Here is a 144179-nt window from a genome sequence, read left to right as displayed (position 1 = left end):
TCCTACTCCAACCAACCCTATTCAGGGGACAAAGAGCTTATTCAATTTTTTTATCTTTTGTAGTGTTTGGCTCCTAAGTGGGGGATCGAACCCTGCTCCACCTCACACCAGGCAGAGTAATGTTCAGGAGAGAACCGCTGAGAAAAGGCACCATTGATTTCCCCCCTTCCCTCTTCACTTCAAAGAAGGAACGCTTTTGAAAGCAACCTCAGCCAATTAAGAACCAAGGAGATACATCACACCGGGGGCTAAACTTGCCCCAGGCGCACCTTCTCTTACTCCCTTCTTACCGTTCCTACTCCTGCGATGGTGGCCATCATCAGTGCCAGCCCTGTTATAGATCAAAGCAGAAAGCCATGGGCAGAAACTCAGTAACATGTACAAAACGCTACGTCTATATTCAGCTTCATCCTCTCGCCTGCTATTCGCCAATAGCAGGGGGGGTTCACAGGAAAGAGGATTCTGGAGATTCTGCAACTCAGATATTTTGAAAGGTACACAGTAACATGTCCAGCATTAATTCAACTCTAACAGAGTTGATCTGAGTCCAGTTGGGACCAAATGAGTTGAACATTTTACTGTGTATAGAAGAATAGGATATGATTGCTCTATCTTACACGGAGAAGATGCTGCAAAAGAGGACATCAAATGAAGCTATTTATTTAATCTAGAGGACAAATATTGGCTTATGTAACAGCCATATGCCAGAGCTTACATTGGCGGTTCACTGAAAAAGTGAACTGTTTCTGGGCATGACACACAAAGGCACATGAGTTAATACAATTAACCTTCAGTTGCTCACCTACAGTATTTACTAGTGGCAAAATTCCTACTTCCTACAGTACAGTGCCCATGGATGGGTCAGAAAAGTTGCCCCAATTACCTAATTGATCGAAATGCAAAATTATAGAGATGCCATTTTATAGCAAACTGTGGAAAACCACTTAAAATGAGGGAAAGTATGTGGGTGAGCACTCAATGGCCTTGGCTAACATACAAGGGACTTTGATAGATGACCATGGCACAGAGACATTGCATGTCATATCCATTGGAAAACCTGAGCCTGAACATTGCAGTCAGATCGTATAGGAGCTGATGTGCGTCCACACCTCCCCAGAATATTTGATCAAAGGGACCACTACCCACAATCCATACAGTGTAACATTTTTAGATTGAGTATTGTTACCCTAGGAGCAGCCTTCAGGGGTCAGGACAGACCCATTAACCACAAGGCCACTGAACTGTGAAGCCGGATCTTAAGTACAAGTACATGGAAAAACGCAACAGGAGGCGGCACAGACACTCCATGCCAAGGAAACGTGCAGCTGCATGAGACTTGACTCATTTATTCTCTTATGCCGTGAGTGTAAAGAAGACCTGAAACCGGTCTTACATGTTCTTCTGCTCACGCTTTCTCTCATTTAACTCAGTAAGACCTCGGTAAATCAGACATATTAATCATGAGTACAGCAAGTACTGCAGTCAGTGTGCAGCGTAACCATCTGTATCTGTATCTGGTCAAAGAAAAAAAAGATCTCTATCTCACTTTCTCTAGCCTAATGTGCAGAGGCTATGCTACTGTTGTACATTTGAAGTACCAAAAATTGAACACTGACATATAATTAATCATAGAAAAATAGAATAACTACAAGTACAATAACAGACCACTTCTTTTAAATAAGTTTTTTTTAACACTCAGTGAGGGATTGGAGGTTGTTCTGAAGTCAGATTACTGATGCAAAATACATTCACACAGCATAAGTTATAAAATCAGAAGTACTGACCCATCGCTTTGAACCTTTCACTTTAAAATTTGGATTGCTTTATAATACGAAATGTGAACATTATTAATTGTATACTTTTAAATGGAATATGGGCAGAAGAGTGAAGACTCTGGTAATGAAGGGGAGTTGGGGAAGGGAGCAGGGGGACATATCTGAAATGGGAATGCCCCTGCCTTCATCCGCCCTCATTGACCCTTTGCAGGAAGAAACATGGGTGAGCGAGGCAGGGAGAGGACTTATTGGCTTGTCATGCAGTGTAATCCCTTCACAGAAAGGTTTTAAGGAGTCTCTGCGGGATGCCAGTCTTACTCATAGATCTAATGTCAACTCCAGAGTTCCTCACTTGTCATTTTCCATTGCTTGCGTGACTACACTTTTTATCTTTTCTTTTATTTGTAGTGTTTAATTCATCCCCTCTTGTGCCTGCACACCTCACTGGTTTACGCCTGCATGGCATTAGGGTAATTGGGTAAGGGAATACAGCGATCAGTTCATCCTCTGTGGCAGCCCCCACGTGCCCTGGCTGTCTCCCAAAAACATGGGAGTCCTTCAGGCCTATGGACAGCGCCGGCTGTATTGGTGGAGAGAGGATGGAGGAATGGAGGAAGCATGTATTAGGCAAATAGAATGAATGCTCTTTAATGCCACATCAAATACAGATGTGACAGATGGGGAGAGCTCACATGTTCCAAAAACATCCACAAAGTAGGCACTTGTGTTTCCTTTGGGGGCCTCCTAGCTCCTCACTCCTTGCTCCTTCAAGGAGCATTTAATGGGTGGGGAAGTCCTTAAAGGTAACATGAGTGGATAAAATAAGCAAATCGAATGGGCCCATGGACTAACTATTCAAAGCAGTGTCACCAACCTTGAGTTATCAATGATCCAATGATACCAACTGTTGCTAACCTGGCCTTATGAGACTGTAAAAAGAAAAAGCCCAAATGGCATTTATTTTCTTGTTTGGGGTTGCGGTTTATCTGAAAATTGAACAAATTAATAGATGAGTTTTTTATTTTTGTTTTGCTGTTACAGCATCATGTTTCAGGGTTTTTTGTGGCCTAAGATTTTGAAATCAGACTGGCGTTATTAGTCCTAGAGAAAGACATTTCTAGATGTGCTTGGACTGTGCTTTCCATGTTGATTTTGTTTTAATTTTTTTCTTGATTCACTTAAACTCTCAGGTGGTCATAAAACAGCCACCGACCGGCTATTGAACCGTTGGTTTTTGAGTAGTGCAGTTGAATCACCATCCTACACACAGGCTCCAGCTGACACCATTCCAATGCTCCAACTGGGTGTGAAAAGAGGCTTAAACAACCCATGGTTTACAGTCTGACATGCATAGCAATAATGCCCAAAGGAAATGCTTATTACAGTGCCTTTTAATGGCTAAGAATAGTTAAAAATAGCTCAAGATTGCATATTAAAAAGGCAGGCAAGTCAAAATGTATGAACAGAGGCACATACTGGAAGCTCAAAACTGGGAGAGGAGACATTTGGAATAAAGGTGACCAATGCTTAAAGTTAATTGATGTAAACCAGAATATTGGATACTGCATGTGAATAAGTGCATAGTGTACATTTTGCAAGTATGATGACAAAGGTCAATTCTTAAACTTATTATTATATTGCTCACATTGTAAACCACATACAGTAAAGTAAAATACTTAAATAGTTAATTTAATGAAGGAATAAGCACTGATGTCAGAACATCATTGGAAAGGGAATTTCCCAGGTAACTTTAGGTAATTTCCAGCAATTTACCTGACATTTTCCGGAAAATGTCTCTTGTCACCATGAAAATGAATTCTCCAGAGATAATTAAGCTAGCTGTGGTTGAGATTGAGAGAAGGTGGTGGAACCAGGTATTAAGTTTATGAGGGCAACTAAGAGGATGTTTGATAAATTCAAATGAAATAAACAACATATTAATAATAATGAATAATTAGCCTCGGTCAAGCAAGTTAAGTTAAGTTTTGTTTAACATTATTTAGTCAAAAAGGTTTGAAGTGGTCACGCAGGCTGGGGGGTGGGGGGAGCAGATAATAAAAAGAAAAAGAAAGATTTATAAAAATATACTCCAAAAGAAAATAAATATTGAAACTGAATGATCCTTTTCTTCAAGGTGCATGACTTAATTGAAAAACATTCATAAAATCTACGAAAGAAATGTTTTGAAAATATTCAACCTGAAGGAAAGTGCCTTTACAGAATAAGTGGTGAGGTTTTCCTGATTAGACCTGTACGACTGCTTCTGCAGTTCCACAGAAGCCTGTCTCTCCCCTGACTGCATGCTTCTGCAGTTCCACAGAAGCCTGTCTCTCCCCTGACTGCAGTCAGGCTTCTGTGGAACAGCAGAAGCATGCAGTCAGGGGAGAGACAGGCTTCTGTGGAACTATTAAAATGTTGTTTATTTCATTTGAATTTATCAAACACCCTCTTAGTTGCCCTCATAAACTTAATACCTGGTTCCACCACCTTCTCTCAATCTCAACCACAGCTAGCTTAATTATCTCTGGAGAATTCATTTTTATGGTGACAAGAGACATTTTCCGGAAAATGTCAGGTAAATTGCTGGAAATTACCTAAAGTTACCTGGGAAATTCCCTTTCCAATGATGTTCTGACATCAATGCTTATTCCTTCATTAAATTAACTATTTAAGTATTTTACTTTACTGTATGTGGTTTACAATGTGAGCAATATAATAATAAGTTTAAGAATTGACCTTTGTCATCATACTTGCAAAATGTACACTATGCACTTATTCACATGCAGTATCCAATATTCTGGTTTACATCAATTAACTTTAAGCATTGGTCACCTTTATTCCAAATGTCTCCTCTCCCAGTTTTGAGCTTCCAGTATGTGCCTCTGTTCATACATTTTGACTTGCCTGCCTTTTTAATATGCAATCTTGAGCTATTTTTAACTATTCTTAGCCATTAAAAGGCACTGTAATAAGCATTTCCTTTGGGCATTATTGCTATGCATGTCAGACTGTAAACCATCGGTTGTTTAAGCCTCTTTTCACACCCAGTTGGAGCATTGGAATGGTGTCAGCTGGAGCCTGTGTGTAGGATGGTGATTCAACTGCACTACTCAAAAATCAACGGTTCAATAGCCGGTCGGTGGCTGTTTTATGACCACCTGAGAGTTTAAGTGAATCAAGAAAAAAATTAAAACAAAATCAACATGGAAAGCACAGTCTAGCACATCTAGAAATGTCTTTCTCTAGGACTAATAACGCCAGTCTGATTTCAAAATCTTAGGCCACAAAAAACCCTGAAACATGATGCTGTAACAGCAAAACAAAAATAAAAAACTCATCTATTAATTTGTTCAATTTTCAGATAAACCGCAACCCCAAACAAGAAAATAAATGCCATTTGGGCTTTTTCTTTTTACAGTCTCATAAGGCCAGGTTAGCAACAGTTGGTATCATTGGATCATTGATAACTCAAGGTTGGTGACACTGCTTTGAATAGTTAGTCCATGGGCCCATTCGATTTGCTTATTTTATCCACTCATGTTACCTTTAAGGACTTCCCCACCCATTAAATGCTCCTTGAAGGAGCAAGGAGTGAGGAGCTAGGAGGCCCCCAAAGGAAACACAAGTGCCTACTTTGTGGATGTTTTTGGAACATGTGAGCTCTCCCCATCTGTCACATCTGTATTTGATGTGGCATTAAAGAGCATTCATTCTATTTGCCTAATACATGCTTCCTCCATTCCTCCATCCTCTCTCCACCAATACAGCCGGCGCTGTCCATAGGCCTGAAGGACTCCCATGTTTTTGGGAGACAGCCAGGGCACGTGGGGGCTGCCACAGAGGATGAACTGATCGCTGTATTCCCTTACCCAATTACCCTAATGCCATGCAGGCGTAAACCAGTGAGGTGTGCAGGCACAAGAGGGGATGAATTAAACACTACAAATAAAAGAAAAGATAAAAAGTGTAGTCACGCAAGCAATGGAAAATGACAAGTGAGGAACTCTGGAGTGAGGATGAGTTGACATTAGATCTATGAGTAAGACTGGCATCCCGCAGAGACTCCTTAAAACCTTTCTGTGAAGGGATTACACTGCATGACAAGCCAATAAGTCCTCTCCCTGCCTCGCTCACCCATGTTTCTTCCTGCAAAGGGTCAATGAGGGCGGATGAAGGCAGGGGCATTCCCATTTCAGATATGTCCCCCTGCTCCCTTCCCCAACTCCCCTTCATTACCAGAGTCTTCACTCTTCCACATTCAGGCCAACTGGATGGATCACGGGAAGTGTGCAACATGAACATAGTGGAATACCATTTTATATCTGGTTGACAATGGTAAAATATGTATACTGAGTATTTACTTGTTAATCTATGTCTTCATAATGTTATATCTTTATATTTTGGGGAATAAAGACATCCCATTTATTCATTAATTCATTCATTCATTATCCTAACCCGAGGCGGCACGGATGGTGCAGTGGGTAGCACTGCCGCCTCACAGCAAGGAGGTCCTGGGCTCGAATCCCCGTCGGCCGGGGCCTCTCTGTGCGGAGTTTGCATGTTCTCCCCGTGTTTGCGTGGGTTTCCTCCAGGTACTCTGGTTTCCTCCCACAGTCCAAAGACATGCACGTTAGGCTGATTGGAGAGTCTAAATTGCCCATAGGTATGAGTGTGTGAGTGAATGGTGTGTGTGCCCTGCGATGGACTGGCGACCTGTCCAGGGTGTATTCCTGCCTTTCGCCCAATGTATGCTGGGATAGGCTCCAGCCCCCCTGCGACCCTATTCAGGATAAGTGGGTTAAAATAATGGATGGATGGATGGATTATCCTAACCCGCTTATCCTGAACAGGGTCGCAGGGGGGCTGGAGCCTATCCCAGCATACATTGGGCGAAAGGCAGGAATACACCCTGGACAGGTCGCCAGTCCATCGCAGGGCACACACATCATTTACTCACACACTCATACCTATGGGCAATTTAGACTCTCCAATCAGCCTAACGTGCATGTATTTGGACTGTGGGAGGAAACCGGAGTACCCGGAGGAAACCCATGCAAACACGGGGAGAACATGCAAACTCTACACAGAGAGGCCCTGGCCGATGGGGATTCGAACCCAGGACCTCCTTGCTGTGAGGCGGCAATTTTCATGAACATTCGTTGCTAAAATGTAAATGTGATATATGCTGATACTAAAATCTTATTCTTACCGAAGATTCACCAAAGTATCTTCCTCAAACATTTCCTGCTTCTGACATGTAGCAGGGAAATGTCAAGCACAAAGAATGAGCTAAACAAAATACAAAAACTACCAACTGTGAATCTTCTTCCACACACAAAGAGGCAGACGACATACTCACATATTGACGGATACGCACTGACGTACATACATTCACATGATGCCACATGAGCACGCATTCACTGACATGCAGATATATAGGGCACATCCTAAAATACAATAAAATACACACAGACACACACAGACGCAGCTAAACTCACACGGCAGGGCTAACATACATAATGCATGCATACACAGTGATATGCACACACAGACAAATACACACAGTGAAAGCAAAAAGGGCAACACCATTTAATGATGTGCGCCATGGGTTCCCATGTTAATAAAAACATGAACAGGTCTAATCTGTTGATTTAATGAAATTAACAATACCGCAGCTATGGGTACAAAACCACGTTTATGAGTGGTGCTTCACTGAACACATTATTTCATTTCTGATTGAAAAAAATGACATTAACTGCTTTGAAAGGAGTAATGAAGGAAACAAAAAAAATTAGAAAGGCTGCTGACTTATAAATCATTAATTTGTGATTTACTGTGTGGATTGTTCCATTAAGATTTGAATTAAGAATGTTTATGAGTGATTATGAGTGAACACAGTCCACTGGGTATGATTGAATTACATACTTTAGTAAGTAGAATGTAAATTAATAATCAGTAAGTGAATATTAGAGCTGTTTGGGTCTTGCTTAAGGGAGAGCTTTTGATTTAGCCTTTTCCACTTGTTAGTCGCAAGATGGAAACTTCCTCTATACACAATAGCTACAGTACGCAAAGTCAGCATCCAGCTGCCAATCCAGCCCATGATGTTGCCTCCTGTCTGACAGCTGAAGGTAAATGAGACTGTGCTTCATTAGCATTGCCTGGTGAACCTAAATGAGATCAGATCCCGACCAGATCACTAGCTCAGAACTCCCATCATTCTACAATTTAAAATGGCTGTCATGATGCATCACTCAGATGGGTGCTACACATTGGTTGGCAGGCTGAGGTGAAAATTTTCCATTCACTGTAAAGAGCATTGGGATTATGAAAGACACTGTACAAATAAATAAATATATTTATTACACAGTATTACATTCAATAATTCACGTCACTATATTGGGTGAACAGAGGGATATTGCTGAAAAGCCCCTTCCAGAAATGGCACCATAATATCAGCAAAACCACAGTTACTGCGTGATATATTCACAGAACAAGATCACAAAGCAGGCTGGGATGAAATGATCTATGTGCTTCACAAGTACCCTTTTCCTGGGCAACTTAGATCTGTGTATGATTGTTTGTTTTGAATAAAGAATGAATTTTCACTCATTGGATATATACAGATCATACTTCAGGTCAAGGCTTATCTTCTGGTTATTAGATATAATCCTTAGCTATTACACTGCACTGCTACCTTTAAAGCTTTAGCCTCGGTATAAATGAAACTTAAAGGAGTTCTTACCTCTGTGAACATTAAAACCACCAGGGACAAACCTTCTCGGATGGAACCCCTCCAAGCATTGTATTCACTTTACTGACAGCTACACAAAACCTGCCTTGGCATTGACACTGACAAGGCCCACGGGGTTATCATACAAAGAGAGGGCTGAAGGACAACACACATCTCGAACAATGTCAACACACAGGCTTGACAAAAGACATTGATTTGACTAAATAATAGAATTGAGTTGGACACGTCACTGTTAGCAGAAGACCAAAACCGCAATACAACACAGGACTGCCATGCAAACATCATCATCAACTAGTATACTGACACACGGCTCACATGGTCTGTGTGTGTTGAACCTTGAGAGACCTTTTTTGTTCCCTATAGAGGTCTTGACAGTATCTACATTGCAGGAAATCTCAAAATAAAGTATATGGCCTCAATCAAGGCATATAGAAGTTGTTGCAATTAACGCAGTTAACCCTGGCCTTGGACCTGCATTAAAAAGGCTATATAACATTATTTTTTAATTAATGAAGGCAATCATTTTTCACTAGATGTTGGGCTCACAAATTAATCTGATTTAATTATTCCTCTAATAAAGCCATTTGAAAATATGTATCTTGTTAGGTGTTTTGCTCAGAATTAGAAGATGTTTCTCTTCCCATGGTATCTGTCTCTGTCTCTCCATCTGTCTGTCTATGTCTCTCTCTTGGGTGGCCTGTAGCATAGTGGTTAAGGTACATGACTGAGACACGCAAGGTCGGTGGTTCGATTCCTGGTGTAGCCACAATAAGATGCACGCAGCTGTTGGGCCCTTGAGCAAGGCCCTTAACCCTGCATTGCTCCAGGGGAGGATTGTCTCCTGCTTAACAGCACGTCGCTCTGGATAAGAGCGTCTGCCAAATGCCATTAATGTAATGTCTCTGTCTCTCTCCATCTGCCTGTCTCTGTCTCTCTCCATCAATCTGTCTCTGTCTCTCTCCATCCGTCTGTCTGTCTCTGTCTCTCTCAACCTGTCTGTCTCTGTCTCTCCCCACCTATCTGTCTCTGTCTCTCTCCATCTGTCTGTCTCTGTCTCTCTCAATCTGTCTGTCTCTGTCTCCATTGGTCCCTCTCACTCACAGCCCCATTAGATTACACATATACGCAATTCACATTCATAGTGTCCAAATCAGCTGCAGAAGTGTGAAACTGTACTAATGGGCAGGCATTGTATGAGGCTATGCCTCATGTTCAGTGTCGGCCTCAGATCTCCATCATCATTAATCCCTCAGACAGGCAGCAAACATTCTCTCTTTTTTCATGACTTCAGAAAAATCTCTGATCCTGCCATTTTGCACTTGGTTCATGGTGGATTCTCTGTTTACATTGTTTTTTGCCATTTCCCCCCCAGAACTAGACATTTGAAAGGCTGGATTGGATGAAATGTACCAATTTGTCAAAGACAACTGTTCATTTTCAGTGTACAAGTTTACCTTCACACATTGCCAAAGTGTTTGAAATCCTGGTAACACATTCTTTTAGATGTACATTTAATGCCTTAAGGCTGCATTTATAGCACCTTATGGCTCACTTGTACTGCAGTATAAGTGTTGCTGGAGCTAGTGATCAGACTTGAAAAATATGTACTGAGTCACTGAGATGCCTGGCTGGACAAGAGACTGGAAAATATACCTTACAAAGCATTGTAAGCACAAAAGTACACAGTTATTTTACTAAACAGAAATCCTAACAGCATGTAGTAAATGTCCCAAATGTCCTGAATCAAATTCCTAGTGTAGAAAACTAACCACAAGCGCTGGTTATTACACATTGTTGCACATTAGTGGCTTCAAAAATGACTTTACTCTGTTACACATCATGGAGAGGGACTTATGCACTATATATCCTGATTATGGAAGTTATGTAGCTTCACAATGAAGTGTACTCACATAACCAGGCATGACTATAGGATTCCCAGATACTTTTGAGAAGAATGTCCAGTTTTTAAATTATTTGTGATCCCAACAATATAATGTAGGCCTATTGTTTGGCCTATATGACTGTTATTTTCTTATTTCTTATTTCCAAGCCTTATAATGGCCACCTTGACTTTCAGAGGTCACCATGTTGACAAATGGCAATAGCAGACTCCAAAAGCTATCAAAAGTCTAGAACCAAGACTAGATACTGAGAGCTCTCTTATACCGGCACTAAGGAAGTGATTGAACACACATACTAATCAGAAACACCTGTGAAGCCATTTGTTCAAAATATTATTGATTATGACACCCTGAAATGACACCCGTAGTTTCTACATGGTGAAACCAAAATGTATATAAATACACTTTAATAAAAGGTGACAATCTCCACTTTAACCACATGTGATTATGCATGTGATTGTTTGATTACAAATCTAAAATTGTACAGAGCCATATTAAGAAAAACATGTCTCTTTGTCCAAAGACTTATACATGTATATATTTAAAAACACAATATATATACTTTTTTTGCTTAAAATACACAAGCATTTTTTTCCTACACCCACTTGCTTCTTCAAAGGGAAGAATCGCCCATTAAGATATTTCGAAGAGTCCTTTGATGTCCTAAAGATCATAAAAATGATCTGTACTTCCCATTTCTCTTCAAAGGCACTTGAAGTGACTTAATCTGTTGACATGATTTGCCTGCATTAATGAGTGGGAAACAATAAGCAAAGTCATTATTGATGATATTGCATTCTGAATGCTGGTATAATTACCTATGAGTTTTACTGGTTACAACAACATTTATACTGCAGTATAAGTGCAGCATAAGGCACTAAAAATGCAGGCTTTTGGCATTAAACGTGTATAGTACACCTAAAGGCAAGTGTACAATGTGTGAATGTAAACTTAACACTGAAAATGAACAGTTGTCTTTCAAAAATTGGTACATTTAATCCAATCCAACCTTCCTGAAATGAGTTTAGCATTCGATTAAAGAGATTATAGAGATTAAAATAAATGTCCTAGATACAAACGCGCAGTGCAGAATATCACTCTGCACCTGTAAGATAGCCAGATGTCCCACAGTCAGGTTTTTAACACACAAATGAAGTGAGGGACAACAGAGAGAATTCAGCTACAGGAACACGTCCACTCCTTTGAATCCGATTGATAGCAGAGCACCAACTGGTGTTTTACTAAGCGTACCTAACACTCGCATTCAATCACAGTGCAGTTTCTATGAGTCCTATATAGCTAGTTCTTTTAATGGTAGGCCTTTATGCACAGGACCTCGCAATTTCTTAACATATGAATGAATAAAGGTCATTTCAAGACTGTCTACTATGTAACTGTCTGGATCACAAACATAATCTGATTTGTTAGTATGAATAAAATGTTGTGTGTGCAGTTGTCAGTGACCGACAAGGTATTCTCAGTGTCACCAATTCATTATTACAGTAAGTTACCAACCAGCAGGGGGTGTTGCTGCACCCTCAGCACCCCTACTTCCTGCACCGATGAAAGCACCCCACCCCCCACTCCCCCATTATCTATGAGCATCTACACTCAAGCTAAAACCACATCCTGTTGTGACACCCGTGTGCTTGGACTTACACAGTTTGCAATCTTACTGTATCACATGTTCAACTTTATCTGGAGAGCTTCAAAAGACTGGGACCACTGTAGAGACCAGATCGGGTTCCATCTTCCTATCTCAGTTCATGCCTTGGTCACTTATTTCGATTTCAAACTGATGAGTCCCGTTTTGGCCCTGCAAGCGGAATAAAAAAAAATCTAATTGGAGGAAGTAATACAGTAGCAAAGTTCAGAAGGGGATGTTCTGCTCAAAGGCATAATATATCAAAACTTTCAAGCAATTATAAATGATGGGGACGGACCAATTTAGAACTCTCAATCAAGTAGTTCCTCATAATAAAATGTTTTATGAAAAATCAGTACATTAACCAAAGGGAAAATGAAAGCCTTTATGCTGATTATAAATTCATGTTTATGGATCAAAATGCTCAAATGGAATTTCTTGTTTGTTTAAAATGTTTTTTTAATTTATATTAGTAGGCTAATTAAAAAGAGTAATTATTAGAATGGGGTTTTCATAACTCTTGAGTTATTTATCAGGTTAAGGTGATAGAAGTTTGCCTAAAATATTCTCTTCCAAATCCACTCTACCAAATAAAATGTTGAAAATGGGAAATACTTAAATAATGAAGCTGTTATTTGATTGAAAACAACTGGCCCTGAACTCAGTTGAGTTGCTGCTTTTAGGTAAATTTCCATTCCATGGAAGGAAGCTGTTGTAATTCAGCAATCTACAATGCTTTCATCAGCAGATTCACCCTAATGCAATGACATTTCCAGACTGCTGATGGCAGCTCCTCTCAGTGTGTTTTTTCAGCCTACAACAAACACAAATGAAAAGTAGAGAGATATATAGTTATCGAAGCTTTGAAACTGCACACTGGCAGAGTGTGTCTTTTCATCCCACGTTGATTGTTTCTTGTTTATTTATTTGTGGGCTTGGACAAGGACAAATGTAATTTAGTGCTGAAATTGTAGACATGCGGAAGACTGATCATTCTGACATTTGTAAACTCAAATTATTTCAGAGGTCATTGGGCTTAAAAGCCAAGCTTTTATTCAATAAAGCCACTTATGGACAAAAGCGTTCCCATGACTCCTGTACTTTTTCATCTGAATTGTTAAATTGTGTTTAAACACTGCAGGGCATTTGTATTGCAGAGAATCTGTCTGTATAGGCTGAGACCCCAGTTACTCTAATGCAGTGGTTTTCAAACTCAGTGCTGGACCCACTGTGTATGTTGGTCACAGCCAAATTGATTGCACTTGTTGAAAACATGTTTGAGGTCTAATTTTGTTTCACTTGCTCCAGCCTAATGCAGGCTTCACTCATTGCAGTTTGCTCTGTTCCTGAACATTTAATCTTTCATAAAAAGCTTATTTTTAGCACTCTGGAGTCTACACTTTCAACAGTTAGGTCCCCAATGAGTTCACCTGTCAGTCACTGATTCAATTAATTGAAAATGCCTCCTCTTTCTAGTTTGTCATTGTCATTGTCATTTGTCATTGAGCACATTACAGAGAATTAAAGCAATAGCTGATCTGACTGTTTGAATGGATATGAGTTTGGGACTGCTGTCCTGAACAGAGCAGGTTGACTATATTAAAACTAGAGGCACCATAGTTGACAATGAGCAACATTCAATGAGGCAACATTGGCTCAGGAGGTTAGAGCAGTTGAAGGGTTGCCTGTTTGATCCCGCCTTGGATGTGTCAAAGTGTCCCTGAGCAAGACTCCTAAACCCCAATTGCTCCTGATGAGCCGATTGGTGCCTTGTATGGCAGCCAATCGCCGTTGGTGTGTGAGTGTGTGTGTGTGTGTGTGTGTGTGTGTGTGTGTGTGTGAATGGGTGAATGAGAAGCATCAATTGTACAGTGCTTTGGATAAAGGTGCTATATAATTTGTATAAAATAAAAGTGTGATAAAAGTGCTATATATATATTTGTGCAAGGGTTGCAGATATACAGCAGATACACAATGAAGGAGCACTAGATAAGCTAAGATAATGATTTCATTTTGAATTCATTTTTTAAGTATGTTATGGCTTTTAACATTGTCTATTAATCATTTAAAAAATGAAGAACACAAACAAACCCTCTGGGGCACCACAATGAATTGCCATTATTGATATTATGTAACTTCATTTAATGTGTTTGTTATTCGCTTGATGGATGCTTTTAATCAGAACAACGTATCTGGTGCGCTGAGCATCCCCATGTTTTGTTCGCTCCCAACGACAACTACTCAGCAGTCTGCGTACAGAATTTAATTCATTTATTTCCAAGTGATGAAAGTTAATGAACTGGAGAGGTAGGCAAGGTTATACATTCAGCAAACAGGTGATCAATTCTCTCCATTATTACAGCACAACTCATGATCTGTGAATCCTATATTGATAGAAAAAGGGTTAAAAGCAGCAAAATGGCAGGTTTCTTTTCTGTGTACCACGTTCGCATCGTCAATTTAATCTGGTGGCATTCTTATGTTGGGCAAGTATTCTGATTACCAGTAAGTGGGCACCGAACCAGGGTTCTAGCCACTTTAACCTGAAATATCCATAATTGTATGGAGAAAATGTTCTTATTAAGGGATGCTGTCAAGTGAATCATAAAATATATGTGATAGATACTGTGGCGCCCCGTGGGGAGAGAGAGACAGAGAGAGCAAGAGTAGATCAAAAAATAATATTTTAATTATTTCCCACGTGCCTTCAGGGCACTTTCACAAAGTTCCAACAAAACAGTTTTCTCAAAAAACGGGAAAAAAAATAACCGGCCAAAAAAATTAGGTACACCGGTCCGTCGGTGACTGTGGGTGGTCCGTTCCGCCTTCGCCTTTCTGTAGGGCCTCCGAAGACCCGCGGTTCCACCGTGGTGTCGTTGCTTGTTTCTAATGGCTGTTTTCCAACTCACTGGGCTTCGGCTTCGGCTTCGGCTTCGGCTTCGGCTTCGGCTTCGGCTTCGTCTCCCTCCGTACTCAGCCCCGCTCTGTGGTTGCGCCCCGTCTTTTGTACGGCCTCTCGTTCTTTCTTGGAGTCAGTCCGGCTGCGCCTGTCCAATTAGAAATGTTAATTCATTTCTAGCTCGCATTCCTCACGCGTCTTTTCTCCGTGTCGCTGGCCATGGTGCTGATTCTCCCCGCCGGCTCTCTCTCCTTGGTGCGGCTCTGTTAGATACGAACAGGGGAAATACACGTGGTTAAAGATCTTTCCCAGTGCTTGGCGCCGGCGCACGGGCCGTTCCACTCCAGTGGTGTACCGATTCCTGATCGGGCCACCACAATACATATATGAGATAGAGTCCAGGCACACATTCCCAGAACTGCTTTCAGAGCCAGGAACACACATAGCTGCTCCATTTACCCTTAACTGTGCTCAGACCCACATCCTCACACATACCACACACACATATGCAAACACACAGTTGCACATACAGTATGTGTCTGGGGAAGGAAACTGGCCAAATTCTGTACAGTTTGTAGTTTTCTCCCAGATTAGAGTTCACCAGCTCTAAACCGCACTGTTGTGTAACAGACATCTCCCATGTCTAGGCTGCTGAAAAACAAAAACCATTAGCCTGGACAATATATTTCAGAAAGGTTCACAAAATATAGCCAAGATTTCTCACCCTTGCTCCCAGCATTATGAAGAGTACTGCTGGCCATTAGTATGCTGTTGTCTCTGCCTTAACGATTCAAAGATGAAGCTGCCAGACTCATGATGAATGGAAATACTGTCCTCAGGCCATTTAGTTTACTCTCAGCTTATTTTGTCAACATTAATGGGACATCAAAATTGAATTTGGTAATCCTCTTACATATTGTCACAGAATATCCTCTTACATATTTGTAAACCATGCCAGTAAGTCTTACTCTGAACTGATGTCATTCACTGTGTTTAAGAAGATTTTTTTCTTCCCCAAAGAAACTTGAATAATTTGAATTATGAAGGAAAATGTTTTTCTTCATTGCAGAGGCTGAGAGTAAATATTGTCTACACACCTGCCCAACCCTGTTCCTGAAGATTTACTGGGTAGGTTTTCAATTCAACCCAAATTTGGCACCCCTGATTCTACTAATTAGCAGCTCAACGAGATCTCTAGCTGTTGAGTGAGGTGTGCTTTGTCAGGGTTGAAGTGAAAACCATCATGATGGAAAATCTCCAGGAACTAGTTTGGGCACCTCAAGACTGACCCAGCCCCTCCCAACATAGTTCTACTTCTACTGATCATGCTGACTCAAGCTTACATGAGTACTCAGGCAAACAATATTCATAATAATGACCCAGGTGTGATTCTGGGGTTCTTTCTGATTATTTGGTGTCAGGATGCATTGCAGCATGGGGAGAGCCTGTCTGAATGGTTGAGTTGAAAATCACAGACAAGTAAGGTGTTATGATGAGCAGTTTTAATTGGCCTCTATGTGACAGATTAATTCCCTTCTCCCTAGATAAGGGCTGCACTGCTGAATAGCAATATACTGACAAAGATAAAAAGTTTCCTCACCACAAATCAACATGCTGTCTGTTGGTAAAAAACCAGCTACACACGCAACTGCAAACACACCAGCCACCACAGATGATGGCTCTCTCCCTTCTCTACCAAACAACATATGGGAGTGATTCTCCAAATTACGACCTCTTCCCTCCTCATTCTCATGCACCCCTTACCCCTGTGCTTTCCAACTACAGATGCGCAATAAGACGACCTCCACAACACAAGGGGAGACGTGGAAGTACGTAGGAATCACAGGTAACGTAGCAAATACTCATGGCATAGGAACAATAGGTGAACTGAATGACGTGAGCTATGATATATTGTACAAATAAATAAATACAGACACATGGTAACCCTGTTTTACTATTTTAATTATGCAATTTTGAGCATGCCCTGTTTCTAACAGCATTCTGTTAAAAGCAAAAAAAGCATACTCTTTACTTCCACAATGAACCAAAGCAAAAAAATGCACCAGTCTATGTGCATTTTTCTAGTATTTGTTACTAACAAGTGCCCTGTTGTGTCTGTTATTTCAGTTGTCTCCCACCACACTGCATGAGATGTGTTGGTTAATTTAATAAATATATGTTTTTTTAAAACACTCCATGTTTTGTTTTTTCAGTTTCAACAGCCGTGATTGCTGTGTGACTTATTCATAACTGCTGTCATTTCTGACACACTGCATGAACCCACAATAAAAAATAAAAAAAATTATCTCTTCTGACTCGCCCCAGCACCTCCTATACTCTACCCCACCCCCATATCATTCTCCTTTGAAAAGTCATTAGACTGCGTTTATTTCAAAGCTGTTCTGTAAAAGTGCATTGAAAGAGAAGGCCTCCACACTCATTATCTGCAAACCCTCTGGCTATTTACAGTTCCTCTCAGCCTGGGGGAGACACACCTGTCAGCTATGTCACAAATTCCAGACTTCACGCATTTATAGGTATAAACCGCTTTGTTTATTTCCCAGTTTTGGAATGGCTCTGTGTTCCCCTCACATTTCAGAGGGCATGTCCTCATACACACATCCTAGTACACACCTCCTAGTACACACGTCCTAGTACACACATCCTATTACACACATCCTAGTACGCACATCCTAGTACACACGTCCTAGTACACACATCCTAGTACACACGTCCTAGTACAAACGTCCTAGTACACATATCCTAGTACACACGTCCTAGTACACACATCCTAGTACATACATCCTAGTACACACATCCTAGTATACACATCCTAGTACACACATCCTAGAACAAACGTCCTAGTACACACGTCCTAGTACACACGTCCTAGTACACACATCCTAGTACACACATCCTAGTACACACATCCTAGAACAAACGTCCTAGTACACACGTCCTAGTACACACGTCCTAGTACACACATCCTATTACACACGTCCTAGTACACACATCCTACTGAATGGTGTGCGGTGAAAAGCAGATGCTTTTATCACAGTCCAGTCCAGCAGCCGGGAGAGGCAGCTGGTCCACAGGAGGCCTGCTCCTATGCAGCTGTCACAGGCAGACTGCAGGTGCCAGACTGAGAACACCTGTCCTTCCCTGAGCAAAGCTATCCATTGGCCAATGGGACTGTCCATCACAGTCAGGATTGGCCGACAGCACTGGCTGTTCAGTCAGGCTACAGGTGGACGCACCATCCTGGAGCCACACTAGAAAGTTCATGAAATTGCCAAAAACATTTCTAATTTTGCCCTCTCTCCCTCCACATACAGACACACACACACGCACGCATGGACACACACACATGCACACACACACACATGCATAACTGTACAATGTACAAACATTTAGTCTCACAGACTGACAGACCAATTGCTGATTAATCATCTTCTGCATCTGTTTGTGCAGATGAGATGGGGGGGAAACTACAACCAACCCCAGAGAATAACAGTCACAGTGTATTATTTTGAATTACTGTATTATAGGGGAAGAACTAATTATCTTTCAGTTCTGCTCATGCTTATTACTAAAAGCTTTAATTTCATTCGACACAGGAAAGACAGCTCTGCATCACAGCAGTGGACAGGAAACAGATACGAATTAGATTTTATGTAAAATTACATCTTGTACCATCTCTTTTCCCTTCGGATTTCTGAAAGGTCAGAAAGTCCAAATAATACTTATTAAGCAGATCTGTAGCAGTCAGCCTAAAATAATAATAATAGTAATAATAATAATAATAATAATAATAATAATAATAATAATAATTGTTGTCGTCATCATTACCACCATCATCATCATCATCACCACAACAGAAAGGAGGAAGGAAATGCCCTCAAACCCTCTCTGTAGTCCTTATGGCTTGCATGCTGTAGTTCGTCCTAGTAATTACTGAAAAGGTCTGCTGTACCTGCCCTCACACAAAGGTGCAAAGACAAACTCTCCATAGCAACACTCTTAAAATAGCAATCATCAGATACTTCCTGGTAGGTTGCTTCCCAGAATTGCGGTTGTGACGAAAAACAACCCAGAATGCATTGTAGTTTCCAAGTATAGCATGCCATTCAGAAACACTTTGCACAAAGCACTGGCATATATGCCCCAAGAATGAGCATCATTATACTATCAATAAGACATAAGTATATACCATTCACCACAAACGGTGGCATTACCACTGATGTTTTCTCAAGTATGTTACATAAGCTACTGTACATTATGAGAATGAGAGAAGACGTTGAAAGAAAAAAATATATTAGAAACATACCATACATATAGTATCAAAAACCATTGACGAAGGCAGTCCTTGTAATGCATTTGTGGAAAGGAGCGATATAAACTGCTGACACTATAAAGAGATCACACAGATAAAATAAGAATCATTGAAGAGACTGAAGGCAAACATAGAATAAAGTTACATAAACTGGATAATTTAGTTTAAAATATATGTTTGATCTTAAAAAGATCATTTAAGCACAGGCATTTAGCCCACTCTAAATATGTGAGGATTTTTGCCAGATACAGAGGTATGTGTGCATATTGTTTTTAAGAGCTGCATTTGATGAGAAATGCCAGACTGCCACTGAAGGTCAGGGGATTATCACAAGTCAACATTTATCTGAGAAAGCAACTTGACAACAGGTTTGAGACGCATAGAAATGAAAGAATTAAAGAAAGCCAACGAAGGCTTTCTAATCAAGGACATACTGTTTATAACTCATGCAATCCCCTGTATGCCTCTCATTAAAAAGTCAAGTGAAGACTGAGAGAGTCAGGCTAACTCCACTGAAAGGTGGGTTTCTGCAGATGATTCACAATGTGCTCTTTAATTCAGCAGCACTCAGAGATCAACAGCTAATATGTAAATAGAAGAGACCTTGCCATGGACTTCTGGATGACTCATCTTGCTGAAAGACTAGTTTCCAGTGCCTGGATAAGCTCCCCAGACTGGTATTAAATCATAAGTGACTCTTATCCTTAACTGTGGCTGTTTTAAATGTGGCCGTAGAGTCAGCAGGAATGTCCACATCTAATCCTGCGCTCGTGAACTCCCTCTGACCCAAATGTCCGCCTGCACCAGGTTAAGCGTTGTATTCTGCTCAGACGCAATGACTGTGGAGGGTGATGAAGCATTGGAGGGGAGAACACTTCTGCCTAACCAGCTCAATCTAACCCACAAGGCTGCGTGCATAAAACATGTGGAGCATTTTTCTACAAATTTCTGTTTCTAAATTTGTGCCACTTTCAGGATATATTCTGCTGCATTGAACACATACAGCCTTACTTGCCTCTTGGTTTTAATGGTTAAGGTTGCTTCTGGTGGAAAATAAGCGAGGTTAATGATCTGAATGTTTCAGGCTGGTTCACAGAACAGCACAAGTACATGAGGAGTCTGCTGGTTTGTGTGGCTACAGTGGTACACCTGCACAACCTCTAAGTAGCAGGCCTACACCGCTCAACTCCCAGAGCAATTTAACGCAACCAAGCAAAAATAAAGTGCCGGAAACAACACCCTCTTGAAAGTAAATTCAAACTGGCATTATAAATGTGCAATCAGTTTGCGAATTCCTCCCAACCCTATTCAAAAAAGAATAAAAAATAAATTAAAAAGCAAACAAACAGTAAAAAAAAAGTTAAAAAAAAAGAAGTAAAAAGACATTTTCAATAAAGCACTCTCTTGGAATGTTTGCATTTGCCAGCAAATAAAGGCTTAATGTAAAAATTATGATAATCACTGGATATCTTGATATGTTTGTCATTATGGAGAGAAGGAGGGTCTTTGCAGACGGTAACAGTTGGAAAAGAATTCTCTTGCTGTTCTCCTCTGTTTATTGTAGACACCAGATGCTGCAGATATGATGAATTCTGGGCTGTGTTTACTTCCACTGGTGAAAAATAGCTTCTTACCTTCCGAAGAAGAACTGCATGCACTTCCAGAACAAAGCAGATTTATCACTTGCCAAAGAATATCTGGACAGATAGAATTAGCTTTTGCTGCTCAGACAGTGGCTCTGTACCAATTGTAGTGCAATCTGTGCAGACTCCTGTAAACTTTAGATAATATAAGACATCTATTCATCAGTCAGAACAGTCTCAAATACATTCTTTTTGATATATTCTCATATTCATTGTTCATTAGTAGTATTATATCATAAATATTAATTTATCTGCTGCTTTGGCTAATAATAACCCCGAACATATTTTATTTTCCTGAATAGCATGCTCTGCATTGTGAGCAAGGATCACTAATCAGTGGCTGATTCACTTTGATTTAACTGTAACTGCGGTCTTTTGATTACAGAAAAAAAAAAAATTCATAGACATCAGTTCATAAAAAGCAGTTTTCTGTATAAATTACATTAGCTGTGAAGTGTACATCTGCTGAACTTTCATGTTAGATGCAAGCAGGTATACAGGAAGGCTGTTAAAAACCCATCCATCTTTAAAACGGCTCACCTTCCAATTATGCAAAGCAATCCAAATGATTATAAAAAAGAGGGAGTTCCACAGCGTCCTCGTTTATAGCTCACTTCCTGTTCATAAATGTGTCGCTACAATCGTGCTTATTTTAATTATCATGCCTGAAAGCTGCCCAATATGAATAAATGGGAAATTTCAAGGGATACTCCCTGCCTGTTTTATGTCTTTCCAGCTCTCCTTATTTCTCCCGCCACCCCATTCTTTCTCCTCAGAGAATGCTGACCCTGCAGGTTTCCAAACATCATTTTACTACCCAGCACTGCTCCATAATCAATAAAGAGGGATTTATTAAGGGTTTGTAAACAACAGTGTGAGAATGCTCCTGTTTGAGATTCACAGACGTGCTCATCCTAAAATCAATCAATAACGTCTTCCTGAGTATAAACTGTCAATTAATTAAACAAGTGTCTGTGGCAGTGTTCAGCATGGTCCCAGGACATACTTTGCACTGTAGTCAACACAAAGGAACTGGACTTCATAGGCAATCAATCTGTGGATCCACTGTGTTTGGAGAAGAGAGGAGGACAACTGGTTACACATAGAATAAAAGCCTCCCACAAATGGAACATTTATACAGCTTATATAATGATTTTGTAAAAGGTCAATATGGATGAAGCAAAACTTGCATGATTATTAAAAAACTGTAGAATATGAATAGATACAAAGTTTCCCTGTGGTCAAATGACACTGTGTTCTTGGAACCACCTTGGTAGGCTGGTGTGGTTGTTTGGACAAAGGTACCACTGGCCATTATGTCTGTATGATGTCTTCAGGCTTTTTGTGTTTGTTGTCTTCTAGTTAAGCAGCCAGTGAACTGGGAAAAGAAGCTTTACCTAATTAGAAAATACATTCATAATGGTCTCCCAGGCATAGTCATCATTATTTAAGCACTTTAGCCTGGAGAAACATAATTCAAACGATACATGTCTAACATCGGGGGTGTTAATGATGCACAGTGGAGATGCAAATTTAACAATTAGTGGATGTTATTTTTCCCTCTGATATGAAAGTAGACAGTAAAAAAAACCATGACAGCTATAAACGAATGCATATTTTCTCTTGTGTGCCCCTCTTAACCCTTAAATGCTTTACTTACTGTAAAAAAAGATAAATAACAATTAAGACATTGAACATTCCGGCCTGACACATCAAAGTAAACTTGCATAAAAAAGTGTTAAATTGAGCCCCTGTGTGTAAATGCCACTGACACTATGTAAAAGGACCATTATAAGGATAATTATTTCAGAACTCCTCCAGCCTTCCAGCAGACAGTACAGAGGGTGACATGCTGATAATTGCAGTGTTATTAATTCCTCCATGCCTCAAGCTTATCAAAATTTACACAACTGCGTCCACCTCCTTTTTGGTAAGCAAAAGGAATTCATCACAACAGTGCACGGATAGACCTGAACTCTTCTGCCCTCCCAAACATTAAAGTAGCCAGACAATTTTTTTTAAACTGCCCACTTGGTAAATCAAGGCCAAACATATCTGTTGAAAAAAGTTATGCTTACTTATTTTTTTAGACTTGAGACTTTTTAAAATGAATTTAAAACAAATAGCTAGCTTGTTGGTTTTCATATTGCCCAATTGCTAAAAGCTGTTGTCAAATCCTATCCCTTCCCTGGTGACCTTAAAGTTGAGTCATTGGATAATGAGGGGACAGGTTGGCTAGTTTATGCTACTTTAAATGGAAAAGCAGTACACAAGGACTATAGTGGGCAAATTGCAGTTCATTAAATCTGTGAGGTGGTTTTTGTGGACCACATTACCAGATAGAACAAGGCCTGCAAGCATAAGTTTTATATTTACTATACAGTAAATGCACATTTACACAAACTATTTTGGCATAATGAGAACCCAGTATCCTCTGTGCTGTGACATATCATCTCATTGTGCCAAATAGTAAAAAAAAAGTACCCATGCCAATAAAAGGAGCTTCTCACTTGTTTTGGTAGCTATAAGTTGGTGTCACAGTCTGGTCTTAACCCTATTTTAATAACTCTGCTGCTTAATGATGAAGTGATGCAAAGGGTCAGTGCTGAGCCGGGAGCAATGGAGCATCTTTTGGAGGGAAGTTGGGTGAACAAGGCAAACTCTTAACTTCACAGAACTCAGAAACTGCACAGTGGATTCCAGTCTATCCAGTCTACCCAGTCTACCCAGTCTGAATGGCTCCTGTCCAGCCTAAATATCACGTACAGCTCTGTCAGACTTTCAGCCACCACTGCCTTCTTGTTGTCAATTGTTCTGTGTTGCTTTTAATGTGTTTGTGATTGTCTAATGTCATATTTACTTATACCGTGGGACATCTGGACAGCTTAGAGTATGTGAACATCCTGTCCACTTGTATTGTTCTCCCTTTACTAATGGTACAGAAAATAATCTTTACTGGGGACAGTAGTTAAGTGATGAAAGTCTAATGAAACTGAAACTGAAACATCATGGAGGCCTTGACTCTGTGTCAAATAGAGCCCAGTGTTTGTGAGATGAGCCAATACTCTTTTTTGCATTGTTTCTTTTTTAAATACGACCCTAACCCTGCGATGTACATGTTATTTGGCTGACGCTTTTATCCAAAGCGACTAACAGTTGATTAGATTAAGCAGGCAACAAGATTAAGGACCTTGCTCAAGGGCCCAACAGCCGTGTAGCCCTTATCTTGGCTACACCGGGGATGGAACCACCCAGTCATGTATCCTAACCGCTACACTACAGGCTGCCATGCGAATAAGCAGCACACACAGCAGTGCCTGCCTCGCTCTGTGTGCACAGGGGGCAAAGGCACAGGCAGAAAAGGGAGAGGACCTCAGCGCTGGGGTCTTAAGCTGCGCCCCTCTCCCTACAGCAGGGATGTGACCAGGCCAGGCACCCAGAAGCAGCTGAGATGGATAGTCGGTGAGGCTCGCAGGGGGCGGTAAGTGGACGGCATTACTGGGGCTCTGGCTGCAACATACCCCTTCACAGGCTTTGGCCTTTAATTGGCCCGCAGGGAGCTTGTTTGGGCCTGTTTGTGGACGGCGCTGGATTGTGTGCTAGGCGGCAGGAGGCTCTTTGTTGTGAGCGGGTTGGTGGAGATGACAGGAAGAGCCTGTGTATGGAGCTGCCTCTGCGTCTCTCAGAAGGACAGCTCTGTGCTTCAGTGTGCAGTGTTCATAAGGCCTGGCCAGAGCTTTCACTCTGAGCACAGAGCCAGCTGTGGCCCCGTTGACCTCTCTCTTTAAATGTGCAGTATGTATGAACACTGTGTGTGTGTGAGAGTGTGTGTGTGTGTGTGTGAGAGTGTGTGAGTGTGTGTGTGTGTGTGGGAGCGTGTGTGTGTGAGAGTGTGTGAGTGTGTGTGTGTGTGTGTGGGAGCGTGTGTGTGTCAGAGTGTGTGTGTGGGAGTATGTGTGTGTGTGAGAGTGTGTGAGTGTGTGTGTGTGTGTGTCAGAGTATGTGTGTGTGTGTGTGTGTGTGTGAGTGTGTGTGTATGTGCATATGTGTGCGTGAGAGAGAGTGTGTGTGTGCATGTGTGTGTATGTGCGTGTGTGTGTGTATGTGTGTGAGTGTGTGTGTATGTGCGTGAGAGAGAGTGTGTGTGAGTGTGTGTGTGTATGTGCGTGTGTGTGTGTGTGTGTGTGTGTGTGTATGTGCGTGTGTGTGTGTGTGAGAGAGAGAGAGTGTGTGTGTGCATGTGTGTGTATGTGTATGTGTGTGTGTGTGTGTGTGCGTTTGTGCATCTGTGAGAGAGAAAAAGAGAAACCCTTGTCACACAGGTTCATGGTATTATTTGAGTCTCTTCTTTACAGTGAGCTCATACAGTATTCAGAGCCTGCCATGACCCTCCTGATCCCTCTTGCATTACACACAGAACACAGAGAAAAAGTATCTTTATCCTTAAGCAAAGGACAAACTCTTCAAAGTTTAATATTTAGGCTACTCTGATTTTGTGCCCATGGCTTAGATGTTTTTTTTAGCACATTAACTTATAGAATATCCTTCTATACTACTCTCCCCTTACTTCTATATTAGTGTCCTCTCACTGCTAAGAAAACTCATTTTTTTGCTTATGATGATAATTAGGACAAACTCACTATGCCAAATATTGAAGAAATACAACTTTTGTAAAGTAGAAAAAGAAAATACACATCAAAATAAATGCTGCAGGTGCAAAGAAATTTAAATAATGTCCACACCACAATTGCAGTGCTGCTGCCTAAAGAAGACCCAATGTGGATCAAAGCATTATTCTTCAGGGGAATTAAGTTTTTCAGACAATATTAAATGCAGTGTATGGATTTTACTCTTATTTTGAACATGCATTGAACAGACACAGTTATTGACAACTTGTTTATAGCGTAAGCTAGGATTTGTTGACCTTATGGGACTTGCTATCCACAGACTTGTGGATACATTCTACAAACAGCACAGCTAGTTTCTCTACCAGGTTACATTTCCAATATTTCCAAGTTGTGCTGGTGCGCTGAGACACAAACAGAATATTTCATATTGCTAAAATAGATTATTAATCTCAAAATCCTCTTCATTAGTTCGATTTCTCATCACAGACCCACAGCCAGGATCCTCAGGATTGTGGCCGGGGTCGTGTTGTTAGGTCACATTGTCTCATTCATAGAGTTCACAGGTGTCATGTCTCTTTTAAAAAAAAAATTCAAAAGCCTTTATTAAATATGATTCTGACCCTGCGATGTGTGAACAGGAGAGACGCAGTATGCTGGGAGGATTGCTCTGAGGCAGCGGCTGTTTGCCAACTACAGTGATCGGTGCACCTCAGGGAAAACAAGAGGACTTTTCCCAGGCAGCAACGTTTTTTTCTCACGCGCTCTAAGAGCACCACCCCAGACTTGGGCACCAGAAACGGCCCTCTGGCTGTGCACAACAAATTTGCCATAATGACGAGGATGTGATATTACCAACTTATTGGCTTTCTTCCTTCAAAGAATTGGCCTATGTGACCACATTTCATACATGCTGCAAAAAAGGCATGAACCCACACACACATACATACGCGTGCGTACACACAAACATGCGCTGTTCTGAAGGTAATAAAAGCTAACTCTGAACTGTGTAATGATTTTTTTCACGCATATCTGCACTCCCTCCTACACAAGAGCAATCTTTTCTCAATGCATTGCATTCAACAATTCCATTTTGCAACATCCAACATTGAAATATCTGTTTTATAATAACAGGAATTATATAATCTATATACTGTAGTATGTGTATGATGAAGAGAAAGATAGGACTTGAAGAACAGAACAAATGATGAGAGAGAGACAGAGAGAGAGACAGAGAGAGAGAGGGAGCAAAAGGGAGGGAGAGGGAGAGAGTGAGAGAAAGACAGAGAGTGAGAGAGAGAGACAGAAAGAGTGAGAGAGACAGAGAGAGAGAGAGAGAGAGAGAGAGAGAGAGAGAGAGAGAGAGAGAGAGAGAGAGAGAGTGTATGGGGTGCTGTCGGCTGTGAAATAACCAGGCTACATCAAATATATCTTAAATTAAAGCTAAACCACATTGTGCACTCCCTTTTTTATTATGGCAGAAGCTATAGAGAAAGAAATCATATAAAAATCAATATAAAGCTTTGACTTCTAACCCCTCCTGTTAATTCATCACAAATGGAGGAATTTTACACATTATCAACTTCTCTGGCATGATGGAAATTATGGCTGCTGATATTCTGAAACATTCAAGAGAGCGTTCAGGCTATTAAATGCTTCAATACCTCCGTACTATGGGTGACCAAATGTCAAACCATGCATAGACTGCAATATGAGTCTTTAAAATGTTAAAAACATTTCAAACTTCTCCTTTATCCATCTCAGCTGACATGCAACACAAGTACCCTTCTTTTCTGAGTTTAGCCTGGGTTTAACCTGGGTTTAACCCATATCAGACTCCAGATTCCAGCCTGAGTCATTAGATTTCACAATGCATCTGACAGCGTGTCTGCACAAGCCACAGCTGTATAATATGCAGTATATTTCTGCTGTTCTATCATACCAAGCTGCTTAATGACAAGAAAACCTGAATGGAGTTATGGCTCAGTTGTTTCTGAAATCTACAGAAGGCAGTTTGTCTCATTTTCTCTTCAAACAGTAAAGTTATTTGTTTGTAGAATTATGAGTGGAAAAAAACAAGAAGATTGTGTGCTGCTGCATGGAGTTTATTTTTCACCATAAGAATTTTTGGTCATGGCCTTAATCCGCATATGGGATAAGTGCAATTGTACGCAATGATTTGTTTTTTTGTTTTTCTGCTCTGCTCAAGCTGAAATGATTTAAATCGATACTGAAACAGCAACAAAGGAAGCATCCATCAGCATAATTGAAGTTTTCATTTTCATTCGGCTTGGCATTTTGGTGTTGGTTTTATTACGCTATGTTTTTCAGCTTTGTGGCTTTTCCCGATCTCCGGCTGTTTGTACAGATATCTCGTATCTTTTCCATTTGCGACTCCTCTTAAAGCTGAGAACTCAAACGTGGGCAGGGCGAACGCAGGCCGGTCCGTGGAGAGGCGGGGGGCTCATAGGTCACTGAGAGCAGAGAGATGTGAACTTGTGGCCCTGTGCAGGGATGGCAGAGCACAGCACCATGCCCAGGCGTCAGGGCCCCAGCACAGGCCAGGAGGCCCTGCACAGCCTGCGGTTGGGAGAGTAGCCTCGAATTGACTGGGCAACTGAAATAGGATGAGGCAGGATTCCAGGGTGTAGCCCAACTGATCTTTCCACATATGTAATAAAAAAACAGCAAGGGCACTGCAAATGTTACCCATCTAGGGCAGCCTGTAGTGTAGTGGTTAAGGTACATGACTGAGACCTGCAAGGTTGGTGGTTCGATCCCCGGTGTAGCCATAATAAGATCCACACAGCCGTTGGGCCCTTGAGCAAGGCCCTTAACCCTGCATTACTCCAGGGGAGGATTGTCTCCTGCTTAGTCTAATCAACTGTATGTCACTCTGGATAAGAACGTCTGCCAAATGCCAAGAATGTAAAGAAACATTTCCCTTCTTTAAACTCAAACTTGTACAACTTTTACTAATACCATGGCTCACATGATAGCATTTATAGTGTTGTGTTACCTAGCTCATTCCTAAATTGCCAAACTTTTTCATGGCACATTTCACTTTTACGTAAAGTTTCTAATTAGGATATTGTACGAATCACAAGATCTAGGTGAAAATTCATCAAGTTAGGATTATCTACTGTTATATCACCTCCATTGCTATAGTATAATAATGGGATGACAGTATAGTGGTTACACTAAATAATGATTGGTTTAATAAAATGAGAATGATGCAGTGATGTCACAAATCTAGCTTGAGCTAGCAGACCCCACTTCTGCTGAATTGGAGACTCTGTATTTTCAAAACTAAAATGTTCATATACAGATTTCATAATGCATTTCATGAATCTCACACTTTGACAGATGTGCAACATTCACAAATACAATGAAAACTCCTGATCAATCATAATTTTGACCAGAGGCAACCGTTTCTCTATGTGAGGAGCGTTGAAATGCTATTAAATGAGATCTAAGATTTCATTTAACATAAAAATGACAATTGTGGTGTTATTTATCCAGAATACTTTGACAAAGCTTGATAAGCCTAATTGAAGAACAGCCAAAATAAGTCATTATCTGCAGCTCTGTGGTAGCACAGAATGAAACTAGGCAGCAGGGTCCCACAGCGTCATGACTGGAAAACATGCCTGTACGTAATTACCCATCAGGACCTTGGGCAGTGGCAGACCTGGGATGCCTGCAGGCATTCAGAGCTGAGGTTTAGTGGTAATCAGCTCATATTCCCCATTGGCTGTCAGCTCAGGTGTTAAGCACAGCCAGTCTACCTGGGAAAACACATCTGCATGCTTCTTCTCCTCAGTCCTCCAAATGGTTCAAAAGAACTACACAATGTCTGAGTCCAGTTTCTGCCACTCTTTTTTCTGCGTTCACACCCTGGTGAAAAGGGGAAAATGGCAGTGGGCCAGCTGAATTACTTTTACTGACTCCTACTGAGTACCGAGTCCTAATTCCATATTTTCCATTGAATGCATATCCTCTATCACACCCAGCATTCTGTAAATGTGTTTTCCAACTAACAATTAATCAGATGTCCAACTTGTGAAGCAATAAGCAGATATCAGAGATCCCCATCAGCTATCTTTCCGACAGTGCGCAGCACACACCTACAAAAAAAGCAACGACATCAACACTTTTCCCCCTTCCATACAGCTTTTAATCATTTTAATTTGTAGGGGCCCTTTTGGAAAGGACAGCTGAAGAGTTATTGATGTCAAAATGATAAAGTCTATTTGGAGAAACAGGAGAGGCACAGATGGAGAAGAGGGTGTTAATATCGCTCTCTGTCTCTGTGTGAGAAGTTTTTCCCTGACGCACACTGTCTTCTGCAAGTCTCAAGTTACACTTAACAGATTAATTAGAAGTGTGTGACAGGACTGCGGCACTTGTCTTTCAGTTTGTTAGCAGGAAACAGAAGACATATCTCTCACTAGGAGGGAGAACTCCGCTGGGACAGAGGGATGGAGGCTTTCAGGTGGATTATCCAGATTTTCTTGGGGAGGAATATACTCATCAGGAAAGCAGTTGAATGAAGTTTGTTTATCGCAGACAACTGACAAGCAAATAAGTCTTTCTGTCACAACCTGCCAAGTGTTTACAGCGTGAACAACATCATAAAGGCAAACATGGATAGTGTTTCAGCACAGATCTTAGAATCACACATGCACCAGTGCTGTTTGAAAAGCATTTTGGTTTTTTTTAATGCTCTCTTGGAGAAGTACTTTGAATTTACTGAGTGGAAAATGTAAAGGACTGGCAGATGAATCGGTTTGTTGATGGAGGGTACAGGATTTTTTCCAAGCAGGAAATAAATAATTTCACATTCAAGTCTTCATCCACCCATAATGTGCCCAAAGTAGAACAGCATTCTGAGGGTACACCAAATCATAAATAATAATGTCTCATAATGACGGGCCACTGCACCAGCAGAATCACACAAAAAAAAAACACAAAAAATGCAAGCATGTTCCTCCACTGTGTGGAGTTTTTAGTCATTTCCTTAATAATTCATATCCTTTTATCAATCTGCAATGTCTATACCGCTGTTCTGTATACAGATGGATTTTTGCTGAGGTATTGTTTGTTTTGAAATGCTACCGCTATAATGTGCATGAAAAAGTGCACATTGCCCTGAAAACATATTTACGCACATTGTGAAAATATTGATTATGACAGCAAGAAACTTCAATACCCCGCTTACAACTATGGGCGGGTACAGAAAATAATACAATTATTTATATTTTGTGTGAAAATATGCCTTTGTTTACGTCTTTTTATTATGGATTGGAAACCAAAGTAAAATGTACCAGCGCTGAAGTTCCTCTCAGTACCTGGGGGTATAGGGTGCTCAGGAGGCCCCAGGCACTAGGCAGGCCCCAGGCAAGCATGCAGTCCACAGGAGCTTACCTTCCTGGAGGAGGCTGTTTAAGCTCTTTCCTTTCATGTACACCATTTCTCTGTAAGCAGGAGAAAACACAAATACAGCTTATAAGGGCTACCCTTTAGCAAGAGAAAGTACATAAAAGGGGCATAAATTAATAATTATCTCAAGCTCGATGGGTAAAAGGACAGATGTGTCTATAGATATTAGTCTCTTTAATAAGATGAAAAATAACATGTAATGAACACAGAAGAGCATTCTGAGTTTCAAACTGAATTGCTGGAGGAAAATAAGACAGACAAAGTACAAGGACCTTTCGCACTGTTCTACACTAATTGCCAAAGCCATTACATTAGCTGTGTTCAACTGTGGGGACTACAGCTATGGATGAAACAAGAGCCAAGGGCACAAAGACAGAGCCACCCTTTCCCATGAGTTGTGAAATTGTCATTACAGAATTGGTTTGCATGTATGCAAATGTGTGTGTGTATGTGTGTGTGTGTGTGTGTATGCGTGTGTGTGTGTGTGTGTGTGTGTGTGTACGTGCGTGACTGTGTGTGCACGCGTATGCCTGCCTTTGTGGGAAAGAAAATAAGAGAAAGTGAATGTTTCAATAATAAGAGTAGCCTTTTACTGAGGTTGAAAAAGCAACCTTAGTTTGTTTAAAGCTTGTTTAAACTGGGCAACAAAAAGTCACACATTTGCAGTTGTGGATCACAATGAATATTAATAGGATGACTTTAGAAGTTTTCCATCATACTAGTTGGCAGCATGACAAATAAAGAAATAAAAAAATGAAATTAAATGCTACAGTATGGTGAATTATTTATCACGGATCCCACTGCTCCTGAGCTTAAGTGAATTAACAGGGAAAACAGGGAAGTGAAAATACCATCAGTGTCATACTTCTGTTTTTTGCAGGCAAAAACAATGAATAATTCCCTTTTCACATTTTTAGCTGAAGTGATTCTTTATGTGACCATCCTCTCTGTTTTTTTTTCATCTTTTATCTTTGGTGTTGTGGTTTAATGAGTTCTATCTCATTAAGTGTAGTTTATCTCTTTCCTTCAAATTCTGGCACAGCTGCGCTTTTAAAATAGGTTTTCTTAATAAATGATATTTTATAGGCTCTGGGCAATGTCAAAATGGGTTTGTTTTTGGGAAAGGAGAAAAGAGAAAGAGAAAAAGAGAGACAGAGAGAACAGAGAGCGAGAGAAAGAGAGAGAGCGTGTGTGTTGAGGGGTAGTCCTGTCAGATGTTAAATAACCGGAGCATGACAGAGGGAAACAAACAAGATACTTACAGAAAAGCAACCTGCCAATTTGTTTTACATTTTAACCATGTGCAGTATACTTAATGCCCATAGTACACACACTAATATTTCATTTTTGATAAAATATTATTTTTACATGAGATTTTATTTTATTGAACCAAAAACCTATTTTTAAGGCTATTAAATGATCTGTTTATACAAAATAGTCACATGTCTTAAATGGATTCATAGACTTATCATCAGGATATAGAAATGTATTTAATTACCACTGTACTATAAATAAGTTCAGTTCATGTACTGTGTGTAGGATACTACTGCCATAGCTTTGAACAAAGCTCAAGGCCAGAATTGTATCCAAAATATCCACCTTTAATATAATATGCATATTTTATTCACGGTATGCAAGCAAGATGCATTCATATGCAAACAAAATATGTATGCATACATACATAAAAAAATGCATAAAGTAATTCCATTAGTTGCAAGCTCACCAGCTCAGCCAGATAATTTGTGCATTAAAAAATAACATTTTTGTGAAATGCTGTTTATTTGAAAACAAGGCAATTCCCTGCTAACACCTGACCAGGGAGAGATGCCCCGCAGTCCTAGAAATGTCCCCTTTGGTCTGTGCCATGTTTAAATATGGTAAACACAACTGTTTATGACTCATGTATGCAGTTTTCCCACAGCACCCCAAGTGAAGTGGTTCACGGTTCAGTAAGACATATAATGAATAAAACACATTGGCCCTTCAGCGGTGCGTATCTCTGCGGAGTCTGAAGAACAACAACCTTTCAGAGCTCATTTTCACAAAGGCAAGTTATCAAGTCTTCTCCAAGACATGGTGGATGGATGTAGATTTTTCAGACACTGGGGCCCTGTGAAAGTCAGGTCTGTTGCAGGCTACATCTTCTCTAATAGCCGTACAGTAGGAGAAGCAGCTCAGGGCAATTCTTCCTCTTCATCTTCCCCTACATGCTCTCCCAAACTCAACAACAAGGTGGATGCCGCAGCTGTGCTGCCTTCCCCTGTAAGTCTGTTACTGTGCATGCTGTCCATGCATCTCTTTTGTTTTTGTTTCACTCTGTCCTTTCCCCTGCTGGAATATTCTGGACTACTCAAGGGTACAATGCAATGTACAGCCATACTTTTTTCATAGTATTTATTTTGTGTCAAACGTGGTACTGCGAAACAATTATTTCATTTCCAATTTCATAAGACTAGAGCGTTCAACATTTAACTCATGAAACCATTAATTTCTCGTTTGTGTTTTTTTCCCCTCATAAACATAGTTTAGAAAATGCTAAACGAAAAAAAATGAGTCAGATTTATTTGTTAAATGGTCTGGACATTATTGGATTGAATGTACTGGGTGTAGAGATGGAAAGTAAATGGATTCGATAATTAGCACAGTTCTTCAGCCAGGAGGTAGAACTAATTAGCGAAATCAGCTGGCTGGGAGACACATGGCGGAACGTTTACTTTCTGACCTTTGGACTTTCGACCCGTGAAAATGTGTATATTTGCTCATCAAAGAGTCTCTATAAATAAACTGGTACCAAGCAGAACAGAACAGTTTCACTTCAGAAACCCATGTATCTGTAAGGCAGACTTTTGAAAAGATAATTTGATGCGTCACTGCAATTACTCTCCAACATTCGATTATTTGGTTAATGTTAACATTCCAAGGCAGTTTTATGTGAGTGAACGCCTTTACTGGAAGGGGTTTTTCCATTTGCATTCTGGCCTCTGCCAATAGCAAAACAAAGGAAGCGCTCACCCATATGTGCCCTATTCCTTTAGCCCTGATTTATATGAGCGTGAGCCAAAGCCAGTCCAATAGCAAAGCCACATAGATGTGCTCCTTCAAATCCGTGTCAAAAATAGAAGCGAAGAATTATCATCATTACATTTAAGAAGATAGGTGAGGTAAACTATGTGACAGCAGCTTCCACATGGAGATGGGCTGTCATGAATCTCACACCTAGTACTTAAATCAAAAGGCAGCTGTTAAATGCAAATGCACTCTCCCGCAGACAGTAATGAGAACCTACACCGCACTGACAAACTGCAAACCCTCACATGTGGGAACTCACCGACGTAGACCCGCATTATACATCCTGCAGAGTGCATCCGTCAGCTTCAGTGAACTGAAGATCCCACTGACCATGATAAAACTGACATTCACAAGGGACCGGAAAAGGCACCGATTAGCCCCCTTTCCCCCCTGTTCCCCCTTCTCTAGTGGTGCAGTGTTGCAGGCCATTGACTCTGGGGATCCAGAGTGACTGATTCTGACTGACTTAGGAACACTACCAGCCCTTTGACCTTGGTTTTATATTTCCATGAAGCAGGATCAGCCTTCTCAGCCTACTGTTGGCTCATCTGCAGCTGAACAGTGTTACATTCCCATGAAGCAGGATCAGCCTTCTCAGCCTACTGTTGGCTCATCTGCAGCTGAACAGTGTTACATTCCCATGATGCAGGATCAGCCTTCTCAGCCTACTGTTAGCTCATCTGCAGCTGAACAGTGTTACATTCCCATAATGCAGGATCAGCCTTCTCAGCCTGCTGTTAGCTCATCTGCGGCTGAACAGTGTTACATTCCCATGATGCCGGATCAGCCTTCTCAACCTACTGTTAGCTCATCTGTGGCTGAACAGTGTTACATTCCCATGATGCAGGATCAGCCTTCTCAGCCTACTGTTAGCTTATCTGTGGCTGAACAGACTGTCGGCAAAAATCGCATCAATTACAAATGCAGGAATGACTCTTATCTGTGTTAACTTTATTCCATATACTTCAAATTGTTCTCAGCTGAGGAAGTTTTTCTGTCTTTAATGAAAGTATTATAAGGGCCACCACCACTGTCAATAATAACAATGCTGGTCCAGATTGCTGGTACAATGCTGGTACAGATCCTCAGTTTGAAGGTTCCTCAGCACCACATTGTCTGCAGAGTATGCAATGTAAATAATATAGAGAATGATATGATGCAAAGCTGCCACAGGTGTTACATTCTTTCAGTCACGCCTACTACATCAGTCATGGCAGTTGTCCTTCCACAGCATGGAAATATAGAAAATGATTGTATTGTTGTTTTACTTGAGGTTACACATTTGCAACATTTGGAAACAATACTTAGAAACTCCTACCTGTGATACCCGGCATGAACCTTTGTTGCAGCTAAATCCCACAGTCTCACTAGACTCCTGGGGGTACGAAATGCTGTCGATAACAGCTCACTTCACAGGTTTGATTCACAGAGAGGCCACAGGATCAAAGATCTCCCGTCTGCTCTGCCTGTACATAGACACCACCTAATCTACACAATCCTGCAGAAAATTGCATTGTCTACTGAGAAAGCAGTAGGAAGATATGTAGTCTAATAATGCAGTTTTTTTGGTTTTCCAAAATATTTTCTCTTTTGGGTTTTTCTGCAGTCCTGTTAAAATGTACTTTGGCACAAAATAATTCCTATACCATAATGACAAGTTTATGGAGGGTTCTAAATGGGGTGGCAAGTTCACGCCATTTAAAGTATCTATTTGCAACCCAAAAATATCGATGTGAATATACTGTACCTGCATTGCACTAAATAATCAGCATCTGTGTAAATATGCGATATGTGCATTTCAACATTGAAACAGTATTACTGAACATTCACTTGGTAACACCAATTAGTAGACTCTACAATTCAGGTAGGGAGAATGCATTAATAGCCAATGAGACTATTCCATTACTGAGTTCTGTTGAGTGTTACAATTACTCTCTTTATATGTGCAAATATCTCCACACAGCTGCAAAAATAATTTTTCTTCTGACTGAGAATGGATTTCATTCCTTGCATTTTTTTCACCAGCTGGCGACTCAAAGCACTTTACAGTGTTAGGGGGGAACCTCACCTCAATAACCACCAATGTGTAGAACCCACCTGGGTGATGCATGGCAGCCATTTTGCACCTGCCACTCACCACATATCAGTTGAAGTGGAAAGGGAGAGAACCATTTTTAGCCAATTAAAGTATGATAAAGTACATGGGAAGGTGGCAGGTTGAGAGAGCCAGGTAAGAATTTAGCCAGGGGAGTATTTCACAAAGCAGTATTACTGAGTTAGCTGGATAACTGTGCAGAGTAATACCCGCACAACTCTTTTTAACTTTTACTTTTTTTAACTGTAACTCCTACAGCACAATATCCCCATCAGTGCACTGTGGAATTGGGGTTTTTTTGACCAGAGGAAAGATCACCCCCTACCGCCCCCATCGCCAAGACGTCTTCCAGCAGCGGCTTACTGTCCTCAGGAGGTCACCCATCCAAGCCCAGACCTGATTAGCTTCAACCTTTCTGCTGGAGCAAGTATGACGTTACTTTTTTTCGCAACATTTTTGACTTGGACGTCCTTATCACAGGCAACTTACGGGTTAAAATACCTTGCTAAAGAAGAATAGCAGTAACCTGTAACCCTCCGTTATAAAAGCTGTATAGGCTTTGTGTTGTACTGGCAAGTGCTTTCAGATGCTACAGACCATCATGGACGAGGAAAAGTCGTCATAATAACCTTGATCACCATGGAGCCAACTGCAAAGTATTGAACATTTGACTCCATTTAAATAATTTATTCAGCCTGTGCGGGAGATGAAAATTCACAGTCAAAGCTGAATGTGCTAAAACAGTGAAGTGCTATCGCCATCTACAGGACAGAGAGAAAACAGCAGCTGTACTTTGTTTTAAGAAAGCAACTCATTATTCTGATATTGTGCTATAATTCTTAACCCCGGTCGGTTTTAATTAAAAATGTAAGATTATTAAAGTTACACAGCTATGATGCCTGTTATGTTTTTTCCAGTCAAGAAAGGTAGCTCTGAGTGCAAGCACAGAAAATATTTAATTAGTTCAGCGGCAATTTCCCGTGTACCTACGCCTTGTGAATGGAACAATGGGCGGAAAAGTGAGTTGAAGAACTTTTTCTTAATGGTGCTTTCATAACGACCCAGAAATTATCAACAGACCATCTTTATTTGGTGTTTTACAGTTTTACAGTGCTCTATACATTCAGGTTTGACCTACTGTGTAAACTCTGTAATACAAACAACAGTATTTTCAGAAAAGGTTAATCTTTTCTGGTAGCAAGAGTGGATTTTACTTTCAGCTTTTGAGATTCAAATGTAAATTATTGTTATGAATATGACGAGTAGGCAGATGTAGCGAACGGAAACATTATTCATTCCATTAGTGGAAGAATCATGCATATGAGATGGATTATTGTTTTATAAGAAATCAAGACATATTGTTTATATCATGTTATATAACAGCTCTCCCTCAAGCACTGTTTAATACATACAGTAATGTTTTGTTTTGGTTTTGTTGTGCAAATCAGATGTTAGTTCATAATATTAACTGAAAAACAAGATTATTTTAGGAAAAGACTCTAAAACTGGAAAGTGCACTTGACAGCTGGCTAGAGTTGGCTATGGGGATACATAATTTGGAAATATTGTTGACTATAACTGGATAAGATTAAGACCAATCTTACCCTCTAGTGTTGAAGATGTAAAATGACATCCGTAGCATTCCGCATACGTATAATACACCAAGGCACTGCATGTTTCAGAAGATTTTTTTATTTTTTTAAAGTTAACATTATACTGTACAAGAACAGACATAACAATATATTTTTGTTAAGCATGAATGTATTTTGTGTGAATAATAAATAATGTAGTGATTTATAAAGATGATTATTGTTATTATTATTAGTTTATTAAATGGTAAATGGTTGGCATTTATATAGCGCCTTTATCCAAAGCGCTGTACAAATGATGCTTCTTATTCACCCATTCATACACACACTCACACACCGACGGCGACTGGCTGCCATGCAAGGCACCGACCAGCTCGTCAGGAGCATTTGGGGGTTAGGTGTCTTGCTCAGGGACACTTCGACACAGCGACATGTCGCCCCATATATAATAATATTAGTAATTATTAGTGTATATAATGGTAAGTCACTGAACATATGGAATTAAAATGCCATACCCCATAACCTGGGCTGGATTTGGATTTGATGGCCATATTGAACCTTGGTCTAGAGGTTTAAATTCCAGCTAAGCACACTGCAATTGACCTCTACTTCATAGCAAACTGTAGAGTATATTCATTTGACAAACTCATGAAGGCTTCTTGTTTACCACAGTTTTCTAAATAACTGCATCTGAATGGTAGTGGTGAAATAATTTATTTGATTCTATTCCCCCCAAAACATAGCCCTGTGCATTTGACTGATCTATATTATGTTGGTGCAACATAATATATATCATATAATATATATATATATATATATATATATATTATGTCTGCTCTTATCTGTGCGTCCTATCTTAAACAAGAAACGTTTATGTGGGCACGACAGTGGAAAAACACTTGGACAGCAGTTTCATTATTACAGTCAAGCAGCCAAGGGTGCGTTGTGTTATACTCTTTATCTTTTGGGGGCTGTTTGTATTGCTAGTTAACAGATAAGAGTTGCAAACCCAGCCAAAAAAACATAGAGTGCCCACTAGCACTAGCAGCCCTCTGCCGCACAGCTGTCAGGCCAGCAGTGTTTTGCAAATCGGCACTACAGGGGTCCCCTGGAGGACAGTTGAGGTGAGGCAATTGAGATGTGGATCGGCTTTTAGAAATGTATTTGTGAAGCACTGGCAGGCAGGCAGTTGGCACTGGTGGAGGTCTGATAGGTGCTTGCCTGCAGGGAATACAACAGAATATATTAATGACGACAAGTTATTTGACATAAGCACAGATTTCAAATTTTTGGACGTTTGGAAGTAGTACATAGTGTTTTTGCCACCTGTGAGCAAGCCTTTATTCCATTCCAATATCCCTGTATTCAAAGCCATTTGTTAGAAACACATTCAATATTGCAAGCATGTTGGGAACTGCATTACAAACTTATGCTTATGCTATGTATAAAAACTTATGATAACTTTTCTGTTCTCATTGTGTGTTCTGTGTATTGTTCTCTTGTTTGTCCTCCAAGGACCAAGTGGGGAAAGTGTTTTAGTATGTTTTTACATGCTGTCCTCTGGGATGTACTCTCGCCTACACTTTTTAATACCCCCAAAAACACCCAATCCAATCAAATAAATGAGAAGGGGTCTTATCAGACACTGTGTCGTGCTATATGCCAAAATTGTGAAAGTCCTCATAACGTTTGGAGTTACAGTTTTCATCCCCTATTGACTCATTCTTGCTGCAGTTGCTTGCTGTAATGCACTGTCAAAATAATTAAATGTTTTTCTTCTACTTCTGTTATATAATGCCAAAATGAAATATTTGTATGCCTTCAGAATTACAGTGGTGTGAAAAAGTGTTTGCCCCCTTCCTGATTTCTTATTTGCATGTTTGTCACACTTAAATTTAAAATGGGACCTCTTGGATGAGTCATCGCTGCGCTCCTGGGAAGGTTCCACTGTTCCATGTTTTTGCCATTTGTGGATAATGGCTCTCATTGTGGTTCACTGGAGTCCCAAAGCTTTAGAAATTACTTTATAGACTGATAGATCTCAATTACTTTCTTTCTCATTTGTTCCTGAATTTCTTTAGATCTCAGCATGATGTCTAGCTTTTGATGATCATTTGGTCTACTTCACTTTGTCAGGCAGGTCCTGTTTAAGTGATTTCTTGATTGAGAACAGGTGTGGCAGTAATCAGGCCTGGGTGTGGCTAGAGAAATTTAACTCAGGTTTGATAAACCACAGTTAAGTTATGTTTTAACAGGGGGGGCAATCACTTTTTCACACAGGGCCATGTAGGTTTGGATTTTTTTTCTCCCTTAATAATAAAAACCTTCATTTAAAAACTGCATTTTGCATTTACTTGTGTTGTCTTTGACTAATATTTAAATTTGTTTGATGATCTGAAACATTTAAGTGTGACAAACATGCAAAAAAAGGTGTATTCCATTTTCTCGAGAGATCACATTAATATGTCAAGGAGGTCTACCCATGTTGATTGTGATTAGACTAGTGTTAAACACTGCGTTTGCTAAAGCCAAGGGAACAGCCTCTATCATGGAGAAGGAGCCATATGAATAGACCTGTGTGTTCGGATAGCCCTATAGCCTGTCCATCAGATTTAATTCAACCACACTGCCAGAAATGCTGACATAGGAATGAGTCCCAGCTACTTCTTATATGCACTAGGAATCGGCCAAATTAGGGTACCTGACTTCAGCCAGGTGACATTACTGTGGCTGGGTGTGATATATATTCAGACTGGTTATGTAAGCATGTTCCTCATGTCTTACTATTTCTGGTTTAGTAGAAATATAAATATTATATATATATATATATATTATTCAATACAGACATATTTATGGAACCAAACATCCTACCTGGTTATGATGGTACGACTGATTTCTAACTAACATTGAAGTAAATTTTATTCCGTTCAGCCATTTACGAAAAAACTATTCTTTTGTCAGGACTATACCTAAGCGGATATTGAATTTCTTTACATTTTGTACCAAAATCATTCATGTGTCTGGACAAAAAGATATGTAGATGTTTTGTATTTGGAGAGATTTGGGGACTTGGGATTTGGGGACATCTTGGTGCAGTTTTAGGAAATCCATCCATCCATCCATCCATCCATTATCTTAACCCGCTTATCCTGAACAGGGTCGCAGGGGGGCTGGAGCCTATCCCAGCATACATTGGGCGAAAGGCAGGAATACACCCGGGACAGGTCGCCAGTCCATCGCAGGGCACACACCATTCACTCACACACTCATACACTCATACACTCATACACTCATACCTACGGGCAATTTAGACTCTCCAATCAGCCTAACCTGCATGTCTTTGGACTGTGGGAGGAAACCGGAGTACCCGGAGGAAACCCACGCAGACACGGGGAGAACATGCAAACTCCGCACAGAGAGGCCCCGGCCGACGGGGATTCGAACCCAGGACCTCCTTGCTGTGAGGCGGCAGTGCTACCCACTGCACCATCCGTGCCGCCACAGTTTTAGGAAATGTCATGTGGAATTTGAATATCTTTACAAAATGTTGACATCAAGATTGTGTTGGTCATTGCCTTAGGAATTGAGATATTCACTGCTAAACTCTAAAAACATAAGGCTTTGTAATTTTATTTTAGTCTTCTGTGTACACTGTATATGCATGCTCTGGCTTTTTTTCTGTCTGAAATTTCGGAATGACACAAGGCTTTTCTTTAATTTAAGTCTTCAACCACGTGTGTGCAATAAGTAGTTTTTGATATACTGACACGTTTATAGGGCTAGTACAAAATAGGTGGAAATTGCCCTCTAGGGGGGCAAAGTGGAAAGGGTTAAGCATTGGTTAGTATGTTCCATGCATGGCCTTCCATATGATTTTGAAACATACCACAAATTGGTAACAGGCAATGAATTACATTTCTGAATGATTTCCATTGCCCAGTTGCAATTTTGCTCACTCCATCGTCATTGCCGTCAGTGGCCTGCCCTGAAACCGCCTGGACTCGATACCAGACCACAGGGCTCATGCGGTAGAACAGTGCTCTAACGCGATGAGCCAGATCAATAAAAGAAGATCACCACAGAGGTCCAGAGCTGCAGTGTCCTCATTAGTCATGGACAGCCATGAGCCTCCTCCAAAGCACATGCAGCCAGCCACCACTTTCCACTCTGTAGCCCACTGAGCTGCACAGTCATGACTGCTCTGTGCTGGTGAGTGCTGCAGACAGGGTGCACTCAGCCAATCAGAGGAGTCACTACTGCATGTTGATGTTCGAGGAACACCCTGGCTAAACTGAATCACATATTGCCCCCCCACACATACACACACTCACACACACACACACATACACTCACGTGCAAATAATTAATTTAGAATTAGAACAAGAACTGTAATTAATTAGGAAATACTTTGACAGAAGGGCTTTGATCTGATAATTATTCGCCGACTGTCATCCAAATTACCATCAAATCAAAATTTGGAGAATAATGTGTAAATATATACCACAATAGAAAATCTGTTATTTCAATAAATTGATTTGTTCCTTGTCACTTTCCATATAAATTCCTTTTTAAAAATGTGTATTCTGCGGAACCACTGAATAATCTATTGGATTATGTTTTTTCTATAAACAGAGCTACTGTACATATTTTATGTTCCTGTATATGTGGGGGACATTGGACTCTCCATGCAGTGCATGGGAGCTTAATGTTCTCTGTGCTGGAGCTGAACCAGATCGAAAAATAATTAGCTGCAGGTCTAACAGGCCATGTAAAAAAACACATGAAACATTGCGTAATAGCACAGACATCTGTGTATTTTAACTAGCATAAACAGAACACTTCAACTGATATATCAACACATATAGGGAAAAAGGATTACAACAGCCTTGTTATAAGTTTTACTATAAACCATATAATTCCCAAGTATATGTTTTTTTCTAAAATGATGGATATTTATCCTTTGTTGTTCATGATAAGTAATAACAACTTTGATTAAGATATTAAAAAAGAATACAAAAATATTTGTATTAAAATCCTCACCTCCACCAATATCCCAGATATGATTAAACACCTGCACTCTTGACTTTTAAAAAATATTACCAGATCAGAGGGTAGGTACAGTGAGGTCATTGGAAAGTATTTTGAGAGTGGTACCATTTCTGTTCTTTTGGCTCTGTACTACTGCAGCACATTGGATTTGAGATGAAACATGAAAACTGAAAATGACATTTCTTTCGCCTTTAATTTGAGGGTATGTACATCCATATTGGTTGATCCTTGAAGGAATTGCATCCCTTATTATACATAGCACCCACATTTCATGTAATTGGACAGTTTAATTATCGGCGGTTTCTAATTACTCAGGTGAATTCAATCACTTCCTTAGTGCAGGTATAAGAAAGCTTTCAGTATCTACTCTTGATTCTAGACTTTTGATTGCCTTTGGAGACTGCTATTGTCATTTGTCAACATGAGGACCAGAGTTATGCTACTGAAAGTCAGGGCTGAGAAATAGGAAAACGGTTAGATAACTAGACCAAACAATAGGCTGACCAAAATACTGTTTGGAACACCATAAAGAAAGAGAGCACAGGTGAGCCCAGTAATTGCAAAGGAGCTGGTAGGCCAAGGAAAACCTCTACAGTTTTTGACCAAATAATTCTCACCATAATGAAGAAAAACCAGAAACCCATTTCAGGAGGCAGGTGAGGATGTGTCACTGACTACTTTCTGCAGAAAAGTTCACAAATAGATCTACAGAGCCCACACTGGAAAATTCAAACCACTAGTTAGTTACAAAACAGGATGGCCATGTTACAGTTTGCTATGTAGTACCTAAAAGAGCCGGCAGAGTTCTGGAAAAAATGTCTTGTGGACAGATGAGACAAAGATTGACTTGTATCAGAGTGATAGCAAGAGCAAGAGTGTGGAAGCTAAGAAAAGCAAAGCTCGGCCTCACCTGTGAAACATGAAGGTTTGGGCATTATAGTTTGGGCATGTATGGCCGTCATAGCTGCTAACTCACTTGCCTTCACTAATATTGCAACAGCTGATAGCAACAGCAGAATTCATTCTGAGGTGCACAGACGCATTTACTCAAGTTCAATCAAACTCCCCTCCAATTTTACACATTGGATGGTGCTTCATCCCACAGCAAGGCAACGATACCAAACATACACCAGTGCTCTCTTTCTTCTTAATGTTCCAAATTGCTTCATTTCAAATCCAATATGCTGATGTACAAATACTAATGGACCTTACTGTATATATAATTTATACAATAGTGTTTTGGATCTGCTGTGCCCTTGAATGTAGAATTTCTTATTACCATGCCATAGTTCTTACCACTAGGTATTCGTTTCTTTCTTAATACTTATTTACATGTTGCTTGCTTTGTTTTGACAATAAGATATACAATAAAACATATTACATTGAGATTTTTCCTGGCCTGTTGTCAGTGTCACAAACTTGTTGGAAGAGGGATACAATCTACCTGTCCTATAACCATGCATCCTTCATGCAGCATAAATCACTTGTACAGCGCAAATAACATTCAGTGTGATTAAAAGGACATCAAGTATATAAACAACAGAGTTTGGAAATGTTTACAGATGATACTCAGCTCACCCTCTCGATTTACACAGTGTAAAAAAATGTATATGAACATTAAATCTGCAGAATTTCTGCTGAAGAGTTGCTGGAGGTGCTATAACGAATTCCTCCTCGTGAGCGGGGAAATGCAGGCCCCCTCAGAGGAACACTGGGCTACGTCTTCCCTCGAGCTGTGGGACCCCTCATCTATCCTGTAAGAGATGGAGTTATAGTAGACAAAGTTGGTGTGGCAGCCTGGATGGTCATGGTGTGAGAGGGTGGGGCTGTCACAGACACCCAGCTGGTAGCAAACGCAGGGGCAGAGGGATCGGAGGCGGGACTCTGGTTTTGGGGGGTGAAACCGTTGGAGGTACACCTGCTCCAGTTCCTGCTCCTGGTCCTTGCTTGGCGACGGGATGAGGTTGATGCAGCTGGCACTCTCGTCCATGGGCAGGAAGAGGGTGCTTCTACTGCACCTGTCCTCATCTGAGCTGAGTCCCCCCTGCCTCCCGGCAACGCCCCATCCCACGCCCCGTCCCCTCTTGAAGGACGCCCGCTGCTCCGCGTCGCGTCTCTCATCCTCCGAGTTCATGGTGAGGAAGCGGAGCACCACCAGGTTGAGGAAGGCCCCAATGACCGTCAGCCCCACCAGGATGTACATGAAGCTGAAGGCCACGTAGGACGTCTTCTCCTGCAGGTCCTCCTTCTTCTGCAGGGCCACAAAGTCCCCGAAGCCGATGGTGGTGAGGGTGATGAAGCAGTAGTAGTAGGCGTTGAAGAAGGTCCAGCCCTCGTAGTAGGAGAAGGTGGCCGCCCCAACGCCCAGGGTGCCAATGCAGGACAGCAAACCCACCAGCACCATGTTCTCCATGGAGACCTCTGTCCGCCGCAGGCCGAGGCTCTGCTTGGTCTTCCTCAGCAGGTAGCGGACGAAGGTGTTCATCCTCTCCCCCAGGCTTTGGAACATCACAAGCGTCAGGGGGATCCCCAGAGCCGCGTAGAACATGCAGAACACCTTTCCTCCATCTGTACCAGGAGCCGCATGGCCATAGCCTGCAATACCCCAACATAGTCACACACAGTATTATAATCATCAGCAGGTGCAAAAGGGCCTGATGCTTGGCAGCAAACTAACTGGATAGAATATACAGCTAAATGCAAAAGTTGTTGCTTTGGCTCTATTGCTGTGAAATAAAACCATGAATATAGTATGAGGTCAGCTGTAATTTAAGAGTATATATCCATATAAGGGTGTTCTGTGTAGGAATTACAGCTTTTTAATAAACAGCCTCCCACCCCATTTTAGGAGAGCAAAAGTAATTGTACAATTGACTGCTCTGCCAGTTGTTTCCGGGCCAGGTATTTGTCTTTGTAACATTAATTTATGCACAAGAAAGCGAACAAAGGGTCTAGAGTTGATTCAGGGAGCAAACTTTGGATTAGTCCTAACATGAGGACCAATCATGACTGATCAACAACTTGGTAGACCATAGAAGGCCACTGTAGTGGATGACCGATTAATAAATTCAATTGTGAAGAAAAAGCGCTTTTCATCTGCTGAACAGATGAAGAATACTCTCCAGGATGTGGCCATAGATGTGTTAAAGAGCAGCATAAAGAGAAGACTACACCAGCATAACCTCAGAGGGTTCCCGTGAATATGCAAACCCAGGTTAGATTTTTGATTTTAAAAAAGTATATTAAAAACTGTTCTGAAACAAAGTCTTATGAACAGGTGAGATGAGTTTTATCCTGCAACAAAGTGATAGAAAGAGGAAAGAGTGGATGCAGAAAAGAAATGCTCATGAGCCAAAGCACCCCCTTGCACCCATCTGTGAAACATGGTGGAGGTAGTGTTTGGGCATGAATGGCTGCCAATGGAACTGGCTCACAACACTGCTGATGGCAGGATGAATTTTGAAGTGCACAGAAGCATCTCCTCAGATCCTACCAAATGCCTCAAAAGTCATTGGACCTAGCAGCACGACAATGACCAGAAACATGCTCCTAGAGCAAGCGAGGAGTTTTTTTCAGGGCCATAAAGTGGAATTTTCATTACTGACCACCAATCCTGAATTCAACTGAACATGCATTTCACTTGTTGAAAACGAGACTCAAGGCAAAAACAAACATAAACAAACTACAGATGGCTGCAGTACAGGCCTGGCAGAGCATCACCAGGGAAGATGCCCAGCATCTGGTTTTGTCTATGGGTCACAGACTTCAGGAAGTCATTGAATACAAATGATTTGCAACCAACTGTTAAATATTTTTGCCGCTGGGCTAAATGAGTGTTAAATGACAACTTTATTTCAGTTTATGTTAATTTGTCCAGTTACTTTTGGTCCCATGAAATGGGGAGAATATGTATAAAAAGGGCTGTAATTATATAACCTAAATACCTTCAAATTAAAGCTAACAGCACTTTCACCTCACATTTATTGCTTTGTTGCAAATAAATGTGCTGCAGTAGGTACAGAGCCAAACAAGTTCATTGGTGGATGTGTAAACTTTAACTGTATTTTTTCATATTTCCACAACTGTAAATTCAACCCCATTTGTTGTGTATTGCTTATGGGTAGAATATATTCACTTATACGGTTCAAACGAAAAGTTGCATAGGGTACTGTAAGAAAATTAAGAAGACCATAGGCTATATCAGCATACATAGAGAATAACACAATGGGAAATCTTCGTCAATATTCTAAAACAAATGAATGCCAATGTTACTGGTCTTTTACCATCTTACCAAAAACAAACCAGTATCGTGAGAAATCAAACTTGCCTATCGTTGTTATGACGGTGATGGCAAAGTAGAAGGATCCAGCGAATTTCCACTGCCTCCCTGCGCGATGGGGCTCAGCTTGCAAAACCACACACTCTATTGCTCGATAGTCATCATCTGAAAAGCCGTATTTCTTCTTAACGTCGTCACGTTTCTCTTCAAGTATTCTCTTCCTCGAGTTTTCAGTTTCTGACTCCAGTGCATCGAAAACGGCGGCCCCAACGAGCAGGTAGGAAAACATGCACAGGATCAGAGAAAAGGTTCGAATGTTCTGCTTCTTCATCTTCGCGCGCGGCGAAAGAGAATGGAGAAGGATGGTGGGCAGCCGCGCTGAAATGCTAGTGCAACTCACCACATCATGGGTGTTCACACTAGCGCATGAGCGAAACCATTTAATTCCGAGAAAACTTAAAATAAGTGTAGCCTATATGACATGCAGCAGGTTAATTATAACATTCTGACGAATACTGAAGAAGCTCGAAGGTCCGTAAAGAAATTCCGTCGCAATTGTATTTCGATGAGATGTTGAAATTGCCAGTCATTCATTGAAAGCGCAAGCAAAGTCGATGCTATTGTGCGATTTATGGCATCCTACGCTCCTTTGTGGTTTATCGAAAACTGCGAACGCAATATGCAGCGCAATTGCACGAACACGTTTTTTCTCCAGAAACGCCCTTGCCCAATGCGACTTACACAGCATGTTTTTCTGCTATTCTATTTCATTATAGATACATCTGAATGTTACGTTCTTCAAAAAGTACAAGTGTTCCACCTGTGGATTTAACCTCCAGCCTTATGATAACACCTATGCAGACAGTAGCTACCCACGACACCAACAAAAGCCTCCGTCTTCCATATTTCTTACATGGATTTACGTCTCAGAATGATTTAATCCAACAAAAAAAATAATTTTTGTTCCCTTCTGCCACCGTATCTGCCTTGTTGCAGTACTGTAACCGGAGGCCAAGTAGCTACCTGGTTACCTCGGCTGCAGCGCGGTCTCTGTTTAAATTGGTTACGGAAGCTGAATCTCTGAGATAGACCAGACTATTGCTTCACATCAGAAGCAGAACACTGGTTATATTTAGACCTTAAATCCCCGACAGTGATTCGCCTCCAAACTGCCACTTTTAGAAGGCGAGCTCATTCGCCGGTTCACTTTTCATAGCTGAAAGGAAAGGGGGAATAGGTTTAATTAACAAGTAACTACTCGTCTGACATCATACGTATCGACACATATTGATAACGCGGAGGCTACAGTAAAATGGGTTGAGGTGGGGAAAGTAGCCGAGTCTACAAACAAATAATTAGGTTATTAATTTGCTTGCAAGCAGTAGGCTTTTTGCTAAGCAGTAGAATAACTGTAAGAAATGATTGATGTATCCATTCATTACACGTGAATTATCCATAGCTACATTGACTACATGTCTGCATTTCCATATTTTTCTGAAGACCTACAGAACCTACTATGTAAAAGTTATATTCATTAACATTTTAATCCGTAAACGACCATACAGTTTCAAAGAGTCTATGAAAATGGAACAAAACTATTTTTCTATGTAGCACGTAGGCCTAGCCTACTTTAAAGAAACATGTCGCAAGAACCTGCACGAGCCGCTGGCCGTGGTGCTGATTGCTTTCTCCAATGGAGCTTCAGCGGGGTGCCGTTAATGGTGACCATTGTTCCCGTAGTGTTTGCTCGTAAAGGGAGCGATTTTGGATTTAACCGTTTACGTCGTCATGTAAAGGATTAAATGCAAAATGCAAAAACACTATAGCTTCACGAGGAACATTCAAAAACCGAATGGTATCACAGGAACTGTCAACCATTACATTACATGAATCGCATTTGGCTTGTCCAGAGAGACGTACAGTTGATTAGACTAAGCAGGAGACAATCTCCCCTGGAGCAATGCAGGGTTAAGGGCCTTGCTCAACGGCTGTTCGGATCTTATTGTGGCAGGCCGCCCTAGGAAAATATTTGATTTGACAATATAATTTTCACAGTTTGTAAAATGAAGACTTTTTTCATTAGTAGTAAAGGAAATACTTTCCCTTTTAGTAAGAAAAAAGAAAGATTAGAGAGAGTGAGGGGAAGAGAGAAGGAAAGAAAGACTTTTGATGTTCTTCAATGAAAAACAAATTATTACAAACACCTAAAGGAAGGTAACAAAAAAAGGAAGGAAGGAGGCCAAACTCCTTCATCCCCTTAACCTGGCGTTTTGATCACATGATCTCTCTCATACATACATACATACACACAGCCTGGCCCAATCAAACATAAGGAAGGGAGAAAAGGAAAAAAGAAAGAAAGAGAGAGTATTTTGGGGAATTGTGGAAACTCCTGGCCTTTTCATACTGAACCATCTTGATTGCTTTGCCTTTTGAAGCGTGCATGCAAAGGATATTCACAATCCACTTGGATAATGTATCATTCTTCTGACGGATGAGCCATGCTTCGTGGAGCTGGCCTTTATAAAGCGCACTGTTCCACACTAATCATTGGAACATTTGTCATTTGCAGACTCACTTTTTGAGAGAAATAGGGCAACCAACCATTGCTGCTTTTTAAAGATAAACCCCAGAAATAACATTATTCATAACACATACACCAAGTATATACACTCAGTGAGCACTTTATTAGGATTTATTAGACTTATTTTTTAGACTTATTGGTCTTCTGCTGCTGTAGCCTATCCACTTAGAGGTTTGACACGTTGTGTGTTCAGAGATACTCTTCTGCATACCACTGTTGTTATGTGTGGTTATTTGCCTTACCGTCACCTTCCTGACAGCTTCGACCAGTGTGGCCCTTCTCCTCTGACCCCTCTCATTAAGAACCCCTTTTTGCCTGCAGAAGTGCTGCTCACTAGATGATTTTTGTTTTTGCACAATTCACTGCAAATCACAGGAGATCAGCAGTTTCTGATACTCAAACCTGGCACTAACAATCATTCCACAGTCAAAGTCACTTAGATCAAATTGCTTATCTATTCTGACATTTGGTCTGAACAACAATTGAACCTCTTGACCACCATGCTTTTATGCATTTAGTTGCTGCCACATTATTGTATATTTGCATTAACAAGCTGGTGTACAGGTCTACCTAATAAATTGCACACTGAGTGTATGCATGTCTGTATATTCTCTCTCTCAATCTCTCTCTCTCTCCCAATCTCTCATCACTCTTTTTGAAAGGTACCATTTTAATTTTGCCAAATTTTTGTAACATTTGTGCACATTCCAATAGTTGTTTTTTGTCAACATTGCTAATCAATGTCACCGGTCAGTCAGGGCTGGAGAGAAATAGCTACCGGGTGTGGGAAGAAAGGCCACTGCTACGATGCTCTCCCATGAAAGCAGAGAGATGAGAGGATGTTTCAGTCACGGCGGTGGAGGGGCCACGGGAGTGACATAAATGAAGCTGAACTTTACCGGCAGTGTAAGCAGCTGGTGGGACCTTATTAAGGGAAAGGGCAGAGGAAGAGCCCTCTCAGGGATTTCAGACTAATCTTCTGCAGAGGACACTCGCCACACAGTCGAATGTTCAGTGTTAATGTAACTCTGACCAAGCGAGTCTAATAGGGAGTGTTGATTTAACACTGAATTTTACTGTGCACGCATTACTATAACAAATAAACAAATGCCTGGATTCAACCAACTTGTTACTTTCTGTGGCAGACCTTGTGCACTGTATGAAGAAATGTCAATCTTACTGTAAAATATTGGTGAATGGGTTGGCAGAACTTTGCCATATAAATAATGGCAACAATATGTAAAGCATACCTGTAAATATAAAAATGGTAGCTTACCTGTTACATGTATTATTATGGTGTTTGACGGTATGTAATATAATTATTTACATTTCAACTGTTTACAATTTCATAGCTTTGTTATTTTACAGACCATAAAATTCAGTTTTCACAGTGTGAGGCTTCCTCAAACGATTGGTAAACAATGGAACATGCTCGTGATTGGCTGAATAAGTTGTTCTCATATTTGCCATATTGCACTGTAACCATCTCATACTGGTGGACAAATCCAAGCGGGGCTGGGGTTCAACACTGATGTCAGACCTGGGCAAGCCATGTCCCAGCCGGGAGTGGTGTTAGTGGGCTAGTCCCCAGAGTCACACTGTACAATAAAATTCTACAAAAAAAACTGTACAATAGCATCTTATGGTTATACTGTACCAACAAACTGACGGTGGTCATTACAGACTACATGGTGTGAATGACTTATTCCAAATCTGGTTAGCAGATAATTTCCCTTTTGATATCCCTCCCCAACTCAGCTAATATAAGATAATAGATAAGATAAGATACACTTTTATTGAACCCCGTGGGGTAATTTGTCCTCTGCATTTGACCCATCCTAGTTACCTAGGAGCAGTGGGCAGCCACAGTGCAGCGCCCGGGGAGCAATGTGGGGTTAAGGGCCTTGCTCAAGGGCCCAACGGCTGTGCGGATCATTTTTATTGTGGCTCGACCGGGATTCGAACCACTGACATTGTGGCTCCCAGTCATGTACCTTAACCACTACGCTACAAGCCGCCCCTGATATCTGAATCTGAATATCTGAGGACGAATACATATGGATTAAAATGGATAATGGTCACTCTCTCCCCCTCCTCCCACATTTTTCATATAAATATCAATGAAAGATATTAGATAAATGCAACATATTATTATATAATAAAATCATAATAATCACGCTACCATGGACAGACTATGTCTGTCGTAATATACGTTAGACATATTACGACTATTTTAAAAAGAACTAGGTCACATACATATATTATTTAAAAGGAAGCATATATCCACTAAACCCGAACACATGCCAGCATGTTTGGCAGCTAATGGAGGACACCAGAAGAAAATTACAAAATTGTACATCAGTAAAATCAGTTGTACATTTTATAACATCACACACTCTCAAGTGGATAATGTGACTTAATGTTATCTATTACCTCTAATACAGCACACCTCGCTGCCATTTCCCATGCTGTTCTCATTCAAGGCTCCCCGATTCATGTACAAATGTGGAGGGGAAATTGGCCCAATTTCAGAGCAGTATGGATAAGTAGCTATCTTTAGCTGAAGATGACTCCCCAGAACATCAGCAAGTTTACCTGTCTTGATTGCTGAAGCTGTTGCCAAATGCATCGAAACTCAAGTCGCCTCTTGAAAGCATTCTAGGAAAATGCATACTGGAATATCCTTAGTCAATTAATTAGCAACATCTGTATGGTAGGCTCATGATTGTAGATATTTACTTATTGTCCCTCATTTACCAATATTTTTCCATTTTTGTCTATTGCCTGTACTTGTGATTTAAGCAGGAATAGTGGTGAGTTCAGACTCCAGTACTCTTACACAGAAACAGGTTTCTTTCTCTATCAGAATTTACCCAGATTAAAATGAAGATGACATTCAATCAGGGAATTGTTGTGTTGTTACGCTAGAAGAATCTTGGTGTTTGAGATTGTGGTTGAGGGTTAGGGGCAATGATGAGAATGGGAAAAATGGGAATGAAGTAAAGTTTATTACTGTATATTTATTACTATCAGTGCACAAATTAATAAGCAGGAAATATTTTGCAATGTCCATAGATAATATATTGTACATACTATGTGGTAGTATTCTACATAGCCCAAGTATAAATGTATTTTAATGCATTTCAAGAAGAAGAATAAACTGCAGAAGATAGCATATCATCTCTCAAACTGTCAGTTGCAATGAAAGCATCTGAGTTTATCTGAGGACAAAATCACAGCTCAGTGAAAACACATCAGTCATAGAACTGTTGCCAGTTGATGGACAGAGATGGGGGAGGAGTTTTCGTGTAGCTTTGTATACTGTCCGAGAAAGAGACAGGGCCATGGAGCATGTACTGAGATCCCCTGAAATATAGCTATAATATCAATGGCACCAATTAGAAATGTCTCTTCAAACCTATCCTAATTCAAAGTATTCTCCCACTTAGGTACATATTCACTTTTCTCATGTGTGTAATGAGCTCCAGCATCCAATCAATACTAATTTTCCAGTCATCCCGACAGAAAATAAGCATAGCATGCAGAAACAGCTGGAGTGGCTAGACTTACATACTTTAAGAAAATGTTCTTCTCAAAGTACCAAAGCATGGAGAGTGACAATGGTAATATAATCAGTGTTCCATAAATAGCTGCACCTCCAGACATCCTGTGCAATCAGATGCCTTCAGACAGGGATTGGAACAGAATTTTATGTGAGGCTTCTTCCAGGGAGAGTTCAAGGTTCATTTGATGTTGATGGGGGTAGGTGCCACCCACTTTATCCAGGGTTAGGTTTAGTTTCCAAGGCAGTTAAAAGTGGGAGTACATAGGAATACAATCACATATCCTGTGCTAATGTAGGTGTAGAATTATGCATTGATTTTCAGCAGGGGGTCAAAAGCAGAATATTGTCCTCTGTTCAATAGATGTTTCGAAAATGTTTGATCAGCATGCAAAAGCTGACTAAGATTCAATTAACATGTTATCAACCATTAAATGCAAAATCTTTTCTTATATTGTCCATGAAGCTACATTATGTGATTCACTTTCAGGAGAGGTCACAAATGAAGGCCTCGCCCAACTGGTTTCCAGTCTTAACCAGTCAGGTATCTATGTTGAGCCTTTTCTCCGTAATGTTCATGTTGTTGAAGACACAAGCAAAGGAATTGTTGGTATAAGTGAGGTCAGTTATTATTAGCTCTTTTTTTGTAAAAGCAATGTGATCTGAGTGACAATTCCCAATGAAAAAACCTTCCATTTTCAGTTGTACAGTACCATAGTGTGTCTGTTCAGAATGGTTTTTCTTTTTTTATTCAGAAAGGATTTTCTTTTTTTTCTTGCCTGGCTTGGTTTCATTGGTGACACTAAAATAAACATACTGAAATGTAATTTGGAAAAGAATGGACATTAAGACTTGATTAAATATCATAATTTATTTTAATTATGTTAATTGTATTACTAAGATAAAAATCAATGTGAAATCTAAAGACAGACATCTGTTGCACAGATACATTTCAGTCCTGTCAGAAAAGCTACAATCTCCTGCAAAGCATATATAATCAAGTTCATCATCAACACAGATAAGAGTATAGAACCAGGTTTATCATCAACACAGACCAGAGTAAATACAGACAGATTAAATATAGACAGAGTAATCGGTAACAAAACATTCAGACTACGTAAATACATTGCTCGACAATACCTGTGACAGGAAGAAAAACAGCACATGCATACTTGTTCACAATATACCTTAGGGACTTAAATTTCATAATAATGTGAATTAGTGGCAAAAGAAGAACCCTGGTGTGATTGATAATTGGCAGGTGACTTAGACCAGATTGGTCTCTTTTTCTGTTGAGCACTGTTGTTATCACAGCGTGGGATCGGGAATCTGTGAAACGGCACAGGAAAAGAACTCACCACTACAGGGGTTTGATATGGGTTTCAATTCAAAGAGAAATATATACACCCAGATGTGATTGGTGTAGTCACCACTGTATGCAAGAGGTTGGCACATTCTGCTGGTTTCCACAGTAACCAAAGATTAAAATAGCAACTAAGAGTTGGGGGGATGTTGGAGAAAGGCACACCCCCATAATGGAAGAGAAATGCATTTTCTGTCCTCTCAAATGCCAGACACATAACACAAATATTAGCCAATTAATGTCTGAAAAAAAGAAAAAAGGCCCGCTGTACTGAATCCAATTACAAACTCATTGTTCCTTGTTCTGGTCTGCAATGGTCAGACAGAACACTGCAGGCCCAGTTTTGTTTCTGCTGTCCTCGAAGAGTGGGTTGAACGTTTTCACAGTTTCACAACCAATATTGAACAAACTCAAAGAATTGCCACTGATTCTCTCAAAAGCATAAAGCATTTAAAACATGATGTTACTGAGATGAATGCTTTAAATCATTAAAAGAACACAGAACAAATAATAAAATCATGTATAATACATTTTGTGTATATACTGTATAGCAGATATGTACCCCAGGAGTGTTATTCTGTTTTAAATTTACTCATGAGGGAGGGAAACTCAGCATACATTCACAGTGTGGTACCCAATTTGCATAGAGGATAAGCAGAAGGTTTTTTCTTATTAATTTATGCATGGCATATATCAATGATATCAAACTAAAACCCTTACTGCTCCTTTTCTTTATGAATGGGTGGGAGTGGGGATGGGGGTAGAAAGATTAAATGAGAAAGCGATGCCAATTCATTGTAAAATATCTTTGCAAGGTGAAGAGCAATTCTTCTGTTCATTCGTTAATGAGCACCCATTAAACGGTGTGCAGACTTTCTCCTTTGTGATGTCATGTAGCTAGGTATTACACTTCTTGCATGGTTCCTAATTGCTCTCAAACCCTAAAGTGCATGTCTAAGCAAATACTTTCATCTTGATGCAAATTCTATGTACCTGACTGATTATATATACCTGACTGACTGTTAAAATAAATTATTTTACACTGGCATCTGATGACATCACCAATATCTGTGTTAACCTTTAAATATCATAAACTCTTGAGGCATGGATTCAATCAGCATTTTAACTTAACCTCACATATTCTTTCAATTTTTATTTTTTATTCACACTTATTTTGTTCAGAATTCATGCTTATTCATGCAGACATGCATATACATAAAAAATACCAACACACACACTTTTTTGGTCTCTCTCTCTATAGTGAAGGCCACTCCTTCACAGAGATGCAAAGCAACATTTTCAGTGTTGTTAGAAAGGTGGCCATGGGTACACATTCCATATTACTTTTTTGGCAGCTGTTACTGATAGGCTTTCTGTTGAATATTGCTTTGTGGCTAAGCGGGGAAGCACATATTCAGTGATCATTCTGGCTCAAGTGCTCTTGATTCATGTGTGAAATGTGTTTTCAGTCTGCTGTTTGTAAACACAATGTGCCATCTCATTCCATAGCACATAGCTCTCACTAAGGCCATAGTCTCATTGTATGTTGCAAGACAGATTTCATGACTACGTACAGTATAGAATTTTCCATCCTGGCCAGCTTTCCTGCATACAAGATGATGCTTTGCCTCCAATTAAATAGCTAGCCTGTACAGGGCTATCATTACTTGTTTTATATCCTTTAAAGGAAACACTTAGATATGTGTACAGAAAGCTGGTAACACAACATCATACTATAGAGAAGCAACACTTCAACTTCAGAATAAAAAAGAAAGAATGCGCATCAGAATTCACATCTGTTTAAGCCAGTGGTTCCCAAACTCGGTCCTGGTTTCCTTTCCAACCACACTTGCAATCCCAGAACATTAGCAACCTGTTATTTTTTCTTAATGACGTGCTATTGATGTTTTCAGGGATTATTCTTAAACCATGTTATGTCAGAAATAGCTATGCATGCCATGAAGAACCCCCCCCCATATTTAAGGAAATAAATATGAAAGAAATATAACCCAACCTAATTAAGAACCGATTGATTAATCTCTGTCTATCGTTTGATGAAAATGTTTAACCTCTTTCTATGTCATTTTTTGCAATATAGCGCAGTAAGCACAATACAAAAATTGGAATTGTATTCTTCATGGCATGCATAGCTATATATGACAAAATGTGGCTTAACTGGTTTACGAAAAACAACACCGGAAAAGATGTGTGCTTTCTATTGCCATCTACAGGTAGCTCTGTGATCAAACGCATGTTATGCATCATCATGGTTTTGAGTTTACCACAGCCTAATTTTTAGGTACTCACAACAAAACTTATTTTTTATGGTTTTTCAGCAATTCCGCCATATGCATGTTTGTTTGTTTTTGTTTGTTGTTCAAGCAGAAGCAAAAGTAGGCATCACAATATACACATTTGAACACAAAGCATAAACGATTCTTTGTAATAATTTGGGCCTTCTGTCTATATATGTATAGCTTTATCGTCGTTCGTTTTCAGTCGCCATGCTGTTATCCGTGTTGCTAAATGCGCAATTATAACAGAAGTCACTTAGATTATAGGACTTGAAGCCATGTTAGCTAATAGCCTATTGTTTTCCGGGGACGGCAGGTTGTTCTGTACTTTGCCTACATATTTTTCACGACAGAATACTTCAAATGCAATGCAACACGTCTGGATATAAGGTATATTTCCTACTCAGCAATCCCTTCGAAAACCTGCCTGACAGCATACACTGCAATTTCTGTCCTGAGCTGAGTTTCACTTTCATTTCAGCGAAATCGACTCTTAGAAAACTCTCGGGGGTAATAGAGTGCCATTATACGTACCCAATGTGTCATTACTCAGTTCTAGCAGCCTACTTACTAAATCTAATTCGGACGCTATTTTACATTGCTGTCAGCCTGCCCTCGGTTTTCACCAGAACTGTCAAGTCCAACATGACAACCTTTTCACCGTGGAACAGAGAGTCGGACGACGAAGACGACCTACTGTGCGAATATGATTCTACATGGGAGGACGAAACGGACTGCGATTTCGAAGCAGAAAGCTCACAGAGAAACACTCGCCATACAGTTTGTGCCTTCTTATGTATTTTGTCATATTTTTTCCACAATGAATTTGGTTCGTCTTACTTCCGTATTGTAACCTAAACAATATAGCACACATAACTGATTTGTTGTGTAAATTAATTATTGGAGGCCAATCCATTGTAAATATAGCCTATTGTTGCAACAATATTACTTTAAAAGGCTACACTTCTCCAATTATACACGCTCCCGATATAATCGAGTAAGCGTGTTTGGTAGTAAGGGCCGTCAAATGTTGCTCAGAAGTAATAGTTGGCCTACTGTACGATTGGTCACCCTGTACAAGGTTTTCAATCAATATTTAGAATTATTATAGAGCGATGGAATCTGGCAGAATTTTGCACAAATTGCAAGAGTTCACATCTAGTTTTTTTTCCGGACGTGGAGTAGCTAACTTTACAACTACTTTTTCTACATAAAATCCTGGGCCTCCTATTCTCTTTGCTGTGCAGTAATGGTGACTTTTAACGGTGTTTGCATACAAAAATTTGTATTTAATTCTGAAGACCTATAATTTTGTAATTTGTGTTTGACATTATAGATAGTTATAGCTATAGTTGGATAGAGTGCAAAAGCAAAAGAACAAAAAGGCACTACGTTTTTAGTCTTTGTGATGCTGTTTTCCAGTGGAGAAGAAACCTTCGAGCTGCAATGGACATGCAAACCTATCGACGCGGCTATCCAGTAAGGCCATGGGTTCCTCCTAAATATAAAAACAATTCACTAAATATATCCCTCTAATGAACTAACTGGATCAATTAAGTAAAGGCAAAAGTTTGGAACAAAAACTGGTGCACACGCAGGCCATTGAGAATGTTATATTGATATTCCTGTTTGGCATAGTTTTATATATAAATTCAGCGTGTACAGATTTTACAGGCTTAAACTTTTGACGATTCACTGAGGATACTTTTTGTCTTAACAGGATAACCGCAAGTCACCTTCAGTAAGTCTTTTTTCTACCAATATGAGTACAAATCTTGTCAATGTCAGACACATGAATATCAATGCAGGACATTTGCCTGGCTGAAGCCCTTCCCCCTGCATGTTTCTCCAGGATATGGATCAGGAGGAACCAATGGCTAATCTCCAATTTTACCGCAATGAAATTCCCTCATTACCTGAGAGTATGTCACTCCATGAATACTATTTTTTATGAACTGCAAGTACCCCAATATCTGGTGAGCTGACAGCATTTTCCTTTTTTTCTATAGACGTATATATCTCTCAATTTCATATGGATTGGAAAGGAGACTATGCAAGACTGGAGTGGGTTCATTCCTACATTCAATGGTAAGGCATACACTGTTTATCAACACTGAATTGCACCCAATACTGTAAAAAGACCTCTGCAGCTCACGTAGGATGCTGCCGCTCATTTGTTCTCCAACCTCCCCGGATCAGCCATGTCATTTCCTTTGTCATCTCCTTGCACTGGCTACCTATATTAGCTCACACCAAAACGTGGTTCTAGCTTATCAAGCAGCTAAAGCGGAAGTTCTGCTGCCCCTCTGTTCTGTTACCTCTGGGCATCTGGCACCTCCCTCCCCTGAGTATACCACTTTTAGGTCATGTCTTCTGTCTCTTTTGGCCCCCTGGTGATGGAATAAGCTTCCCACTGCAATCAGGATTATTATCAATGGCCCGCTATGCCTTCTTGGTGATATCACATTGTTGTGTTAGTGTGTTTCACTGATATTACCCTGTTCTGTAAGCCATGCTGAGTGTCACCTAAGTGATTCAATTGAATTAATCTGAAAAACAGTTTTAAGTGCTGCACTGGTGCTTTGATTGAAGGATAGGGTTAATATTGGGTTATGGGTTGGGTTGGCAGTTCTAGTTACACTCATGGAAGAAGTTGAAGCTATGGGGGACAGATACATTTCACTTGTGTTATTTCTTAAAATTGTGTTGTGGTTAAGGTTCCGATTGTGTCATCTCATTTATTTAACTTGCCAAGTATGACGTGGGACCTAACATGCTGCTCATTTGGTTTCTGATAGCATTACCCTTTGAACTCTTAACACAGTTCTGTATATTTCTCAGGTTGTTTCCACTGCAAGAATCTGGAATGAATTACCTTGCCAATGTGCTTACTAAAAAGGAGATCGAGGTAGGCACTTTTTTACATAATGTATTGGAGTTAAATAACTTCAAGTAGTGTAGCACACAGCTTACCCTCGTCTTGTGTTTTTGCACTCTATTGTCCCTACAGGAGTTTTGTGAAGATGAGGAAGCACAGAAGAGGCTGGTAATATCCTATGAGCTGATGTTGGACTTCTATGGCATACGGCTAGTGGACAAATCCTCAGGAAAAGTAGAGAGGTCGGAGAAGTGGGAAGAACGATTTGAGAACCTCAACCGGTCAGTTTGTTCATATAATTCAACAGCAGCACCTGATACTTATAGTCATGCTTTATTCAACTAACTGTTCAATTCAATTCTATTGTACTTTCACAAAGACCCTTTACAAAATATGAACAATTGGCCAAGACTGAACGGAAACCCCCCAAAATCAAGTAAGGTACAAAATTCTGCAGTAGAAAAACAAAAAGATTCCAAAAGTGGCGAGAAAAACGCCCTGGTGGAAAGAACTCATGTGAGATACCCGTCAAATTAGATTATAATCCAGATGAAAATTCATCTCCCAACCCTTATGAAAATTGAGGAGGTTGAAAACTTTGAACTAATCATTGGTCTTGACCTGTTTTTTTATTTTTTATTTAACAAGTTTGTAAATGATCAGAATAATCCATTGGTAGGTAAACACACACCCTCTTTCTTCACGACACGCTCTCAGAAATAAAGGTACATAAAAAGGTACATGAAATTGAACCCATAGCCAGCAATATATAATTAATTTGTATCTTTTTGGCTTAGAAAATATACTAATTTGTACCCAAAGAGAACATTATTGTACTTTCAGGGTACATTTCAGGGTGAAATTTGAATCTTCAAGAACAAAAATGTACCTCATTATTGTAAATCTGTAAATCCTTATGTATTTTAAATATTTAAATATTTTCTTTGCTTTAGAAACACACACAACAGCTTGCGAATTACCCGGATCCTGAAGTGCTTAGGGGAGCTGGGGTTCAAGCACTACCAAGAGCCGCTGGTCAAATTCTTCTTAGATGAGACTCTCATCAAAAATCAATTGCCACATTTGAAACAGAGTGTAATGGACTACTTCCTCTTTTCTGTCCGTGACAAGAAAAAACGCAAAAATCTGATTGAGCATGCCTTCAGGTACTACAAGCCCAAAGATAAGTTTGTGTGGTGTCCAAAAAAGATTCAAAGAAGACTGTTGAAAGCCCAGAAAACTCTGGATAACCAAGACCTAGAAATTGGTAGCCCATTAGATGAATCTGGGTCTGACTGGGAGAATGAGACAAATTTAACTCAAGACAACCCTGACACCTCAAAGGCTTTTCAGAGTCTGCAATCATCAGTTGACCCACTGCTTAATCTGAATGACCAAGACCGAGGAAAAGGTGACCTATTCAGTGAATCTGGGTCTAACCAGGAGAATAAGACAGATCTAGATGAAGACAGCCCTGACAACTTTCGGTGTCAGGGATCATCAGTTGACCCACCACTTGAAAGGTCAGTTGAACAGTCACCCCCAGTTAACAGGAAAATAGACCAGCCCAGGTTCCCAGATTCAGTCACTCTCAATGCACAGGAAGAAGAGACTGGAGCAAAGACAGGGTGCAGCAGGGTGCCTGCTGAGACACAGTCTAACAACCAAGACATTGAGATTAACGGGAAAATAGATGACACTCCAGCAGCAGAGCAGGAATCAGCACTGGAGATGCAAATCAAGAAGGAAGTGGTAGGAATGGCAAAGAATCCCAGTGACAACTGTCCAGAGGAAATTCATGAACCAGCTGGAAAAAAAGATGGTCTTTCAGATAGATGTAATCCAGCTCAAAATGGGGGTGGCACAGGTAAAATAGACCCTCAGCTATCCATGATTTCAGAGAGTCCCACAGATGTGGGGGGAGTGGAAGAGAGTCTAAACTGCCTAGGTGCAGATACAGAGAGCAAGACACTGTTGAGTGAAAGGACAGAGTGTCATGAAATGACAGGTACAGCTGAAAACAGTAACAGACCTAAAGGAGTGATTGAGATTCCGCAACCTTGGGCTAAAGGAGTACAAATTTCCAAAGCCGAGGGTGGAGAAGTCGAGAGGAGTGAACCAAAAGGAGGAGTGGAAGATGCTGTCAGCCTGGACGGAACGCTGGAGCTCCATAGATCTGAAGATGCAGCTCCTGTCAATCACCCACCGGAAGGTGATGTGAGCGAGAGTCCAAAACCTGATACTGGAGCAGACATGGTTCAAAGGCCAGAAGGTGCAGTGGAAGACGATGCTGGAGATGTGTTATCTAATCCAGATGAGACCGGTGACGATGCCATGATATGTGTGGATTCACCCCCGACACCCGGAGGGGACAAGGAAGCAGATGGAGATCCAATGGAGATTGACTCAGCACAGAATCCCAGCGCAGAAACAGAGATGGAACAATGATGAGCCATGTGGAACAGAGGTACCTGAAAAGCACACCATAGATTCCACATATAAACTTTTGAAAAATGTTCGAGTTTACAAAAAGAAGAAACCATTTTCAAGCCAAAATAAAAACCTCGCATCTCAACAAATGCCACGAGTCTTCCTGAAGCTAGAAGATTAATTTAGTCATAATTAATTTCTGAAAATATTTCCACATCAGCTTCTATAGTACACTCTGTGTTCCTGACAAAATGTTACAGATGAAGGTGCTGTACCACTGATTGTGCTGGAACCTTCTTTGAGAAACACAACTTAATCATTCATGTTGACATACTCCTCTTTGACAGAAGGGCTTATCTTCAATATAGGGACTTTTATTGCTATTAAATATTTGCTTACTTTTGTAAGTACTTTTGTTACTTACACACATGTTGTTTGCATTGTTCTTTCTGTAGTTTCGACATTTTTGATTGTGAATTTGCCTTGTTGGGTTGACTCGATCATTAAAGATTGTGAAATTCATTTCTGGAATGTAGGTTGTCTTTGTCTCAAAGTTAAGTATTAATATTTGATGCTTGAAGAAACAAGAAAAAAGAATACTCCAGAATATTTAAAGGACAGGTCTTCTTTAAGTAGAAGAAGGTCAGAAGGTGAAAAAGGCATATGTTCATTGTGCAGTAATAGCATAGCTGTCCTCAGAAAACAGTCAACAATACTGGTATTCTGTGGCATTCTGTTAAGCGGTATTTAATATTATTTAACATCAATATTCAGGCCCTTGAACAGAATAAGGTGTAATGTGGAGTTGTATAGTTTTGTAATATGTTGCTTTATCAAGGCCATAAACCTACAATCAATATCTGAATAGTAGTAGAAATGACAACAGCATATCTACCAACAGTAAATGCTAGTTACAGTTTGTCAATTTTCAATCCACATCTGACACCTGGCCAAACACTGCAACTGCTGGCTACACTTTTGTTTTCAGGAAGCTGCATGTGCAAACACCTGTAAACATCATTATTGAAGGAGAGTTTTGTGTACAAAGAAGCCACAAAATAGTTCCAAACATGTAAATCCCCAAAAATAATACAAATAATAAAACAGAATAATTCAATGTACATAAGAATACATAATACATAATAATGATAGACTAGTGTAGACTCATTTTAGCCTATTCACTGCTTTGTGGGTGATGTACATGTATGTGGAAGAAATGCTTTAGTGGAATTTTAACTGTAAAAGTTGCACTGTAAAGTAAACACAGACCATTTTAGAACTAAATGTACCATTATTCTCAAATACTGGGGCAATAAATAGAAACCATATCAACAAACCTGTGACATTTTATTGAAAATTAGAAAATACAAACTTCACAAATATATTAAGAACCCATGTCAGTTGACAATTCTTCCTCTAATGTTGTTCATAAAAAACAGCAATCAAGTAATAAATTAAAAGCACAATATTTACAACTGTAAACCATGTCAAATAGAACAAATATAACAGAAATTGCAATAGTGAAACATATACTTCCATATATGGCAAATATCTAATGAATCTGGTCTGCATTATTTGAAATGCACATAACATGTAACAAAGAATAAGATGCATGTGACTATATATATCATTAAGGAATTCCACCGACTTTGACAGCTTTTGCTTGATACAGTCACCTGTGTCTATGCAACAATGGGTACACTCACAGGGTTTGCCTGTATACTATTGGTGTATTGTAATAAGAAAAGATCTACTTCCAGTAACACAGAAGCTGCAATATAAATCCTTTTCTGAACATACTTCAAAAAGTACATTAGAACACATGTTTTTAAGACTGGTTTCAGTTTTGATTGAGTGAACCTTGAGACCAATAACAGTGTCCCACCAAAATTAGCAGACAAAAAAATAAATATTCTTACTTTTTTTTTAATTAATAAATTAAAAATAAATAGTATCCTGAGGTTGACTGCATGGTTGCTGTTCAATTAAACATCTCAAACATGCAGAGAGAACTTACGACAGCTTAGGCGGAATATTCAAGCCATGACCATATTAAATTCTGGCTTACCGTATTATGAGGCTAAAAAACAGTAGTTACCAATCTGAACTTAAAAGCTCCGATGCATTTGCAAAGAATCATTTTAAGGTCATTAATATAAAAGATATGATCACAACAACATGCTTAAGTGCTCTGGAAAAAGACTTGACAAATACGAGTAGTAGTGAATTCTGTGGTTTGAATCAGTTTTATCGGCCCCTCAGACATTTTAGTGTTTCCTCCAGATAAATTAAGTGACATGAGAAATGATAATGCCATGTGATATTTGTTCTGGGTGATTTATTTATAGTCAGCAAGTGCAATGCATGATGGGTTCACAGTCTCTCTCTGCCCAGAGAACTGGTCACCCGCTGCGGCGAGCTTGATGCGCTTCCCTGTCTTCCCACAGAAAGTATTCTGAAACTCCTGAAAAGAGGGATGTCAGGTGTGAATTATCGGGTGCAAGGGCATTCATTTAAACCTCAATGGTACGGGGATGTAAAGTGGATGTCCCATTGGTTGGTATTCCCGGTATACTGCTAACAGCTATGCTAGCACATCATAGACAGCAACAGCGACAACTTCATTGAAGCAAGTGAAGCATTAAATCATTATGCGGCCAGAAAATTAAAAGGCTCCGTAACATCATCAAATGATCAATATGCAGCTATATGCAACTTTTTGAAAATATGTATGAGCAAACGGTCAGATTTGTGTACCAAACACAACAATAACGTTATCTATCCTCGGCTGCCCAGTCTCATGGGACATACAAAACACATTTGAGCCCATGGGGATTCCCCCCCCCCCCAATTGCGCTTGACATCAGTTGCAGGTTGTCAGGCTACTGATTATGAATAGCATACATTCGTGTAATCAAGTTTTTAAGTTAAAATCATGCCAGTCAAAGGCACAATAGGTAAGATATTTGTGTTAAATCATTGGTACAAGACCGTATAGTAAGATAGTAAATCCCTACTATCATTGAAAAAGACTCACTGACACAAAATATAATATGACATAACTGTACAATATTTCAAGCTCATTGGTTGAAAATTAGTTCTAATTGCCACAGCCAATGCTGTTTCAATGTCAGCGCGTTTACAGAGAAGGAGGATGGATAAACAGTGTTGTGGTTTGAAGGTGTTTGTTGCTGCTAATCCTCTCTTGACTGTTAGAAGTCCGAAGTTACCCATTTTACCTTTTAATTGGATTTTTAAATGGCATGGTTCAGGACGATATACAGACACCACTGTTGGTGGCATTAGGATAGTCCAATTGAGGAAATTCTGTCACTATGAAAGGGAAGGCATAATGGGAGATTAGATTATCTGCAATCTAAAAATGCAAAACAGAACTTCTTACAAATTGAAATCCCATCGTAATGAGCATACAGCTATGTATTTAAACCATGAACCACATACTTTGAACCCAGACTTCACCGCTATGTAGCTTATTTATATTTAGTTTTTGCCGCAGTACTGTTCCCGAAACTTCCACTTTACCACCCTATTTCATCCTTATTTAGTGAAGGCAAGTATGAGGTTTTTTTGTTGTTGTTTTTTTTACATATTCTTAGTCTCACAGACACACACAAGATATAAACCACAGGTCATGCACCAAAGTCTACCAAAGAACATAGGAACTTGTCTGTTCTTGTTATGGTGGACATAAGGACACTACTTGTCTAGCATTTAAGAAGATGGTGCTAAAACCTGTGTGATGCGTCTGATCTGTGAAGTGCAAAATGGTTGCAGAAAGCAAGTTTCTAAAAGCATTTCATTCATCTCGTTGGCTCAGTTGCATCATTACCCTCAATTTTAGCAAGTAAGCTAAGGGTAGCCATTAAATGTCCATTAGGGTTGATATTTATGAAGACTTCATTTATCACTAGTGTTGAGATGGATTTTGTTCGTGTGCTATGGTTCATTTATGAAAATTATGAAAAATGTCCAAATATGTTCTGCATAGAGGTTTATAAGTGTTATGAAGCACCCACACACTATTATTATCATTATGATAATAACACCTTTCACAGATCTCAAAGTGCTTCAAAATGCGCTGGGGGGTAACTCACCATTTTGAGACTGTCCCCATGGATCTCTTTGATGTATTTGAGAAAGGCGGTGGTCCATTGCAGGGTGGTGGCCTTGTCCGTGTCTCGGTTGCAGAACGGCACCAGCATGTTCAGCTCATCACAGCAGATACGGATCCTCCGCCTGAGAGGCAGTAAGCGAGACGATCAAGGTCCTGGGGTTAACATTGCAGGCTTCCACCCAAAACTCAACGTGAAGGCCCACCTTCGTATCATTTAATATCTTTTCATAATTCCAAGTCATGTCATGTCTGCCTTAGATTTTTTTAATGCGTGGTTTATACTGGTTTGGAAGCTTAAATCAAGTTTAATGCATTTGGACACAGCTTACACTTTTAGTATGAACTATGTTTACCATTTGCAGAGGCCTACCAGAATCAGCAAAGCTAGGGGGCATTCTTTGTAGTGACTGGATTTCATAACCTTACAGCTGCAGAGTTTGCTCCTTTACATCATCTGTGTGAGAGACTGCAGGTGCAGGGGTGAGAGCACATGCGTGTGTATGCAGTTTGGGTATACAGTAGTGTGCAGTGATGATTATACACTTAACACATTCATTAATTAATTAATTAATTCATTCATTATCCTAACCCGCTTATCCTGAACAGGGTCGCAGGGGGGCTGGAGCCTATCTCAGCATACATTGGGCGAAAGGCAGGAATACACCCTGGACAGGGCACACACACCATTCACTCACACACTCATACCTATGGGCAATTTAGACTCTTCAATCAGCCTAACCTGCATGTCTTTGGACTGTGGGAGGAAGCCGGAGAACCCGGAGGAAACCCACGCAAACACGGGGAGAACATGCAAACTCCACACAGAGGCCGACAGGGATTCGAACCCAGGACCTCCTTGCTGTGAGACGGCAGTGCTACCCACTGCACCATCCGTGCCGCCCACACTTAACACAATGAAGATAAATCAGAAACCAAGTACTATTCAAGTATTTATTTCATGTAATATTGGTTCATGTAGATGAAAATAAGTAAACAGATAACAATATATTGTGAAAACAAAAATAATAGTCTCTTTTGGACAACAAAGTCAATATCTAGTGTGGCCACCCTTTGATTGTACCTTTTAATCGTTCACATATTTTTTTATTTCTTTGCTCGTTAAACCATTCCATATGGTTTGAAGTTCATTCCAAAGAGATTCTTTCGATGTTAAAACAGATTTATTTATCTTGGTATCCAGCAAATCCAAGATTTGCTCAATTGGATTAAGGTCTTAAGCGGGCCAAGTCATAACTTTTATGTCATCAGATGATTCTTTTCATCAGCAATACAATGGGGCTACGAACAATCTCAGAGAGCTCCTTCCGTCGTGCCATCGTGTTTAACACTGACACTGCTCAAAGTTCGTGTTACCTTAATTTTGCAGAATAATGTTGCAGTTACCTGCGATCTCGCTCCATGATGTTGTGTCTCTCCCTCCTCTGTGAATTCTCGCCCGCCTCCTCTGACTTCAGGTTGGCCTTGCGGCCGCTGCCTGCTGCTGTGTTCTGGATGTCATTGAGGGCCTGGCGCGGGGGGCCTGTCTGCCTACGCCTGCCACGCCCACGTCTGGCAGGAGGCATCACTTTCCTCAGCTCCTCTCCTTCAATGAACAACAGAGCAATTCATGGATGAATGAAAGAGTTAAAGAGTGGATACCAATATCACTCTGTTTAGAAAGTATAGAGTCCAAAGCACACACAATGCATATAGATTTGTTGACTAAACTAAAGCCAGCACATACAAAATCCTGAATTGCAAGGCCTGGTGTTCTGGAATCCACTTGGCAAAATTATTCAGAGGGTGTTACCCATAGAGTGCAGACTGTGATTGCACAAATACACGAACACGCAGTCTACTTACTACCTTCTGTCATCTTTATCCAAACTTCGGATTCAATAGCTTGCGTGTTCTCATCGCGTAGGGCTGTCTTTTCCGACTCTGCATCCTGCTGGTAACTGAAGCTGAAGTTCCGGGGGATTATCAGATCCTGATGCTTTGCAGATTCCAGAATATGGGAAATTGATCCAATACCCTGACGATAGATCAAGTTGTTGTCATATACACCAAAGGCATTCTACTGACTCAGTTACTTCTGGTGCCATTGATTCGCCGTCACTAAAGTACTCCCGTTACCTGGGCTTGTGGTACTCCGACGATTGAGTTGCACATGTTCCTTCCGTAAACCGGGTAAGGAAAGTCCACCTGCCGGAGCACTGCAGGTTTAGACCGGCCAAGCTTCAGACATTTGCTTGCCTGTGGCTGCATTGCAACGCCGAATAACTCCGTTTGATGATGGAGTTTTGAGAAGGCGCTGAAGAAAACAAACCTGCTAACGTTAATAATAATTCAATTCCATATGACAGGAAAACAGAAACATATAGACGCAAATTTAGCTAACGTTATCTATTGAAATTTCCATATCCTAAATTAGCTATACAGCTAGAATTACAATGCTGAAACCGACTTAGAGTTACGTTATAATAGCCAACTGCTATCCACTAATTCGTGATATCTTAACATAAGTCAGCCAAGTAAACATACAACTTCGCTAACTAAGTTAGTTGCTACCATGACAGACAATAGGTAAATTAAATGCAAGCAGTTTTACCAAAAGAACGGTTGCTTAGTCCACATGTATAAATGTTAACTTATATAGTTATAGCTAGCGTCAAGTCATACAGCTAACTTATAGCACACAACTGAAAAGTGAAATAGCTAGTTGGCTAGCAAACTGACCACATATCTAGCTAGCATGACGTTACGTTAGCACCTGTTCAATGTAGGTTGGTCATGAAGATACTCCTGTTGTCTGGAGACTTCGCATGGGCTGCAGTTAAACCGCTTCTCCAAACGCACTCGGGCGGCAGGATTAAGTCTCGTCTCCGAAGCCACTCCGTGCTCGCTGGTCTCCATTGCGCTTCTGACTTTTGCCAATACAGGTCCTGGGACTTCTCCACACATAGTCGGTGTCCGTTCCGGCAAATGGACGGGATCGCCCATCACAATCATTTTAATCTCCTGGAAATCACTTTGCTGATCTGAATGCAATAGGTACTGCGATTCCGAAGACGGGGTATTGGAATGACCCACGGCGGGACTTGGAGTTTTGGCTGCGTACTCGACTTCACTGTGAGGATCAGAACTTAGATACACTGTTTGGATGGCCGCCGGACTGCTTACTGGGTAACCAGAGTTTAATTTGGCGTCTCCCGACCCTTCCTGCTCCACTGACTGTGCCTCCATTTGCGAATAGATGATATGCTGGAGATGTGTGTACTCCACATCTGTCATCTCCACCAAATTGAGTTCCGAAACAGAACTGAGAACCATCCCCTGATCTGTGCACGGGGCACTTGACACGGTGCACTCGTGGCTTACGGTTACATCGACCGGTACTGCAGTATACAACCCTGATGGGGGCGACCCAGGCGCAATATTACAGGTCATTGACACAGCTAATTGTGATAATTAAACGGAAGCGCTTAACGATAAGCTAATTTGATAGCCAGCTAACGTTTCACTCGCTGGAGTCAGTTAACTAACGTATATATAAAGCGGAACTATGTTACGCAAAAAATGAAAATGTAAAATTGGATAAATTAGTAATCGATCTGATTAACTTAGTATATTATTTCCTAGCCAGGAAGCTAGCAAAATTCACCCTTTCACGGCGTTTCAGTCACGAGCGTCCACGGTTTCGCGCTCTTGGGAAAACAGCCTCGCGATTTTGTTCACCGCAGAATTCCAATTTTAGCCGAAAACCCGTCAATCTTGAAATTACACCTTTATAAAAAAGCAGCAGACTAAACACGAAATGTGGATCTATGAATAAAACGCCTGGATATTTTAGAAATTAGTTTTCTTTTTAAATATTTGAGTTTACCTCTACTGAAAGCTAACGGTAAGTAGCTAACGATACCAAGCTGGTTACAATATCAGAGTTGGTTAATTTAGTCCTTACCTACTTTTCAAACGTATTTGACAGGAAATAAAGACAACTAAAGAATATAAACCTTCTGGGGGAAAAAACAATGATTATTAAATAGATTTGCGATTTAAGGTGTCTCCCACAAAAAGTCGATGTCTTCAAATAAATTTCACCAACTGTCACCAGGTTGACAGCCCACTGACGTCATCACGTCAATGGGGAAAAAAAGGGTGGCGTAGCAGCGATCGTAAGGAATGATGGATACTCCTTGAATCTCAATTTTGCAGGTGTACTCTTGCGAATCTTTTTTCGGTTTATTTAAAGGCCCAAACCTATTGTCCAATACATCTATAGTCTAGTCATATTGACTGTTATGCAAGATTAAATAATGTAAAGCAAGGGTTCATAGACTAAATTCTGGTTGGACCTCTGTTATAGATGGGGTATAAAAAAGAACAGCATCATGTTGTTTTTTTTACAGCCAACCTGCTAATGGGAACTGAAAACACAGGTTTAAGTTTTTTTCCACATTTCATCCTTATTATTACGCACATATTATCCTTAACACAATTCAGGTTTAGTTAATTACCAGTTTGTATAATCTTTGAACTCTTCGTTTGCTCAACTAGTCTAGTTTCAGTAGGTGTCAAAACTCACGATTGCAGGTAAGAGCATACTGATTTTACCAGTCAGCCTGGGCCATTCCATGTAAACTCAATTGAAGTGCACTGCAGCATCTTCAATTTCTTTTCACTTTTTGTGTGGTGGTAGGCAATGATGAGGAATATAAATCCTGAAAATGTGAGGGCCATCACTTAAAAATGGCCAAGTTGCATGAAATCCAATTTTTGAACGGCCATAATTCTACAAGCAAACCAACAGATCATCAGATATTGCATATTGGCATCTTGGGAGTACTAAAATGTTTCAAGAAACATTAAGTGCAGTTAAGTCATTTAATGCAGAGAATTTGAGGCATTATCAGCTTGATAAAGCAACCATTTAAACCATAAATGGTTTAAACCAACTATTTTCTGAAGCTGCCATAGAAACCAAACCTATCAAGACACCATGACAATTTCTTTTTATGAAATCCACATAAATCCACATTTATGACACCCTTTTTGGGCACATCAAAATATACGTAAATTAACTTAATTCCATGATGTATTTGTATTTTAGGAGAATGATAAGACAGGACTTCCAAAGGAAAAAAAAAATGACAACAAAATTGCATTAATTTTCAGAAATTTAATGTCTCTTGTGCAAAAAAAACCCCCCAAAAAAAACAAACAACAGAAGAAAAATTACATTTAAGGTGGAATATCTTCAAAATAAAAAGAGATTTAATTAATTATCATAATTTTAATTCTACACACCAAATACTCCCAAGATACGAAATATAAAATTATTTGGCAGTTTGCATGTAGAATTATTGGCATTTAACAATTGGATTTCATGTGCATAGGACATTTTTAAGCAATGGCCTGCTACATTTTAGAAGGCTCAAGCACAAAAATGAAGCAGTGTTTTAAGATCAAAATTTCCTCATCATTGCCTACCACCACAAAAATTAAATAAATTGAAGAGATGCTGAGGTGCACTTCATTTGAGTTAACCACTTCATGGAATGGGCCGCATATAATTCTATCATTAACAAATAGAAGCTCTTTTTAAAGGAATAACGTAGCATATTATATGAAATGTAATCATTAATGGATCTGACTCATTAAATCCTGGGGTATGAATATGGGCCATTTTTGTCTTTATGGCATGCAAAGCAACATTTAATCAAATACGGCTTAAGCGGATAAAACATCTCTCTAGACATAAATGAAATGAAATATAATCAACAGCTTATAACAATTGAAGGTTGCATAATTGCATTATTTCTACGTATTTAAGCCCAAGGTCTTGTAATTTTAAAACACACAAGCACTCAGTGAGTCCTTTATTAGGTATTTATTACTTTTTTTTATTTTTATTTTTTTTACTTCTACTGCTGTAGCCTATCCACTTAGCCTATGCCATCAGTTATGAAGCGTTCTGTGTTCAGAGATGCTCTTCTGCATACCACTGTTGTAATGTGTGGTTATTTACGTTACTGTTATTTACTTCCTGTCAGCTTTGACCAGTCTGGACATTCTCCCCTGACGTATCTCATTAACAAGGCATTTCGGTCTGCTCACTGGAGTTTGTTTTTTTGCACCATTCTTTGCAAACCCCAGGAGATCAGGCGTTTTGGAGATACTCAAACCACCCTTTCTGCCACAAACAATCAATCCACGGTCACTTAGATCAAATTTTTTACCCATTCTCATGGTTGATGTGAACATTAACTGAAGCTCCTGACCCGTATGTACATTGCTGTATGCATTGCACTGCTGCCACACAATTGGTTGATTAGATTATTACACCTACGTATTCATGCAAGTAAGTAAAAATGTTCCTAATAAAGTGCTCAATGAGTGTACATGTACTTAACAGTAACTATACAGAAATGCCTTTCCCCAGTAGGACTGGCACATGGTAAAAATATAGCTCCAAAGACCACCACTTTAATTCCAAACAACCTTTCATTTTTCCAGTTCTGCTTGAATTCTGCTTGAATTTAATTTGAATAAAAAATGCTAAAATATACTGCAGCATGACTGTGTTGAATGTTTTTCATAAATGTAACCTTTACTGCACAGAGATGCATACAAATTATTTGGGGCAGAACATGCCATTATCAATTGATTTAAGTTGTTAGACAGTATAATTAGCCGATTTATGAGACATTTTGAGCAAGTCATTTTAATTCAGTAAAAAACAAACATGTTTTTCAAAAATATAATTGCACTCGAAATTACAGCAATTACAGCATTAAGTTATGGAATAAAAGAAGAGACAAGAAAGTTTCCAGAATTAAAGGAGGTTTAATTGGTTAAACAAATCAGGACAGGCTTAAAAAAAACTGCCAATGACTGGTCATATTTTACCTTCCTGAACTAAAACTGTTCAACATACAAGCACGTAATTGAGACTACAAACTGAGACCTCCAAGATATCTTTTCAGTATCCACATCTATCCATTCAAAGCTATATGGCTTATGATTTTGCTACTTAGAAAAATGTGATAAAAAAACATACCTATATATACACATGTACATGAATATTTACATCTCCTCGGTGGGAAGGTGTTGTGAGTTCAATGTATTTAACTATGGAAGTTTTTCTTTATCATTTAAAAATTTCAATAGTAGCAGGTACATTCTCAGTGATACATTGATTTCACCAATATCACAAAGTGGCTCGTGATGAGGCATCACACAATCCAACTTTTGACACAAATATTCAACTCAAATGATTTCATAATCAGTTACTTCAAAAGGTGATAAAACGGATAAAATATGAAGGAACAAATGTAGTAGAAAAAACTTTATAGACACTAACAGCAATAGCTCAGAACATATCCAAAGACTGTTTTTGTTTTGTTTTTTTAATACAGCTGTAGAAAACCGTTCTTAAGAGTCCATTTAGGAGTTAGTCCAAGACATTTTGTTATAGCCATAGGATCAATTTTGCCAAGTCCTTTTGAAGATGAAGTCAGAACTTAGGAGGCTGTGTTTTTGTTAGTGGCCATCTCAGTTTCTGTAGGTTTCTCAGTTTCCTTTGGAGCATCAGATTTGTTTTCTTTGCCCTTTTCCTTGCTCTTACTCCTCTCCTTTCTTTCTCTGTCTCGGTCTCTTTCCCTGTCCCTATCACGGTCTCTGTCCCTTCCGCGGTCTCGGTCTTTCCCACGCTCTCTGTCCCTGCTCCTTGAGCGATCACGACGTCGGTCTCTGTTGTCTCGGTCTCTATTGTCGCGGTCTCTGTCACGGTCACGATCCCTGTCTCGGTCACGGTCTCGGTCTCGGTCTCTGTTCCTGGCTCTGTCACGATCATAGTCTCTCCGTTCAGAATCTCGATCCCTACCCCTGTCACGTTCACGATCTCGGTCACGGTCCCTGTCTCGCTTTTTGTCTCCATCTCCTTCCTTGTGCCTGTCCGCCTCCCTGCCTGCCTCCCTGCCTGCCTCCCTGCTCGCCTCCCTGCTTGCCTCCCTGCCTTTGCTGCGGTCCCTCTCACGGTCCCTTTCACGGTCCCTCTCCCGGTCTCTCTCTCTGCTCCAGCGTTTGCCAGTGCTCCTATCCCAGGGCCTGCCAGCATGAGCACCATCCCTCTCTCTCCTCCTGTCTTCTGATGCATCCCTCTGCCTTTCCTCAGACATGCGGGTGTGCCCCGGAATGGCCTCCCTGTCACGGTGGCTGGCTTCAAACCTGCTTGGTCTGTCTCCACTGTTGCGTGGCTCTGAATCTTCCCTGCCACTACCTCTCCTTCTCAAGTCAGGTGCATGCCTCCAGTGGTCTTCACGGAGTGATTCAGGGCTGTGACCCATGCGGTTTGGGATCTGAATGGGACCATCTGGGGGAGTGGGGAGAAGAGGACCAGCATGCCGGAGTGGTCTGCCATCTGGTGGATGGTTGTCAAAATGGAACCGTGGCTGTCCTCCTCCTCCACTTTCTGAGAAGTGGGTGGGAGGGTGGGCCCGTGGCCCACTAAAGTGTGAAGGTGGAGGACCTCTCTGCCTTGGTGGGAATTCTGCAGGATGAGGACCGCGCTGATCTTCAAATGACCCCCGGTGTTGAGGTGAAGGGACCCTCTGATTGTGAACATGTGGTGGTGGCCCTCTTGGCCCACCAAACTGGTTAGTAGGGGTGAAATGTTGTGGCCCCATTTCACTGCTGGAGGGTGGACCCCTATGTGGTTCAAACTGGTTGTGGGGTGGGGCCCTGTAGGGCAGAGTCTGTGAAGGGGGAGGGGTTTCCCTGTACATGGGTGGTGGCGTCTGTCCCTGATGCTGCTCTAACCCCTGCTGATAGGAGCTACTGTTATCATACTGCTGGTCATCAGGGCCTCTTGGTGTATCCATTATAGGCTTCTGAGGTCCATGGTCCCCAAACTGATGAGGTGGAGGGGGCCCTCTTGGTCCAGGAAAGTGGGATGGCGGGGGGGCTCTATTCTCAAAATGGACAGGGGGTGGCCCAGCAAAAGGTGGAGGGGGACCCCGTGGTCCAGAAAAATTAAATGGAGGTGGAGGTCCGTTGAACCTTGGCTGGAGTGAGCCATTTTGTCCATCAAAAGGAGGGGGTGGAGGGCCATGACTCTCCATAAACTGTCCAGGAGGTGGACCTCTTTGCCCTATATGCTGTGGAGGTATGGAAACCATGGGGCTATCAAACATCTGAGGAGGAGGTCCCCTTTGTCCAAGAGGCTGAAATGGAAGTGGTGCTCTTGGCCCCATCATGGGTTGGGGTGGGGGACCCCGGGGGCTATCAAACTGCTGCTGGGGTCCTCCCCATTGATTCTGATAAGGTGGGTAAGGTGCTGGGGGCCCAAAGTGGGATGGATCTCTGTACTGGGGCTGGTCTCCCTCACCTTGCATAGGAGGAGGTCCCTGAATCGGGGGCATTCCCTGCATTGGTGGGGGGCCAAGTGGGGGCTGGAAAGGTACGGGAGGCGGTATTACTTCGGGAGTGCTGCCAAAGTCTGGGCTTGATATTGCTATGTGGGGCACAAGGGGAGCCGGAGTCTCTTGTGGGTAGGCGTTGCTCTGTGTTGTATCTTGGGGATTCCTGGGGAGTGTAGTGTTGCTGTTCCCATGTGTACTATAATAAGGGGTCGAGGTTTGGATATGGACTAGGTCAGGAGCAGACTGCTCATGTGACTTTTCCAGATCTGAAAGCTCCTTGGCTTTTAAAATGCTGGCTGAATTGGGCCAAGCAGTGTAAGGGTTACTTTCAATTTCAGCCTTAGTAGAATCCTCGTTGGTTTTCTCCATGGGCTCAGTAAAGGTGTCATCTTCCATATCGGGTTCTACGGTCTCTCCCAACAAAGGAATAACAACTTCAGTGTCTTTTGTATCAAGGAATGGGACAGCCTCCACCTGCGTCTCCACTTCAGGCTCTGACTGAACTGGCTGTGGGACATCTACCTGTGCTGGTACCGTGTCCTCAACTGAGGCCTCCTCTTTTTCTTTTTCAGAGTCAGAAGTCAGTCTCCGATTGGCTGCTGCCTGCCTTGGGTCCCTGCTTTGCCTTGGGTCCCTTCTCTGGTTAATTACTGGGGCTGTTGGGGTCTTTGCCACCAGTTCCTCTACCTTTTTACCTAGCACCAGCAACTGACTATTGGCCAAAAGGGATTTTGTAGGGGGAGCCAACAAAGTATCTCCTATGGACACCCCAACAGCTCTCTGCTGACGGATAGACTCCTCCTGCTCCTCCAGCTGACGTTTTTGCTCCTCTATCTGTTTGTTCAGCTCATCCAGCATCCTCTGTTGCTCATTCAGTGTAGAGCCTCCCACTTCACCCTCAGATGTGGGTTTAGCTTTAGCCTTGCCTGGAACGTCAACGCCTCCTTTCACTTCCTCAAAGATAGTTTCATCTTCTGGATCATAGGCAACATCATCTACATCAGCAGTGGTGGCAGGAGCAGCAGCCTCAGCCTGCTTACTGGTGTCAAATGCTTTCCCTGTTACCACAGGTACCTCTGTTCCATAACCCATAGCTGGATCATACTCTTCTTCAGGGTCATATGGTCGATCATCCTCATCGATATCTACTTCTTTCTCCTTGGTGATCTGGCCAAATTGCTGGACAATTGGGTCAAGCAATGGGACTGGGGGCACCAAAGCCTCCACTGAGGCCTGCTCAGATGGGGAGAGAGACGCATCAGAGTCCTGTTTCTTCTTGCCAAACAGAGTTTTCAGGATGGTCTGAAGTGGGGTGGCAGAGCTAGAGGCAGAAGACGAGGGAGAGTCCTTGCCCGAGCTGCCAGCTGCAGATCCCTTGAGTGATGACATAATCGATAACATTGATGAGGTGACTTGGGAGCTTGATGAGGATTCAGAAGAGCCAATGGAGGGAGGGGAACCAGGTGGGGTGGTGCTGGTGGTAGCCTCTAGGTTGTATAGGTGAGTTTTCTCCTGCTTGACTTCAGTTCTGGGAATGACCGGTGGTTTGGGAAGGCCAGTATCATCAGGGTCCCGAGCCTGCAGTTTAGACCTCTTCTCTTCACCTTCCTGAGGGGCTGCAGATCGCTTTCTTTCTTTCTGACAGATTACCAAGCCGAGGAGGAGATTTGGTCGAGCCGGTTCTAGTCCTGCGAAACATAAACATAGCAAACACTTTTAGAACTTATTAGCAAGGGTTTAATACAATCAGAAAAAGACTTGCTAAATGTTCTGCACATTGAATAAATTGGGTATTCAAGTGAAAAGGAGAGCTTGTTTCAAATAACGGATTATGAGCACCCATGTAATGCCATTTCATTTGGGGAGATTATCATTCCACTATCCACAATAAGGAAACAAATATACCATTAAAGTTGTACATTAAAATCATATTTTAGGCCAGAAATGGTGAATTCATGGTCCTTATGAGCATTTTCATTCTGAAACAAAGATACTTCTAAACATCTGTAAAGTTGTATGTGGACAGCAAATACGACAAATTGCATTCAAATCTAGATATAAATATTTTTCAGTCCATGGAGTTATACCTACTTTCAGAAACCTTTATTAAAGAAATGGTGCAGCTTTTCTTTTCAAACATAACAAAGCAGAATTTTTACTTTGATGGCAAATCCCATGTTTGTTATATTCACATAATATATATATAAGGCAACGCCAAATTGTAAACCATTAGTAAGCATGCTTAATATCTAACCACTAGAATTATCTGAATTGAGTCTGAAGAGCAATACAATATACTCAATATTCAGCAATGGAAATATGGGGCTGCCTGCCAATGAAGACACCGATGTCCCTACACTGAATTTAAAAATTGATTATCAGTTTCACACAGCAAGAGAAAGATTTTAGAACTGCTTCTTGGTTGTGCAGTTACACCGCACCATTTAGTGCTAAGAATTGCAGATTGTGTATACGTTATAATTCCTCTTATAGGAACCATTCAGTCAATCCTAAATTGAAAGTGAAATTGTGCTAAGTATGTGCAACTTTTACAGGGACACCTTCTGAATTGTTGAAGTAATGATGCTGAATGGCAACTGTTGAACCCCAATGATTTCAAGTTTAATGTGCAACAGCCGTGTGAATTTCACCAGTGCCACAGTCACAGACCGTTCTCAGTACTTGTGTAACAAGTTTCATGATCCAAGAACTTTGCAGTGCATTTCTTCTAATTAGTTATAATCCGATCACTTAACTACCTGCAAGGGGTACCCCAAGAAAAGGTATTTGAAAATGAAATTGATCCCCCCCATGTTCCCTTCATTAATTAACTAAAAACACAGGCTTTCTGACAGAATATGAGCCAACCCAGATTCATGTATGGGGGCAGGGGTCCAGCTTCATGTACCCAGTCAAATCTCAGGAGGGGATGAGACATCTGAGACAGCCAGGATCCACAGCTTCTCCGTCCACCTCTGCTGGCAGTCTCAGGATTGTGTGCATGTACCCAGACATGTGGGCATCCCCATGAAAAAACTACTTACCACAATTCCCCTTTGGCACCGCTTCTGTGTGTAGTGTGGTGCTTGCTGTTCTGCTCATTGCTCACACTGTGCAGAAGTGTGTAAACAGAACTGTGTTTCTGGTTTCACGATTGAAGGGAGAGGGACTTTTTTTGGGAAGAATTGCCTTTGCGCAGTGGCTCTTGTTTATTAGTTGTGGACATAGTCAAAAAATGGTGCACCATGGTGGATAATGCCCCCCCAAGGTATGTTTACCACAGTGTGTTTGAAAATCATGCCAGGGAAGCTACAGTAAGAGACCCAAGTATGAGAAATATCTACCACTGCACCAACCTGAGATGCACAATGTTCTTTATTTGGTAAAGATGAGTCATACAAGGCATTACAAAACAGAGTACAACACCCAAAAAAGAAGGGGAGTCGACACACATACGTACAGAGCCAATTCAAAGGGACATTCAGGGAGCATTTAAGTACACCTACACAGGGAACAAAACATAACTAGTCATTTCAGAAACAAGCTCTCCTTTGATGGGGACAAATATAGGACAGTTGATGAGATAAGGACTTTTATATACTTACCTTTCACTTGAAACCACTAAGAAATGGAGTCAACAAAAAGTCAGGGTGCAGAATGCAGTTTACTGCCCTAAGGCATTGTGGGTACTTAAGGCATCGGTTTTGGGTGTACTACTACTGCTCTGCAGGCCTGTTTGCCCCAAAGATTTGGGTGTAGGGCTGGGGTGACAGGAGGACAGAGTGCTGTGGAGTTACTGCACCACCCTGCAGATACTAAATGCTTACCTGGCCCATCAAAGGGTAAGAGTTTGGAGGGCAGTGGGTCCTTGGCACTCAGCGGGATGAGATAGAGGTCTTTTATGCGGCGGTTGTTGTTGGCGACTACACCGAAACGCCGTCGGCTACTGAAATAAGAGAAGAGAGAGACATACGCCACCTCTTCTTCCTCTGTCGCTGGGTGAAAACGGATCAAACACAGCTCCTGGAACACAGAAACATGAAGAGGGGAAAGAATGCCATTACAGGGGTTATTAATATGATCCATTGGATGAACAATCGATTACAATCTGCATGTGCCACATGCTTCTTCCCAGAATTTTTTTTTTTTTTTTTTTTCCCTCCCTAAAAAAAACCTTTACCTTTGACAGGGAGGTCTTCAGCTTCCCCACATAGTCCCACACTGTGTGTGGGGAGATTCGGCCACCAATGTGGATTGTGTCCGGCAGGTCCTAAAGAGAAGCAACAGCTCATGACCTAATGTACTACAATACTACCATTCATCAATTCAACAGGATGCAACCAAACTGAATACAAACATGAGTTGTTACATTAACCTGATAATCAATTTAGATCTATTCTATAGAACCTTGGGTTTGAAAGGATAGTTGACTTAAAGTTCCTATTATTTCTCTGTTTTATTTTACATTTTCAGTTGGCCCAAACAGTTTTATATATAATGAAGAATTACAGAACAGCACAGGTATTTGGCAGATTTAGCATCTTTACATAGTATCCATTGTATATAGCTGGAAGTACACTCAGATAACCTTTAGGTATTTATTAGACCTATTTTTTTAGACTAAAAGTCTTCTGCTGCTGTAGCCTACCCACTTAGAGGTTTGACACGTTCTATGTTCAGAGATGCTCTTCTGCTTACCACTGTTGTAATGCGTGGTTATATGCATTATTGTAACTTTCCTGTCAGCTTCGACCAGGCTGGGCCTTCTCCCCTGACCTCTCTCATTAACAATGCGTTTAAGCCCGCAGAACTGCTGCTGACTGGATGTTTTCTGCTTTTTGCACCATTCTCTGCAAACTCTAGAGACTTTTGTGTGTGAAAATCCCAGGATATCAGCAGATATTCAAACCACCCTGTCTGACACCAACAATCATTTCACGGTCACTTAGATCACATTTCTTCCCCATTCTGACATTTCGTTTCTTGAAAAACAGATGAACCTCTTGACCACGTCTGCATGCTTTTATGCATTTAGTTGCTGCCACATTATTGGCAGATTCAATATTTTCATTAACAAGCTGGTGTACAGGTCTACCTAATGAAGTGCTCAATGAGTGTATATTGAGTCAAATAAGGTACCTTGTTCAAGGGAACAATGACAGTGTCCTACTTACTGAACCTGCAACCTATCCATTAAGCTACGTCCGCCTGATAAGCAGCCAGCTTTACAGTGTCCCACCAGAAACTTCAGAAAATATCCTCTACCACAAAATAGTGTGTGCATATCAAAAAACTTAACCCATAACTGAAATAAATATAAATAAACCAAGAATGTGAGCTTCACATTTTCATTGCTTTCATTCTTCCTGCTGACCTCTACCAATAGCGATGGATTACTAGGCAAAACAATGTTTTAAAGTGCTTAGTAGGATTTAAGACAGGCCACTGCTCTCCTGGCTGCTCCGTGTCAGTGTCATTTCAGACAGGGCTTCACCTCCTTCAGGTGCTCGAAGGATCCAGACACCAGGTAGGCCTTGGTGACAAACTTGGCAACAGTGTGCATGTTGATGAAACCCTTCCACATCATTTCCTGGCCAGATAGGAACATGGCCGTTTCACTTTCCTGAGGGGAGTGGGAGTCTGGCGCACTGGAACACAAGGACCACCTTTGTAAGTCACAATCTCAATGAGTTTCTTACAACATTTACACTTGCCTTTCCCATAGAACATCAACTATTACATAATTTTCACTAAGCATGCAAATGTGCCTAAGTGCAATTAACCGTTTTTCCTGTTCTAGAGAAACAAAAAAAAACAAAAAAAAAAACAACTGCATTTCAGAAGGGAACTGAAAGAAATGGGGCACCTGGCTCCAGGGGCGGCAAAGAAGCGGGTGTCCGGCGAAGCGTTGGGTTTCAGCAGGATGGACTTGGGGGCGGGAGGAGGGGGCGGGGGTGGAGGCAGGGCTGCGGCCTTGATCTCAGAAATGGACGGCTCAGAGGTACTGGAAATGGCGGGCAGGGCTGGCACGGTGGGGGCCGGGGGTCGGTAGCCTGCGGTGCGTGGGTCCCGGCGTGTGATGGTCACAGAAGAAACCGCAGGGATGGCCACGGGGGCGCACGACTGGCTCAGTGCAGGTGTGACGATGGCGTCCTCCGGTGAGGCCGGAGACTCTGAGACGGGCGTCTCGCCACCCGGGGGTGCAACGTCGCTTGAGGAACCACCCGCTTTGGGGGGGCGTGGCTCGTGCTTGACCTTGATTTCTGCCTTCTTCACAATGGCGGGGGCTGACGGCTTGGGCTTCTTTGGAGGGGGCTCATCGTCAGCAGACTTCTGACCTGAAATGGCATTGCACAGCAGGAACTCACATTATCAGCAGCTCCCGTGTAGCACACCAGAGCAAACACAGGACACGTAATGGCTACAATTAGGGTTCCCAAGTCCCCACCCATAATAGGACCCATAATACTCCACAGGAGGCTATATCATGTGGGTTTCATACCATTAATAAAACTTAGTTAAATGGCCTCCAATATGGATTTGAAGCCACTCTAGATACTGGCAAAATCTATCAAAATATATTAGCACAAGTAACTTTTATTAAGAATATTACATTCAAGACTTTTTGTTTATACAAGGAAACCGTGGCTAGTAAAGCAGGTTTGAAGAGGTTCAGGCTACCTGTGCAAATCTTGCAGTTCAAGTCAAACAGATGAGCCCTGTGCTCTGCGGTGGTATCCTTCAACATGCTGCTAAAGATATCGGGGACGGGGCTGGCCACGTTGACCTGGCCGGTCTTCACAGCAGGACCGGTGGCAGAGGCTGGGGTGGGGGCAGCACCTGGGGCTGGTGTTGGCCGAGTCTCCTCCTGCTCCTGTACCACACACAGGGTTACATCACCTTCTCACATCTCTTCATCGCCACCTTGCTACTGTGGTTACTCAGTGTTAGCGCTTAGTGCCTGGAAAGCGGTCATCTTACACAAAAACAAAATCAACCGACACAGAACAAGGGACACACGCCCATTTCCCAGCAGTGCACAAGAATTTAGGAGAGCTGATTAACTAAGATGAAGCACTTTAGACAGAGTTAGTCGATGCTAGAGAAGCAGTAAGCAGTGAGCTGCAGGGAAGAGGTATGGAACAGTTTAAAGCACAACCTAACCCGCAGAGATGCCCATTATGCATGAGAAACACATTAGAAACCTAATGAGAAACCTCAGTACCACCAGATTATATAGACTCATGATACTAAGCTACAGGAGGTTCTGGCTGGAAACTAGAAGTTTCCTGCGTTATATTATAGTCCAAACATCTATTGCCACAGTACTGCACAACTCCTCCCCTCAATTATAGGGAACACAGGCCGAGGATCAGGTGGACTTAGACAATCTGGGGTGTTTCATCCTCTTCAATGGGCGGTCTCATCACACTCAAAAGAATCAGCAATTAAACACTGAACTTCAGAAACAGTACAGTACACAGTGCCGTTTAAAATATATATTGGGGACGAAAAATAAAGGGGCAATCTGTGTTCTGTGTGAACTGAAAGTTTTGAAAGACCAGGAAACCAAAGTGAGGAAAGCAGGACAAAGAGAAAGCCAGCACTTACTGCAGCAGAGGCCATGCCAGGCGAGGGACAGGTGGCAGGGATACATACGTCTCCATCAGACAAAGGAGGAGACTCCTCCATGTTGACGTCGGGCGCCACCTCCGGCTTTGGAGCGGGCTTCACCTGCCCAGGCGGGGGAGGTCTTGGGCTTGGATCCAGGACCTGTTAGAACACAGACATCAAGTGTGAAAGTGAGTCTTGTGTAGAGTGAATTCAGGAAATTTGAGACATTTCTGTGTAAAAGACGAATCACTTCCTCTGGAGTGTATTACACCATTGCGACATAGCGATGTTATGGGGACATTACCTGAGGGGCTTCCCTTGGTCTCCATTCTGAGATCTCCCTGGAGAGAAGCTCTTCTGGGCTCAGCCTCACCAGTTTGAAGGGGGTGACCTCACCACCTACAACTCGATAGAACAGCCCCTGGAGAACGACCAACATGCATCCACTTTCAAACCAGGAGACCACACTAACACAGACCATCAGCGGCAATCTAACTGCCAGTAGTAGCGCTCTCTCTGTTATCAATATTTATGGTGTTTGCATGGATGTGATGTAAAAATGCAGCTAGAAAGGCTGCTGTAACTAATGTCACCGTTTCGTGGAATGGTGTTCTGCTCCACACAGTATATTGTACAGTGTGATTATATCACCCTGCAGTGCACTCAATATTGTAAAGTACAGTACACTACACTCATATGGTTATGGGATTACCCCAGTCAACACACAATAAGATCTCTAGAGCAGACTCACCTTGTTTTTAGGATCCTTCAGGTTGAACATGATGGATCTATACTTGTTCTTGTACTTGTTGTCGGTGTTGAGAAATAAGTTGAACATTTCCTTCTCAATGTTGACCGCAAGTTTTCCAACCTCACTCTCAGGCATCACTAGGTCATCGCTGTCACTCACCCTGTACCAAAAATAGATAAATTCTGAATAATCGCTCTTGATTGTACTTACATTCACATGACAATGTTTGTCAATTAATGGGAAGGGGGTTAGAAATCTTTACAGGTTGAGATTCCTTGCATCTTAAAAGCACCTTAGCCAGCACACGGAAATTGCGGCTTCCATTAATAATATGTCAGACAAAATCTAAACCGATATTAATAAAAATTAAGTTAAATTGTAATACTGGACCTATAATCTGTCACAATCCTGGATGCAGCCAACCCACCTTTTGTACAGAATGTCCGTGAGTGAGCGGCGGATGTTTTGTCTGATTTGGTTGTTAGGTTGGGGTAGCGGTGCAACAGTAGCAGGCGGTGGGGGTCTGGAAGGGGGAGGGGCAGGGGCAGGGGCAGGGGCAGCAGTGGAAGAGGGTGGGGGGGCTGAGGACACAGGTGGGGGCCTGGCAGCTGCAGATGGGCCTGATACAGGGGGCTGGGACAGCTGTGGCTGCTTCTTGGGGATGGTGTAGTTAGTCTTGCTGACCCTCAGGGCCCCAGTGACGTGATGTCGGGAGGCAGGGGGTCCCACTGGCAAGGGCAGCACAGGGGGAGGGATAGGGGGAGCTGGGGTGGGTCTTTTGGGTTTGAGAGCTTTGTTTGGGGGAAGGGTAGGTTTCTTGGAGCCTCGGCCACGACCAGGTGAAGGAGAGGTGTTCTTTTTCCGCTTGGCAAGAGTCTTGGCGCCCGGAGAGGCAGACACTTTCTTGCTAGCCTTTGGGGGAGTGGAGGAAATGGGGGGCCGCTTCCGGCTGGCTGTGCCTCCATCACCATAATCATCGTCGTCATCGTCATCATCATCATCATCATCCTCCTCCTCCTCATCACTGTCCTTTTCAGCTGTTTGAAAAGGGTTGGGGGGGGGGTGACAAAAACAACAGGGTGAGCACAGTGGGATCACCTGCTACAATCAGACCATTCTTAAACAACAAACGTCAATGTCAGAAGTTGGTCGGCATTTCAAATGTGAAAATACGTAGTACTGTATTATATGGTAGGTAAAATGCATCCTGGTATAATTCAATTACTAAAATGAACTGAATAGATGATTATATTGGTTGATTTAGCTTTGCTATTTGGCCTTTGAATTCTCTCCGAGGCAGTTATAGTCCCTGACTAGTACCTGAGAACAAGACAATACCCAGTCAATGTTTTACTCAAACCAGCCCATGCCATTCAATTACTCTGTAACATTAAAAATGTTGACAAACTGTTATTACATGTTAGCAGAAAACCAGTTTATGAAGAAATTACAGTTCAAGCGTATAACTAAAACCATAAAGCACCTATATTGATATTGATAAACCCCACCAAAGATAAATAATTTCCTGCATTATATTCCTATGTATACAATAAGCACATGTACATAAATTGACTGACACAACCAAATAAACCTTGAAGTATTGGTAAATCTGAAACACATTCAAAAACCAAAAATCTGCAGTTAGTCTGAAGTGAGCCGAAACCTTCAAAGTGAAACCATACAGAGTAAAAGATACATAAACAAATCTGCGTAGCATATTTATTGCACCCAGCTTTAAAAGAAAATTTACATGTAATTTGTATCCACACACAAATGGCGATTGCCCGAAATAAGAAACTGAATCAATTTGGGATTGTAAATTTGCTTTATTGTTCAATGACCATAGTTAAAGTACATTATCAGGTCCTGTCCTCATCTCAAACTCTGCCATACAACTCTGAGGAGCAAATTGCCAGGTGACATTTTTACCTTTTCATGTGGTTAGCTCCACAGTCCCAGATGAGAAACTTAGATACAGGACATTTCTTATGTGAGACCAAAGAGACTATATGACCAGTCAGCCAGCAAGGAGATTTGAATAAACAGCCAGACTTGATCTTTAGGAGCACTGGCCAGTTCTGCTTGTACTCATGGGTCAGTATCTGAACGAGACCGTGAATGTTGCAAACATTGAAGGAGCAACATTTTTTTCCATGAGTCACATGACTATCTGCTCAGGGAAAACATACAAGTTTCAAATGTGGTTCACCAATAGGATGTAACAGTATTGGCATGTGCATCACAGTGCAGTTCACAAGCAGCCCACCAGGGTGATGCAACTAAATTACTCTCAACGACTGTTCATATCCAAAAGATGTGAATTCATTTTGCAGACTTAATTTTGATGGACCTGATTTTTACATTAGCAGATGGGGTCATCTGCTATGGTGCCATTTTGCCGGGCCAGATGTTCTGACAAGTTATGATTAATCCAGAAATCCCCAACATGCTAAAATGCATCAAAATCACATATGGTGGTGCCTAGATTTTACTAATCAAAAATTATGACTTAAGTCAATAGATCCTAGGGTATAGTCCATATCATCTACAGCAGATGAATTTACAGCATGGATTCAGCAGAGAACCAAGTCACCTTTCAGACTTCTACCAAGCTGATGAGTCCAAGCCAAGTTTGGCCGAGAGGCTGAAGTGGTGTTGGGGGTTCAGCTGATGAGGGAAGTCACTACTCCTTTGTGTCCAAAATTTTTTAAAGGACCCAGTGCAGATAGGATGAGTCGCAATCACTTCAATTAGAAGGTCAACATCGATCCACTGTGACCAATGAAGACCTTTAGCCCACCTCAACTCCCTTCTTAACCGAGTGAAGACTGATGTCCTGACATATAATTACAGCATTCAGCTTCCTAAATCTCCCGTCAAGCACACATTCCCATTTATCTTATTCCACCGTGTCCTGATGGAATGACACGAAACAGAAAACAAATGCCAGTAGTTTCCATACAACAGCTTCCAGGTCATTTAAATGAGGAAAAGCTCCACAACAGACAATGTTTTTGTCCCATCAATAATGGAATTTGTAGTGTGTGGGGAGAAATAAACTGGGACAGGATCATTGTGAAGAGCTGCAATCTCCCCTCTATGGAACCATTCCATGTAGGTCATGGCTGACCGCTAGACGCCACCATATCTAGAAGCGCCTTTTCCAACATTTTACTTGACACCCATTATGACCTGCTCTCACACACTAAACCCACGTTCCAGAGGTTTCCATTTCTCCAACCCTTATGAGAATGGATGGATTCAGTGAGAACAGAAGCACACCCAAAAGCGTAATACTGACAGAGCAGGGAAAACGCCATGAATAAACTTCATGCAATGTGCCAGCGGTCCCATGTGTAGGCTCAGTGAAACACAAGGCAACATTCGGACCGAGGTGGCTGGAGGCATAGGTGCTGCAGTAATGTTCTTATAGGACCTAAGTGTGTGCAGATGTTCATTTATCTGTGCACTATACTACAATAAGGGGACTGTGGGGGAAATGCACTGGGGTAGTAATTAAGTTAAATAACCTGTTACCCACTGCACTTGTGTGATGCAAGTCTTCAAATGTAACCCTAAATCAGATGTATACTGAATATTGCTCTAGGGCAGGGGTCGGCAACCCTGGTCCTGGAGAGCCGCAGGGTGTGCTGGCTTTCGTCTCCACCTTAAAATAAGCAACCGATTCAGACCCAAGAAACCAGGTGAGGTGAGTTAACTGTGTAATCAACGGCTTTCATTGATCAATTAATGCCAAGTAACAACAAAAGCCAGCACACCCTGCGGCTCTCCAGGACCAGGGTTGCCAAACCCTGCTCTAGGGGAATGAACCCTAAAGTCAACAAAAATTGCTAAATTGCAACAGTCAAACTTTACATGACCATTGCTCCATTTCAGGTTTCTTGAACATCAGTAACTCCATGCCTTGAGATTAGCATTCCAAAATATACTACAGAAATGGCATTAAAAATGCAGAATGTCTGGCTGCTGGTTGAACATTGTTCAGAAGGGTGCGATCCTCCATCTGACCACTAGAGGTGTGATGCTGTTTAGACCGCTACAAAGGCTACACAGGTCATCTGAGGGAAATCTATATTTAGTTCAATCCTCACAACTCTAAAAAAAACATTACTATAGATGAAATGCATGCAAGAATTCTTTTTAAAACTCAAGGCACATGTACATGCTGGAATCACAAGCAAACGATGGTTGACTTTTCTGAAATGTGCCTTATTCAGCTAAACAGGACCTGGGTAAAACAATGCAACAACTGCTTTTAAGTACGCATTTTGAAAAAATACAAATCCTTTCCCATCCAAGCATAAAAACAAGTTACCTAAACATTCGTCCCAAAATTACAGGAACATTAGAGCCCCTCATTTAGCTTTATAGGTTGGACTATGCGCTCTAGTGGGGCTTACTGGCTGCTTTCTGCCGTGTTGCCTGTATTTGGATGACTAGGCTCTCTTATAACCACAGAGGCCCTGACAGCAGCTGTGAAGACCTGATATTTTTCTAAGAAAACATACTGAATGTCTGAACTGGAGAAGCACTAAATCACAACTGTAGATTTAACTGTGTACTGTATCTCCCAGGTGGCGTGGTTGTGAGGCTGTCCAGGAGCGGCTTTCGTCGAGGGCTGGTCTGAGGCTTTCCCCCGTGGTCTTCGGCACGTCTCATCCGTATTCTCCAGTGCGTTCTCTGCCGTTCTCGCTGGAAGGTCGAGCAGCTCCCAGCTAATTTCCCATATCATATCCGTGTGGCGTGGACAGATCTGTGCAAATCGAATCACTTCTAGACCCAGGCCGCACAACAGCGCACCTCCAAACTGGGCGTTGCGACCCTCCCAAACCCAGCTGCAGGCCCAAACAGGGGACCAAAAAATGAATCTATGACATTGGGGGTAGGGTAGGGGGTTCTTTATTTTATGAGATCTCATTTCAATTATGAATTTATGATGAAGCAAACCATGCAACGTTAAATTCTACAATGTCTGGAATGCTACGGACCTAAAATGGGCGGTGTATGACACCGGTGCAAAATTTGGCCTACAATCATGCTGGTTCAGCTTCCCAATGCAGGGGTTATAACCAATTCATTTCTCCCAACAGATTTCGGTATGCCCCGTTTAATGATCCAAGTTGAAATTCACCCATTAAATCATGCAGGTTTTGTGTCATCAGTTAAGGAAGAGAAATCCATTGGGCGAAATAGTTAGTCCTAACTCTGGCATTTGTTGACCAGCATATTGGAAGAACTTTTTAATGAGTGCGCAGATGAAAAAACAAATCACTGAGACCTACCTGTTTGTGTGGGACTGTGGCGAAGGCCTACTGGCAAGCTACAAGCGGCAGGACAAGGAAATGGACCGGACCCACAACAGGTCCACACATACAACGCACTGCGCATGGACCTCTGGCATCAAACTTACAAAAATACCTAACGAGGTTAAAGCATGTCTGTCGGAAAAACATTGCAAAACCACTTATCAGGGAGAGTGCAAGATGTTTAACGAAGCTACAAAAACTCATTTGGTTTCAAAAAGAGCCCCAGTTCATTCAAAAGGCCATTGCTGGACACAGCACATTAAGAATGCTGCTTTAAGCAATATCTCTTGTGCTTTTTTCTGTACTCTTGCTGCCTGTCACAAGTAAACCTTTAATGATGTGGGCTGGGCACCCAAAACCCAGTGCCCAAAAGCCTGGCTGAGAAATTAAGTGATGTAAAGTCTGCTTTCAAGAACAGTAACATTCATGGCGTTCCTTCAATCCTTGGGGCTTTTTTAATATACTCGACTGGAGTCACACATCCTAAATACTTACCTGAGAGAACTGCACCATAACCATTTCTGGGCTGTGTACTTACCTGTTGCCAAATTGGTGGCAATTTACCCACAATACACTTCCCTTGCACCATTACTGAGATTCACACTACGGAAGACTGAAAACACAGAGGTGGCAGTTAAGATCCAAAACTCACTGCCACCACCTTCTGTGTTCATGAACGGAATGGTTACATCTCTGAATTGATGAGTTAGAGGACTGTCAAGGATAGCCCGTATGGAAAAGCTTATATTAGACTGCCAGTCTCAGGAAACCTTTTGTGAGATGTATGGCATTGAAACTAACCACAATTTGGCAAACAAAATGATGTCAGGTGTTTGGAAAACCTGCAGGAGATACATACACGATTTGTTAAACACAGACGAAGCATTTGGAGCAGTCTTTTCTGGCGTTACTGCATTGTAATTATGGTCGCTGGACCAGGACGCAACGGCTGGCTCCTGTTCTTTGCGCTCCCCTGCTTCCTCATCCTCCTCATCGTCACTGTCGGAATCGTTGTCGTTCTCCGGCTGACCCGAAGACTCGGTTGACCTCCGCCCTGCCGCCCGTTCTGGACCTGATCTCTTCTGGAGAAGACAGACAGGGGCAATCAAGCAAACTCATGCCAGGTGACTGAAGACCTACCCATTTACTGTGTTATGAGAAAGGTGTCAGGGGAGGGCTCAAGTGGCAAAAAGTAGATGTGTATTCTGCAACCTGATTTTTTTGGCTATAATTCAGTCCTCAACCAAGACGACAATATATTACAGTCATTATACACATTCACACTCACTAACGAGACACTGCAAGCCAATCTGTTCTTTGTAAGGCTGTTCAGTCCATGGAATCGACTTGCACAATGCATTCTGATAAAGCAGTACTACACTTGTTTTCCTAATCATGGTTTTGCAACTTGTGATAAGGAGAAAGGAGAAAGATGCTCATAGTGGATTTCAACTGAATTGCAAGCAGTTCAATCAGACCAAAGAAATCTGGGTTTTGAAGGATCCATTGTAAGACTAATAAAAACAGATAAACACAAAAAAGTAAATAATTATAAATCAAGAGGAGTGTCTAAATTTAATATACACCCAAAATGAGGCAGTGTTGCATTGTTAGTTAATAGCAAATCAGTTTAATTTAATAACTATAATGAATCTTTAATACTTTATTGAAGAATTAGTAATTCCTTTTGAATTTAGCACTTCTCATACTTATATTACTTTATAGTGATGAGGGGGAATTTGCCTCAACCACCAATGTGTATGTAGCACCGGGGTGACAAATGGCAGCCATTTTGTACCAGAATGCTCACCACATCAGCTGAGGCAGGGAACAATATTTTAGCCAATTCAAACCTGGGATGATTTAGGTGGCAGGTTGAGAGCCACGCATGGAATTTAGCCAGGACACTGGAGAACCCCCCGGCTCCTCGCAATGAATGCCATCGTTAGATGATCTTTAATGACCACAGTGAGTCAGGATATCAGTTTAACATCGCATCCCATCACTGCAGAGGCATTGTAGTTTATTTGATCAGAGGGAAGATCGCCCCCTATTGGTTCTCTAACACCACTTCCAGCAGCAACTTTGTTTCCCCAGGAGGTCTCTTAATCAAGAACTGACCAAGCCCACAAAAACATCAGGGTGTTTCATGACCGGGTGTGTTACTGGGCTGCAGTGCACACCTGACTGAGAATGAGGGTATATATGTTGCTCAATAGGGCATAACTGGAATTGATCAATCCAGCTTAGGGTTGTTCACAGTTCACTGATTAACTGTTAATCATTCATAAGATTGTTGGATTAATTTAATTGATTCAACTGTTAAAATTCAATGAAGCATTTTAATCAATAACCCAATGTTGGCGATTAGATTTGAGATTAGAAAGACGTTTGGTAATGCTATATTTTTTACAGCCTAATGAGTATTTACAGAGTAAATACACAGCTACTTGTGTTATTAGGTAACCAACTTTGATTTCAGTATTATGAAACAAAGTCAGCAAGTGCCCTATGCAAGTACTATATAAAAACATCTTACAGCCCAGTAAATACTAGCTAATTAAAGGGCTGGAAAATAAAGTTAATCACCGTTTCTCCATTAAGACAGAAATCCCCTCGACTGTTGGAAAGTTGAGATTCACGAATCCCTCGAATGGCAGCATTAAAGCTAAATTCTATTTGTCCATTCCAAGAACATCGGTGCCATCTGAGCATGTCACATCTTCAGCTGACCAGACTGATCCCAGAGCAGCCATACTTACATTTCTTAACAGAAAAGCTTTGGTATGAGGGTAGTAGGTAATGGGGGGGGGCAGACTTCATAGGCTTTTACTCACCTTTCTGTTTGCTGCATATAGAGAGCCCTACTTTTGGGAACATGCTACTATCATGCTAAACGAATGGTCTACAAGTTGCACAACAGAATACAAATTGCACTACTGAAGAACCATTTTATGGGCTACATAGCAGATTTTAAGCTTAGCCTGAATATTATTCGATGAATGGGCTTAATTATACTACAGTTGCATCCCTAATCCATTTGGTTACCTTGGCAGCAGATCGCGTGGCACGTTTCCTCTGCGCTTTAGGCTTGGGTTTTTCCTTTGGCTTGGTCTCCTTGACATCGGTGATGGTCTTCATGGCGGCCGCGGCGTGCCGGAGGATGCAGTCGTTACCGCAGTACACCGAGTCCGGCAGGGCGTTCTTACTGCAGCCCGGGCCGATGCACTTGGGCAGCGCTGCTCCGCTGGCTGCTGCTGCTCCTGCTCCTGCCGCTGCCGTTGCTGGTGTTGCTGCTGCGGCTTCCATGGCCTGTTAACCAACTCAAGCACGTCAAGAACACACCCCAAAACACAACCATGCAACAACAAAATACAATATTCACTGATACTGCTGATATTTGAGTGTCTTTAGTTTATCACCTCTGCCGCCACTGAATACAATACTGCAATAGGCCAAGTGATTAAACTCAACATACCGGCTGAAATATCTTAATTTTCTTTTTTCCGCTTGGGTTGGTTGCCTTCTCGATCCTGCCCTTGATGCCCAGGTCTTCGCCAGGCTTGTCCTCCACTCCAGCAGGGAGAGCCGTGTGCTCAGCGGTGGAGTTCTGCCCAAGCTTTCTGGGAGGCCGCTTGTCGCTCTCGGAGGCGCTGGCGGGAGAGGTGGAGCGGCTCTTCTGCACCATGCAGTTGGGGCAGATGTAGTCTTCCCCGTTCCTCTCCAGCAAACGACCGCGGGCCTCTGTGATGCCCACACAGTCGCCGTGGAACCACTCCTCACAGCGATCGCAGCAGATCATAAACCTGCACATGACAACACTTCAGGCCCCCAACACAACTGTGCACTACAACTAACAAAACACAGGTAACATGGCACCGTGGAGCTTAAGTATTGTACAATTTAGGAAGCTTTCGATATATTGTGTAGGTTTTCTGCACTAGAAGCTAGTAAAGATTGTATCTATGACTATGATAGTTTCCGGCAAAGGCACAGCAATCACTATTTGTGGCCAACATATTAATGGAGGGTTAGAGGATGGACATACCTCTTGTTGTGCTTCTGTCGACAGATGCAGTATAACGCATTGGGATCGTAGCCCTCATTGCCAGATTTATCCGAGGAATCATCATCCTCACTATCACTGTCAGTGTCATCATCACTTTTTCTGTCCTTAGAGGGCTTCCTCCTGCCTCTAGGCCTAGTGACTTTTCTCTTGACAGGAGTGGATTCCTTGCTGGCAGCCCTGGCCGGACTACTGGACGGCTGTCTGGTCTCAGCAGCAGGTTTCTCCTCTCCTCCTTCCTTCTCCTTTTCCTCTTTATCATCGCCCCCCTCCTGCACCTCAGGGTCCTCAGTCTTCCCCTGATCCTGGGGGGTCAGCTCCTCCTTCGCGACGGGCGCTTCCTCATTGTCCTCGTCGTCGTTTTCCGAGCTCCCGTTGTCGCTGACAGAGCCGCCCTTGGCCGAGGCCATTTTCCTGCGCCGGCCCTGGGGCCTCTCGGGGGACATCTTGTCGTCGGGGGCTTTGGCGTCGGCGCTGCCGTCGAAGCTGGCCTCGGAGGCGGTCTCGGCGTCGGTGGGCGTCTGGGACGGGGGGTCGGAGGCCTCCAGGTGCGGCGGGGCACTCCTCCTGCCACCGCGGCCGCGCTTGGCGGTGGACAGGAACTCCTCCATCTTGTCGGTGCGCTTGGCCTGCCGGCCGCTGCGGCGCACGGGGGCGTTACGGCCGTCCTGGCTGTCCGCGTCTCCCGGCATCTCCCTCTTAGCGATGGTGGTTCTGCGGAAGCCCCAGGTCTTCTTAAACTCGCCGCCGGCCTTCACAGACTTCTCGGCTTCCTCAGGCTTTGCATCCTCATCGGCCGGCTCCTTCTCCTCTGCCGCTACAGAGGCTGTCAACAGGAGCAGAGGAGTCAGTCAGTCACGAACACGCAGGGAGCCACTACCGCTCTCACCGCAACTTTAAGAGCCACTGCTCAACTGCTGACAAACGCATAGTTCTGAGTAAAGCAAGACAGTCCGCAAGAACGGAGAGCAGATTTTACCCATTGGGTAAAAACAGGGATTAGGAAAACAGAAATGTATTTTAGAGTACAGCTCATTGAAACAGCTTCTTACCATGCATTCACATTTGATTTCATTTTCCCAAATTAAAATCATGCCCATTTAGTGGAGAATAAGTGGAAGTATGCAAAGAATCAGATAACACGATGAGTCCAAGGCTTGAAATAAACATTTTTGAGATGGAGCCAGAGGGGGCTTCTGGATGAAGATATTTTTAGCCAGCATTTTGTCCAGAAAACATCCAGTGTGCACCTGTCCCAGTGAGTTGGAACTCATCCTCTTACACACAAGTTTCCATTTCTCTCTCAAATTTCAATGACATAGCACCAAATGAGATACTAATAAAATGCATTTAAAGTGATAACTATCCCATGCACTGTGAAGCCTGCGATGGACAGGGATCGATTGTGGCATAGAAGCCCTTTTCCTTCACAACAGCATCCACTGAACATCTCCAAAAAGTACCAAGCTCAGCTCGGCCAGCGAATGAATGCCTCCATCTTTGCAGCTCAGGTGTGCAACAAGAATAGTACCATTATACGGTTTCATGGCTAGTCTACAGCAGCAACAAAGCTAGTTAAATTAACGTCCGAGCCGATTGTGGTCAACTTTCTACATTTCAGCAATTACATTTCTTTCAGCAACACATTAGCTTTTTATGGGCACAGATGGCATTCAGAATTCAATGGCTCCATAATTTCTACCTCAGTATCAAAAGCCAACCATGCCTTGGTCTTACAGAAAACCTTCCACAAGCAGTGTTTTTTTTTCTCCCCTCGTCTGGCTTGTGTGCGTCTCCACACAGCCATTAACCAACACAAGAGCTGACCGCCAGAGCCAGTGTGCAAACCACAGACGAGGGATTTGAAGCATTCAGCCAACAGAGGATGAAACATGGGATCATGTCAAGGGCAGTAGCCACAGGCCACAATGGACATCCTGTCAGTTTGTGCTCTGTCATTGAAGTTCAAAGCATTAAATGGAAACCGTTAAAAACAAAAAAAAGAGGGGGGAAAAAAAGGTCTTTTAGCGGAAAGTCAAGCGGAAAACTTGATGAAATTTTGGGCAAGCCTAGATCAATCTGCAGACAGAAGCGATAGATTCACCAGCATTTGGCAGGGGCGGCGGGGGTTCATTTCAAGCCCTGTTAGTGCAATGATTAGCCCAACCATAAAGCAGCTTTTCAAAGTACCTTGAGAGCTGACATCCAGAGGGTCCTGGTTCTGCTCAGACCCAGGAGCGAGAGACCGCTCCGGGCTCATACTGTCCTCCATAGCAGAACAGTCACTATACTCTGAACCACAATATCTACAACCAAGAGAGAAGCACAATTCAATGGAAGTTAGGTTTAGCCTGAGGAAGTCTCTTCCATCTAAGCAGTGCCCAGCGTATGAAGCTTTGATTGTCATCTTCTGGCCATTTGGCAGCATTAAAGGATTTTATATCAAACCGTCTAGCAATGATGTGTATTGCACTGCGCAATATCGCAATCCATTTTGATTCGCGTAAAACTGTCATTAATGGCGCTAGCCAACTTTGCACAAAGCCATCTGTTGGAAGATGGATCAGTCGTCAAACTTGATCAAACTGAAATGACCTCACTACCTCCCTATTCACTTTTCACTAAATAGCCCATTTTGCCAAAAGAATTAAGGCACAAATAGTGTCAAATCTTAGCACTCTTGTTCTGCACTGATTTGTACCTCATGAATTGTTGGGCACGTCTCCTCATTCAAAATGCTAAAATTTATTCTGAGACAAAACCGCTAATTATTCCACTTTCTGTCAAGGAAACTAATCTGAATATACCCAAGGAGAACAAAGGCTATACCAAGGGGAGAAGAAATCAATATAAAAGCCATTTTTTTCCATGTTAAATTGAATACAGAAATAACTGAAATGGACACACTTCTTACTGCCGCTTTACTTAGACCAGTAAGGTGGCTTAGTTCTGAAATAAGTGGACAATTCAATTTGGACACTGCTGCTAAATACAAAGACATACTAGTGACAAAACCCACTTCATTTTCTTCTGATCATTTCAGCAAGTCAATTTGCAACATCCCACTAAAGGATTGAATTATTAAATTTAACTCTGCATTTCACAATCAGAACATTCTGTTTTGCAAGCACCATGACAAGGTGCAATTCGTTTGAAAATAAGCTATTGTTTTCATGGTCACCAAACTGTTCCAAGTAGAGAAATGGCACTTGACCACTGGGTCAACAGAAGCAATGAATAGAAAATTGAACTACTACGGTTAAGATGAGTGTACGTGTACATGCAGAATCATGTTCAAGACCCAACCCACCCAGGGATGATTCCCAATGACTCCAGCATAGGGTGATACATTATTTTTAATTGTCTTACTGCTCAATTCATCCTTGTCCTTTCAGAAGATGAAATCAAATGTCAGATTCTCATGCACTTTAAATAACATCCACTTGCACAGAAACACTTCCCAATGGTGTACACCACTGAGGAACAAAGCTCACTAAGGACTCTGGATAAGGTAGAACTTTAAATAGCCTAAGTTAGAGGGGGGTTGCCACTGTACATCCCAAAGAGGCCAGGGTTCAGGGTAAAATTTATTTGTGCTCTACCTGAACAGTATGAACATTAGGTCGACTCCTATTAGTTTGAGACATTGGGATTACAATGTCATTGGTCACAATGGAAAACTGTACCCAGTTACTGTAATCTTCAGCCGTCTTTTACAAATATATCAAAAACCAAGTAAGGCAATTTGTTTAAAACAAGATGAGCCATTTGACATTTTTTTGGTGCCAATCAACACCTTCCACCCTGCCCACAGACAATTTTCAACCAATCAAAGGCTGTAAACTGGAATTCACCACCAAAGTAATTCACCAAAAAGTGCGTATCAAACTGCTGCATTTTTACCAAAGTGTAATAACTAGAGAATAACTGAACGGCACTGGTTCAGACTTAGTCGAAATCCACAGAGACTTCACATGCACGTAATGTACGGTCAAACATACAACCCATTTGGTCTTTGTTATTCAAGCGGAGAGGTTTGCCCTCAAATATTTTCAAGTCACGAGCAGTTATATTCAGCCACTCTTTCGCACAAAGGGCATTAGCTCACTCCTTGCTTGCACCCAGCGCTACTTCCAACTACCCTACAATGTAGGTGCATAAGAGCCCACTGGATTCTCATTCACAGGTAACAAAGGGCCATTACCTGTCTTTCCTCTGTGGCTGGGTTGAGGTTATGGAGCAGGCAGGGCAGTCAGCAGACACCCTCTCTGCTCAGCTGAAAGGCAAAGGGTCCTCTCTTATTGCAGGCTTTCCCCAGTCCACATCACAGGCCTGGCTCTGAGGTAACTGGAGCTGGGGGTGGAGACAATATCCAGTCAGTACACAGCCAGGAATGGAAAGTACTTTGTGTCACTTGCACAGGCATACATACACACAAGCACTCATGCACACGGTGACAAACACAAGGCACAGACAAGCAGCACACACAGGCTAAACATAGTGGGAGTGTGTGTGTGTGTGTGTGTGTGTGCGTGCGTGTGTGGGTGTGAGAATTTTGAACAGGTGCACCTATGCTTTTTACAGAAGTAAATTACAACTTTCTGCCACTTAACACCACTGACACCAAGGCATCTGCATGTGTTTGGAGTGACATAGAACCACGACATCAAGCCTTTATTTCCCACGCGAGCACAACAGCCTTCAGTTCATTCCCAACTCAAATACAACAATGTCAAGCCAACTTCCATTTCCGACAGCTTTCAGCTCTACCCAAAAACTAAAACGGGTAATTGCACTGGTTTGGGCATTTGCTGGCGATCAGAAGGGTCAAAGCTCTCATTTAATTAGACCCTCTGGGCTTAGAAGATTATACGGTCAAAGGTGCGGGGCAGTCAACCGCCAAATTCACCATGGAAATGAAAATCCTGGAAAAGTTACATTTATTTGAATATAGACAAGGGCCAGACAGACTACAACAAAGGAATATGAATATTTTAAGTAACATGAAATAACTAAAAGTATCCAGACAAAATTCAGGGGGATGTCCTGTCAGCATCAATTCAGGAACACTGGAAAAGACTGTCCAGAGCACAAATGGTGCTTTTTTACTACTTATCACTATACAATTACACGTGCATGTTCTTTAGGCAAGCAGGATCATTAAGTAAGCAAATTGCAGGTTAGGAGTTACACCTAAATCCCAGCTTCTTTCTTTTAAAATGCCCAAAAGTGCCCATAAATATTTATGACTATGATCATTGAAACATTTTTTTGTGATCAAATGTCAAATCAAATTGCACCATAATAAATCGTTTGAAGAAAACTGCAAAACTGAAATTAAGCGGCATCAACATAAAATGTATTTGTCTTGATTTGATATGCTGATTGAAATTAAGATTTCATAAGGAAGTGACAAAATGTTTTTTTTGCTTGTTTTTTTGCACGAAAAACATTCCCACAAAATGCGATATAATTACTGAAGAAAACTCAGCACAAATAAGATGCAATGGCCAAAAACTAACCCTTACCATCCTCTGCTAAAAGACCTTCAGGAATGACAGGAGACAAGAACAAGTTCTACACAAAACATCAAGCTTACTCAGGATTTAACCAGGGACGTGGTCCGCAAGAATCTGAAAAGGCAATCTATCTGCAACCCAAGTGGTTTGTCACACAACTCAACCCATTTCACATGCCAAAAAAAGGCAATTGATGCTACTTCAGTTCAATCATTTCAGTTTGACTAATTCCTTCAGTCCCCATTTCAGGAGTCAAGCCATTTCATGCAGATATTGTGGTTTCAAATAAATAAAATAAAAAACATTGGTTGAATATCCACAGCCACATTAAACTACTGACATTTGATTAAGTATTCGCCATCAAGGAAATTTTAAATTGGTATAGCTTGCAACAAAGAGTTATTACTTCCCCCAAGCTGTCCTTGAAAACCCCTCTTCATGATGTTTTTGCTGTAATCTTGTCTCACCCTGTGTATTTTGGCGTTTATTCACCAAAAAAGAGTTTATGGACACGCACCCAATTTGTGTTTTTAGATGGTTCAATTCTCTAGAATTTGCATACTATTCACATTTGGATGGAAACCATCAGTTTGAGAAGCCATTCAGTCCATTATATGCACTTCATGCAGAACTGAGCAAATGGCAGATTTTCCTCTTTACACTGAGCAACCACCCAAATCAAAGCAAATTACAAATGGAGGAAATGACTCGCAAATAAGCACTTAAAGAATACACAGCACATATATAGTGATGACAAGTGGAATGAAACCGCTATGTTTAAGGTTCCTGTGAAATTTGGATGCACATAATGAATGCAGGTGCTGTAGTGGACCAACATAAAATTCCGTCAGATACCATACCTCTGTGCTTTCAGCAGACTCCTCTGAAACTAAGCATCTCCACCCCTTATTTAAACTCATAATGTGCCACATATACCAGCAAATACCACCATATTCTTCAACACAGCTAATGTTATAAGGCATCCACTCGTAGTATTTTTTTTAATGCACAAACACATTTCCAATTAATAGAAGAAAATGGCAACATTGAACATTCAAAGATTCAAATAATGTTATCAACATTATTTCAAAGCAAGTGATCACCCATTCAATCTAACGGCACAAATAAGTGAGAGGTATGTTCTGTGCAGAACACACCATAACTAAACCAAATAAACTCTTAAGACTCCTACTCCTTTTAAAAAAAGGAAAGATAAAGTTTGAATTTAAGTTCTCTTAACCACAAAGCGTTCTCCATACCCAATTAAGATTAATTACTCACTATTTTACCTGTTGCTTTAGAAGAAAGTCAAGTGAACCGTCCCAGGCTGTGTAGCATGAATTTCAACTCACTTGTTCGTAAAATGTATTTTAAAAGCTCTCAAAATTATTTTGCTGCCATCTAAGCTAGTTTTGCCAACTTCTCAGCCAGGTAACGTGGTACAAATGAGAAACTAACTTGTTGAAAACTGGACTCATTTAACACCATTTCAAAACATAAAAGAAAATTGCACTGCTTATTAAATAAACTGCCACATGTATGCTCACTGTCAATACTAAGCACCAAAGAAAAGGAAAAAGGGCACATTCTAATCAGGCTGACAATTTCTAAATCTGGAAAATGGGAGTCATGGCTATTCTTAAAAGGAAGCACACAAAAGAAGTTCACTAAACCTTACTCATCCAGTCTGTCTAGAGGTGAAACTGTCGACCACAATGCACTGGGATGTACACAGAGACAGGTGGCTATGCAAAGAATGCATGTTGCATGCCACTGCAGCTGTACAGACAAGTTTAATATGCATCACCCAGGCCACCTCTTCTACAGCAGCCACGCTCTTCTGTCCAACTACTCGGTCAGGGTTAAGGGCAGAACAAGCAAGGCCAAGATCACTTAGAAACCCGGACAAAGAGAACACAAACGGCTTCACATCTCCCCTCTCAGAATAATACTGATAAGCACGGTCTGACCCAAATGACAGCCTTGGCAAATCTAAGGAATTCTCACTGGAATGCACACTGCAGCAGACCAAGCTGCTCACAGTCCAATTCGCCCGCAGTGGGCCAGCAGGCTTGTAAAGGCATTAAGAACCGAACGTTACATTCCGCTACAGGGTACACAATTTGATACACTTGCGGTATTTTCAACAAAGTTGGAATGGAAACAAATTATGACTGTAAAAGCCTTGCTTATTCCTGAGTCATAAAACAAGCAAAAGCAATGCTTTTATAGTTTGGCGCAAAAGCAATATTATCTTAAAATAAAACAAACAAATTTGTTTTTACAGGCAGATTCAATGAGTGTATAAACGTTAATTGAAATATAACTAATAAAATACATTTTAAATATTGGCCGGTAATGTACAAATTTCCGAATATGGTTGGACGAGATGAGAATTCAGTGTCTCACAATCGGGTCTGAAGTAGCTGGAAATGCGAGGTATGCTTTTGCCAGAGTGGCAAGCGTTGAATAAATGAGCATTTTCATTCAATCACTTCAGTAGACAGCTGGAAAGCACGGAGGAGAAGGGAGAGGGGAAAAAAACCCCACGTCCGTGCCATCTAAACGATATAAAAGAAAAGCCTTGGTTAACCGACCAGCATCAGGTCTGTTGTGTTCCAGTCAAGTGTTCAGAATGTGACATCAAAAATAAAAGAGGGGAGAGAAATGTTTGTGGCAGGACAATTTGAACAATTAGACATGTTGTGTGCAAGAGGTACGCAGAGGCATTCAAGTGTTTTGTTCCTGTCGGCAGAGTTGATACAGGTCACCTCCTAACGTCTGGAGAAACATCTCAGTGACGGGAGTAAAAAAAGCAGGGATTCTGTCATCCCAGATGCTCCATGAAAATGACCAACATTATGCATAAAAATCACATTACAGTAAGCAGAATGGGCTAGAGTGCATTTTGGTGGCAAAATTGGGAGAGATGAGATTTAGTTGATACTGCAATCCATTTTCAGCTGCGCAATACGTATCACCATATTCGTGTGCAACGATATAAAATGACCCACCTAATAGGCATAAATATATAATTTACCATGAGTTGAAATGACCATAACTTTCATAAGTGCAAGTTAACTTAATTGCCACAATATGGCCACATTTGCAACAGAACGACATTGCAACTTTTAATACCAACTACCAGTTCTAACCAATTACAATCTCTCAAACCAGAGAGATCAAATTCTTGTCCAAAATTCATAAACTAATTAACATTTTAGCTCATTACAAATGGATGTCTACTTTAGGAATGCAAGTATCCCTGCCACTGCACAGCATTTATTGCCACTCTCGGTCTGTGCTGACCTCATAAACACACTTGCATTCCTCAGCCAGCCTTGAGTCTGCCACATCCAGGGCAAAGTTCAGGTAAATACCCTTCTTGTGTAAACAGCACAGCAGGCTTGCTTTGGCTGGGTAGAGATGGCAGCTAACTGTGAGAGACAACAACCTATCCAACCACGATATGCTTCCCTTGTGTTTGGCTAAAACAAAAACCTACAACCACACCGGCCATTTTCTGATAAGATTGGACACTTGATTGGACACGGAATGTTCCCAAGTATGGCGGGGTTTTTTTTATTACATGTAAGTCTGACAGGGTGCCAAAAGGTACAGGCTAGGCAGGGAGGCAACATTCTAAATGAATGTATCATTCTGTACAATTATAATAGTCCTGTTCAGTGCACCAAACAATGCAACAAGCACTCACATTAATTCAAGTCATCAACCAGTCTACATTTTAATCATGGAGTAACAACCTACATGGGAAAAAAAGCCACCCGTTTTCAGGTTTAAAGGTACAAACAGTAATTTCATACTTCTAACGGTCAAGAGAGAAACAGCGGCAAAAAACACCTTCAAACCACAACACTGTTTATCCCTCCCCCTTCTCTGTAAACGTGCTGACATTGAAACGCCATTGGCTGTGGCAATTAAAACCAATTTTCAACCAATACAATGTTTTGGTACAGAGTGTCAGGCCGTCAACCCTATATTTTTAAACCCGAATTTAAGGACTATGAACACAGGCAGAGGGTGAGTCAACATATCAGTGAGCCTTTTTCAATGATGAGAAGGGATTTACAATGGTCTTGAAACAATGTTTTAACAAACAAAAAAACGAGTGTACCTTTAAAAGCAGCAATAACCATTCCCTACAAAAGTTATAGGAACAAGTGGGTTAATTGCAAGTACCACTAGATGGCACCATACCCAAATTGCAGTGTACCAGTGGCAAAGTCTTCCATTTTGAGACCTATTACAATATATGCACAGACAACTGAGCTTGCATTTTATATATGAGGAAATTTCCTGCCAATCAAAATGCTTAGAAATCATTAATTTGTACATAAGGAGTTTTTCGGAAAGCAGTCACAAGTGTATTTACTTTGGAGAAAAATGCGTTTTAAAAAATCTATTTCAAGAATATCATGAGCAATCTGTTCACGGAGTGCGGATCATCAGGGTTTTGTCAAGCGAATTAAATGACCGTAACGTAAATATGGTTGAAAGACTCATAGACCCCCTCATTGTATGGAGACTCTCGCATCTAACCAAACCTTGCCACTGTACAGTGCGAAGATTTTAAATAATAATGCGAACTCAGTGATTGACCCAACGGCTTAATTACAAGGTTTGAGCTAGTCTAGCCATGTTAACCAATTAGACTGCGATTTTGTGTACGTTAGCAGTGCGTACATAGCTAGATTAGTTAGACTAATCGAATTAATCACTAGTATGCTAGTGATTTAACATTGATAACGTTGCCGTAACTACGACAACGCCACAGACAATGCTAGCTTGCTAACATTGGATTGAACGACTTCGCAACTGGCAATTGCTGTTAACGTTAGCTAGCTAACTTACACAAATCAAATACCACCGGACGGTGGTTAGCTGAGAGAAATAACACTAGAGCTAATGTTATTCTATTCGATTAAGCCTAGTATTAGCTAGATACATAATGTAACGTAGCCTGCATCGGAATGTACAGCGCCCTCCATGGATGGGTTAGCATAACATTACTTAACTGGCTAATGCGAAATCCGATAACGGAAACCATTTTAATGTTAACGATGCCAAACGCTGCAGTCTGGACGCAGAATATGTGCAATTGAATGTGTAACGTTACACGTAACGTCAGCTCTAGCGAAGGGTAGCTAACGTTAGCTAACACTTTGGTGGCACAAATCGTGTTGCCTTCCTAAACACTAGGTAGCGAGACGACTGTGCTAACGTTACTCGATACGTTTGGTAGCCAGCTAAGTTAGCATATGGGGAAATTAGCCAACGTTAACAGCCAATAGCCAACTTACTGACGCAAAGTAACGTCAAATCTAGAGTTAACTAGTCACAGAGGACACTAAACTGCACACATAACTAAGCTGCCGAAATAACATTTGTATGATTTCAACCGTAATCAACGTTAGCAATCTGGCTGGTTAGCTAGGCTAGGTAATACTTCGTTACCGAAACTACTGCTTGCAACAGTTAACCGCCCGTTTCTAACTGCCCGTTTCTAAATCTTTTTACCGTAAATATAAATAGCTACTTAAGTATAATGGTTGAAATGCATTCGCCATTTAACTTAGCTAGCTACTTTAACGACTGCCTTTTCACCGAGGAAAAAACAGCAATCAAGGCCAAACCAACGACAGATACCTTAGCTTGCTAGCCATATAAATAAATCACAATAGTGATTAGCCAACTATATAACAACGTAACTAGCCAATGCCGTTCATTGGCCTACATATATGCGCGCATAACTAGCTAAAACATGTATGGGCGTCTAGCATAGGTTGTCTACATTGTGAAAACGAGGGCAAGGAGCGTGTTGCTAGCTAACAATATTAGCTAACATTAGCTAGTAGAGGGTTGGCCCTGACTAGCGAGCTACGACATAGCCCGCCATAATGTTACCACCACCAGACCACGCTTCAGACAGCAGACAGAAATACTGAAGAAAAAACATTACTACATCCAGTAGTTATTCCTCCGAACTTCATTACAAGTAGTTACTCGTCTTAAACATCGATATTTGCGATTAAAGCAGAAGGCGACCGACTCACTTCACTGTCCTCGTTGATGTTTTACAATTTAGAACGATCTCCATTCAAGTCCTCCATTTTCTCTCTCCGTGGTGATGGTGGTGGAAATGGTCGGAGTGGCATAAACATAAGGGGGAGGAGAGGAGAAAATAGTCACGGACGAAGTAGCACGACACCACAAGGCTCGGAGTGGAGTTGCAGGGGTTTAAAAGTGTGCTCTCAGATGCTTAAGACGAGGCGCCGTTTTCTTTTATGGCGTTACGTTTCAGATACATTTTGTAATTAGCCGTGCTGCGCCTACATAGCTGAACATTTATCGTGGGGGTAGGCTACTTTATTAGTCAACTAAATAGGTCAGAGTTCGAACTGCCAGTGAAAACCATCACAAAGCTCTTCATATTAGAAAGTATTTATTTTCACGATTATTTTAGGTCTATTCTTTAATAATTACACATCTGTATTTGAGCAATCAAGAAAACCTGTAAATTATCGTAAAAGCGCAGATGTTTATTGTTTATTGAGTCGATATTCAGTGCAGTCTATAGGTATTTGGACAGTGACAAAGAAGTATTTGTTGTTTTTGGCCCTCTACTCCAGCACATTGAATTAGAGTAGAGTGTAGAGTTGATTCTTGGAGTGCCATCTGCATTTAGTCTGTTGTTGTCTCTCAACATGAGAACCAAAGAAATGGCAAAGACGGACTGGTCAACTCAACAATGGCAAATGACCAGGTGGACCACAGAAGACCAGTGTAGTGGATGACGGAAGAATCCTTCATATGGTGAAGAAAATCCCTTTGTAACTGTTAAATAGACCAAGAACACTCTTCAGGATGTAGGTGTAGATGTGTCAAAGATGACCATCAAGAGGAGAATATGCCAGCAGAACCTCAGAGGGTTCACTAAAAGATGCAGGGTGGCCTGTATATGACTGGGACACGCAAAGTCAGTGGTTCTAATCCCGGTGTAGCCACAATAAGATTTGCACAGCCATTGGGCCCTTGAGCAAGGCCCTTAACCCTGCATTGCTCCAGGGGAGGATTGTCTCCTGCTAAGTCTAATCAACTTTACGTTGCTCTGGATAAGAGCGTTTACCAAATGACACTAATGTAGTGTAAAAGATGCAAACCCCTTGCAAGCCTCAAAAATAGAATGGCCAAGAAAGGTTACAGTTTGCAAAAATGTAAATTGAGTTCTGGAACAAAGTGTTATGGACAGATGATACAAAGATCAACTTGTACCAGAGTGATGGAAAGAGGAAAGTGTGGAGACAAAAAAGGAACAGCCTATGATCCCAAGCATACAATCTCATTTTTCAAACGTGGTGGAGGAAGTGTTATGGCTTGAGCATGTATGGCTGCCACTGGAACTGGCTCACTTGTGTTCACTGCTTGAATTGCTTAAATATACAGAAACATCTGCCCAGATCCAAGCAAATGCATCATAAGTCGTAGACTTCAGGCAGTCATTGATTGCAAAGGATTTGCAAAGCAATATTGAATACGAAGACTTCATTTCAGTTTGCGTTAATTTGTCCGATTACTTTTGGTCCCCTAAAATTGGGGGGACTATGTATAAAAAAAGCTGTCATTCTTACACAGTTCACCCAATATGGATGCAAAAACCCTCAAATTAAAGCTGAAAGTCAGGACTTTAACCACATGTTGTATTTCAACTGTTTGTTTACTGGAGTACAGTGTGAAAACAACAAAAAACGAATGGACTGCATTATAAGTCCAGTATTCCACTCGATTCTTCCAATAGATCTACTGCACAGAGAGAGGTAGACTGCAATGACACAAATTATGGAAACGCACCTTAAAGAAGTTTTGTATCTGTGCCTTTTTTCGTCTGTTGTTTCTCAGACCCATTTTCTTATATATATTCTGTATTTGAAACAGAAGTTTCTTGACTGATTCTTAATTGACAATGTGTGTTAACAAAGACAATCACATGATTACAAATAACCTGTCAGTGATGATCTTTATTACTATTAGACCACTTTCTGAATTAACTGCTTACTATGAGTCTTTCTCTGTCTCTCTCCAGCAGACAGATAGCCTTTGACCTTAATGTCTCTGCTTCTCAGCTAGCACATTCTGGTCTTACAGCAAGGTCAACAAGGGGTATTCAGAAGACAAAATACTGATAAATGTTCGTGGCCAGCTTCATGTCTTTTTGTTTTGGTAAAGCCCCCCCTTTGGGAAAAGTGTGTATAAGAGTCTTACTGTGTCTGATGCAAATCAGAAAGCCGGTAAGCTTTCTCACTTTCTGTCATTTCTTTGCAAATACGAAAGTTAAAGAGAAGAATAGCTATTGTTGTGTTTTTTACTGGATCTGTTTCATCAGACGATGCTCACCTGTGAAATGTTAAAAAGGGAATTTTTCCCTAACATGACCAAGTGTGGTAAGGACAGTAGTGACCATCGGAAATTGGAAATAAAGTATAGAAGCAGAAGCATTACCATGGGTATTACCATTACCATAACAATACTGGACAAATAATTACTTGTGCAAGCTGATTATACAATTTCCCCCAGTAAGATACATCCGACTGCTCAATTACTGTATGAACTTCTGAAATAGTACATTTTGGAAGAGGTAATGGCTATGAACAGAAATGGTCATTTTGTTTATTTTATGTATTAGTCTACATATGACTTATTATGCAAAAAGATGAATGGTTACAAGATATTGCATTGATAATTAAAATCTGTTCATAAATGCAACGTTAATTTGTGCCGGTACTGTATAATAGAGTAATTCTCGTTTTTAACTATACTCCTGTGGTGTTTCACGTAGAAAAACTCACAAACAGTCAAAAGAGGCACAGTCCTAGTCTTTAATATTTGTGCAGGGACTGGAAGTTAATAGCAGAATGATTCTCAGACCTTTCCTTAGAGACAATAAAGCTTCAGTCAAACATTCTTCCAGACCCCAAGATCTTTATTAACATTATGTAAAAAAAAAAAAAAAAAAACTGACAAATTTGCTCACAAAGAAATATACAGTCACCTTTTTATTTTTCCTTTTCCTTCTTTCCATTGTTGGGAAGAATCATACCATCACACAAACACATATTAACAGTCAATACAACAGAGCTTTGAGAGCTGGCTCAGACCGAAGATGACAGTTTGTGGTCAGGGCTGCAGAAATAGAAATGCGAGACCAGACATTCCACTGAGAGGGTCAGTCAAACATACGCAAGCTGGGTAGTCATACTGGACTTTATATGCACATTATTTCAGGATGTTACACTGGAAAGGATTTGAGTATCTTAAACAATGATACGTCTGATCTTGTAGTTCTATATCTACAGTTTTTAAAAAAAGGCATCTGCTAACCTTTTGCCGTTTTATTTTCCTCCCACAATTTCCAAAAGCTCATGAACAAAGAGCTCTATTATCTGGGAGGTACAATTCTTATACATTGTTTAAAAGGCAGAAAAGTATGCACTGAGAAGTGCATAAGCTTTGTAAAGAATAACAGTTGTTCATATCTCATTTAATAAAAAATGTACAATTTTGAATCACTCTGCATTAGATTCTATGTATAATTTAAGATATAGGTCTACATATTTTCCTCTACTGCATCATAAAACAAGAGTATGAATATAAATCAATAATATTGTACATGACAGTAAAAAAGAAAAGAAACAAAGACAAGCTGAAATTATCGCTCTCATACATCACATCACTTGGTCTCAGTACCATATCATATAAAACTTCGGTTTCAAAATACAACTCGTCCACTGTGCAAAAGGCATCTTTACATAGTAATCACTGCCAATTACACAGTAACAATTTCCACTATATCATGTATAATTTAAAATAAATAACTTAAAACAGATCTAGGATGTGTGCTTATATACAGAGTATGTACTGTATGTGTACTTGGACTGAGTCGTTGAGAGTTCTTTGGAAGGTAATGGTACTAGTCTGTGATGCTGGTACCTTAAGCTAAAGTTTTTATGCACTCTTATTAAATGCTAAGAATGTGTTGGGGGCAATTTAAAATTCAAATATGGGATAATTATTTTTGCTACATATGCAAATTTCCATTAGATGCACCTCTCTGATTGCTTTAGCCCATTGACAGCTTATACACAGTTTGACAAAGAAGGAAGAAGCGTAATAACAGCGTAATCCCTGTCTGGAGGGACCTCCAGAGTCCACATCTCAGGTTTCGTGCCAAAATAACAAAAGAACCCTGAGCAAGAAACCTTTGGAAACAAGGACTCCTCATTGTAGGTGAAAATGGTAATCTCCTCCCTTTACTGTGAGAGACACAGTACAGACATGCTTTAGTGCCACACATCTCAATGCTTTATCTTCTCCTTATTTGAATGGAACAGACACGCTCCTCCCCTGTAGAATACAGAATTGTCTTCCCTAACTGTTGGAGTATGTGGTGTGGAGTGTGGAAGGGACTGTGAGTCCTGATGGAACTGAACCATGGCACTTCTGCAGGCACACCTGAGAATGTTGCTTCAGGCAGCAGATGGATCACCTGTTCCCCCACTGTTATGCCTGCTGTAGCTGCCTACAATACCAGAACACATCTGTGTAACGAACGGAAGGGAGGGCATTACCCAGGACTGAGCAAAGACCGATTTTGTTTAGTTTTTAAAACCGGTACTTTTTTTACAAAGCCAGGGCTAACGAGCAGGAGGCGTTGAGATACTCAGTGCAGTGCGACAGGGGTCAGGATATGCTAACAGTGTTGCCTGATGAACAGGAAGCACTGATACGGAGACCTTAAGGAAGGCTAAGCGCTGTGATACAGAGGTTTGGATAGGGTTAGTCCATGAAGACGTTTGAAGCACTGTCAGACAGAGGTGAGGACACAGTTACTGAGCGCTGTGGGGCAGCCGTTAGGACACGCTGACGGAGCTGCTGTCCTTGCTTTTCTCCGGGCTACAGTCCGTATCTGTAGGCGCTGCGGCGGCCTCTGTTGGGGATGACTGGCCGCTGGCCGGCTGTCCGGGAGTTTTGCTCGTAGCGTCTGTGGTTGCCTCTGTCTCAGACTCCTGCTGAGAGGCAGTCGCTGTGAGAGCGAGGAGAAAAGCAAAGACGGGTCAACATGGGCAGGAGCCTGCAGCAGCACACAGCTGGCTGAGACACACCAGAGACAGCCAGGGCCCTACTACTGCACTCCCAACAAAGGGCCACCAGGTATTAATGTTCCTTTGACAGCTAATGTAAACTGCTGGTGGCAGAATAGAATATTCTCTCCTGTTAGTTACCAGTGTTGAATGGTCAAACCTACAGTAATGTTCTAATTTTGCTTGCATATGCATCAATTTATGTTGTAATTATAGCTTGAAATTAGTACATGCCACATTACCAGGACACACACATAGAAACAGAAAGAGAGGCTGCTTGTGCATGTATAAAAAAAGAGTTTGTGTGTGTGTGCGTGCGTGCGTGCGTGCGTGTGTGTAGAGAGGTTGTGTTACCCGACTGCGTGCAGGACTTCATGTGTTCGGGCCAGTGGGCCTGCTGGCAGGGGTAGTCGCAGTAGCTGGTGTTCCAGCAGCAGTAGAAGATGGCCTCCTTCCTGCAGTTGGCACACCACTGCTTCTTCTTAGTGTCATCCACCGCCTGCTGCTTCTCCACCTCCATTTGCTTCTTCACCTCAGCCACCAGACGCTCCCTCTCCTGCTCCAGACTCTGCCTCATCTCCGCCATGGTGAGCTCTTAACGCACAGGCATACACACGCACACACACGGACCCACATCCATAAAGTTAGCTTGAGATTCCTGGCCTGGACTGGCCTGCAACGCTGTCACTAATTAGTTAGATCAGCTATTGAAAATGAGTTCAGATCTCACCTAAATTGTGCTTCATTTCTGAAAGCTCTTGTTGATGTAACCACTGAAGTTTTTCAATTTCAATTCTCAAACGGCGAATCTGTAGAAATGAAAGCAGACATTAGGTGGAGTTGTGCAGGCAGACTTCCACAGCCTGCAAATGTAATCTGACTGGAGTTTACCAGCCCAAACGTACCTCTGCTACAGTGTTTCCCGATGTAGTCTTTGAGAGATCATTGTACATCTCTGTCATTGTACCTTTAATTGTGTCCATGATCTGAAATGCAAAGTTAGAGAATGAATTCTCTAATGAATCTCTTTACACGAGCCGACTGTTTGGTGATTGTTGAGGGCAGCTGGCTCACTTTGCTGGTGTACTTGGCGATGTCCGCTGCCACATCAGCGGAGGTGGTGGCGATTTGGAAGTCCCCAGAGGACGAGGGTGTGTTGACCGTCAAGGGGGCAGCAATCATGGGCACAGCCGGAGTGGTGGTCACCAAGGTTACCGTCGTGGTGGGAGTGGCCTGAGGGATATCCTTCTGCTGAACGGCTGAAGTGCGCATCAGAGAGGAGGCCATTGGAGTATTATCAACCAGGATTTTCACCATTTTATGCATAAATACACTTTAATATGATCAGCACACTGCCATTGCTTGGTTTGACAGTAAATTGAGAGTATTTTTCCAAATTTCAAGGACAGTGGTGGTCAGGTAATTACAGACTGCTAAAGTATGAACAACTAATATGACAATATGCTTGCTTCTCAGTGTTTCCCTGATGTAGCTTTTTAACCCTCCTGACTGGATCTCATCATAGCCATTGTGCGGTGGTGCTTCTGTGGGCATGTAACAGAAACTCGTGGCCCTGGTTTCTGCAAACAGCCCCTGGTTAAAAGCGCAGAACCTGAGCCAGAATGGCGGGGATGTACCTTTGACCGCCTGCCGCGTTTGGTAGCGCGTGCTGGGGGACTGCTGCTGTGTGGTGGTGGCGGGCGTCTGGGCGGGCGGGGGCAGCTGCTGCGGGCTGCCCTGCGTCTGGGCGGGCGTCTGCACGGTCGCAGACGGCTGCTGGCCCTGCTGCTGCCTCTGCACCTTCTGCAGGTGCCACTTCTGCGACGACGTCTGGAACTTGGTGGTGGGGTTCCACACCACGGCGCGCTGCACCACGGGGGCGGTCTCCCGAGGCAGCAGGGGGCGCTGTTTCTTCACGGTGGACGGCGCGTTGGGCAGGAGGGCCGATGCCGTGAAGGAGACCATGTTGAGGGGGATGGTGATGGGAGGCTGAGTGGAGTCTTTCATGCTTGGGGTGGAGGAGGCCGCATCGATGGGGGGCGGTGGAACTGCGTTGGAGGGTGCTGGAGTTTTACCTGGCCAGGAGAAAATACTGTTAACTACCAGTAACAACTGTGTAAATACATGACATTACATTACTGACATTTGGCTGACGCTCTTATCCAGAGCGACGTACAGGAGACAATCCTCCCCTGGAGCAATGCAGGGTTAAGGGCCTTGCTCAAGAGCCCAATGGCTGTGCGGATACCCCGGGGATTGAACCACCGAACTTGCGGGTCCCAGTCATGTACCTTAACCACTACGCTACAGGCCGCTCTACATAAATAACATTACAATTGAACTATGGTAATTGTCGTTATTTTAAATATAAGGGATCAGTACTTTCACTGACGACCAAAAATCAGTTACCTTGTTCTATGGGGAGAATACACACACAATAGATGCCAGTAAGGACCCATTGACAGTCGGGCCAGAGCAGGTAAGCAAGAAAATTCATCATGTTCTGCCTAGATTTAAATTTAAGACTGTGGAGAGAGCTGGGGTGTTCAGTTACTGTGGGAAGATGTGTTTTCAGAAACAACCTCCTCAGTTGAATTGCTTACTATGTTCCCCATAGACAAAGACAGAGAGAGAGACAGAGGGCACGCAGGGGGACATACTCACCCTCGGGTTTGGCAGCGGGGGGCTCTTTAGGGTCACCCGTCCCTGCGGGCTCCTTCTTGCTCTTCTTGCGGTCCTGGCCGCCCTCGAAGTCGATGACGAGCTTCCGCTCGGAGTCTGAGTCCATGTCCTGATCGTCGGGCGGGGGCTGCGGGCTCTCCTCCTTGGTCTGGAGCTTGTCCTTGGCGGCGGTGGTCTGTGGCGTTCTGGCCGTCTCTGCGGGCTCCTTGTCGGCGTCGCCGCCGGGCTTCTCCTTGGCGGGCGAGTCGGCGGGTCTCTTCTCGCCCGCCGGGGCCGGGGCCTCGGGGGCAGCCTCCGCCCCGCTCTCCTTGTCCTCCTCCACGGAGGCCGTCCGGGGCTTCCTCTTGGGGTCCTTCTCAGCCTTGTCGTCCTTGTCCTCGCCCTCCGTCTCGCCCTCCGTCTCGCCCCTCTTCGGCCTCTGCTCCTCCTCGCTGGCGTACTCGCTGTCGCTGGAGTCCGACTTGTCCGAGTCCTCCGAGTCGCTGTGCTCCACGCCCTTGTACACGTCTTCAGAGATCTCATCAATCCCTGTTCAGGAGAGAACTGGGAGTGAGGAACCGCGGCAGTGTTCGGGAAGCCGCCAACATCAGCTTGGTATTGCCCATCAGCTTGGTATTGTAGTGATCCTCACTCCTGCACCTGGAGAGCAGCAGGGTCTGCTGGTTTTTTGTTTTCACCTTAAGGTCAGCAATCAATGTGGACTCAAGAAACCAGGCACGGTGAATTAGCTGTGCAATCGACTGCTTTAATTGATCAATTAAGTGCCGAAAACAAAAATCAACAGACCCTGCGGCTCCCCAGGACCAGGAATGAAGACCATTATGATATTGTTATCATTATTACATAATTAACTATTAACATAGCTAGATAAATTCAATACATAACAGGAATAACAACAAAGATATCGAACCAGCTGAATTCCATTCCCTGAAATTACTGAGCACGTAACAGCAAAAACAGAGCTAAAGGCAGTGTAGAGGTTGCACAATGCACAATGATATGTAAAAGAAAACTGACATTTAATCAAAGTACATTGGACATAAAATGACCCACACTTTAACCTGCATCACATCCACACTGGAATGGCCGGCTTCACTGAGCGGATGGCAGGTGCAGGAGAGATTAGGTGCCGTATGAACAGGGCTGGTGTTCTGAGGTATGTGCAGGTGTGCGCAGGGTTCCTGGGGCAGTCGTGCACGTACCCAGCTGTGCTTTGCAGCTCTCGATGGTCTTGTCCAGGTTGAGCTGAAAGCGGCTCCTGATCTGCCTCTTAGGGGAGGTGAGCACCACCGGAGCTGAATGCTGCTGCTGCACAGTCTCACTCAGCTCCTTCAGGTCCATCTCCGCCTTGCTCCGATCTGGACCAGCACAAACACACACGTCTTTATGTCTAAATTATAGCGCTTTTGTTTTGTTATGTAGGCTAAATGTCAATGTATATTAGACTACAGGCACGCTGAGAAAAGTGGTAAAACATGTGAAACGAGATACAATGCAAAAGGGATGATGTAGGCTAGTTAAAGAAAGTGTTTAGTTTTTTTTTAAGCTACTTTTTCACTCAACTAATTTAGCACACTTTTCAATTCCACTGCTTCACATTTACACGGGCACTGTCTCAATCTCCTCTTGCACATTAACCCCACACAGAACTTTGATAGTCTCTCAAATCGGTTACATTTTGTTAACAGCATTTTGAGGAATCATTTGCCGTAGTTACACACCTTGCGACTGGACACTTGTGCCAATGCTTTTGCCTGTGACGATTCGCCTGAAAGAATTTTAATCCTTCTCAGGCCAATGCTTCAACTCGGCCACTGGGGGGCAGCCCTACTGTTTCTACCTACAACATGCCATTTTGTGAGATGTGGCAATTCAATTGGCAGAGAAGTTCTGCACTGGTTTTGTAGGGTAGTGGCGATGGAGCTGCCTTCAGCAGTGCTCAACAATGTTCAGTAGTGAGGAGGGTGTGGTAATGCTGCAGTGTTCAGTCCTGGGGAGGGTGCGTTAATGCTCTCACCCAGGTTGAGGTTGAGGATGCTGCCGGTGCTGGATGTCCTCTCCTGTTTGGGAACTATAGGCGTGGAGGCCTGAGGGGAGAAGGGCTTGGGGCTGTCAGTCACACTGCCTGCAGGACCAGTTTTAGAGGGAGCAGGAGACCCTGTAGAACAGGACAGAACAATTCAACAAGTATTTATAACAGAGAGCACTCACTGAGTCAGGCAGCACCCACTGATCCCTGCTTCACTTCTTTTGTTGCTCTATTTAAAGTATGTAAGGAACTACATGATTTGCTGTGAATTGAACAGCTACACAGAAAATGAAACTGATCTGTAGGCCCATTACTCTCCTGTTAACAGTCTGTACTGTCTTGGTGTCGATTCAGTGTCAAACCATGGGGCCCATCAAACACAGGAAGTGTCTCAACAGGATGAGCCACACCGCAGCGCCTCTGTGGCATTGTTGTGAACACACAGCTGCATGTTAACACTCTTCCAACACAACCTGCACACTTGACGCTACCTACACACTTGATGCTACCTACACACTGACCCTGCCTGCACACTGACACTACCTGCAGTAACGCTGCCTGCACACTGACCCTACCTGCAAAGAGACCCTACCTGCACACTAACCCCATCTGCACACAGACCTTACCAGCACACTAACCCCATCTGCACACAGGCCCTACGTGCACAGAGACCCTACCTGCACAGTCCATGGACTCCTCCCCAGTGCTGAGGTGGCTGGACCCAACTTTAGGTCCGCCCTTCTCTGTGGTGTCAGGCTCCACGTCAGAGCCCGTGTGGACCGAGGAGCTGGTGCTCATGGGAGAGCGGGGCATGTCCGTCAGGGAGACCCGCCGCCCTCCACTGGCCGTCAATGCGCCCTTGCCCAGGAGAATCTTGGGAGAGGCCGTCATGTCGAAGCTGAACTTGATCTTCTCCTGCTTCTCGGGCTTGACCGAGCCCACCGCCGGATTGGCAGGGTCCAGCAGCATCTGGAACTGGTTGTCAGGCGTGTAGGGTGTTCTGAAGGGGGCATAGTTGAAGACGCCAAACTTCTTGCGGCTGTTCTCCACATAGATCTCCATCTCTTGCATTGCACTGTTGAAGATGCTCTTGGTCTTTTTCACAGAAAAAGGGATCTCTTTAGACATGAGGTAGCAGTTGTTCAGAGGGACCCAAGCCCTGAAATAGAGATTAGAGCAGTTTAGTCTACTGTACAGGAAACAACCACAAAGAAAAATGTGTGAAACCAAGCTTTTCCCCGGATGACTTTCAGTCATTCAGGTAGTACTGCTGTCAGTGAAGCTTCACTCTGCTTATGCTCATTTTAAAAGGGCGAACATGAACTTTGTTCTACCAATTATGAAAAAGAAAATCCTGACGCATTCAGTACATTTTAAGTGAAACAGCGACCATGGTTTAAATCAAGGAGGGTAAATGTTTTGGGTTATCCATTTCTACATTAGAAACAACACATCCAGTGTGTGTGCGCGTATGCATGTACATGTGTGTGCTGCCTTCCTCTGCCCAGAGATTAAAGTTGTTTAGCGTACCGGTCATGCTGTCCAAAGAAGCGAGCGTCCACCTGCCCGTCCTTGTCTCGGATGGCCTTGGCTGGCCAGAACGGAAACCCTTTGAGCTTGGCCCACACCAGGGGGTGGGGGTTACTCTAAACACAGCACAGGAACACCATTGTCAATGAACTCAGAAGGCCATTCATCACCCATAAAGGCGTGTCAATGTTTCAAGTGGGCCAATTTTGAAGAGTAACACACAATTTCAGCCAAGAATTTGACAGCTACTGTTGTCCTGTATTCCACTGTAAAGTGCCTAACTGAGCAAAGAGAAAGGGAGATTTTAGCTTACGCATGGTTCACAAAACCAGTTTTCCCTCTTTTGGCAAGCTGACAGATAGCACTCGGGGCAGACTTCAATTTCATTCATCTGCAACAGAGCAGCATTACACATATGTATATTTCACATTACACTGTTGATACATACGTTCAAGTGTTTTGACAACAGGAAGCATTAACTGTAAATAGGAGTACTTACTTCATGTTCACATATTTTAATGATGACTTTAGCTGTTGCTGTCAGCTTGTGATTACCTGGAACAAGAGTGTTGCTATTAATACAAATCTGAACATTGATAATAATAATGGTAACAGTATCCAGGGTTACTCATGAAATCAGATTGATAGTCAGGTGGTGACAGACAGGTTGATATTTTCCATGATTTCTCAATTTCTGGAGTCATTTTAATTTGAAATTTAAGTGCAAGAATTTAAAGGATAGATGTATACAGATTGTAAAGAATATCAGATTTTGATTTATTTCTTTGGATGGGGTGAAACACTGAAGCAAATGACTCCAAGGTTTTATTCATTTGTTAATTGGAAAGAAAAATATGCATGGAGATACAATGCCTTGAGTCTAACCTCCATTATAAATGATGCAGTTGTGCAAGATCCATTTCACATCAGCCAAAAATGCCTCTGTACAGCCATACATTTTCTTTTTGATATTCTGCAGAGAGAGCAGCACATAATTCACATATTCAGAACCGTAGGAACAGGAACATCCAAGTACAATTAACTGGCTTAAATGGCACCGAGACCAGTTTTAAGCAATATTGAGAAAAATTGAGTTGACTGCATAGGTTTACTTGGAAACATCTAAGCAAATCAGAAAGTGAATGCCAAACACAAAATATGTTTAATAGGCCACAATCATATTCACTGGCCTTCACAATACTGCTTTATGGACACTTCATCTCCAACCAACCCATTTCCATGAGCCAATTTTCCCACATTCACCTCAGATATATTTAAAGAACGATTAAATATAATGGAATACATACAATTTAATATACAAGGGAAAAATCAAGCACTCTTCAATATGAGAAGACAGCGATGAGGCAGATAAATACCTTTTCTAAGGTACAAAGGTCCATAGCATGGAAAATGTATTCAGCATAGTCCGGGTGCTGTTCGAGAGACACAGGCTTCTGAAATGGTTCTGTCTGTTCCCAGAGAAGAGAGAGAAGAGGCCTTCATAAGGTGCTTTAAATTCAGCCCAAGGTCCTCACATTTTTCATTAATTTCACTTGGGGTGGGGCATGGATGTGTGATTATTTCCTTAATGCTATAACAATACTAAAGACAAATAAATCTCTTCTTTCTTCCTCATAAACCTCACACAAGTACAGCCATGAACCTTCTGCAAACCAGGCACCGCCTGTGTCACATAATCTGACTCTGCCTTGTGAACCAGGGGTCAAAGGTTATATTTACCTAGATGTGTCTAGGGCCTGTGTAAAATGTGCCAAGTTAGTGATTATTTAACCCAGTAGAAGTTACCCTGACGCACGGTTGAAAAGCATGTCTTTATTCATAAAGAAGCCCCAGCTTTGATCACTTAATAGCTCTGATGTCACTGCTGAGCCATACAAACAAAATGGAGACAGCTGCTACTCTTGAGTGACAGTCATCCCCATGACAACCGGGCTATCCAGCAGGTCTTACGCAATACTGCCAGCTCCTCCAGAGGAATGCAGGTGTCCAGGCAGGTGAGGTGAATGGCTGAGAGTGCCTGCGAATGTGTGAGTGTGTACATGTACAGTACGTGCCTGTGTGAGCTGCTCGAGGACTGCAGGTTTGGAGAAATGTAAAAATAATTACAGGTGGGAGGCAGAGGAGGCTTACCCCTGGCTGTTTCATCTTCTGCAGTGCAAACTTGAGCAGAAAGGACAGCTGGTCTATTGTTAGCATGGTCATCGCTTTACTTTGAGTTTCTATACACTCAGCCACTGTTATTTTCTGCAAGACAGGAGGGGAAAGCATTGAGGTGTTTGCACTCTTTCATAGAAACCTGTTTTCAATATGCATTTCACTGTCAAACATCAATTTAAGTTCTAGCCATAAACTTTTCATAAGCCATATAATCCTTGGATAAAAAAGATAAATATTTCAATTCTAATTATTTATATATATTTTTTCATTATTCATGGGGAGTAGTTACTAAACATACTCTGCATGTTAGTGATGGATTGTAACATCACATTTAAGTGATATTTCTTTCAAGTTAAAAAAAAAAAGTCTTACAACCATGGGCACACAAGAAAAACAAACAAACTGATCTCTAAGGTTTGCCAGCAGGAACCGTGAGGGCTTCTGGAATACTGTGAGGGATGTCCTCTAGATGTTTTACACATTTTACTAATGCACACTGCAATTGAGAATACAACATGACCATCTCGGCCAGTTGTATGTATATTCGAACTAACCGTCTACCCACGGCGGTGAACTAAAATAGCATTACTCCAAATACAGCAGGGGCCCCTGTTCTCTTTGGAACCAGACCCCGTTTTCTATTCAAAGACACACTGACAAGGCCCTGGCCAGCCCCGGTGAAGCCCCAAGAGCCTGCACACTATTCAGAGCCCTCAGCGGATACTGCAGTCTCTGGTCCCGCTACCCTCCCTCCCCCTCTCTGCGGGCGGGAGAGAGGCCGCAGGAGGCAGACAGAGTACCTCACACTCGGGGCAGAACCAGTCGCCCTCCGGCTCGGCGGCCAGTTTGAGACACTTGGCGTGGTAGACCCGAGGGCAGAGCTCACAGCAGAGCACCTGGCCCTCGCGGTGGCACACCCAGCAGTAGAAGTCATTCCGCCCGTCCTGTGGCACAACATCAACAGGCTCTGTGAGTGGCTGCTTGGCATAGTAAAAGGGACCGTGTCTTAGTTCTGACTGGAATGCAGGCGAGAAGAAACAAGGGGGTCCAGAGTCAAAAACCACGGGAAGGAACCGTCCAATCAGGCAGTCACATGACCAGTACGCGCAGAGAGAGATGGCCAGCGCACGCCAGACTCCACACTCCCTGAGCGGTAGGAGCCAGCAGGGAACCTGTCCACCACAATCTTTAGCCCAATCAGAATTTATTTGGCAAATCTAGCGTTTCATCAAAAATAGAGCTGCACTTGTGCTGGGTAAATAAGCATGGCATACTTCAGTAATTGAGCTGTGAAATTCCATTCTCACCGGCCCTACTTCTCTTACATGTCATTAGCGTGGTGAATATCAGAGCGAGGGCAGTAATGCTGTCATTACTGCCAGGGTCTGGCCTGTCCAACTCATCTCCTCTGCTGCCATGTTGCATGAAACAAGCCTCCTGTACCTCAGGAATGGAAGGGGCAGTAAGAATCATGGTAATAATAATAATGATAATAATAATAATACATAGCTCTGTATTATTATTATTGTTGTTATTATTAACTCACACACAAACTACTGTTTTCCTAAAAGGATTTGTCACAGCAATTTGTAACAGGGAAACACTGTGTTTTCTGTTTAAAAGTATGACTGCCTCTTTAGCTGATTTTAAATGATCACTCTTTTGCTGCTACCCCCAATAGACCGCAGATCAGAGAGAAAATCTATTAAAAGCACCCACATGTCTTTGTCTCCCTGTAACTGGGAGGATGTGCTATAAGAGGCTTGTACATGTACAACAAAAGCATTCACAGCAATAACATAGCACTCAAATACAGTTATGCTTTCAGCAGCACAAGGTAATACTTGAGGTGCTGAAAATTATACATCGTTTTGTACAATTTTGACTGCACATCATTTTAAATAGTCTGTTAATTATCCCATTCACAATTCATAATACATCATTGGAAGAGCATTTAAGGCTAAATATATACTAAAAAGGGAGAAAGTGCCAACGATTGGAATGCAGCAAATTACAATTTTTCACATTGATTGAACATTGATTTATATTATGCATCCCAAAGCTATTATTAGAAAGATTTTCAGCCCCCAAAAAATCCAGAGGACACCGTGAACCCCTGCATTCATGTGTGCACAACACATTAACCAGGCTGTCATTTCCCTCTTTTCACTTCCTACATTTAAGTACCTTTCATCCCCCCAAACAGAATTTCCTAAATACATTTTCATTACTGCAGAAAGTAAAACAGGTCTAAAACAACATGCACAAAAACACATCAGAGCATAATTTCACATAAAAATTGAAATGGCTAATCTAATCTAAATTAACAACATGTGGCATAAAACATAAAAAATAATTCAGTGCAAAAAATATTCAGACACATTACATACACAAATCCATTCAAACAGGTTTTTTTTGTAGCATCGTTTTGATTTGTTGCCGTTTGTTGCACCACACAGCAACACACCTGCTCTTTGCTGTTGTTGATAAGGCCCGGTTTCTTCTTCTTTTTGACCGGGCTAGGTGAGGTTTCGGAGGGCGAGTGGCCATTGGAGGAATGAGGGGGGCTCGGCAGCTTGCGTTTCTGAGCCGACCCTTCAACTGATCCCAGATCTGAAACTGCAGAGAAGGACCTGGGGTCACACTAACGCGGCATACACCATGACTGCACTGGGAATAATGCCATTCCCCCTGCCCCCACCAGGGGGCAAAAGTCACGCAGGACTCCAGAAACGCCATGAACAAGCTCAAAGCGGCTACTGTTTAAATGCTCTGAGAGGAGCTGCTATTTACTTGAATTGAAAAGACTTTCCTTCTCATTCACACGGGGTTTCTCGTGCAAGAACGAGCACCATACATGAGGGCTGACGCTTTGGTGTACCCATTAGGACAGAAATACAAGATTAAAGATTACATTCAAGAAAATGTTATGTTTTTGCAATGTTTTGACATGTACTTAGAGTGCTTCAGTCATATATCAAATTAACTACAGCATTTCAATCCTGAACTCGAGAGCCGTGTTTACTACTCTCCCCCACTAACAGGGGGAGCATGAGGCAGAAGACCGTTAGTAACCTGAGAGGACCAATGAGTGCAGCCGAGAAGCGCTGACCCAGCCTGTAATGTCAGCGCTGTCTGAGGTCAGAATGAGCTGTGACCTTTCCCCTCACCTTTGGAACGTGTGGAGATGTCCATCCCCTCTCCCACCTCCGACTCCTGCTTAATCTCCTCCTCGGCCAAACTGAAAGGGCAAAAAAAACAAAAACGTCACCACATTCGCAGTCAGCAGGGACAGCTCCTAGAGAGATGACCCCTGGGAGCTGGGTCACCTGATGTTTACTCTAACCATCCCCACGCATCATGTAAATCTGTTTGTCTTTAGCTAGGTCCTGTTAATTTTTGAGAGACTGCAGAGCTGTTACGGGTGGCCAACCCTTGTCCATTATGCCGGTCATTATATCCTGATGCCGGCTGTGTGGAGTGGAGGCGTTTCTGCTGAAGCCACTTTGTGATCAGGACAAAATGCTTACATGGTATGGGTAAACACTGGAACTGGGAGAAAAATAAAAAATAAAAAAAAAAATAAAAAAAAAAATGTTCATTCTCATTTTTGCTGAAAAAAATTAAGCAAGACTGTTTTCTGCTCTTTTAAGTTGATAGCACACGAGTAAACAGGATGTAGTGTTGAATTTGCTACATCCTGTTTTTCACATAATTTCACTCATTAGCAGCGGTGAGAAATCCAGGTTCAGAAAGTAAGTCTTCCCCAGTATTTTGTTCCAATCACCTGGATTTGCTAATTGGCACAATTCTTCGGCCAGGAGGTAGAACTAATTAGTGAAATCAGCTGGCTGTGTTTGTGGGTGGAAGAAGCATATGGCAGGACTTTAACTTCTTGACCCCTGGACTTTCCACCTCTGCTAATGAGTGAAATTATGTGAAAAACAGGATGGTGCAAATTCAACACACTGAACCATTTTTATTTGCTGCCAAAAACGCATAGACACACAAATGTGTGGGGCAACATGGCTCAGGCAGTAAGAGCAGTCGTCTGGCAGTCGGAGGGTTGCCGGTTCGATCCCCCACCCGGGCTGTGACGAAGTGTTCCTGAGCAAGACACCTAACCCCCAAATGCTCCTGACGAGCTGGTTGCCGCCTTGCATGGCAGCCAATCGCCGTTGGTGTGTGAGTGTGTGTATGAATAGGTGAATGAGAAGCATCAATTGTACATACCACAAATCACGCACTGTAAGTGCTAGTATTCACATATAGTTTCGTTCACAGAATAAAGTTCTTTAACATATACAACGGGTTGTTCATGACGACAAAAGCACAACATGCGTAATCAATATATTTCATGTATGCAAGTACACAATAGCGCTGTCATTCAAACACTGTTCATATCCACCAGATTTGTGAAAATATTACCGGTTCGGAGGGAAGGAGGGAAACCTACACAAATTGCCAACCACAGCCAAAGTAACTTCACTTATGAATCATGTGGTTTGTGAGCAATTCTCTCATTTAGCCAGACATTTGGTTACAACCAACCAAATTCTTGAGGAAGGACAAAAAAAAAAAGAAATGTGAAAGAGAGAGAGAAAAAAAAAAAAAAAAAAACAGTCCCAGATGAAATATCCTCTTTGATACTGGCTCTGTCACAGTAAAATGAACGCAGGCCTTGAATGATGGTCAATTCTCGCCCAGGCAACAGGAGGTCAGCACCAGGCAGGAGAGCTGGGTACTGCCAGGTGCCTCAGGATGCATTATGCATCTCAAAATGGTGGTCATGATGGAATACATATCATCCTGATACACATGAGCATGTGAATACTGAAGGAAATAATCACTGAGTATGACAGTTGTTTACTGAGAGCAGTAAAAGTAACTTGAAACTATATATGATGCCATTCAATGACAACAAGATAAAATACAACAAAACAATAAAATACATAAAAGATCTGCACAATACATTACAAAATTAGAAAAGTAGTAATGAGTACTTGGTTTAATTTTTCACACTTAAACAATTGCAGTTGAAACAGCACCTCCCTAGTAATGTGCAAATGTAATGGAAATTTGTTTTAAAAACAGAATAAATGCAGTGCTCTCCAAAATGTTTGTGACAAAGACCCATTGTGTCTTGATTTGCCTGTGATTTGCCACAATTCTCAATTCTAAATCGCACTGGGGTGTGTACACTAAAGTGTACATTCTCAGATTGTATTAAAGGATATTTTTATACATTTTGGTTTCACCATGTAGAAATCACAGCGATGTTTATACATAGTCCCCCCCCATTTCAGGGCACCATAATGTTTGGGACACATGGCTTCACAGGCGTTTGTAATTGCTCTGGTGTGTTTAATTAATGCAAGTATAAGAGAGCACCGAGTCTTTCCTCTAGTCCTTCAATCACCTTAAGAAACTATTAGTGCTGTTTATCAACAAGGACCAAAGTTGTGCCAATGAAAGTCAAAGCAGCCATTATTTCTGAGAAACAAGAATAAAATGTTTAGAGACATCGGCCCAACCTTAGTCCTACCAAAATAAACATTTGAAACATAATTAAGAAGAAAGAGAGCTCTGGTGAGCTTACTAATCATAAAGGGACTAGAAGGCCAGGGAAGACCTCCACAGCTGATGACAGAAGAATTATCTCCATTATAAACACCTGTCCAACAGATCAGAATGACCACAGAATGACCACTGTCCACAGAAGACATGAAGATATGAACAGAAATAGAGGCTACACTGCAAGATGCAAACCACTAGTTAGATGAGATAAAGATTAATTTATATTAAATAAATTGATAGCAAGAGCAAAGGTATGGAGGAGAGAAGGAACTGCCCAAGATCCAAAGCATGCCACCTCATCTGTGAAACACGGTGGTGGGGGTGTTATGGCCCGGGCATGTATGGCTGCCGAAGGTACTGGCATACTTATCTTCATTGATGACATCACTGCTGATGGTAGTGGCAAAATGAATTCTGAAGTGTATAGACACATCCTATCTGCTCAAGTTAAAGCAATGCCTCAAAACTCATTGGCCAGAAGTTCATTCTAGAGCAAGACAATGGTCCCAAACATACTGCAAAAGAAACTCGTTTTTCAAAGCTAAACAATTGTCAATTCTTGAGTGAACAAGTCAATCACCCGATCTGAACCCAATTGAACATGCCCTTCATATGCTGAAGAGAACTTAAGGGGACTAGCCCCCAAAACAAGCACAAGCTAAACATGGCTGCAATACAGGCCTGGCAGAGCATCACCAGAGAAGACACCCAGCAACTGATGAATTGCAGACTTCAAGCAGTCCGCAAAGAATATGCAACAAAATACTAAATATGACTACTTTCATTTACATAACATTGCTGTGTCCCAAACATCATGGTGCCCTGAATGTATGACTATGGCTTGACTATGTATGAACACTGCTATGTTTCTTAGCACTTGAAAAAAAGAAATAAAAAAAAATATATATATATATATATATATATGCATTATAAATTTCAAATTGTGGAGTATAGAAGTAAATGATGGCTTTCTGAGATACTCAAACCACCCTGTCTGGCACCAATAATCATTCCATGGTTAAAGTCAGTTAGATCACATTTCTTCCCCATTCTGACATTTGGTCTGAAAAACAGCTGAACCTCTTGTCCGTATGCTTTTAAGCATTTAGTTGCTGCCACATGATTGGCTCATTAAATAGTTGCATTAACACGCTGGTGTACAGGTCTACCTAATAAAGTGCTCACTGAGTGTATATTGAGACAGTTATCACTTTTCTGATACATGGATAACCAAGACATCAGTTACAATATATCAATATTTTAAATAAAGCCCGAAGGAACACCAAGCACAACAAAGAGACAAACTTTACCCTCACAATCCAGCCCCACAATTCAGCACAGAAGAGAGTGCACAATGTGATAACCTCACTGTGGCTTCCATACCAACAAGCCATTCCCAATGGCTCTAAAACATATATATTCATGACAATAAGAACATTCAATGAGTTGAAAAAGGCCATTCAGCCCATCTATGCTCACATTTTTGACCGACCTATAGAGTAGGCCAGGGCTGCCCAACCCTGTTCCTGGAGATCTACGGTCCTTAGGTTTTTATTTCAACCCTAATTTGGCTCACCTGATTCTACTAATTGGCAGCTCAACAAGATTTCTAACTGGATGAGGTGTGCTTTGTTAGGGTTGGAGTGAAAACCTACAGGAGGGTAGATCTCCAGGAACAGGGTTGGGCAGCCCTGGAGTAGGCTATCCTGCATGCTCTGTAGATACTAGAGTGGATTTTTACTTTCTGAACCTGGACTTCCCACCTGTGGTGCTGTGGACCCCATTAACTTGTCAGGTAATCTCATTCAGCATACTCCCATTGATCTCCACTATGACCATACACTACTTACATTTACATTTACATTTTTGTCATTTGGCAGATGCTTTTAATCCAAAGCGATTTACAAGTGCATAGGTACTTTGTACAGGCACACATCTTTCAGGGATTCTGGAGTCACACCCCTGTTGAAGGAACAGAATCTGGACCCTTCTGCTGTCTAGAATTATTGGCCAGTCTCTCTGCTCCCATCCCTCTCCAAAACTCTGGAATGTGCAGCATGTAAACAACTTGCTTCCCCTCACAATATAACCTTCTCAAACCATTATATACTTTTGCGTTGATTACTCCACTGACCCCTTCACAGAAATACTTCCGTCAGCTAGAGTATCTTCCCTCTTGTTTGCCCTAATCCTACTGGAACTTTCTGCAGAAGCTGATACTGTAAACCACCAGCTCCTCTCCACCCTGGCTACACTTGGCGTTTCAGGCACAGCTCTAAAGCATATTAAGCCTTCATCTCTGGGCAGTCATTTTGTGTTTTCTGGGATAGTGGTTTATCTTGTACCCACGACTTTCCTACAGGTGTGCTGTACTTGTACTTGTACTCCCTTTTTTTTCCTTTTATGAAAAATCCCTTTGGCCTTTCATCTTTGCACCTATACTTCTATGCGGATGACACTCCTCTCCTTTCCACCATTGGACACACAGGTCATTTTATGCCCTTCTCTTTCATGTACAAGATCTCATGGAGGATGTCAAAGTATTGCTTAAAATTCAACTAAAATGCTTTTCATTCATGGCCAAGTCCTCACCACTGCGAGACGCAGGAGAAGAGCTATATACAGTTTGAAGCCTCAGTGCAACTCGAGATACTAGAATCTCATTTCCTGTCATATAGTGGCAATGAGTCAGGCATGCACATTAGTCCTATACAATATCCCAAAGATCTGCCCAATCCTCACAACATACTCTTAATCCAGGCCCTGATACTCTCACCCGAATAAAATGTTCTACCTCTGTCCCCGAGACACATGCAACCAATACAGAGTGCAGCCACACAACTTGTCTGCAATCTTCCCAAGCATTGTCATGGCACAACATGGCTGCCTGTTGCTGCTCCCAGAAAGTTGAAAACCTCAGTAGTAGACTCCAGAACAGTTAATGGAACAACTCCATCACAGCACCAATCAAAGCCTACCCCCTGGAGAGATTTCCCTGCTCTGCCACCTGCTCTGCCACCTTGGGAGGGACAGGTTATGGTCTCTCACTGCTCTACCCATCATGGTGACCGTTTACACCGGCCCTCTCAATGTGGAACAAAGTTCCCACAATGGACAGGACAGCAAAATCTTTCTCCATACTGGGACACGCCTTTTCAGACTGCATTTTGATTCTACTCCATTTCCTACCACACTCAGACCTTGAAAACCAAATGTACCCAGGAATTACATTGTTTTTGCTTAGCATAGTTGATGTGCATTAGTGATGTTGCATATAGTCACTGGTCTGGGAATGTTGTTATCTATCACTGACACTATTACCCCTGTAAATTAACTGAATGCACTTATGCTCTGCTACCTTGTGTGCTCTGGTTAAGACCATCTGCCAAATGAATATAATGCAGTGTAATGACATGTAATGCAGCCCCGTATGGAAATTTCTACCCTGCTATAGTAGCTTACATTAGTAAGGTCAAAATACATTATGCAGGAATCAATTCCGTGCTGATGAACCAGCCTGTGGGACCAGCCCAAATTCTGGCATGGACGCAATGTGAATATGCAGGCAAGCCTTGGTATGGAAGCTAGATTTTGGAACGATCTGTGACACCCAGTCAAAACAAACCGGCATTGCTATAAACAATGGATACATCAAACAGCAGGGCAGCTACCACTGCAAGACTGTTTTTATACACAGCATTAGGGTACGCCATTTCTCTGGCTTTCTATGTGCCTGCTTGTCTTTTTACAATAAAGATTTTGTGTCATGTTCTGGCCTCAAGGCTAAATTGTATAGCAAGAAAATGTTAAGTAATGCCTCACAGTGTCCCTGGTCAGGAAAGACTTGTTTTGTTTGGGTCTCTGCAAAGCCAATTGTGCGTTTGACATATGCCTAACTGCTGAGTCCTCACAATCCTTTCCCTTGGTAACATGCTACTATGGAGACCACTCGTATATTGGAAAACAAGGTGGAGGTGTCATTCCAGACATGCGAAGCCACAGTTAAGCAAGGTCACAGTTGGTGTCATTCCCATAGATCTGATCCAGGGTTCAGTCGTTCCCAGATGTTCAATCCACAGTATAAAATGTTTTGGGTGACAGCACACCACATTGAACCACATCCCAGTCCCAGGGTGTGAAACCGTGAGCCAGAGAAAACAAATAATTACAAGTTGAAACGAGTCTTTGTTAAGTCCTGTGGTTTGCCCTTTAAGGGAAGAACAGAACCACCTGGTACTTCGTCAAACTTACATACAAATCAACTGCTGAATGAAGAGATCTAAACTGCAATACAGGAACTTGATTTCTGCCATGTTTTTATACAGCTTTGGTGCTGAGCTCTTAACGCACCTTTAACCTCTTTGAAGTCAGTTTAAAGACAGAATATGTCTGTAAAATTCCAATATTCCAAGATGATGTGCTACTGCCCTGCAGTGTGAAGGAGGTTTTTTATCAGCACGCCAACAAGAAAATAAAAAAGTAAAAAGTAAAAACACATATTTACATTTGGGTATGCCCTCTTGCACCGTGCTTACAGAACAGAGGATCTTCCTGAAACATAACTAGCCTTTGGGGACAAGAAACAAATGCTGTCCTGACAAAAAAAGCAGGTTTTGCTAAACAAAAACAAGGCTATAACCTGAAGCAAGAGTTCCTTCATTAGCAGCACTGTCACTGCTATCCAGCAGAAAAAAGGAGCAGAGGCACCACAACACCACTCAGCCCCTTGGATCCCAATGTTACTGCCACATCCAGATACATGGCCTTCAATCGAGGGGGATTAAAGTACGGTTGCAGACCACTACTTCCCACATCCACAGATATAAACGTGACCTGTGGAGATTACTGTGGCCGTTAACATGTCCGCAATCCATCTGCGATTTGTGATTATGAGGTCAACCCCACCCCCACCCCACCCCCCCCTACTCAACCAATCGTAGAAATCCAGCAAATCCTTAACAAACTGAAATTCGGCACCACCCCTCCCCCACAGCAAACTCACACATGCCAGCTTGCGCACACACACAGGCACAGACACACACAAACACCGTCTCAGTGATGCTGAATGCTCAATATTCTAGGGACTTTCCAATAAGGAAGCCAACATAAAATAAAAATAAAACAGTTAAACAGGTTTGGTGCACAACTGTAATTTAAAGGAAAAAAAGGCCCAGTCGATTTTGCATTCCCCTTCGGCACACTCAGCCTGGAATAAACACACAGAATATGCGCCGCAGACATATCAAATGACATCTTAGGACTGCCTCACTGTTTCAGACAGAAGCAGTTCAGATGCATCTGGTATCAAAGATTTTGATTTGATCCAGTCCTTTTTCCCCGTTTTTCTTTTTTTGTTGTTGTTAATCTGGGAGGCAGTGTCCATGGACACGGGCCGGTGCCCGCTGAAGACAGCCGGATTCCCCCTGCAGCCTCCCCCAGTACCCAGCTCACAGGGTCCCCACGGTGGGAGAGAGGGAGGACGTGCAGCGCAGGAAAACATCCAGACATGTCTCTGCCATACTGGCCTCTCTCTCTGCCTGCCTGCCTGCGTTCTCAAACGCTGACATCTTCAGCCACATGCACGAAGCCGGTGTGAAGCACTACGCTACTGATCAACGCCCAGCCATGGCCCATAAACCCCGCCTAAGACACTATGTGAAAGAAATGGAAAAAATACAAATCATAGCTATTATTCATACCACATATCTCTGTCCCCCCACCCCCACACACAATCAACACATATTTCACAATGCAGAAAACTGACATGTAGCAGCATACCTTGTCTTAAGGCACAGAGAGTATACAACACAAATTCTTCAGCTGGGGCCTTTAAATTTTGGATGGCAGAGGGATGAAAACAGAGAAGGGTGCAGAATTTTCCAGAAGGGCCTTGCTCTCCCTCGCAGCTCCACGGCGATCGTCAATCTGTAACCTCAGCTGCTGCTGCGATTGGTCTGAGTGCGGCAAGACGGGATCTGATTGGACAACACAGCTCAGTGCTGTGCTCTCCCTCACAGACACCCTGCTGCAATGCAGGGGGAATTTCTCACAGATAAAAGAGACCTTCCTGCATAAATGGTCCTTTTTCGCCTTTAAATATATATACGCAGTCTATATCTTTAAAGATGTTACTCTTCATTCGTCCAAACATGAGAAAGATGAGTACTGAATGCCTTCTTTTTCAAATAGCCTGGCTCTGGTGTCCACAGAAAGACGGTCTTCGGCTGAGGTGACCATTCCTGGCCCTGCTCACAACATGGCCGTTCGGCAGACCTGTAAATCAAACGCAGCTCTTCCACAAAAAAAAAGAAAAAGGAACAGGAGCGAGACACCCTCGCAGACCTCAGCGGAACGCTTTTCCAGTGCCGTCTCAATGATCCCTTTCATCCCACATAATCCATTTTAAAATATGAACGTAGGTTAAAAGATGTGGCCGTAGCCATTGCTTTTTAGATTAAAAGGGAAAGATTTAAACTGAGCGGTACACGGTGCATACGCACATATTGCTTATAGCACCTCCATACCTAAAAATAGGCAGCTGCCATGTTATATTTTTTCCTAAATATAAAATCTTCACGACAAGGTTCTTTTTTGGATCGAGTGGTAATAATGAAAAGGGGGAAAATGCAGTACTGGCTTGCAGATATAAATGTCAGCACACTGTATTAAACCAATCTCCTGATCTACAGTTCTGCTTACAGAGCAGAGTGAATTTATATCAAAATAAATAAAAATATATTTGTTAAATTTAGGACACTAAATTTTATAAATAGATTATTTTTTCATAACAAAATAACAGTGACTAACTGAAGTGCCCGCAGGGAGAATAAATTATTTGATGCATTTTTATTATTATTTTATTCAGCTAAACCTACGGTAACCACCGCTCCCCTCTCTAGACTCGTAGAGTGTACACTCTGCACGTTAGCATTCGGGCTGCTCAGAGACCTGAGAGAGTCTGAACACATCCACTGCTCGTCCGCTCCACAGAGGATGCAACTGCACAGCGACTCCACCCACGCTCTTTAAAGAAGCAGCAAACAAATGGCGTCCACAATGTGAAACCCCACACGCCGTCCCTGGTTTCAGGCGACAGCCATGCATCACAAGGTGCCTGCTGAATGTCAAACGGGCTGTGCCTACTGAAAGCTGGAGCCATCTCACAGACACAGACATTCAGGAAAATTACATCCTGATATGCTACACTGTCGGCAGGTGGAAAATGTAACGTTTGTCTTCTCGCTGTTCAGAACGAACACTTGAGCAGTCACAAGCGTCCAGAACGTGACCAGAAACACATTCAAATCAAATGGAGTGCTTACTCAGAGTACTTTCAAAGCACCAGCGCTTTCTGCAGGGGAATGGCACTTCCCAGGTCTGCAGTGAAGCACTCTTTCTTCCCAAAGTTATTTGCACACAAGCGCACGGGCTGATGACTGGGGTGTGTGAAGGGGGAAGCTGTCTGCGAGAGGCCCAATCCGAATGGCAGAAAGCTGCCAGTTGATGACGGCCGTTAGGCCATGTTCTCACACGTCACGATCACCCGTTTCCTTGGTTACAGGATACTGGAATGAATGCAGCATTGCTCAGGTATTCAGACACAAACTGTTCTTTTCATTTCAAAGCTGAACAAAAACGCATTTACATTTGAAGTCTCGTGCAAGACCGAAGAGCTCCAAATGCCAAGCGAACAACCTTGGCTGGAAGGCAGCCATGTCTTTTTTGGTGTATTTTTTAAAATATATATTCTTTCTGAGCTCCAATTTAATAATCACATTTAACTAAGACCATTGAAAACACAGAGTTAAAAGTGGCCTTCCCTGGGACTCCCTGCTGTGCTGTCCCAGTCACCCCTGCCCTCAAGCCTCCATTTTCCCCAGGCTGGCATGTGACCCGGGCTATCGGCTTACAGACACATCCCCTTCCTCCAAGACCACAGGCAACAGGAGAGAAATACACACTTCTGCTTCTGTCCTTGTTTTGAAAGGAAAAAAAGATAAAGAAGGACAAACACCCTAGAAGGATCTGATCTGCCATGGCCACCTCTGCACTATAGCATGGAGACAGGCTGGAAACCATGTGATCAAAGGCACAGGCAGCAGGGCTAGAGAGAGCCTCTGCTTGCTCCGGCCTGGCTCCACTTCTGTGGTGTGGGGCCTGGCTGGCTTCCCTCTCTCCTTGAAAGAGCAAGGCCATCTTTCTGCAGCAGATAAACAGTACAGGAAGGAATAGTAAAAGAATAAAATCAGGCTTACCTCTGTGGATGCATGGCTAACACAGTGTTATGTCAATGCTTAAACAACATGGAGGACAGTCTCAGTCCTCGCACTGAGCAGAGTGGGCTTGGCACTTCAGGCTCGCTGATCAAGGCCGTCTGATAGAAGCCAGACCCTGAGTGGCTCCTATTCGCTGGCAGGATGTAAGGCCACAGCTGATTGGCTGCAACGTTTCCTGCGTGATTATCTTTGTTCAGCTCAGGCAGGCAGGCAGGCAGGCAGGCAGAAGCAGCCCTGTGCACACAAAAAAGAACGCTAGGCCCAAACAATAAAATCCACATTTTAAAGCACACATTTCCAAAAAAAGTCAAAGAATACAGTGTAATATCATAACTAAAACCTGCATCCACTGTGTTATGTGTTTTTTGTTGGTGTATTTGGTTTATAAAAGGAAAAAAGGACATGGGAGAAATGTCTGCCGAAGCCTTCAGGCTGGAGTGAAGGCCTTTGTCTCAGAAATCCCTCCCTTTATTTTGGCCATCTCAACAGAAAACAGGGAAGCAAATAAGGGTGAAAAGAGAGCTCCTTTCTTCTGCACATACGTGGAAAAGGACAAAGCACACAATTGAAACAAAATATTGATGGGAATACAAAGATGATGAGAAAAAGAATGAATTATAAATATATAAATATAAATACAAACTTGATGAATATATAAATATATGTAAATTAGAGATCCAAATGTAACAATGAACTAAAATTCTAAATAAGTCCATAAGTGCATTTAGGTCTGGGAAATGACAGATCCAGTTATACTTAAGGAAAAATGACTAAACATTTATTTATAATGCATAAACATAATGCATTCAGGAGTTTTTCCAGTTATATAATATTCATGAGACCCACTTGCATTTCAGGAAATATTAAACTGGTTTAAGTTTTCACAAATTATTGTTGTTTTAAAAAACTAAAAGAGAAAACAAGACTAAAAGAAAAATGGTCACTTTGATCAGTGCCTGATACTGTGCTTAAAACATAAATCCTTTCAAGATAGATGTGCAAATCTAAGGTGACAGAAAAGGAAATGGACCAGCCCACGGCAGCGTGGTTCTGCTTTTGTTGGTGAGTAAAGCGGGACTCCTGCCTTGTTCTGCCCATAGATGTTCATGTCCCTGCTCTTTTGTCATAATGTCAAAGTCTAAGCTCCTAAGTCCTGTGCTTTGTCCAACACCAGAACTATTCTGAATCCACTTCAACACCCTGGAAGATTATTTTAGCTCTAAGCTGGTTGAACCTCTGGAGGCCAGCCTCAAGTTAAGGTAATTGGTCACACTCATCACAGCTTCGCAAACACTGATTTGACGCATTGAACACTCATGACAAAGGTTAGGTAATCTAATTAATATGATGTTGGTGGGGGGGGGGGGGGGGAATCTAATTTCTTGTTCATTCGTTTATCGGCTCCACGGCTAGTTTTAATTTGGCTTGTTTGGCTCGTCCTTATTGTCAGGGCAACGATGACCTCTAGTGGAATATAGAGGTCAAGAATCAAGGCACTATTTATTTCCCAATATGGTGCATGCTGACAAAATGTGTGGCGTAGGCAGAGTTCAAACCCCCATAGTTAATTGCAGTTATATTTTATTCTGTGCAACATAGGTTTCAAACGTGTCTCTATTTTAGTGAAAGTGAAACAAATTTCTTAACTAATTTGAAACTCACAATTACTCGAAATGCATGTTACATTGTTTGATGCAAGTTGACGTTAGTGCAAGTTCACCTGGGTTGAAATATACGCTGTCTTGCTTTATAACGTAACGTTACCTAGCTAGCTAGCTAAATCAGCAATGTCTTCCGAGACATTTAAATCTTAATTTACATCACGTGTAAGTTAGCTACTGCAATGAAAACATTTTCATTTATTAGAAGGTATTGTAAAAACTGAACATTCATTTTTAGTCATGTTAGTAAGTTACGTTACAATGATGGTAAAATACGGTCGGTTCACTGACAACTTGGCAGTCTTAACGTCAGGCTCGTCGGATTTCTGTGCACTTATCAAACCTAAGTTAGCTACAATAAAACAAGGATGTGAACACTTAATGATGATTGTTCAAGAAATGAACAACTTGACAGGTGGCTAGCTAAGTTAGTTCTACGATTTCCGTCTAACGTTAATTGGTTTCTGCAGGTCATTGAAATAACGTTGGACAACTGCTCATATTATGATATCATAATGAGAGCATTTTAAAGTGGGGCAGCCATCGATTAAGTTAGAGTGGGTTAGCTAGCTAGTTATAATTAGATATACAGCTAACGTTAGCTAGCTAGGTATAGCTAGCCTAAGACACCCATACAGTTGGATAGCCAAGTTACTCCAGATACAAGACTAGCTGCAACTTAGACGTAACGTTAGACCCAGCTAACGTTAGCTAGCTAGCTAGTTACGTTACCTTCGGCTTTTTGACCTGGCTAGGCTAGTTAGTCTAGACTAGATCAACGCACTTAACTAGCATTAGCTAACTTAGCTAAGTAGCCGTCTATTTTCACCAAATTATAGGCTTGCTAACATTACTGCTAAGTATCTCAAGTGATTTCCTGGGTAAAGTTAGTTAAGGGTAGCCTAACTTAGTCAAATGTATTAGGTTAGGGGGTTTAAGCGCTCTACTTCCTTATTCATCAATAACCCGGTTAGGCTAGTCACCTGTGATAGCAAGATGCATAGTGTTTCATCTACTGAAGGAGAAAGCTTAGCTAGCCAGATAACTGTTACTTTTCAAACTAAAGACGCTTACCAGCGTGATATCTGTAGTTTGCCCCGTGGTAAACCTTGGAAATTGCGCAAATCTTCTATCCTTTGATTAGCTCGTGTGGTTGTCACTCACGAGTTAAACACACCGAAAGGGCGGGATATTTTATTGCAATCGGGCGACTTGGTGGTGGGAGAAGCACTGATCAATCTCCTCCCCCTTTCCCTGTTCAGAACTTAGTTTGAGTTCTGCTCGGCTCTCCTGCACACATTCACCCGCAGCTCCGATGATGAAATGTGTTCACTCAGCACTTGTGCATCCGTAATTCCATTGTCAGACCTGAGCATGAGTGCATATGCAGGGCATTTAATTCGGATTCCCCGTTGACAATAATACCTGAGTAAAGAATAGCCTTTCTGCTCCAAAATGTCTGGTGTGTGTGTGTGTGTTTAAATTAAGGACTCATTTCTGCATTTCAGGGACCAGTTCTAGGAATAGGTCACGCAGTCACTTAGGGCACCCTCCATCTGGGGGGAAGAGTGGCAAACTGGCCTGGCCTGAATGTTAAACTTTGGACGTCACTTGATGTGCAGTGTTGCGGAAGAAAACTGGTTTTACCTGGCTAGCCATAACTCATTACACATCTTCTGAATGATGGCTGTTAGGTGACTTATCCTGCTGACATTACATGAAATTAATGGCATTTGGCAGACGCTCATCCAGAGCGATGTAGAGTTGATTAGACTCAGCAGGAGACAGTCCTCCCCTGGAGCAATGCAGGGTTAAGGGCTGTGCAGATCTTATTGTGGCTACACTGGGGATCGAACCACCGACCTTGTGTGTCCCAGTCATGGGCCATGTACCTTAACTACTATGCTCCAGGCTGCCATGCTGAAGCACTGATACTTAGTGTAGTGACATACCCTAAGGACCGGTATTGAATGTTGAATGTTCCACTGTTTTGGCTGACAGCCCCACAAAGGGTAGCATCACCTAAGGGGTGAGGGATTTAGTTTGCAGGATTGTCTCTTTCTCATAGTGCAAGTGCAAAACAATCTGGTTAATCAGTGACATGCAGTCTGCATGTCTGTGACAGTCACAAAGTGGCTAAAATTGGGGGCTAAAATTGGTCTTTATTAAATGAAAATTGAGGTAGTGCTGTTTCACTTTGCCCTTCCCTGTGCTCATCCAAGTCACTGTTGGGGTTGTTACACAGGGAGAATAAATGGCCTACATCGACAATATGACACTATTATGGGATCATGTGCTGGTGCACATTTAAATGTAGTCCACAAGAGGGAGCCCTTGTGCTGCTCAACCTGCTGCTGTTTTGCGTTCTCTGCTGCATTAATAAGTCATGTCAAACCGGACAACTTACCTTTTATACATTTTTGAGGGTTAAAAAAAATGTCACAATATATAAATTTGGACTCCGGACATCATACATTTAAACAAAGTGATTCATGAAAAAAAAGGGTATTGCTCAAGGGCCCAAGAGCTGTGCAGATCTTATTGTGGTTACACAGGGGTTTGAATCACCAACGGGTTGCAGTAATGTACCTCAGCCACTATATTTTATTTCAATAATGGTATTATTTTTTTGTTATTATGCTGCTATTACATTTTTTATTATACAACATTCTGTTTTCTGTATTTTTTGTGCATATTTATCAGGGGTGCCAATAATTCTGGAGCCCACTGTATAAATGAAGTAGGCTCTCTCCATCTGTGCTATGTCGTAGTGCGAGTCAATGAGTGAGGGCATACCTGGTAGCCTAATCGGGCAGCTTGCTACAGCAGGGTCTCCCCTGCATTACTGCTCACTATTAGTCTGCGCACCTCCGGAGAATTGGGCGAACAGGGAATGCCTCCGCCCAGAGCTCCCTTTCCTATTAGTAAAGGGTGAGGACTGACCCTTTGGGGTGGAAACAGAGCCAGAAGGGATTGCTGTCTCTTTGCTGGAGGGCTGTCCGCATTGGCCACAGGAATGGAGCGCTTTCCAAGGTAGCTGCGCTTGTTCTTCAGCTGAAAAAAGAGTTAAAAATCAGGAATACGCTTGTGAACACTCAAGCAATTACTGTGTACATACCTCCTATTTAGTGGGAGTCAAAGCCTTTCAAGGTTTGGTTCATTTCCAGGCACAAACACATGTCATTCTCAATTTAGTTGCAAATTTTAATTATTTATATCTGCGTTTCATTTTTGTTGCCAAAGTAATTATATATGAACACCAATATTAAATGCAATATTAAATACATTTAGGGGAAGATCAAGTTTCTGTATACAAAATAAGTAAATGCAAAATATGTAAAACAAATGTCACACTCTGCATGCATCCTTTCTCTCTCGCTCTCTCTCAGTTTCTCTCCTGCTCTAAGAATTATGGGAATATTGTGACAGAACAGTCACCGTGCCACAGTTCTGCAGCATTGCAGGTGTCCTCAGATAGCCGTCACCCAGCGGTGACCACTGCCACCATCATAACTCTGTTGCCAAGGTTCCCCTGTCATTCCTCCCCCTCCCATCTTACATGAGATATATTCTAGTCTGTAATTGTGAAAATTGTTTCATTTACACATTAATTATATCTATCAAGATTGGAGTGCTTGCTCGTTTAATACAGCTTATTCTGAGTTTAACAAGACATAATGTGTAATTTAATGTGTTCAAACTAATAGCTGAGAGACAGTGGGGAGTCCGGAAATGGAGCTTTTGTGTGATATTAGGAGCTTGCTTGCTTTGTACTGACAGCAGGCAGCAGCTCACCTGCTTTTGAAGACTAGTCGTGCAGTGTTTCTCAGTGAATCGGGCACAATTTCATCATGAGTACAGCCAGGGGAACAAGGATTGAGATATATCAGTGCTGGAACATTAATAGAAAAAATTTAATTAGGTAGGACAATGGAACAGTTGATGAGACTAAACCTAAGCAGGAGACAATCACTGGAGCAATATGGGGTTAAGGGCCTTACTCAAGGGCCCAACAGCTGTGCGGATACACCGACCAACCACCCACCTTGCTGGTTCCAGTCCACAAAATTGCTGTAAAATGACTCCACTGCCAGTAAGTTACTGTAAAAGTTACAGTAAAGACATGCAGGCCAACTTACAACAATGAATTTGAATTTGTCATTAAAAAATGCTTTAAAATTTTTTAACAGGGTAATTTCAATAATAAGGACAGGTAACATGAAGCATTGGCTACACACAGAGAGGTAGGAATGCGAGGACATTCCAATAATTATCCCATGAATCCAAGAAGTTGAGAGAATGCATTGTCAGGTATTATTTAAGTAGCCCGGACTTTCAGAGGATTTTTGAGCACATTCTCAAAGGTATAGCCTACTTTGCCATTTACAGAGAGAAATAATTCCACTGTACATACTGGGTCTCCACAACCATTAGTTTGGACAGCAGGATTTGCTCTGATGGGAATAAGCCAGACTTTAATATTTGCTAATGTTTGTCTTTACTCTTTGTTTGAATTAAAACAGCCATTGGCTTGTTTGACTCCTTTGTCTTCATTCTCTCATCACCCAGCAAAGTGTCTCACGAGAGGCTTGAAGATATTAATTATTAGTTCCTATGATGAGCACATTTCATGACACACCATATAGACCCATGCACAGATACAGCTGTCTCCTCATGAAGGTGTAATGAGCTGTAGAAATATTTTGATGATGGTGGGAATGCTGGTAAGTCAATCAGAAAGTATTAGAGGGGGGAAAAAAACAGACTTCTATCTAAACTGGTCATGAAGCTGAAAAAATAGATGTATCCATATGAGGCAAAGCTGGCCTGCAACAGACATGAGACAAACGTATGCATTATAATTATATGATACAACAAAACCAGAAAAGGGAACAGCCACACCCATGAGGTTACCTCCATGGCCTGCCAGCTCTCCAACTGTCACCACAGCACTCTAAAACAGGTAAACAAACCACCTGAGCAGTGATCTTACATCGCTGTCTTTGAGTATGTCTGCTCACCACACCAGTTCAATAAATCTGTCAATCCAAATGATTTTGCTGTAGCATATTTCTACTAAACTGTCATAAGGTAGTGGACAGCAGATTCATCAGGGAGGGCCAGTAAAAAACAGAAAGTCCAAAACAATTTGGGCAAGGGAAAGATAAATTAATTCACTGCCCCCAAGTTCATCTCTGAACACCCGACTCACAAATTCCCTCATATTCCACCAACACTGTAACACATATGAATTGTGAGCTGTGCAGTCCAGTTGACTGACGATCCCCCTTCCCCCATGTAGCTGGGGGATTGATCCCCACCATGGCACTTTTCTGCGCTGTGATCGCTCCTCTGTCTGTTACCCTCTCTGCTTCCCTGTCTGGATAAAGCACAAAATGGGAGAGGAGGACAGACTGCCTGCACTCCTTTTTTCTTCTGGAAGAAAGGAGCAACAACTGCTGTCTTGGTGGAGACATGATTGGTAAATTAGCCTGGGTGTTTCTCACAGCGCATGTCAGGCTGCTATGCTGGCTAAGAGAGGAACTTGTGTTGGTGTTAGAGAGGGCATACTAGTGGCTTTTTTCCTGAACTTCTTTTGCATGATAAACAAGGCTGCATATATAAATAAGTCCATTAGTAGTGTGATTTCCTTTTTGAATTGATTGCATCTGTCAACAGTGCTGCATTCACACTGAATCATTTTAGACATCAGGAAAATATAACCCCAGTCTCTATTATAATCAGAATTATTCAGTGTGGTATGTACTGCAATGTTTCAGCATTTCGCTAAAAAAGAATCAGCAGTTGGCAGATGATCTTTATTTAAGCTTATACATTTTGCCAAACAAACAAAAATGGGGTCAGTATTATTTATGGTTCAAGAATCTGGCCCTCTTGTATCTATCTTGCTTTGGGCTTGCTACAGATGTGCACTCACACAGCCCACTGCCAATTACCAGTGCTGTTAATTAATACTTCATCCCTTATTCAACGAGATGTGAGCTTGCCAAAAGAAAAGGTATGTGTGTTTGTACAGACGTGTTAAAGCCCCCAAACTGCCACTGTGCAAGATGTAAGATTCCAACAATAAACACAGTAAGTCTGGTATTTAACCAAGCAATAATTTGGAATGGATTTGTAGAATATGGGTCAAGTTCACTCACTGCTGTTTGTCATGGCACAATGCTTTGGTATAATTGTTTCATTGTTTGCATATTTTGGCACACAGTTGGTCAGACATGTTTCTGAAATTTCACTTCCTGTCATGGTTTGAAAAATAGGAAAATAAACAAGCCAACAGTGACAGCTCACTGTTCAGCAAACCCATGGCATTAACCACTGTAGTGTGTTTTGCTCCTCACCCTGTATATACACCCCCACATGTGTCCTCAATCAACCCCCCTGCTCGGCCTGCAACCACAGCCTGACTGCGATCAGCCGTTTTGTTTATGCTTTCTGATTCATACTGTATGTCTGTTGTCTCCAGCGATTGAATAAATCAATCATTTGTGTTGCTGTTTACTCTAAATATAAGTAAATACCCGTTTCTAGTTTTATCAGATTACAGCAATATACTCCCATAGGATGAAGTATAAATTATTACAGAACAGAACAGAGCCAGAATCATGTGGTGGGAAAAAGAAAGGAGGTAAGACAGATAAACTTGCATTTAATATAAGAGAGCCATCTTGGATTTAGGAAAAAAACCCATTTATACATCTCCTAGAGCTATCACCCAATCCAGCTGCAATTTTGGGTATTACGTCAATGGACCATTTTCTTTAAGAGTTGTTAGAAGATAGCTGTGCGGTCAAACAATATGGCCATAATAAACTGAAGTCTCGTGGCAAAGGTGCCATAAAAGAACAGTGGCCATATATCTGCAACCATTTTGTGTATTGGCATCAAACTTATGCATACTAAAGTACACATGTTTACTTGTGAAATCTGGCCACTTGGGGGCGCTATACCAACAAACCCACTTAAAAGGCTAATTACTCCTAAAATAAAGCATATATTTCAACTACATTTTTGGGGGAATATTACATGACAGGCCCACATTGAGTAATCAGAAGAATAGGTCTCATGGTGGCATTGCAGCACTTGGCCCCTTCATTCCTTCATTGCTGCTTGCAGTTATATTTTTATATTGTACTTAGCCTATTGCATCTATCTTGAGATTTTTATGCAATTCTTGCCAGTGAGACTCCATTTTATTATGAGGAATTTGTCTTTTGATTTCAGTGTATTCAATATAATTCTGAAGTCTCCAGACAGCCCACCAGAAGGTCCGGTAGTCTCCTGGAAATTGTAACCTGCTCTCTGATACCCGTGAGTGGGCAGAAGTCTCCTGCAAATCAGCGCTCTGCACCACGGGCAGATGTGAAGTTTGAAAATGCAGATGTGATGTTTGAAAATGTGCATCATCCTGGCACAAATTGACAGACTGTCACAAATTAAGGAATAAAAAACAGTAAAGTGTGGCGGAATCCCCCAGGTCTATCAATGTGCGAAGGAATCCAACCCCCGACCTGCGGTCACCTATAGGGCAGTCCCTATTCCCCCTATCCGTCAATTTCCCAGAATTTATTTTGCAAGGGTGTGAGTCGAAGTCAAAGACGTTTCTACAGAAGTCATTATTCAATAAAAGACATCTTTGGTAGCAGAAGTAGAACTCTTATACACTTGTCAAAACAGAGGGCTGTAAGGACAATAGAGGATTTTGTTCCTTTGGAGAATCAAAGAGTTTGTTAAAGGGGGTCTGACTTGTCTCTCTACTCCAGGCAGTGATGTGCTCCCCCCAAGAAAAAAAATAGTCAAGAGATTAGGAGACAAATAGATTAGTTTTCTTGTGACACATCATACTGGATATGCACTCACAGACAGGGGGGCAAATGATCTGCAGAGCCTACGTAAGTCACAATACCTTTGCTTTAGACTACATGCTGAAATTTTATTTCGCTGCATTATAGCTATTTAATATTTTTAAAATGCCATGTAGCTGTGTTCATAGTCATTATTGTAACTGCCATACAATTGATTTTCTCTCCCTTTGGGAAAAACACAACTCTGGCTTCATACAAATATTTTATTGCAGTTTTATTTATGATACAGATGAAGAGGCTTAAACACCTGAGTTTGTCCCTCTCCGTTGTTTCTAAACAGGAAGCGCACCTATAAGTGGGATCCAAGAACTGCTTTCCTGAAGGGAAGGGGAAACCTAAGAGTCTAAGAGCCTGCTAACCTGGTCCCTGCATGGGCCAGTCCACATCCTGGGGATGAGAGCATTCGGGGGGTTAAAAGAATGGATTTGGGAGGGGGGGGGGGGTGAGATTTGTCTGCTTCTTCAGGTAGAGAAATCCCCTGATAAACTGCAGCAGTGGGGTTATCTCCCGGCCACGTTAGACTGGAGGAGGGGGATGGACAATAGCATCGCCCCCACTCAGTGACATGGAGGACCTACTTTGCATTGTGTGGTGGGGGAAGGGATGGGGGAGGGGATGGGGGACAGAGTACTGTAGCCCCCCCGATCTGTGTAGAGACAAACTAGAATCTATTCCCACACACACACACACACACATATGCAAGCATGCACACATAAAACCATATAAAAAGAAGTACATGAATGATCTCTCCCAGCTCCTGAAGTAAAAAACAACCACTTGCGTGACTTGAATGACTAAGCAGTTACCACTGAACCCTTCAAGAAATGTGATCATATGTTGTTTAAGAGGGGAGAAAAAAAACAAAACAAACTCTCCTTAGACCACTGTGATAACCTTCTGATGTGCTTTCCCGGTGAGAATATATATCTGTCTATTAAATAATTGGGGTGGGGGCGGGGTTATCATATACATCCCATAAATTAAGGAATTCAGTTACCATCAATATGTTTGACTGGTCTAAAGGGAGGAATATCACAGCTTTTTTGGTCAACAAAGAATCAAGTGTTATTTGTGTATTCATTAGAGCGTTCACGTTTTTCACAAGTACTCACAACTACTTTTAAAACAAATCATCACATTCAAATAGGCTACTCTTCTGCCCTTTGTGCTCCATGTCTAAGTTACGTCCATTTTGTGTGCCTGGTGTCTTTTCTGGGGAGTTGAGCAGGCTGTACGTGTGGTAAAATATGCTCTAACAGGAAGCTACAAGCAAGAGGCTAATTATCAAGTGTTGCTCGTTTTTTACAGCAACCATCCCCCTCTCTCCGCGTTACCTCCTTAGTACTGTCTCTGCCTCTCGAAGATCAGTTGAAATCCAACACCCGTGCGCCAGGAATCACCATGGAGACGGGTTTGGTTCCTACTGTCTCGCACAGGCCTTCAGGCTCCTGGCCGCAAACATGTCTGCCGCCACACACAGACCTCCACGCCACCGTATGGGACCTGGCCTGTATATGCACCTCCTTGCGAGCATGACTGCCCATGCATATTTTTCTTTCTATTTAACATAACAAGATTATTTTTCATATATTTTTTTACTTCACACAAGCATAGCATAGTCTGGTGATAAAAAAAATGTTATTTCACGATAAAAGTATAGCTTGCATGTGTATGCCAATACATTTAAAATACCTCGAGCAGTTAACACCACTACCACAACAACAATAATACCGCAAATTTGGAAACGTGAAAAGTCGTCTAGACAAATTGTATTTTCATAGGCTACATACACTTTATTCCAGTAATACAATTTGCCAGTACAGAATTAAGATCGGCGGTTAAACACGCTTTATGAGACATGCTTAAGTTGAATAAATAATGAGATTTGAATGAAAAATACACAAAATCACAATTTTCTTTCATTTTCCGTCGATATCCACGAGCCGTTTAATTAAAAAACTTGCCACGATAAATACCCCGTTTAATATTATCTCAAAAGTGTTAATATTACCTTTTTAAAAACTACATGTATTGCCTGGCCCATATTATAACAACTATTGTTGCACAGCCGTGAACAACCCATTAAAATTGAAAGGAGAAAACGGGAATACCAAAATAAGATTATTTTGAATAAGTATCTCAACGAGATATAAAAGTG

At 41.9% G+C, this 144179-nt stretch overlaps 5 protein-coding genes across 11 annotated transcripts; 1 reads left to right on the top strand and 4 right to left on the bottom strand.

The window, feature by feature from the left end:
* Positions 1-43400: 43400 nt before the first annotated feature.
* Positions 43401-48121, bottom strand: LOC133110332 (potassium channel subfamily K member 15-like). The gene is made up of 2 exons (XM_061220347.1): positions 47147-48121; positions 43401-45414 (listed from the first exon to the last, which is right to left on the bottom strand). Exons 1-2 carry the CDS (start codon positions 47427-47429, stop codon positions 44477-44479), a joined length of 1221 nt encoding a protein of 406 aa, XP_061076331.1. The 5' UTR covers positions 47430-48121; the 3' UTR covers positions 43401-44476.
* An 8982-nt stretch (positions 48122-57103) lies between these two features.
* LOC133110119 (opioid growth factor receptor-like) lies at positions 57104-62731 on the top strand. The gene is made up of 8 exons (XM_061219999.1): positions 57104-57681; positions 58324-58380; positions 58622-58642; positions 58754-58823; positions 58911-58989; positions 59743-59809; positions 59912-60060; positions 60733-62731. Exons 1-8 carry the CDS (start codon positions 57265-57267, stop codon positions 62225-62227), a joined length of 2355 nt encoding a protein of 784 aa, XP_061075983.1. The 5' UTR covers positions 57104-57264; the 3' UTR covers positions 62228-62731.
* An 812-nt stretch (positions 62732-63543) lies between these two features.
* LOC133110558 (transcription factor-like 5 protein) lies at positions 63544-70412 on the bottom strand. Of its 3 annotated transcripts, none has more exons than XM_061220758.1 (6): positions 69118-70412; positions 68481-68673; positions 68208-68379; positions 67749-67947; positions 66325-66466; positions 63544-64673 (listed from the first exon to the last, which is right to left on the bottom strand). In XM_061220758.1, exons 1-6 carry the CDS (start codon positions 69792-69794, stop codon positions 64548-64550), a joined length of 1509 nt encoding a protein of 502 aa, XP_061076742.1. In that variant the 5' UTR covers positions 69795-70412; the 3' UTR covers positions 63544-64547. The 3 variants fall into 3 exon arrangements, with proteins under 3 accessions (XP_061076742.1, XP_061076743.1, XP_061076744.1); XM_061220759.1 differs by having other exon boundaries at positions 68211-68379; XM_061220760.1 differs by having other exon boundaries at positions 68481-68658.
* Positions 70413-73173: 2761 nt separating this feature from the next.
* LOC133109599 (death-inducer obliterator 1-like) lies at positions 73174-105226 on the bottom strand. Of its 4 annotated transcripts, none has more exons than XM_061218988.1 (17): positions 105121-105226; positions 97732-97880; positions 95718-95833; positions 93510-94353; positions 92940-93267; positions 92510-92773; positions 90321-90543; positions 84562-85171; positions 84135-84294; positions 83688-83804; positions 83381-83542; positions 82451-82643; positions 81636-82107; positions 81264-81417; positions 79950-80039; positions 79597-79792; positions 73174-77457 (listed from the first exon to the last, which is right to left on the bottom strand). In XM_061218988.1, the coding sequence occupies exons 3-17, from the start codon at positions 95797-95799 to the stop codon at positions 73871-73873; spliced, it is 7482 nt and encodes a 2493-aa protein (XP_061074972.1). In that variant the 5' UTR covers positions 95800-95833; positions 97732-97880; positions 105121-105226; the 3' UTR covers positions 73174-73870. The 4 variants fall into 4 exon arrangements, with proteins under 4 accessions (XP_061074972.1, XP_061074974.1, XP_061074973.1 ...); XM_061218990.1 differs by having other exon boundaries at positions 83429-83542; XM_061218989.1 differs by having other exon boundaries at positions 90321-90540.
* A 2878-nt stretch (positions 105227-108104) lies between these two features.
* LOC133109819 (MYND-type zinc finger-containing chromatin reader ZMYND8-like) lies at positions 108105-132690 on the bottom strand. 2 transcript variants are annotated; one of them, XM_061219465.1, is made up of 20 exons: positions 132454-132690; positions 121792-121862; positions 121089-121240; positions 119422-119637; positions 118595-118708; positions 117820-117912; positions 117329-117416; positions 116943-116998; positions 116757-116834; positions 116444-116559; positions 115591-116072; positions 114902-115042; positions 114087-114242; positions 112867-113412; positions 111840-112277; positions 111277-111461; positions 111108-111188; positions 110933-111011; positions 110557-110796; positions 108105-110144 (listed from the first exon to the last, which is right to left on the bottom strand). In XM_061219465.1, exons 1-20 carry the CDS (start codon positions 132465-132467, stop codon positions 109972-109974), a joined length of 3519 nt encoding a protein of 1172 aa, XP_061075449.1. In that variant the 5' UTR covers positions 132468-132690; the 3' UTR covers positions 108105-109971. The 2 variants fall into 2 exon arrangements, with proteins under 2 accessions (XP_061075449.1, XP_061075450.1); XM_061219466.1 differs by lacking the exon at positions 132454-132690 and adding an exon at positions 129977-130114.
* Between the last annotated feature and the right edge of the window lie 11489 nt (positions 132691-144179).

This window comes from Conger conger, chromosome 14 (genome assembly GCF_963514075.1).
Source record: "Conger conger chromosome 14, fConCon1.1, whole genome shotgun sequence".
NCBI lineage: Eukaryota > Metazoa > Chordata > Actinopteri > Anguilliformes > Congridae > Conger > Conger conger.
The sequence above is the reverse complement of the archived record's forward strand: the minus strand, read 5'-3'. Positions and strand labels throughout refer to the sequence as shown.

Bases quoted from the DNA above. Each gene is read 5' to 3' on its own strand.
- LOC133109819 (XM_061219465.1), bottom strand. The intron at 118,709-119,421 runs GTACTCTGTCTG...CCTGTCTTGCAG, and splicing joins GGTTCTGCCCCGAGTGTGAG to AAAATAACAGTGGCTGAGTG. The intron at 115,043-115,590 runs GTAGGGTCTCTG...CCTGTTCTACAG, and splicing joins GGAGTCCATGGACTGTGCAG to GGTCTCCTGCTCCCTCTAAA.
- LOC133110119 (XM_061219999.1), top strand. From the start codon at position 57,265: ATGCAATGCAACACGTCTGGATATAAGGTATATTTCCTACTCAGCAAT. The intron at 58,643-58,753 runs GTAAGTCTTTTT...ATGTTTCTCCAG, and splicing joins ATAACCGCAAGTCACCTTCA to GATATGGATCAGGAGGAACC. The intron at 59,810-59,911 runs GTAGGCACTTTT...TTGTCCCTACAG, and splicing joins TTACTAAAAAGGAGATCGAG to GAGTTTTGTGAAGATGAGGA.
- LOC133110558 (XM_061220758.1), bottom strand. From the start codon at position 69,794: ATGACCTGTAATATTGCGCCTGGGTCGCCCCCATCAGGGTTGTATACT. The intron at 68,380-68,480 runs GTAACGGGAGTA...ATCTATCGTCAG, and splicing joins TCGGAGTACCACAAGCCCAG to GGTATTGGATCAATTTCCCA. The intron at 67,948-68,207 runs GTAAGTAGACTG...TGTTCATTGAAG, and splicing joins GATAAAGATGACAGAAGGTA to GAGAGGAGCTGAGGAAAGTG.
- LOC133110332 (XM_061220347.1), bottom strand. From the start codon at position 47,429: ATGAAGAAGCAGAACATTCGAACCTTTTCTCTGATCCTGTGCATGTTT. The intron at 45,415-47,146 runs GCAAGTTTGATT...GGGGTATTGCAG, and splicing joins CACCGTCATAACAACGATAG to GCTATGGCCATGCGGCTCCT.
- LOC133109599 (XM_061218988.1), bottom strand. From the start codon at position 95,799: ATGGAGGACAGTATGAGCCCGGAGCGGTCTCTCGCTCCTGGGTCTGAG. The intron at 92,774-92,939 runs GTATGTTGAGTT...GTTGGTTAACAG, and splicing joins AAATTAAGATATTTCAGCCG to GCCATGGAAGCCGCAGCAGC. The intron at 83,543-83,687 runs GTAATGTCCCCA...GTGTTCTAACAG, and splicing joins GACCAAGGGAAGCCCCTCAG to GTCCTGGATCCAAGCCCAAG.